The 144179-nt window shown below is 40.6% G+C and overlaps 3 long non-coding RNA genes across 3 annotated transcripts; 1 reads left to right on the top strand and 2 right to left on the bottom strand.

Moving 5' to 3' along the window:
- Window positions 1-60393: 60393 nt before the first annotated feature.
- Window positions 60394-60777, bottom strand: LOC109615470. The gene is made up of 3 exons (XR_002196461.1): window positions 60735-60777; window positions 60518-60562; window positions 60394-60429 (listed from the first exon to the last, which is right to left on the bottom strand). It is a non-coding gene; the product is annotated as an uncharacterized LOC109615470 (long non-coding RNA).
- Window positions 60778-65667: 4890 nt separating this feature from the next.
- Window positions 65668-68732, top strand: LOC109615469. The gene is made up of 3 exons (XR_002196460.2): window positions 65668-66159; window positions 66773-66942; window positions 67150-68732. It is a non-coding gene; the product is annotated as an uncharacterized LOC109615469 (long non-coding RNA).
- LOC109615468 lies at window positions 66859-91851 on the bottom strand. Its single transcript, XR_002196459.1, has 3 exons — window positions 91716-91851; window positions 91417-91499; window positions 66859-66903 (listed from the first exon to the last, which is right to left on the bottom strand). It is a non-coding gene; the product is annotated as an uncharacterized LOC109615468 (long non-coding RNA).
- Window positions 91852-144179: the final 52328 nt, after the last annotated feature.

Consider the following 144179-nt stretch of genomic DNA (forward strand, 5'->3'; position numbering starts at 1 on the left):
GCTCTGAAGTTTGGGGCAGAGACAACAAGGCTGCGTATTGCATCAGCATGAATGTCATTGCAAGGTCTGGGTTAGAAGGATATAATGATGTATTGAATACTAAGATAGTGCTAACACAGGACATAGCAAGCACATTTACAACATTCTATTGCTCCAGTGACCTTTTGAACAATTAAGTAAAATAATTTCTTATGACAACACTAGCAGGTTATGACAACGCTACAGTTCAGGATTGAGACAGGTGAATTGTAGGTACAGCATACTGCAGTATGAACGGGGTGCTTTGAATACTGAAAGATGATAGGAGACTGTATACAGTACCACAAGTATAACACAACTTCACTTATTACTGCTCTAACTGTGTTAGTATCCGGTTTATAATTGTCATAAGCACCTTAGGGGTTTGTAGTATATGGCCAATGTACCATGGCTAAGTGCTGTGTTCAGGCACTTCATGATACATCATTCTTAAGAACAGCTCTTGGACATGGTACGGCATATTGGCCATATACAACACCCACACACTAATTTATTAATTATAAAAATCTGTTTTAAATCCAGGTTGCTGATTGGTTAATAGGAGAGAGCTGTTTATGGCAATGCCTAGGTAATGCCCTTGTAACAGTTTAATTATTCAGTGTTCCTGAACCTATGTTGGTTGTGTTTGTGTCATCATTCCATTACCAACGTTTGTATCTAAAATGTAAAAACATAGCTCAATGTTCCTATTAATAATTTTACAATAAAAGTTACTAAACCAATTTTTTTTCCCTGTACAATACAATTATATACAAAAAACATAGCCATACTAGGAACTCTTTCAGCACTCTGACAGGGTTGATGTTGGACAAAATTCTGAGTTAATTAAGAAAAACAACTATTCTTCATCCTTATCCTAATCCCTTCTCCACCACAAGAGGACTTGTCACCTGAACTGTCATGACCATATGAAGGTGTCCTTATGGAATAGCTGACCATACTCATTCATGATTCATTTAGATTTTCAAAGTTGACAAAATCTCTAAACATATTCAGAAACCTCAGTTTAAAAAAAAAGTCCCTGAGGGCTATTGCAAGAAATAACACTTTTTTGTATAGTTAGGAATTTGGATTCTTTGCTCAGTACAAAAGCATTTCTAGGGATACAGCCAATATGAACATGTATAATATGGAATATATTTAAAAAGAAACTAAAATAAATACACATTTAATATAAATTAATTAATATATATATATATATATAAATAAATATTCATTTCGATTTTTAATTATGAAGTTTGTCTTGTTGGATAATTATTTATCCTGATTTTCAAGAATCCCTGAATTCATTCATAATAGGAATTTTACTCAAGGAAAGCAATTACACTTTCATGGATACTGCGAATAGTTTTCTTCTCCTTAGGACGTAAAACAGCTTAATAAAATCTAGAACATAATTCAGTGATACTACTTTAAAAACACATGGGATGTGGTGACATGCTCTAGTAATCCTTCTACTGTCATTTGACTCACTAGTTAGCATAAGACAGTGCTATGATCCTGCAAATGTAGGCATTATTGGAATTCAAAGCATTTTTTTTTCTTTAAATGAAGTGCATATATTTACTTTTCTTATGCCTGACTGTGTATTACAAGTGTAATTAGTCCAGGAAAGGCAGCAGTGTATTTTTTCCATCTAAAGTATTCATGAAGTTCAGTGATCTGACAAATGGAATTTTTTAAGCATGGTAGCATCTTGCATCTCACACCGTATTCATTCCCACAGATAATCCTTGTTAAATATCCTGCTGAGTTTAGGCAGCCCAGGTAGAGCGAGAGGCTCCCCCTATAGCTCTTGAAATGTAGCACAGACACACACACATAACACAGTCACAGGCACACACAACAAACATGCGCGCGCATGCTAGCACACACACACACACACACAAACAAGCAAACAAAACAATATTTTTTTGAGACTCGTTTCTGGGGACAAAGAAACATAACTACTAGTATGACGTCTGCAGTTCTCTAGTTTTAAAGATGCACCTGTAGCTACAGCTGTTTGCATAGTAGACACGCCCCACCACATCAGTATGTAGCCTTGGCCCTGCTTTGCTCTGCTCTACCAAGTCAGTTATTTCTACTGGCTCTGTCCTAAATGACAGCCTATTCCTGATTTACTGTTAATGGGCCCTGGTCAAAAGTACTGCACTGAACAGGAAGTAATGTACCATTTGGGACGAGACCCCAGTGTCAGAGAGAACCTACCTGGCTAATTCATCATCGGTACCAATGCTCCAACACTCTCCAGGATCAGAGACATAATGAGGGGGTCAAAGGGCTCTAGTTGGATCAAATACTGACAGAAAGAGTTCAGAGACCATCATCCCACCTCTCCCATTGGTTAATGCCCCCTATTAGACGAACTGACACAAACAAACATACACACACTCACCAGAAATTCCCTGTTGCTATTATGTTTCACATGGGGAGTCACTGCACGCCGCCCACCTCGATACTGGTGGTGTCTGATTGTTTGGTGCTCCACTCTTTGTTATCAATTTCCATTGGGAATGTCCCATGGGTGATATGACATTTGGCAAGGGTTTTGTGTATGTGTTTATGTGTATGTGTGTGTGTGTGTTTGTGTGTGTGTGTGTGTGGGGGGGGTCACCCCTACACACCAGACTGTCACCCCTACACCTCCTCCCTCTTTCTCTTCCTCTTTTTCCCTGGCCTGCCTGCATGCCTGACAGACAGACAGATGATATCTGCTGTGCATCTTCTGCTCAGGGCCTCTATCAATCTCCACAAAAACCCCAACGCTTCCACACAGCCTGCAAATTTACCGTCTGCCTCTCTGCCTTAAGATAAGGGGCCAATATCAGTGACTGAACATATTTTATTTATGAAATGCAGCCTGTGACATGCAGTCAAGCATTATGTTTGTTTTAATAGATGATGCTTATCTACTATTCGTTTAACACAACTTTGACATTGTTCTCTGTCTATTTTTTCCTTGTCTTATTTTCTTATTGTGTGATCTAAAGATCATTGTTTCCTTGTACAGTATTTCCTGTCTGTTTGTTTAAATGCTGTACTATGTTGATCATGTCCAGTTTGTAAATGGACTGGTCCTGAGTGTATCGGTTGACAGACGTATTGTGCTTGCCATGGAAAGGCTCCCAATGCCAGGGAAAGGTTTTGATTCCCCATGTGATCAGTACACAAAAAGTATGAAAATATATACTCTCATTACGGTAAGTCAGTCTGGATAAGAGCGTATGATAAATGACACATTTTTTAAATGACGGGCTCAGAGTATTTAAAAATACTCCTGCTGAAATGTCTCTTTCCCCCAGAATCTATTCTGTTCAAAACCTTTCAGGCGGATTATTTTGCTAGGGATTTCTCTCTTGTCAAAGAGATGACAATTTCCTCCTGTATGTTGTTGTTAGCATCAGATATTGGATGATTTCCTATTTAGTGCTTAGGTTATGGTTGTCAAGTTTGCACCAACCAGTTTTGTAGCGATTGAAATAAGATCTTACATATGCCATGTGGCTGGCTGACAAAATAGTTTCCTCTGTCTGTGAAAAAAACACATAATACAAACTCGGACCAAGACCATAATGATGTAGGATATAATGGCTGTATGAACATCTGAGTCATAAAAAATTTGATTGGAGATTAGGGCAGTTTTTTGTTTGTTTTTTGTTACTGTGCCATTGAGTAGTAGTACAAGCAAGTAGGAGTTATTATTTAATGTTGGTTCTACCAAATGTTGTTTGATTTTAAATAATCTATGGTGTGGCACTGATGAAAGCAATACAAGTAAATTATTTCACTGAAAACAGCACCATTATTTATATTGTTCATTTATTGTTTTCTGTATACATGCACTAGCATTGCATGTTTGCTTTAGTTAATACTGTGTCCCAGTCTGCCTTTTGGTTAAACCTTACTCTCTCCCATTATCCTTGGCCCCCTCTGCCTTGTTTTCAGCCATGTACTGATGTGTTCGTTCCCCACAAAACCCTGAGCAAAGCATAACCCCCACATTTGTACACACACACACACACACACACACACACACACACACACACAAACACATGCACAGACAAACGCAAGCAGAGGGGGAAATGTGCAGCACATTAGTCATTACCATAACAAGCTGGCGTGTTTCTGAAGATACACTTGTTTAGGGCAGACAGGGGGCAAGAGGGGGATAAGTTGGGGTGGCGACACACCCTCGCTTTATTTCAATAACAACAGCCAGACACAAGGCTCAGCTAGTCGGGTTTTGAATCAAACACTTGGGCTCTGATGAGGAGATAAGAGGAGGCAGATGGAAGACAGGAGAGCAAGAGGAAGGAAGACAACTCAAACGGACTCTTGACATGGCTTGCTTTAGCATCTTTAAACAGTCAGTCTCACTTGCATTCACAGGGCATCCAATAGCATTTATACCATGAAGCTGCATGTTTCCAGTATATTACAGAATATATTAGAGATGTATAAGTATACCATGGCAGTTAAATAACTGTGAATATTAAATGTAAAACAATTGGAAACTGTTTAACAAAAACATTGCACTAAACCCAGCATTAAATAAGTAACACAAACATTGATTCCACAGTAACCTTTTCCCAAGGCTGTTGCACAGAGCTCACATAAGACTGGGATATCAATGATTCAGTGTTGATCTTTGTGGGAGTGACCACAGAATTCCATGGGAGTGACCTTAATGAGTAATTTATTATACTTGTAGTGAGTGGAGGTGGGGTGTTACAGTGATGGTGTTGTGGGAGATGATTGGTTTGAAGATTAAACTGATTAAACCAAAGTCTATACAGCAGGAGTTTTTCCTGGTCTTTCCATTTGCTTATGAAGGCCATGTTTGACTCATTTGTCCATGCATTTGGGCACAAGTGCCTGCGAACAAGATTAATTCCACAGAGATGATCTCATATTGACAGGTTTACTCTGTTTACTGTGGGGTCTTAGAACCGTCTCTTGGGAGGACTGAGTCGAGGGTTTTACACATAAACACACAGACTACAATACACACACAGTTTACAAAGGTAATCCCTAGTGTCAAATATGTGTTTAAACTCCTGGATCGAATATGCTGTATGCAATACCATTCTATTAATATTAATAAATACAGTGGCTGGGGCTGCCCAGGTGCAGATGGCAGGAAGGAGAGGGATGGAACGAAAGAGTCTCTAAAGTGAGGGAGAGTTAGTGAAAGACTGGTAAATATGTGGTACACTTCCACTGATAATCCTACTGCACAAAGAATCCATAATCTCCGGACCAGTTGAATCAAATTCCTCCAGCTTTAGGCTAGGGTTTGGAGAGGGCCCACACTGCTGCTGCACAGCCATGGGAGGGTTCAATATAGCCTTGACACAGCCTCATTCCTTTAAACAAATAGCAAAAAAGCAGGCACATTTTTGTTTTCATTGAGTAAAGTGCGTGTTCATATTCAGAAGCTGGTTACTAAAAGATTTTGTATAGTACTGTAGCCTGCCCTATTTTAGAGTGCCTCTGAGTTTTGCTGAAGGACCATTTTGCAGAAACCTTTATTCATTAGAAAATGCTTGATGGTTGATCATATGACCTCATACCTATAACTGCCCCTAACTGTTGATCCTTTATGGTCTTCTCTACCTCACTGAGGCCAAGAAAATCTTGGGAACTGTGACCACCCCTGCTCCCTCTTCCTCCGAATATGAGCTACACAGCACCACCACCATCACTCTGGCTGACAGATTTGGAGTGGGATTTTAAGCAGTGTGAAGAGAGGAGTGTGAGGGAGCGAGAAACCCCGCCACAGCCCCATAGCCTCCAGGATGAATAGGAGATAGAAGCCGTTTCATTTTGAGATCGCCCTTTGCACTTGGCTGAACCTACAATAAAAGTTGATAATTGAGAAGCGAGAGAGGGGTAGGATCAATATGACTTTGGAAAAAAAATAAGAAGGCATGGGCTTATGTTTAATACAGTTTAACTGATATTTAATATTTTCTTCTTTCTCTCTCTTCTTCTTCCTTTGTCCACATTAAAATACTTCAAAAAGAATTCTAATGAAGTGGAAATTAAAAGGAGCGTAGATTGGGGTTGGAAAGAGAGGCCTCTAATCCCGCTATCTCTTAATAATTCAAAGTCTCTTTTATTTTCTGAATAAAAAGCAGAATTAATCTGGCACTGTGAAGCTGTCCTCTCTTCTCAGTGTTTAAATAAATCCCCCGTTCGTTCGTTCATACATTAGACACAACGCAAGGCCGGCTCTGGCTGGTAGCCAAGCTCTGTGTCAATTCCCTCCTGCCTCTTTCCTTTCTCTCCCAGCCCCCTTTTTATTCCCTTTCTTTTTCTTCCTGCCAGAGAGGGACCTAGAGAGAAGCCTTGCCACCAGAGAACTGCTATCTGCACAAGCTGCCCAGCACACAGGCAGGCCTATCACTGCAGAGCTAAGACCACTTAGCAAGGGCTGCGTTACGGTACTCTTATAAAACTTTACCCAGATATGAGGACACTGGGAAGCCAAATTATGTATCAGAAAGTCATTGTGTAACTAGAAAGGGGTCTGACAATTTATAGCAATTATATAGGGCTACAAAGGCAGAAGCATGGCCCGGCATTCCACTGGAAATAAACATTCTTTAATGGACTTAATCTGCGGGCACTGGGTTTTATCCAAGCATTACATACTCTGTACAATATCCATACTTCTACATACATTATCTCTGTATATAGTAAAGGCACTAATAAAGATGTAATATTTTATCAAACTAGCATGCAGTTTGTCAAATTGTTCATGGTAAGAATTTTCCCTTTCACCTGGTTTAAACAAGTACTATGTTTCCATTAATGAGCATACAAAGATTTTGTCCATCCTTCTATTCTAGAAAGACCCCAAGGTATAACATTCAGTGGGGAGAACAAGTATCTGATACACTGCCGATTTTGCAGGTTTTCCCACTTACAAAGCATGTAGAAGTCTGTCATTTTTTATCATATGTACTCTTCGACTGTGAGTGACGGAATAAAAAAAAAATCCTGAAAATCACATTGTAGGATTTTTAAGTAATTAATTTGCATTTTATTGCATGACATAAGTATTTGATACATCAGAAAAGCAGAACTTAATATTTGGTACAGAAACCTTTGTTCGCAATTACAGAGATCATACGTTTCCTTTAGTTTTTGACCAGGTTTGCACACACTGCAGCAGGGATTTTGGCCCACTCCTCCATACAGACCTTCTCCAGATCCTTCAGGTTTCGGGGCTGTCACTGGGCAATACGGACTTTCAGCTCCCTCCAAAGATTTTCTGTTGGGTTCAGGTCTGGAGACTGGCTAGGCCACTCCAGGACCTTGAGATGCTTCTTACGGAGCCACTCCTTAGTTGCCCTGGCTGTGTGTTTCGGGTCGTTGTCATGCTGGAAGACCCAGCTGCGACCCATCTTCATTGCTCTTACTGAGGGAAGGAGGTTGTTGGCCAAGATCTCGCGATACATGGCCCCATCCATCCTCCCCTCAATACGGTGCAGTCGTCCTGTCCCCTTTGCAGAAAAGTATCCCAAAAGAATGATGTTTCCACCTCCATGCTTCACGGTTGGGATGGTGTTCTTGGGGTTGTACTCATCCTTCCTCTTCCTCCAAACACAGCCAGCAGAGTTTAGACCAAAAAGCTCTATTTTTGTCTCATCAGACCACATGACCTTTTCCCATTCATCCTCTGGATCATCCAGATGGTCATTGGCAAACTTCAGACCTTGCGTGCACTGCAGGATTTTAATCCATGACGGGTAGTGTGTTACTAATGGTTTTCTTTGAGACTGTGGTCCCAGCTCTCTTCGGGTCATTGACCAGGTCCTGCCATGTAGTTCTGGGCTGATCCCTCACCTTCCTCAAGATCATTGATGCCCCACGAGGTGAGATCTTGCATGGAGCCCCAGACCAACGGAGATTGACCGTCATCTTGAACTTCTTCCATTTTCCAATAATTGCGCCAACAGTTGATGCCTTCTCACCAAGCTGCTTGCCTATTGTCCTGTAGCCCATCCCAGCCTTGTGCAGGTCTACAATTTTATCCCTGATATTCTTATACAGCTCTCTGGTCTTGGCCATTGTGGAGAGGTTGGAGTCTGTTTGATTGAGTGTGTGGACAGGTGTCTTTTATACAGGTAATGAGTGTTGAACAGGAGGGCTTCTTAAAGAAAAACTAACAGGTTGGTGAGAGCCGGAATTCTTACTGGTTGGTAGGTGATCAAATATTTATGTCATGCAATAAAATGCAAATTAATTATTTAAAAGTCATACAATGTGATTTTCTGGATTTTCGTTTTAGATTCCTTCTCTTACAGTTGAAGTGTACCTATGATACAGACCTCTACATGCTTTGTAAGTAGGAAAACATGCAAAATCAATGTGTAACAAAGTCTCACAGCCTTTCATAAAAACAATACATGTGCTGCTGCAAATGGACAGCTTGGGACAAAAGTTAATCACTCTTAGTGAAAGAGAGAGCAGAAGGAAAAGAGCAATGATCATCTTCTCTCTGTCCCTGTTATTGTACAGAGGTGCTGAAATGAGAAGCCAGGCCCAAGGATTAGACAGAGAGGGTCTGCATGGTACTCTTTTAGCTTGCCTTCTATAGAGTTAAATATCTGCCAAAACATTAAGTGTACATATTGTTGGGATTGTAAAAAAATCATACTTAAAACATGAAACGTAAGCGTGAAATTAGATCTGTGAACATACAAATACCCTGTTACGATGACAGACTAATATTTTTTGCAAGTACGAATGTAGTTTTACAATTTCAAAATACAACATCACGAACTGGAGTTTTGGCAGTTTCATTTCATCCCCTCAAAAAACTTAACTGAAACTTTCCGGGAGGAGTGCTAATATAACGAGCAAAGGCTGTGTGGAACAGGAAATCAGAGAAACCGGAAATAGGTATCCAGCAAGATTTCAATTAAAATGTCTCTTCTCTCTTAATGCATGCATAGTGAAAACAAATTTTCATGTGAGCAATCCAATTTCATGAGTGTAACTGTTCTATATTTGTGCATACATTTCTGTATCCTTGTCATTTTCACACACAAGTATTTTACTTCATGCCTAAAAGCATGATAACCTACTGGTCTAATGCTGTTATGCATTCTTAAAAACTGCTATGGACTTTTATTTTGTACATTAAATCAGGAATCGCAATGCTATTGTAGAGCATTGGGCTAGCAGTCCAATTCAATGTTGCTAGCTTTACAGTTTTGAAGAGCTATGTTCGGGTAATATCTTGGTAGATGCCAGATTACTGACAAAAGTTTGTTTGATTACTGACAAAGTGTTTGCACATTCACAGATCTAATTTCACGCTTACATTTCATGTTTTACAAAATACCTTTTTTACAACCTTTTTTACTAATTTATTTCCTAATGATCCTAACAATATGTACACATAACCTTTTGGCAGATATCTAACTCCATAGCGTTCTCTATCAGCTGTACAGCATCCATCTGGTTTTCTTCTAGAAGCCTCAGGCAGTAAGTGTACTCTGGCGTAGCTATCGGGGGTGCAGTGGGTGCGGCTGCACCAGGGCCTGCTGTGGATGGGGGCCCGTGCTTGACCTCTATAATAAAAACCTTTTAGTATTTTTATTTTATACTATGTTTGTCTAAGTAGGTTATTACAGTCAGATGTTGGCTGTGGAGTTCATCTACTCCAGGATCGGTTTTACATGTGTATATACCACACTGTAATCTTTCCGTCCCGGGGGGGGCGTTCACCATGCATGTCAGCTTGCACCCCGGCCTGGTGTCACAACCCTATGCCAGTGTCTACTCTATTTCTTTATTCCCTTGAACCTCTCTTCCATTTGAGCAATATGTAAAGTACATGATACACTCACCTAAAGGATTATTAGGAACACTTGTTCAATTTCTCATTAATGCAATTATCTAATCAACCAATCACATGGCAGTTGCTTCAATGCATTTAGGGGTGTGGTCCTGGTCAAGACAATCTCCTGAACTCCAAACTGAATGTCAGAATGGGAAAGAATGTTGATTTAAGCAATTTTGAGCGTGGCATGGTTGTTGGTGCCAGACGGGCCGGTCTGAGTATTTCACAATCTGCTCAGTTACTGGGATTTTCACGCGCAACCATTTCTAGGGTTTGCAAAGAATGGTGTGAAAAGGGAAAAACATCCAGTATGCGGCAGTCCTGTGGGGGCGAAAATGCCTTGTTGATGCTAGAGGTCAGAGGAGAATGGGCCGATTGGGCATCGTTTAAATGCCACGGCCTACCTGAGCATTGTTTCTGACCATGTCCATCCCTTTATGACCACCATGTACCCATCCTCTGATGGCTACTTCCAGCAGGATAATGCACCATGTCACAAAGCTTGAATCATTTCGAATTGGTTTCTTGAACATGACAATGAGTTCACTGTACTGAAATGGCCCCCACATTCACCAGATCTCAACCCAATAGAGCATCTTTGGGATGTGGTGGAACGGGAGCTTCGTGCCCTGGATGTGCATCCCACAAATCTCCATCAACTGCAAGATGCTATCCTATCAATAAGGGCCAACATTTCGAAAGAATGCTTTCAGCACCTTGTTGAATCAATGCCACGTAGAATTAAGGCAGTTCTGAAGGCGAAAGGGGGTCAAACACAGTATTAGTATGGTGTTCCTAATAATCCTTTAGGTGAGTGTATAGTCTTTACAGTGTCTCTGCACTGTACAAATGTTAATTCAGTACTGAGGCTATTAACACTAACAGACACCTTTTGTTTCACCGAGGAACCTAAGCTCTCATTCTGAACAATTGTTCCCTTATCCTATGTTTTCTGACATTTATGGAAACATCTCTCATTTTCTGGTTGTCTCTCTTTCTCTTCTGCATACTCTCGGGCTCAAAATGCTCACGCTGTCTGCCATGTTTTGTGGAAGATACTGTATCCTTGAGAAAGAGGCTTGAGCAAAATGAGAAACCAAATACTGTAATTTCCCGTTTATAAACCGTGGCTTATACATGGATAAAAAACATATTTTATCCTTTAACAAATGTATTTTGGCAGCACCTGTAGAATCATATGAATATGTTCTTAGACAATGAGAACAACAGAAACAACTGTGTTTAGATTCTCTCAGTAGGTCACAGTCTGATAATCTCAGGAATGTGAAATGTTTACATTGAATTAAATATGTGACTGCTGACAGCCTTAATAGGATTCTGAAGTACAGTTGTGCTCAAAAGTTTGCATACCCTTGGAGAATTGGTAATATACAGCTCCGGAAAAAATTAAGAATCCACTGAATCTTTTTCTTTCCTTTCCAAAAAAGTTGAAAAGGAAAGTTTTGAGTGAGAAACAGAAGCGTTCAATTTGCAGTGGTGTCTGAATTTTAACCTTTCTGTTCCTCACTTAAAATCTTCCTTTTCAACTTTTTTGGAAAGCAAAGAAAAAGGTGCAGTGGTCTCTTAATTTTGCTGTAATATGCTGCACACCATATGACAGATTTTTTATATTAATCCCCAATGTATGTATGAGTCATAATTAACCTTTTGCAAATTCCCCGGCTATCCTAGTTACTGTTGCTATGCCCGTGAACCTGCGCTACTTTGTAAGCAGTAACTACTTTAAACAGCCAACACTGTAAAAAAAACGATTTTCAATGGCTGTTCATTTTACTTACGACAATTATGTCAGTACAATGCAAATATATTGATTTTCTCTCTGAACATAAATGTTTAAGTGTTGCATTTACTCATAGAGATTGTTTTCCAACTAAATTTGATTACTTTGTGTAGAGCAGCTTAATTCAATTAATTCATCTACGTTCAGTCAACTTGATGCAATTGAATAGCATCCGGATATGACGAAAAAGGAAAGTTATCACGTGAGACGACCAAAGTACTACGGACATCTGAGAAGCGGGCCTTTTCACGGGGTCAAAAATGTGAAGCATCAAAAAAATATGTAATCCTCCATCAAATAACAAGACACAAAATGTATATAGTAAGGATGTATGGGTTCATATCGTTATTTCTTGATTTACAGTGTAAACCCTAATGTATGTTGTACGCAAATGTTTCTAATTGTACACTGTAAAACCTAATAAATTCAGAATACTCAAAACTTTTGTGGAAACTGATTACATCAAAAATATTTAAGTCAACTAACTTAATTTTGTTAAGTAAGTAATTACTTCAAAATAATTTTTTTTTTTGAACTTAATAGTTAAGATTTTAAGTTTTAAGATAGTTAAGTTCACTGTACATAAAACTATAGAAGAAATGTATTTCCCAATATGCATTGCCCTTTCAAGTGAACTCTAGTTACCACCCATGACTGTATTTGTTAATGAAAGAGACATGGTTATTGAACACATTTATTATCACTAAGTTCACTTTATTGACTGTTGTAAATTAGTCAATCCAAAATAAATCCTTATTTTGAATTGCAACCCACCTAGCTCACAGACAATTAATTTCAAATCTAATCAAAATACACTGTACTGTATTTTGACAAGTTGCCAGAACACCCTGGTTAAAGAAACTTTCAGAAAATCCCCAGGTTTCCAAAACCGAAATAACTGCTTGCGTTGATCTTTCTGGAAAACCTGCAAACTGAACCAGAATATTGCAAAGGAATGCACAATTCCTATTGACATCCAGCACATGTTTTGACAGGAATATTTTTTATATACTTTTTACAATCATTTCAGTAGTGGTTGCAAAATATATGTTTGACTAAATGATTGGATTACTTTAGACAAATGTATGTGTTTGAGGTTTTTGCAGCTAAGATGAATCAATCATTCAATGTCCATGCAGAAAAAGGATATCAAGATATCAACCTGAAGCAAAGCATGCTGGGAAGATTTCATTTTAAACTTATATATATAGAGTAAAAGTTGTTTCAACTGAAAATAATTAAATAAATATTAAGTTAAACAGAAAAGTTATCTTCAGAGAACATGATTCAAATATGTTCCCTATAAAAGAAGATACACCATAACTACTCAATAAAAGTAAGACAATAGATTACAAGCCATAATATTAATTAAATATAACTATGTTTGGCATTGAGTTAACATAAATTAAAGAACACTCTTCATAGTTATCCATTTCATGTGAGTATATTCCAAATGAGAACAAAATTTTTTTTTATTTTCATTTGGAATCTACTCATATGAAATGGATAACTGTAAAGAGTGTTCTTTAGTGATATTTAATTAACATTATTGTTTTTAATCTGTGACCTTAATTTTATTGAGTAGATATGGTGTATCTTTTTTACATTGAAGCACAGAGGGGGAAATTAGCATATAGGCACTCATTGTAAGTGATTATTTTTCGAGTAATACCTCCACGATATCCTCCAGATTGAGGCATTGCAATATGCAGTTGAGGGACTGCAATATGCAGTGGAAGGATATTTTTACAATATTCAGATAAACAAGGAAGGGGACACAATAACTGAAACAAGCATACAGATCTCAATCAAAGACTGAGAAACCCCATGAACTCAAATGCGACCAGCACAGCATTTTGGACCAGTCACTTTCTTGCACTGCCGATAAGTTCTGTTTATATAGCTATTATTGAACTCTTATTAGTCAACAACATCCTATCAACTTCAGCAGAAAGTCACCTGTTAAAGTTAAGCCTATGAGTGCCCCGACATAGCAAGCTAATATTAGAGTAATCTAGCTAATGTAGTACTGTAGTAGCAAGTAAGTCATTAATGGTCACGTTAGCATTATATCGTCAGCATTAGCTAACATTCTTGTCTAACGAAAAATTATGTATAAATGTTGACTAAAGCATTTGCACAACCCAAGTGAAGTCACAGTAAATTACTCCCAGGCCCTGCGGTGGGCGTGGGCCCGTGCTTGGCCTCTATAATAAATGTTCTTTTGTATTTTTATTTTATATTTTGTTTTTCTATGTGATTATCACAGTCAGAGGTCAGCTATGAGGTTAATCTATGCCATGACCGACTATACATACGTATTTACTGCATCATAATTTTTCGTCCTGGGGGCCTGTAAGGACATCTTGCAGCCTGGCCAAGCATCACCACGCTACACCAGTGGTACAGTTGCCATAGCAAAGGCACACAGTTTCACAATTTTGAGCCTTAACAACGAAAGCTTGACAGACCTTCTTCAGGTTTGTTTACACACAAAGTTAAAAAATGTATGGTGCTATTTATACACAGTGTGGTTAATACACAGCTGTGGAGTATTTATTTTCCTGAAAAGGCCTGAAGACTCATTCAGAAAGAAAAAAGTTGTATTTTTAGAACCTTGCAGTAAAATACCAGTAGAATACCCCTGTAGAGAAAGACCAGTTAACAATCCAGGCTTTTGTGGTTTAACCATTTGTGAAGGAGAGGATCAGAAACTCTCAAACTAAAATATCAACCCGTCATATTTATTTTATTGTTTTTTTATATGATTGAGATGAGACTGACATTCTAGTTTCTAGGGTCAAGTCTTTTAAAATCCTGTGTTTATTCTTCACGTGCCTATTGCTCTTAACAGAAATCACAACTTTATCAAATTATAACAAGTATCATGGAAAGTGTAGAAATAGAGGCCTACAGGAAAATTACCAATGTGGATTTTAAGTTCCCCAAAGGCAACATAAAGACATTTTCAGTAAATATGCATGCTATTTTTATACATACTGTATCACACAGGCTGTGTTTCTTCATCTGTTTGTAAAGGCTATCATTATGCCAGACGAGTAGGAGAAGATAGGTGGGGGTAAAAAACATTTGCATGTGTATCACTGTCTGACTCCAGGCACTATAGCCATGATACTTTATTCCAAACCATTCAGAGGACCATTATCACTATCCACACTCTGTCCTTCTATCCCACCTTCCCCCCACCAACACACACTCACACACTCTCGTATCCACACAAATGAACACTACGCCCTTACCACACACTATTCCCAACTGTATCCTGAACAGCATCTCCCACAAACCAGAGGTACCAGGTAGATGAGGGAGGTGTGTGGACATTTCTGGGGTTGGTGGGGGGGCGGTAAAATACACCTGCAGTGTAATTGTCCGGGTGAGCACTCAATAGCACCTTAAAGCAAGCAAGCAATCTACAAAGCTCTGCGGAGAAGGAGGGAATGGCCCTGTGGCTATAGGGACCCTAATAGGAAGTTCTTTCTCACAGAGATAAATGGGCAAAGTTCTTTTTATTTATCGGAAGCGGCTGACTGTTTGGGACTGAGGCTATCAAAGCACAGCAATGCTATTTATCCCTCCAAAAAGGATTCGTCCGACACAGGGCTAAGGGCAAGGGGGGGGGGGGGGGAATAAAAGGAGGGGAGGAGAGGCGGCAGAGAGGAAATTGGCAGAAACAGAAGGTCAATCTTTTTTATTCCCATGTCCTTCCCCTTCTCCTTCATTCTTTTTGAACTGTCCTCTCTTTCTCAGTTCACCTGTTGTGGAAAACACTCCTCACTAAGGTAGTAAAGGGTCCTAGGAAACATGGAAAAGGGTTATTGCGGAACTAGTATAGATATCTACATCATCTTGAGGACATCGTAATGGAACAGTAGCCAAGTCATGGAAAGGTGTTGCAACCCAAGAACACAATTAGCCAGATTAAGTTGTACACAATCAACAAAACGGTAGAGCCGGTTACAGCCTGCCCATTTGGGCATTAAGGGAATTTGTGATTGTAAATATTTGTACATTTTATAAATTAAACAAGATGCTTTTATCCAGAGTGACCTATGGTTATTTTATACATTTTAAGAAAGCTAGAAGGAATAGCCATGCAATAGTGGCTTACCTGTCTTCATTGTCTTTATTAAATATGTGACTGCTGACAGCCTGAATAGGATTCTGAAGTACAGTTGTGCTCAAAAGTTTGCATACCCTTGGAGAATTGGTAATATACAGCTCCGGAAAAAATTAAGAGTCCACTGAATCTTTTTCTTTTCTTTCCAAAAAAGTTGAAAAGGAAAGTTTTGAGTGAGGACCAGAAGCGTTCAATTTGCAGTGATCTCTTAATTTTAACCCTTCTTTTCCTCACTCAAAACCTTCCTTTTCGACATTTTTGGCTGTCTATGAGGCCCCGAATTCATGCAGGTGGTATAGCTGCCCATTTGTCTTGGCAAAATGCCACCAGGTCATGTAAAGTCTTTGGTTGTCTTGCATGAACTGCATGTTTGAGATCACCACTGAGTGGTTCGATGATATTATGGTCAGGAGACTGTGATGGTCACTCAAGGACCTTCACCTTTTTCTGCTGTAACCAGTGGAGGGTCAACATGGCCTTGTGCTTAGGGTCATTGTCGTGCTGGAAAGTCCAAGAGCGTCCCATGGGTAGCTTTCATGCAGAAGAATGCAAATTGTCTGCCAGTATTTTCTGATAACAGGCTACATTCATCTTGCCATCAATTTTCACAAGATTCCACATGCTTCACAGTGGGGAGGGTATTCTGTTTACTATAGGGCTTGTTGACCGCTCTCCAAACTTAGCACTTATGGTTGTGTCCATAAAGCTCTATTTTGGTCTTGCCACTCCAAATTACAGTGCCAGAAGCCGTGAGGCGTGTCAAGGTGTAGTCGGGCATATTGTAACCAGGCTTTTTTGTGGCATTGGTGCAGTAAAGGCTTCTTTCTGGTAACTCAACCATGCAGCTAATCTTTGTATCGTGGTATTGTGCTCCTTGAAACAACCACAACGTCTTTTTCCAGAACAGCCTGTATTTCTCCTGAGGTTACCTGTGGGTTTTTCTTTGTATCCCGAACAATTCTTCTGGCAGTTTTGGCTGAAATCTTTCTTGGTCTACCTGACCTTGGCTTGGTATCAAGTGATCCCCAAATTTTCCACTTATTAAGTTAATGCGTGATAAGTGATTGAACAGTACTGACTGGCATTTGCAAGGCTTTGCATATCTTTTTATATCCCTTTCCATCTTTATAAAGTTCCATTACTTTGTTAAGCAGGTCTTTTGACGGTTCTTTTCTGCTCCCCATGGCTCAATATCTAGCCTGCTCCGTGCATCCATGTGAGAACTAACCAACTTACTTGACTATTTATGCACAAACACTAATTGCAAGGTGTGGGAAATTCACCTTTAATTGCCATTTTAACCCAGTGTGTGTCACCTTGTGTGTCTGTAACAAGGCTAAACCTTCAAGGTATGTAAACTTTTGATCAGGACCATTTGGGTGATTTCTGTTATCATTATGATTTAAAAAGGAGCCAAACAATTATGTGATAATAAATGGCTTCCTATGATCACTATCCTTAAATTAAAAAAATTCCAAGATCAGTCATATTTTCAAAATCAATGCCAAAATGTCACTATTTCTGCCAGGCGTTGCTGAAGGTAATACTGAAGACAAAATACTAAACAGGAACTGAAGATGGCTGCAGTATTGGCCTGGCAGAGCATCATCAGAGAAGATATCTAGCATGTAATGATGTCTATGGGTTGAAGATGTCATGCAGTACTTGCATGCAAAATATTTGCCACAAAGTACTAAATATTACGTTATTTAAGATTATGTTCATTGTCAAATTACTTTTGGTCCCCTGAAATGGAGGGACAATGCATAAAAAGGACTGTAATTGCTACATGGTTTACGGTTTATGGATGTAACTACCTTCAAATTATAGCTGACAGTCTACAATTTATCCTTTGAGCCATTGTTTAATTTGAAATCTAATGAGAGTACAGACCCAAAACAACAAAACTTCTGTCACTGTTTTATGGACTGCATTGTAATGCACTACATAGGGAACATAGAGCCATTTTCGATTCACTGTCAGCATGGTGCACACCACTATGGTATCCACCCCCACCACACCTGGCTGCCTGCTGTATAAGCCATACAAGGTTTCACCACTCCCTTTACCTAAATCCTGATGCATTGGTATGGGAAGTTTAATGCAATGGAAAACGTTTTTAGGATAAGATACCCCAACACTCTAAGGTAAGTTAATTTGAATAGCAAATTTTATACACAGTGGCAACTCAAAGTGCTTTACATTATTAGGCCTTAAAATAAAATACAAATACATCAGGCATAATATAAATAAATATAGCATAAAGGAAAAAGCATGAAAAAATTGAAAATAAAGAATACAAAGATAACATTACATTTAAGAGGGCTAAAATATTATCAAAACATTAACAAATGGCAAGTAAACCAGAAAGGTTTTTAGCCTAGATTTAAAAGTGGTCAGCATTTGAGCAAGTCAAAGATTTTCTGTCAGTGTCTTCCCAGTTTCTTCCCACTATGCACATACATTTTTAAGATGATAATAGGTTGATTTTGTTATTAATTTTATGTGGCTATTGAAATTCAGATCAGAATCCAGATGTCCAAGATAATCAGGTAATCCCTGATTGTTAGTCTCATGTCAAAGACAGTTATTTCCGTTTTATCTTTATTTAGTTGAAGAAAGTTCTGGCACATCCAATCATTGATTTGTTCAAGGCACAGGCGGAGTGAATACTTTGTTATTGTAAAAGTAACCACTTGAGTTTCCAAAATTGCTAATTTCTTTGAAAACAATGAATTCTATGATTTTACATTTGAAGGCTAAGTTTGATATAGGTCTGTAGTTGCTGATTACACAAGCGTCTTTTTTAACAGTGGCTTAATGATTGCCATTTTCAAGGCCTTTGGAAAATTGCCTGATGACAGACAGGTGTTAACTATTTGCAGTAGATCTATCGCCAATAACTACAGTACACTGTAAATGGCTAAAGCAAAACTCATACAGCTACGGAAAAAAACACTGCACCTTTTTCTTTCCTTTCCAAATAAGTCGAAAAGGAAGGTTTTGAGTGGGGAACAGAAAGGTTAAGATTAAGAGACCACTGCAAATTGAACGCTTCTGTTCCTCACTCAAAACTTTCCTTTTCAACCTTTTTGGAAAGTAAAAGGTGCAGTGGTCTCTAAATTAGCTGTATACACTCACCTAAAGGATTATTAGGAACACCTGTTCAATTTCTCATTAATGCAATTATCTAATCAACCAATTACATGGCAGTTGCTTCAATGCATTTAGGGGTGTGGTCCTGGTCAAGACAATCTCCTGAACTCCAAATTGAATGTCAGAATGGGAAAGAAAGATGATTAAAAGCAATTTTGAGCGTGGCATGGTTTTTGGTGCCAGACGGGCCGGTCTGAGTATTTCACAATCTGCTCAGTTACTGGGATTTTCACGCACAACCATTTCTAGGGTTTACAAAGAATGGTGTGAAAAGGGAAAAACATCCAGTATGCGGCAGTCCTGTGGGGGCGAAAATGCCTTGTTAATGCTAGAGGTGAGAGGAGAATGGGCCGACTGATTCAAGCTGATAGAAGAGCAACTTTGACTGAAATAACCACTTGTTACAACCGAGGTATGCAGCAAAGCATTTGTGAAGCCACAACACGCACAACCTTGAGGCGGATGGGCTACAACAGCAGAAGACCCCACCGGGTACCACTCATCTCCACTACAAATAGGAAAAAGAGGCTACAATTTGCACGAGCTCACCAAAATTGGACAGTTGAAGACTGGAAGAATGTTGCCTGGTCTGATGAGTCTCGATTTCTGTTGAGACATTCAGATGGTAGAGTCAGAATTTGGCGTAAACAGAATGAGAACATGGATCCATCATGCCTTGTTACCACTCTGCAGGCTGGTGGTGGTGGTGTAATGGTGTGGGGGATGTTTTCTTGGCCCCTTAGTGCCAATTGGGCATCGTTTAAATGCCACGGCCTACCTGAGCATTGTTTCTGACCATGTCCATCCCTTTATGACCACCATGTACCCATCCTCTGATGGCTACTTCCAGCACGATAATGCACCATTTCACACAGCTTGAATCATTTCGAATTGGTTTGTTGAACATGACAATGAGTTCACTGTACTGAAATGGCCCCCACATTCACCAGATCTCAACCCAATAGAGCATCTTTGGGATGTGGTGGAACGGGAGCTTCGTGCCCTGGATGTGCATCCCACAAATCTCCATCAACTGCAAGATGCTATCCTATCAATAGGGGTCAACATTTCTAAAGAATGCTTTAAGTACCTTGTTGAATCAATGCCACGTATAATTAAGGCAGTTCTGATGGCGAAAGGGGGTCAAACACAGTATTAGTATGGTGTTCCTAATAATCCTTTAGGTGAGTGTATAATGACTATTGTGGCTGGAAACGGCTGATTTTCAATGGAATATCTACATAGGCATACAGAGGCCCATTATCAGGTCACGGAAGAGCAACAGGAGATATATTTGCCGGCAAAAAAACATATTGTTTTGTTTTATGTATACATTTAGACATTATAGAAGGATATATGCAAAATCTCCTATTTACAAATTAGGTGGGTATACAGCATATACCTGTGAATGGCCTTAACTGCACCACTAGTAAGTACAAAAGCCTTGCTGTGTCTCCAGTTCCCTTGCCAACCTGCAGCAGGGATTTTAAGGCACCAAAGACCTATGAAGAATCGGGAACAATAATGTTGGGGAGAGCAGCCGGGGATGGGGAGCAATTAAGTCATGTTAGGGAGAGACAAAGAGAGAAAGAGACAGAGGGAGGGAGACAGGGATTGACAGACTTAGAGAAAGGAGCGCAGCCAAATCCTGGTGAATTGCTGATCAAATAGGGCTTTGAAATCTCTGCTGTGACACTAGATAGGAAACTAGTGGCACTAGACTCTCTGTTATCTCATTATCTACAGTAAAGTAAAACACCTTAATGTGACCCAAGCTGAGAGAGAGGGAGAGACAGAGAGAGGCGAGAGATCATTTTAGTCCTTTGTACATTCCTCAATACCCCAACAGGCGTCCACAGTATTGGTGGTGAATGCATGGTTGAGCAGAAATTAAACCTGTGCTCATGCTCCCATAGCTGGCTTTGACTGGGTCCCAAATGGCTACCTATTCCCAATTGCCCAAACAACTTTTGACAGGACCAACAGAGCTCTGGTCAAAAGTAAAGCATTATATGTGGAATACTGTGCCATCTAGGATGATGCGTTCTCTCCATGGGTTACTGCTGGTCAGTTGATGGCTGATGATGATGACAATCTTTTATGCTCCTCATTTACATGTGCATGTATTCCATCCTGGGAGCAAGACTAACCCTCCTGCTCTTTACCCAGTCTGTTCTGTTCTGCTCAGCAGCAAATCACATGATGGGAGGAGAAGACGGCTATATATTCTCATATTCTCGCCTCTCATTGAACACAATCACAACGGCTTTAATGTCAGCTCAAAAAACACTCAGGCCTGAACAAAAAATATCCAGGGCTACAGCCCCAAAAGCCAGTGTCGGCTGATGTCACATCCTGGAAATGCCCTCTTGTCCTCTTCTTATTACACTCACCTGAGTTCCTTATCAATGTCTATACGTTTCTCCTTCTCTAGTGATTGCTGTCTGTCATTATTTGGTTCTGACACCATTGTAACATTGTTTTTGAGTTCATGTAGTTTCTGTTTTTGTTACCTTTTGGTTGTTTAGTCCCCCGTTCTCCTTGTGCCTGTGTCCTACCTCATCCCTGCAGCGTTACAGGTAATGCCCCTGTTATTTTTCACTTATATCATTTAAGTTAAATTTACTTGTGTCTTTCCATATCATTTCTCCATTGCAAGGCAGACAATCGAATATGTTGTACATTTTGGATTAGAGTTTAACACTGAGAGATGAATGGGTGTAAGTGAATGCATGTTGCTATTATGTTTCCATGTGGTCGGTGTTGGAGAGCTTTTCTGAGAATCCGATCATAGCAGCAGGCTTAATGAACAGTCCCACCTGTATCATTACTAACAACATAATTGTTGAATTGAGCGCCTATCCAGCGGTGTGTGAGTGACATGAAAATGTCAGGTTTTCAATAGCTATCCGCTCACAGATAATTACATTAAATAATTGGATTGTATCCGTATCCAGCAAATTGCTCATACTCATAACGATACTTGTTTTGGCCGAATACTCAGCACATCCCTAACTGAACCTCAAATCAGATGTGTCTGTTTATTGCATAATATCTAGAAACTGTCCTTTTCAATATAAGGAGTGACTGCTGAATGCTATAACATTTTATTATTTTAACAAAGTTACATACAGAAATTGGTGGCTTTTAGCACTGTTTGTGTCTTTAAGCGCTTTTAGCTATAATGCAGTTGATTGTTGACATGTGTTGACATCACATACAGTAGTGTGAAATAAACATTGAAACACTTTTGATTTCCATCATTATGGTTGCAATCCATTTGCTTCTGTAACGCATATATTGGAACATTTACTCTAACTTAGTTAAAAGTTGATTCCCCCTATGTATTATATTTGATAAAGTAAATGCCATGCTTCAAGAATTCAGAATAATAATAATTAATTAAGCTTGCTATTTTCCTCTACCTTTAAGTTTGAAAACATTGACATCCAAGATTTCATTTGCACCATTTTGTTAGGATAGCCTTTCTGTGTTCAATTACATGCACATTATCACCATAATATTAGCATTAGGCAATCACTGGTATGTTTTGTCTTTGTTCCTCAGGAATTAAAGTCTTGCTTGGCATCAGGAACTTGGAACTTCTGTTTTTGTAATGGGATCACCTCCCTATCCTCCCATTCCTCCCATCCTGTCATTGGCTCATACAAACAATAGGAAACATCCCAAAAACCTGAATGAACATGAACACTGACACGGTTCCACGGTCTGTTCTTTTGTAAAAACAAAATCCCTCCTCCTCTCTTCCGCTGGAATATGTCTTCCAATCCAAAGAGAGTCCGTCCAGCCAGGAATCTTCCAACAGCAAGACTGACTGTCGATTAAATGAGAAACAGAGACACAGCTGTCTTCCTATGCCAGAGAGAAAAGCCAAAGCAAATTGCTGGCTGAGATGGGAGAGTTCGGCCCAATTGGATGCTGTCCCTCGGAGAGTCCCTTGTAATTCCCTTGACATGTTGGCAAATGGCGTACACGTGCAATCCCTCAATCAGGTGTTGGAGGCCTGGTGGAGATGTAAGCGCGAGAGGAGGCCATTCTTATTTGCATATCCTGGAAGTAGGAAGGGAATTCCGGTTGGAGAGAGCCAGGCTTTGATGTGGGCATTCCCTACTGGATTTAAAAAGGACAGAAATAGATTGCAGTGGATCAGTGAAGTCATTTATCAGGGTGCGTCCCAAATAATACAATTTCCATACATTCCATACATACATACTACCATATACTAATGAATGGGTTACTATTTGTGATGAAGCCAGAGTATCATAATACTTTGTTACTGTGTTTCTCCCTCACCTCCTCAACCATGCTTGGTTTTAAAGACTCAGAGAGAGAGAGACACATCCCAGAATGTCCTCTTTGCCAGGTCACCTACTACATAATCTTTTCACAGGCCAGATTGGCTCCAATAAGGAGACATTGTCTTATGACCGAGTGGATCCAATTAGATATCATCAAAAGCCAGAACGTTATAAAAGTAATCTGTGTAAAAACTTAAGCATTGGACTGTAATTCCAATGTTGCATACACTCACCTCAAGGATTATTAGGAACAACATACTAATACTTTGTTTGACCCCCTTTCGCCTTCAGAACTGCCTTAATTCTACGTGGCATTGATTCAACAAGGTGCTGAAAGCATTCTTTAGAAATGTTGGCCCTTATTGATAGGATAGCATCTTGCAGTTGATGGAGATTTGTGGGATGCACATCCAGGGCACGAAGCTCCCGTTCCACCATATCCCAAATACTTTTTTTTTATCTGGTTTTGATCTGGTGAATGTGGGGGCAATTTCAGTACAGTGAACTCATTGTCATGTTAAAGAAACCAATTTGAAATGATTTGAGCTTTGTGACATGGTGCATTATCCTGCTGGAAGTAGCCATCAGAGGATGGGTACATGGTGGTCATAAAGGGATGGACATGGTCAGAAACAATGCTCAGGTAGGCCGTGGCATTTAAACGATGCCCAATTGGCACTAAGGGGCCTAAAGTGTGCCAAGAAAACATCCCCCACACCATTACACCACCACCATTACACCACCACCACCAGCCATGGTTGTGCATGAAAATCCCAGTAACTGAGCAGATTGTGAAATACTCAGACCGGCCCGTCTGGCACCAACAACCATGCCACGCTCAAAATTGCTTAAATCACCTTTCTTTCCCATTCTGACATTCAGTTTGGAGTTCAGGAGATTGTCTTGAACAGGACCACACCCCTAAATGCATTGAAGCAACTGCCATGTGATTGATTGATTAGATAATTGCATTAATGAGAAATTGAACAGGTGTTCCTAATAATCCTTTAGGTGAGTGTAGTTACAACATTAACAATGTCTACACTGTATTTCTGATCAATTTGATGTTATTTTAATGGACAATAGTTTTTTCTTTCAAACACAAGAAAATTTCTAAGTGACCCCAAAAGTTTGAACAGTAGCGTACATGTGTATGAGATGGCTAGAAGAAATGTCCTAACTGGGCAAATTCAAGACTTGCTTGGCATCAGTTCTGAAATGTCCAAAAGCTGACTGCATCTGATGAACAGTATTTAAAGGTAATTTCCTTAAGGGACAGCAGGAAATGTAAGACTTCTGTCTTGCTTAGGCAGTGAGATGGCACAGTATTAAATTGGATAGCCCAGAGCCCCAATCTTAACATGAATGAAGCTCTATGGCACAGGTGTCAAACCGGTTCCACAAAGGGCCAAGTGTCTGCAGGTTTTTGGTTTTTCCTATAAATTGGTTCCTAGTTCATACCTACACAACCAGGTGAGGGTAGAAACTAACCAATCAGTGACCTAATTAACCAATCAAGTACAAGGAGAGAGCAAAAACCTGCAGACACTCGGCCCTCCGTGGAACCGGTTTGACACCTCTGCTCTATGGGAACACTTGGACAGAGACAACAACAAAAAAAACCTCAAAGAGGTTGGGACACTGTGTCAAATGAAAATAGTACAAATATTGAAAATAGTACATATCAAATGTTGAAACTAAGAAGGTGATTGTTTTTGGAAAAATACATGCCCATTTTGGATTTGATGCCAGAACACGTTTCATAAAAGTTGGGACATGGGCATGTTTGCCACTGTGTTGCATCACCTTTTCTTTTATCAATGCTCTGTAAGGTTTTGGGAACTGAGGAGACCAATTGCTGTAGTTTTGAAAGTGAAATGTTTCCCATTCTTGCTTGATATAGGATTTCTGTTGCTCAACAATTCGCAATCTCCTTTGTTGTATTTTTTGTTTCATAATGCAACAAATGTTTTCAATGGGTGATGGGTCTAGACTGAAGGCAGGCCAGTTTAGCAGCCAGACTCTTTTAGTATGGAGCCTTGCTCTTATAATACATGCAGAATGTGGTTTGGCATTGTTTTGCTGAAGTAAGCAAGGCCTTCCCTGAAAAAAAAAATCTGTATAGCAGCATATGTTGCTCTAGAACCTTCACAGATGTGCAAGTCATTTTTTTTTTATACCTAATCATATTAATGATTGGTTGCCAATTAACGTAATTAGTTGTGAGATGTTCCTCCAGGTTTATTTTTTAGTATTACACAACTTTTCCATTCTTTTGTTGACACTGTTCCAACTTTTTTGGCATGGCATTAAACTTTTTGGGAAACGTGGTTCTAGAATACTTACGACAAATCCTACAAGACGCCACCAAAATTACACTAAAGTCTACCGAAAAACATTGCTTGAGTTTTGCAATTTAAGGATTGTTACTGTACTGTATATTCAAATAGTGTATGGTGTAAAGCCTAATTAATCAAGGTGTCTTATCTTTTCTAATTAACTGTATCCCCCCATGTCTGTATTCGCTAGTGACAGAGACATAGTGAATTATCATTCAAATTAAACTATATAACAATTTTGGTTCATAGGCTACATCAGGCTTGCAAGTCACAATAAGCTTGCATGCCAAGTGAGCTGTGATACCTACTGTACTCCAGACAGAGTTAGGAGTTTTATACATCCGCAACATACATGAATTCTGAATGAATGAAAAGTATAAAAAGGAGAGTACATAAACCATTTAAACTGGGACAACTATTTCAGCAACAGGTAACGAAACTGATGAGATTAGTTTATAAAACAAGGTCTACTTGTTATTATTATTATACCTTTATTTTTACAGGCAAGTCATTAAGAACACGTTCTTATTTACAATGGCGGCCTGACAAGTGGAGTAACCACTTAGAGGAAAAGGGGAAGTAGAGTTAAAATGACAACAAACATTATAGATACTTACAAGTTAGCAATTACATAAATACAATTGCAAATTCAACATAGTAGACATCAGACCACTTTAACCAGGTATGTGTATATAGAAATGAAGAATAGCTGTACATAGAAATATTTGCTCCAAAAAAAATCTTTATTTTTCCTTTCCCCTTCCCTTTTTCCTTCCTATCCTTTCCTTTTCCTATTTTTATTTATGACTATGAAGAGAAACAGCTGCATGTGTCCGTGTACAAGAGTGATATTACAGCTTTAAATGATGACGTTGAAATAAGCTTATCAATTTTGAGAATTTTTTGGAGCGAATTCCAGTCCCGAGCGGCAGCAGATTGAAATGATATTAGACCAATAGCTGTTTTGTTTTTTGGAATTATTAATTGAAGATAAAGTGAAGACCGGGTATCATAAGTGGCAGGCTTAGGCTGCAGCAGGTGACCTAAGTAAGGTGGTGAGTGACCAAGAAGGGTCTTGTAAATGAACGTGAACCAGTGAATTGTACGACGATTGTGAAGGGAGGACCAGTTGACAGATGTGTAGAGAGCGCAGTGGTGTGTGTTGTAAGGAGCATTTGTGGCAAACCTGATAGCAGAATGGTAAAGAGAGTCAAGTTTTGACAGGGTGGACTTGCAGGCAACCCTATAAATGGTATCTCCATAGTCTAACATGGGTAGGATGGTCATTTGAATAAGAGAAAGTTTGGCAGAAGTGGTGAATGAAGAGCGGTTTCTGTAAAGAAAACCAAGCTTGGCTTTAACCTTAGATTGCAGCTTAGATATGTGGGTAGAATAAGTAAGAGAGGTGTCCAACCAGATGCCCAAGTATTTATATGCAGTGACTTGTTCTAGAATAGCCCCATTACAGGTGGTGATGTTAAGTGCAGGAGGAGGCGTAGTACCCTTTCGGTAAAACCACATGATTTTTGTTTTGGAGGTATTGAGACTGAGATTGAGTTGTGCAAAGGATTGTTGAACTTGGTAAAAGCTTTCTTGCAGGTTAGCTTGAACAGCATCAGGGGAGGGACCAGTGGCATAAAGAACAGTATCATCAGCGTATAGGTGAATGAAAGAATTGCCAGCCTTCGGTGGAATGGTATTAATATAAATTAAAAAAAGAGTTGGAGCAAGGATAGAACCTTGGGGCACACCCCTGATGATCGGGAGAGAGTGGGATACAAGGTTTTCGAATCTTACACTTTGAACCCGGTGTGAGAGATAATTTGTGAACCAAACCAGTGAGTGATCAGTGTCAATGAGTATGTTGTGGTCCACAGAGTCAAAAGCTTTTGCAAGGTCAATGAATATAGCAGCGCAGTGTTGTTTAGTATCTAACGCAGAAGTAATATCATTGAGTACTTTAGTGGTAGCTGTAACACACCCATACCCTGCTCGGAAGCCAGACTGTGCCCCGGATATGATATCGTAAGCATTTAGATAATTGATAAGTTGTTTGTTGACAAGTTTCTCCACAATTTTAGACACACAAGGCAGGATTGAAATTGGCCTGTAATTGTTTAGATCAACCTGATTACCGCCCTTATATAGTGGAAGCACAACCGCTTCTTTCCAAGCCGGTGGAATCTCTGATGTATGGATGGAGAGATTAATGAGTGATGTTAATGGAGCCGCAATGACAGAGGCAGCAATTTTAATAAAAAAAGCAGCAAGATCATCCGACCCAACTGCTTTATTGGGATCCAGAGCGGTCAATTCTTTCAGGACTTCCTCCATCAAAACAGGCCGGATGGAAAAACTATGTGGAGGTGTATAAGGGCTGCAGGGATTAGAGGGTACAGGAGCTGTAAAGAAGCCTGTTTTAGCCTCCCTCACCGCTTGTGTGGCCTTGTTCCTGATTTGCCTAAATAAAAGGGCGTCTTCAGCCGATTGTGACTTGCGAGCTTTGCGCCAGGCTGTATTTTTTTGTTGAAGCAGAACAGCTAGGTCACGGTTAACCCATGGGCTGTTACGGTTTTTTATGCGTATCTTTTTGTATGGGGCATGTTTGTTGATCACTGCAGTAAGAAGGTCTTTAAACAACAACCATGCATCATTCACAGTAGCAATCAGGTTGACTCTATGCCAACTTACATGGGCCAAATCACACAAGAAAGCTTGAGCATCAAAATGTTTTAGAATACGCTTAGTAGTGATTACAACAGGCTGTTTGACAGAAAGTTGTTTTCTAACACAGGCAATGAAACAGTGGTCGCTGAGATCATTGCAAAAAACACCCGATTGGTACAAGAGAGGGGCGTTAGTGAACACAACATCTATCAATGTGGCCTTATCACAATTCTTTGTGTTGTATCTAGTAGGCAAGTTTACGATTTGTTGAAGGTTTAGGCAATTAAACTGTTGTACAACTTTCTCAGGGGGCTTAAGCATATCCCAGTTTAGATCGCCCAGTAGAATCAACTCAAACCTGATGAAAGGTACAAGAGCATTGCTTAAGGCCTCTAGAGTACAAGCTGGTGCAGATGGAGGGCGATAGCAACCAGCCACAGATAAAGAAAAGTTATTTGATAGTTTAATGTTAAGAACAAGAAGATCATACTGTTTGGGTATAGACTTTGCTAGGGCTATACTACATTGAAGATATTCTTTGGTGAAGATTGCCACCCCCCCACCCTTAGATGACCTATCCTGCCTAAACAGGTTGTAACCAGTTAAATACAGGTCAGGGTAGGGAATAGAGTTGCGCAACCATGTTTCAGTGATCACTAAGACATCCGGTCTAGAACTCTCAACCCATACTTTAAGCTGATCCAGTTTAGGTAATATGCTTCTTGTATTTACATGCAAAAAGCCAAGGTTTTTGCGCTTACAAAAATCTTCAAAACATATATTATTTAAGGCCACATGACCCATAGGAGAAGCAACACCAGAAATAACATCAGAAGAAGAAGAAGGGCCAGGGTGGACATGAACATTACCAGAGATCATAAACAGTAATATAATCAAGGCCCGACAGAACACAGCTGAGGCACTACAGTAATGGTGTTTTAGCAATACAGTTGTGTGCAGTTTGTTAGGTAGAGCAATAATTCTTATAAGCATTCTCATAATATAACATGACAGTAGAGCCGGGGCAACAGAAAATGTATCAGGCATTAGCCCAAAAGTCCGTAAAATCATTAAGGAGGCAGAGTCTCTATCATGTGAATAGACATGGTCTGCTTTACTATCTAACTGAGCAAGGACATGTTGTTTGACTACACATGACGTAAAGCGAGGCACTGATAAATATGAGAAAAGTAGTGAGAGAATCCAAAATAATTTGAGTGTATCCATGGTTCAACAGAAAACAGAAAGTCACAAAGTCCGTGAGAGGACCTTTTTCCAGAGTGGCTTTTGTCAAAGTGGGTCCAGATAGAACCACACAGCTAGCCAGCTAGGCATCCATAATTAGCACAGTGATTGAAGCAATGCTGCAGGTAAAAAAATTTAATAAAAACAAGCCGTATCTAAAACATCAGGTTATATCTTAAAAGCCAGCAGATAGAACCAAGAAGCACTTTCCTTCATTGTAGGGAGAACAAGCCCATCAAACTCCGCGACACAACTGTACTCGAGCTCCAGTAGATAAGTAAGCTCCAGGCTCCAAGCGGACAGCATCAACTATTCCTTCGCCTTGCGCCGCCTGCTGCAGGCCTGCGTCGTTGTTTTATACAATCCTGGATCCCTCCGGTGAATTTCACCCAAGACGACAGCTAGTCTTCCAGGATGTACCAGGAGTTGATGAATGTTGCTAATGTTGATGGTGATAGATCTGTTAGTCCAGGCCAAGTAGGCCAAAAAGCCCATCAAAATAGGACTACAGCACAAACTCAGCGGATAGTGGAAATATTGACCCCAATATTGTCACGCAATATAGATGAAATGCAACATGAGTCAATTATCCGCTGAATTTGAAAATATCCGAATGGATTCAGTAGATTTTTGTTAGATTCTAAGAGAACAGGTTCTAAGAGAACAGGTTCTCAGCTAAGCTTCTTGGCAGCCATCTTGTATCCAGTACAGACCTAAAAGAAGCAAATGAACAGAAATGTAGTAGTGCATTATAAAGATGGGTGTCGTTTCTATGGGACTGTTATCCTCTCCAAAGTGTAGAGCAGTAACTCAACATTAGGGTTCTTTTTTACCATTGAATTTGTCTTTCACTCTTACAGTACAATAGAAATTATACATTAAAATATCAACACTGGCCAATTTGCTCTGTACTTTTCTCAAATGATAGATGTGGAAAGGCCATTAAATTAATTATCACGCAAGTTGCCTTTTGTTATTTTCAAAATGATTGTGCTGGTGTGATATAGAATGTCTCCGCTGAGATTCTGCAGCCAATTTCTCTAGCATTTAAGGCCATGGAAATAGTGGTTTAGGCCTCGATATTCCATGCTGAAAAAAGTGCATGCTTTGTACAAATTGAAGGCTCTGTTGAATGACTCCTCTCAACACTTGAATGATCCACAGCCCAGAAAGACCTGCCTGGAAGATCTGTGCCTCTTTTCACTGTCATAGAATGATACTGAAAGGCAGGCCAGGCTTCACTACTGCCCTGGGACCAGCTCAAACTGTAATCCTATTCCACTGTTTATCAAAAAAAGGGGAGCAGGGACAGAAGTGTAAAGGTGAGGGAGGCATTGAGCTGACGGCTTGATTGTGATGCTCCTGTCTGATAGCTGAACTAACCTTATCCATCAATTTCACCTCAACCTCCCAGCCATGTCCCTATCCATCCCCATCCCCCTTCCACCGATCTACCTCTAGTCTTGTCTGTTCTGAGGCAGATAAATACACACACACAAATACTACACATGCACATAGCTGTCAGACTTACACACTCACAAAACACGTGCGCCACTGGCATAATTCCCAGGGGGGCATGTCCCCCCAAAAGTCTGTAGAAGGCAAGTTGTTCCCTCCCAATATACGTAAAATAACAAAGACTTAATTTTATTGACTTTGAAGCAATGTTATTGTCTACTTCCTGCTGTAATTTCAAAGCATGGCAAGCTCACATCCTAAATCCATTCCATCTGCATTCTTTGGAAAAAACATTCTCCATACATCCATTAAATTATTTACCATTTACCAATTATTTATCATATTTACCATCCAAATAAACTGAAATTTACCCTGATTTATTGAATATCTATGGAAGGAGGGCGAGGGAGGGCGAGGGATGATGGCGGAAAAGATAGTACTGATATAATGTGCTGTTGCATAGTTAAAGGGATAGTTCGGCCAAAATTATTATTTGGGTAAAAGTCCACTTACCCTGAGTTGTTCTTGAAGGCACATAGTAATTTTTTAAAACAATCCATTATTCAGCTCTGTCCCAGTCCGCAATTATTACCATCATCCAAATTCATGAATGGAAACAATGCATCCCACTATAGCAAAGCTGCATTGCAAGTGGAAAAGTACTTGAAAACAATGCAAACTGTAACTATTGGTGTTGTTTAGCTCAAAGGACATGACAATGTTGTATTCCTCAAAATAAAGTTTTAATTTCCACTATAGAAATCTTATTTCAAATAAACTGGTACTTTCTTAGTTTACCGGTCAGTTTTGTTCACAATTGTATCAATCTACGCATTCTTTCGGGAAGAGGAAGTGTGTAAGTCACAGTAAACCAAAGTCAGTATTCGCTAGCAAGAAAGCCAGTTACCTATTTCGTCATTGATATTCCCCCCGGAGAGTCAAACTTAATTTGCTTGAGAGAGAAAGGAAAATACATATATATTATGTCTGACTCTGAATACGACAAGCAATAATGCCTAAGAACGTTTTGCACTACTTGACAATTTTGATCACAATCAACATGTGGACGAGCGTATGCACACTCAAGGCCACATTCTAGACTTGGTTATCTCCAAAGGTCTTGATATTTCCTCTGTCTATTTTTAAAGACTTGGCTATGTCTGATAATTTCTTTGTCCATTTTGAATCACTGATCATTCCGGATGTTCAAGTAAACTCTGTTTCTGTTAAGAAAAGGTATATTAATGAGACTACCAATTCTCAGTTTATGGAGGCCATAGCTATCTCTCCAACAATAATAATAATAATACATTTTTCTTAGACTCAAAGTCACTTTACAATACAGGTAGATTATAAAATCAAAACAAAACAAAACAAACAAAACAAGACAAGATTCAGACACAGATGAGAAGGGAGGGGGGCGTGGGGCTACGGATAGGCAGAGGTGAAGAGATGTGTCTTGAGGTGGGACTGGAAGATGGTGAGGGACTCAGAGGTGCGGATCTCTTGGGGGAGGGAGTTCCAGAGCCTAGGTGCTGCCCTGGAGAAGGCTCTGTCCCCAATACTGTGGAGGTTGGATTTATGGATGGAGAGGAGACCAGCTGAGGAGGAACTGAGGGGACCGTGGTGGTTGGTACGGGGAGAGGAGGTCAGTGAGGTATGAGGGGGCCAGATGGTGGAGGGCTTTGTAGGTGAGAACCAGGATTTTGTAGGTGATCCGGTGGGAGATAGGAAGGCTGGAGTGATGTGGTGCCAGGATTTGGAGCGGGTAATGAGTCGGGCTGCTGCGTTTTGGACCAGTTGGAGTCGGTTGATGTTGGTAGAGCTGATGCCGAGGAGGAGTGAGTTGCAGTAGTCCAGTCGGGAGGAGATGAAGGCGTGAATGAGTCTTTCAGCAGCGGGGTGTGTGAGAGAGGGTCTGATTTTGGCGATGTTGCGGAGGTGAAAGAAGGATGTTTTAATGACTTGACGGATGTGAGGCTCAAGGGAGAGGGTAGAATCAAAGATAACACCAAGGTTGCGGGCCTGGGGAGATGGGGAGACAGTGGTGCCGTCGATGGTGAGAGTGGGGTTATTGGTTTTGCTGAGTGTGGATTTGGAGCCTATGAGGAGGAATTCTGTTTTATCGCTGTTGAGTTTGAGGAAGTTGTGTTGCATCCAGGTTTTAATAGCTGACAGACAGGAGTTGATGTGGGAGAGGGGAGGATTGTGGGGGGATTTGGTGCTGAGGTAGATTTGGGTGTCATCGGCATAGCAGTGGAAGTCCAGGTTAAAGTGGCGGAGTATCTGACCAAGAGGGAGGATGTAGATGATGAAGAGGAGGGGGCCGAGTACAGAGCCTTGGGGAACACCTTGAGTGACTGTGGCTGTGGCAGAGGTGTGGTTATGGAGAGAGATGAAGTGGGATCTGTTGGATAGATAGGAGTGGAGCCAGCTGAGTGCAGTACCTTCGATACCGAGGTCTTTGAGTCTGGTGAGCAGGATGTTATGGCTCACGGTATCGAAGGCTGCACTCAGGTCGAGGAGGATGAGGATGTTGAGGGAACCGGTGTCAGCAGAGGTGAGGAGGTCGTTTAGGACTTTGAGGAGAGCGGTTTCAGTGCTGTGGAGGGGGCGAAAGCCAGATTGGAGGGGATCTAATTGGTTATTAGCTTGAAGATGGGTTTGTAGTTGTGTCGCGACTATGCGTTCCAGGGTTTTGGACAGAAAGGGGAGGTTGGATATTGGGCGGTAGTTGTTGAGGGAGGAGGGATCCAGACCAGGTTTTTTAAGGATTGGGGTGACAGCGGCAGTTTTGAAGGCAGAGGGGACAGTTCCAAGGGACAGTGAGGAGTTGAAGAGGTTAGTGAGGTAGGGGCATAGGACGGGGAGGCAGGACTTCATGAGTGGAGTAGGGAGGGGGTCAAGGGAGGAGGTAGTGGGTTTGGCAGAGCTGATGAGTTTGGAGATTTCAGAAGGAGTGACCGGGTCAAACTGGGAGAGGAGGCAATGAGGAGGAGGGGTCGAGAGGTCAGGAGAGATGGAGAGTGGAGGGTCCATGGTGGGTGCTGGAGTAGATACTGAGAGGTGAGATACAGGGGATAGAGATTGGTAGATGATGTTGATTTTGTCAGCGAAAAAGTGGAGGAATGAGTTGCAGAGATCCGGAGTAGAGGTCGGTAGGGTGTTGGTCTGAGGCTTGATGAGGTTATTCATTGTGGAGAAAAGGGTTCTGGGGTTTTGGCAGGGGTCGGTGAAGATGGTGGAAAGGTAGGCAGATTTGGCAGCAGTGAGGCCGTCTTTGTAGGCAGTGAGATGGAGTTTATAGGCTTCATGATGGACTGTGAGGGATGATTTCTTTGTCAGGCGTTCAAGTTGGCGGCCAGTTTGTTTCATTTTCCAGAGTGCAGGTGTGTACCAGGGTGAAGATGTGTTAAAAGTGACAGTTTTAGTTTTGAGGGGGGCCAGAGTGTTGAGGAAGGTAGACAAGGTGGAGTTGAGGTGGTTTGTGAGATCATCAGGTGAGGTGAGGGTTGAGTCCAGGTGGAGAGTGGTGGAGAGCAGGTCAGAGAGATGGTGGGGATCGATTGATTTAAGGTTGCGGAAGGTGATTTCTCTGAGGAGGCGGGGGCGTGGGGTTGGAGAAGGGATGGTGAAACGTATCAGTTTGTGATCAGAGTGGGGAAAGAGGCATGGATGGAGGTCGAGCACTGGTTGGTTACTGGAGCAGACCAGGTCGAGGATGTGTCCTTTTTCATGGGTGGGGAATGTGACATGTTGGGTGAGAGAGAAGTTATCCAGTAAAATGGTGAATTCTGATGAGAGCTTGCAGGTGGGGGAGTCCATGTGGATGTTTAAGTCACCGAGTAGCAGCAGACGTGGAGAGAGAGATGAGGCTAGTGTGAGGAGTTCAGTAAAATCAGAGAGAAAGGAGGGATTTGGTTTAGGTGGCCGGTAAATGAGGATGACTGTCGTGGAGGAGAGGGCTTTGAAGGCTAGATATTCAAACGATGATACTGAGGGGAGGGTAAGTTCTGTGATCCGAAAGTTTTGATTGAAGATAACAGGGAGCCCACCTCCACGGCGGGAGGGGCGGGGTTTGCAGAAGTAATTGTAGCCAGGGGGGGATGCTTGGTTGAGGGAGAAGAAATCATTAGGTTGTTGCCAGGTTTCAGTGAGCAGAAGGAAGTCCAGAGTGTTGTCTAGGATCAGTTCATGGAGGGCAGGGGCTTTATTGTTGAGCGATCGGGTGTTGAGGAGGGCAAAGTTGGCATTGTGAGAGGGTGGTGGGAGGGGGGCAGGCTGGAGAGATCTGAGGTTGTCCTGGTTAGCAGTGCGTGTGGTCGGTGGGGTGTAGTCCAGTCCGGGTTTTCTGTGCAGCCAGACGGTGCGTTCAGCCCTATGTGATCCAGTGGGTGCAGTATTCTGATGACGTGAGACAGGTGCGACAGAGCGTGCAGGTGACCAGATGGATGGAATGGATTGTCCGTGGTGGAAGAAAACAAACTTCTGTGGATGTAACGGGGTCGACGTAGATGAAGGCGTGAATGAGTCTTTCAGCAGCGGGGGGTGTGAGAGAGGGTCTGATTTTGGCGATGTTGCGGAGGTGAAAGAAGGTTTTAAGGACTTGACGGATGTGAGGCTCAAGGGAGAGGGTAGAATCAAAGATAACGCCAAGGTTGCGGGCCTGGGGAGATGGGGAGACAATGGTGCCGTCGATGGTGAAAGTGGGGTTATTGGTTTTGTGGATTTGGAGCCTATGAGGAGAAATTCTGTTTTGTCGCTGTTGGGTTTGAGGAAGTTGTGTTGCATCCAGGTTTTAATAGCTGATAGACAGGATTTGATGTGGGAGAGGGGAAGATTGTGGGGGGATTTGGTGCTGAGGTAGATTTGGGTGTCATCGGCATAGCAGTGGAAGTCCAGGTTAAAGTGGCAGAGTATCTGACCAAGAGGGAGGATGTAGATGATGAAGAGGAGTGGGCCGAGTACGGAGCCTTGGGGAACACCTTGAGTGACTGTGGCAGAGGTGTGTTTATGGAGAGAGATGAAGTGGGATCTGTTGGATAAGTAGGAGTGGAGCCATTGGTTTACCCCTCTGCCAATAGGCAGGCACTGAAAATTTAAATATGCAAATCACACCTCTCATGGCCATCTGCCCCCATGGCTATAAAAGAGGTTGTCACACCCCAATCTGTCTCCCTTCTTTCTTCACGAGAAAGTTTTAGTTATATGCATTTCGGTGATTTTCGACTAGCTAAGGATGGCTTCACCAACTTCAGCTGCCGGAGCGGCTTCTTCTGCGGTGGCACCCTGGCCACTGACCTCTTTGTTAGCCTGCCGGTGTAGCGTGTTGGACCCGGCGGTGGACGTGCACACTCTGTGCTGTGCGTGTCTGGGACCGCTGCATGCTCGTGACAGTGCCACAGAGGAGCCTGTATGCACCACCTGTGCCGTCCTCCCTTTACCGGTGAGGATCGAGCGGCTTGCGTATTTTGCCAAAGAGGTCCCCCTCGCCGACTTCCTCTCTCCTCTCTGAGGAGGACTCCTTTTCACGCTGGAGGGACTATGTCTCCCGGCTGGCCTGGGAACGCCTAGGTGTCCCCCCGGAAGAGCTACAGGAAGTGTCTAGGGAGAGGGAAGTCTGGGCATCTCTGCTTAGACTGCTGCCCCCGCGACCCGGCGGAAGATAAGCGGAAGAAGATGGATGGATGAAACATGGCATAAACGTCCCCCTGGGGACAGCCTGGTAAGACATCGGTAGAGATTATCTCACAAAGGGACTGATGGGTTCATCCTCTGTCCTTTTGTAATCTGCTGGCAATACTCTGCCCTCATTCAGGGTGGTTGCGGTTGGTGGGTGTCCCTTTGGTTGATGCTTGGCAATGTGGGTGGATTGATTTCATGCCTCTTGGGCCCTGTCCGGGGCTCCCCCGGAAAGGGCCACAGTGTCACTGGACCAAACTGTCTCAGCCCCAAGGTCTTACTCTGCTATATTACTTTGCTATTACTGTGGGTCAGTTCTCCTTCTCCACTATAAATCCTTGTAGATCTAAGGAATGCGTTTAAAAAAATGTCCCTGTCTCCTGCCCTGTTTTAAACTTAGGGTTTAAACTCAGCTCACATGCATTTATTAATTATTACAATTGTACTCTTCATATGTTCACCCGGCAAAGCCAGAAGAGGACTGGTCACCCCTCTGAGCCTGGTTCCTCTCTAGGTTTCTTCCTAAATTTCGGCCTTCTTAGGGAGTTTTTCCTATCCAGTGAAATTCAACACTACTGTTGTTTGCTCCTTGGGGTTTAAGGCCGGGTGTTTTGTAAATGCACTTTGTGACAACTGCTGATGTAAAAAGGGCTTTATAAATACATTTGATTGATTGATTGATCCTAGCGCTGGAGTGCAAGGATTGAGATAGCGGGGTGTCTGGCAAGATGACTCATGTGCACTAGCAATGTATATGAATGGGAGGAAATACTGCCCAACTGTACAAAATAAGGGGACCTCTTATTGGCATGGGAGCTGACTTTTCTAAGCAAACAGCCGGGGGCCCTTTCAATAGGCCCTAAATGGGATCATTCAAACCTTTTCCTCCCCTGTACAAATGGGAAGTATATTGTCCCCATTCATAAACATTGCCTGTAGACAGTGTACTCTTGCTGTGTATTGCACTGCCTCTTGCAATGTATTACACTGGACCTGGACAGTAGACTTGCAGTGTAATACACTGCCACCGGCAATGTAATACATTGGATCTGGATGTAGACCAGGCACCGAAACACAACCTGTGTAGTAGTGATTTGTGCTTTTGACATTTTGCGGCCCATAGGTCACTCAGAGACACACCATATTTGATGTGCTCCATCGGGGGAAATTGGAGATTACTAATCCACAGTTATGCTAGCTATGTGCAGTGTTTCATTCAGCATATGTACACTTTCTTTTGTCCCATAGGTCATACATTGCCAAATCCTCAAATTACACATCAAACTTTAAAGGGTTTCCAAGTACAGTAAAGAGCAGCGCTTCAGATATGTTAATTGGGGGTTGGTCTACCTGATACAATCCATAGCCTCCTTCGTCACTTGTGACCCCCAAAATGTGTTACAAAGTCCTCCCATAGACAATATATTGCCTAGTCCTCAAATTTAAACTCAACCTTTAAAGTGTTTACGAGTGTCATAAAGAGTTGTGCTTCGGTTATTTTCATCGCAGGGTGGCGTAGTCCACCCTGTATGGTTTTTAGCATTCTTCGTCCCCAGGAAGACATGCGTGACCCCCAAAAAGTGTTTCTCCCAATGGAATACAGCTCCTCTATCACTCCACGCCTCCGAACCTCCTCTACCTCCTCGTACCTCATCTATCCCTCTATGCTTATTACATCTCTCAATGCCTCCTCCATCATTCCGCGCATCCTCTTTGACTCTGCACCTCCTATATAACTCCACACCTCCATCATTCCGTGCATCCTCTATGACTATGTCACAAAAGAAAGACCCGGTGTGGGGTGATGTTTTAGGAAACCTGCTCCAGCCTTTAAACAGATTTGGCCATTGGGGGCGCCATTTACATTTGAAACTGGAAGGTGTAGTCTTGTGTATGAGCAATCCAATTAGCCGGACAATTGGGCGGTAAAACATGTACATTTGCCCAGTAAACGTCAACATTTGCACTTGGGGGAGTATTTGGATGATCCCATTCGGCATACAGTGTATTACATTGCTAACAGAAACACATCCAGTGTATTAATGATTTGGGTGTAAATGTAAAAAAAATTGCTCTGGGCCGTCTGGACTGAAGTGTATGGGTGTTCCCATTGGGCATACAATTGGGCAGTAAAATGTACATTTGCCCAGTTAATGGCAAAATTTGGACTCGGGGGAGATTGGACCAAAGTGCATGGCTATTCCCACTGGGTGTACATTTGCAGAGTAAAATGTATATTTGCCCAGTCAATGAGGGAGTTTGGATTGAAGTGTATGTATTTTCCCATTGGGCGTGCAATTGGGCTGTAAAATGTGTACATTTGCCATGTAAAGGACAAAATTCTGACTCCGGGGGTTTTGGAAAAGAAGTGTATGGGTGTTCCCATTGGGCGTATAATTGGGCATTTAAACGTACACCGGCCATGTAAACATCACTCTGGGGGAGTTTGGACCGAAGTGTACGGGGAATTCCTATAGAATTTGGCAGTAAAAATTTACATTTGCAGGGTTAACCAGGACTAGGGTAAACCAGGACATGGTGCCTGACTGTAGAAAACGTCTTACTTGCATCCCACTTGAGAGTAGTGGAGCTTGGTAGACCCCTAGAGCATTTTGGTCAGATTCCAGTATTGCGGGAGGCCTGTACGGGAAGCCAGTAATACATTTGGTGACCAAACACAGAGTATAATCGTTGGTGCTAGCATGGCGTTCATGATTTCCAAAAGTTAGTAGAAAACAAAACATGACCACGACATTATTCAAAATTACAAATATAATGCAGTCCACCGACAAAAATGCTAGGCAAAGCAACCAATTTTCACATAGCTTGTTGAGGTTAAAGTTCACGCTCACCTCGATGACATCATTGCCAAAGAACAGAAGCAGCGTCACCCAATCGCATCACACATCCCCTGGTTTGAAAAAAACCCAGTCAGTTGGTTCTCCCAGACAGACTCTTTTGCTTTCCCACACATGGACATAGACACTCTTGAGATACATACCCTTTTGATAGACAGACATTTTCTTCATTCATACGTCACTTAGTTTAGCACATACATGAAACAGGACAAAGTGAGATGTATGTATTGCTGTGGTGTTTTGTTTGGTGTTGTTCAGTCAATTGTTTGCTGTTTAGTCTCTGTTTTACTTGTGATTTGTTTGTCCCTGTGTCCCTGGGAAAAGTTATTTTTAGCAAGTCGACCTTGGGCATACACAACCCGTAGGAAAACTTTGTCTAAAAACACAAGTTAGACCTGAGTGGACCACCCTTTGTATTGTTGTGTTGGTTAATTGTCAGCTAAGCGGTTCTTGAGGCAGTTTAGGGGTGTTTGGACTATATTATTTCATTTCTTGGGTCCAGCTCAGCCCCTTTTCCCCTATACCCCCTTTACTGTGTGTTTATAATAAACATTTTATGTTTGACGGTAGCTTTGGTTGTGTGTCGTTTGTTCTCATTGTTCATGTACACTAAACCACTTTGCATGAGTTTTATGTTACGGGTCTCTATACCATCCAGACTGCTAGAGCCACAGGGTTTGTAATATAACGTATGGTGGCTATCGGAAATAGTTCACTAGTGCCAGTTTGAATTCATCCAGTTCTGCTGGTTGTTTTGTTAGAATACAGTTTAAAAAAATCAATGCTTGCATGACAGATTACCGAATGTAGTGTTTCGAAGTCACAATAAATTAAATTACAGTATATTTTTGCTGTTAAACCACAGGAAAACGTGTCAAAATATGTCAAAATACATTAAAAACAACTACCTTTCAGGTAAATCTCTGTAAATTTAGGGCATTTATTGGTTAAGTTATGAAACATTCTGTCACGGCTGAAGGAAGACAGGACATGAGGAACATGGTGCATAGAGATGCTGACACATTCCAGTCTATCTACAGTAATGTCCTATTAAATTATTGTTGTTTTCATGTACAATAACTAAGAAGTAGTGTATAAAAACGCAATAAGTACATACAGTTAGGTCCTGAAATTATTGGACACGGACACATGTTTTGTTAATTTGGCTATTCACCAAAATATATTCAAATTACAGTTAAATAAAGAATATGGGCTTAATGTGCAGTTTAATTTAATTTGAAGCCATTCTCATCCAAATTGGATGAAGGGTTTAGGAATTACAGCTTTATAAAATGTAGCCCCCTCTTTCAAGGGACCAAAAGTAATTGGACAAATAACTCATAAGATGTTTCATGGACAGGTATGGGCTATTCCTTTGTTATTTCTTCATCAATTAAGCAGGTATATGTTTTGGAGTTGATTCCAGGTGTGGCATTAACATTTGGAAGCTGTTGCTGTGAACCCATAACATGTGGTCAAGAGAGCTCTCAATGGAAGTGAAACAGGCCATCCTTAGGCTGCAAAAAACATCCATCAGAGAGATAGCAGGAATATTAGTGACCAAATCAACAGTTTGGTACATTCTGAGAAAAAAATTACGCACCGGTGTGCTCTGCAACACAAAAAGGCCTGGACAACAGTTGTGGATGATCGTAAGACTGTGGTAAAGCATGGTAAAGCAAGCCCCCTTCACAACATCCAGCCAAGTGAAGAACACTCTCCAGGCATATTATTATCCAAGACTACCATAAAGAGAAAAATACCATAAAGAGCAAATACAGAGGGTTCACCACAAGGTGAAAACCAAAAAAACATCTAAAACTGCCAGCCCAGTTCTGGAACAACATTCTTTGGACAGATTAAACTAAGATCAACCTGTACCAGAGTGATGGAAAGAAAAAAGTATGGAGAAGGCTTGGACGGGCTCATGATCCGAAGCATACCACATCATCAATAAAACCAACACAGTATCACAGGTTTTACTACACACAATTCTTATTAGATTTATTTTTCATGGATAGGACATGATTTTCTTCCTATGGCAAACCTTGTACCATAGGCTCCACTTTTCGTGTACACATGACACGATTTTTCTGCAGCAGTCGGAGCAAAATATTTGTCGATTCTTCTGTACCCTCACACGTAGCCTATACTGAGACCATTGTTATGCAGCCTGAAATGTATTCCCATCCATTCCCAGATCAAATATAAAAGAAAATATCTTGCAGTTTCTGTTCAAACTGGCTACCGTAAATGTGGGATCAATATTAAATGCATTCTAAATGTATTGTATTAAATGCATTATAAATACAATCACGTAATACACATGAAAAACCGAAGTTGTTGTTGAAAGAAATTATGAAGTATGTTGTGTAATATACATAAGAACTAGATCCTGTCATGGAGTATATTAAATGAATCATTAAGAAAACTGCGTCCTGTTCACGAAATAAACAGCCTTTTACGTTGACAAGAAAATCATGTACAGTACACAAAAAAAATGCCTTTTACGTGTGCATGTCACGATTTTGTCACGAAATCATGTGATACTGTGTTGGTAAAACATGGTGGAGGCAGTGTGATGACAGGGCATGCATGGCTTCCAGTGGCACCGGGTCACTGGTGTTTATTGATGTTGTGACAGAAGACAGAAGCAGCCAGATTAATTCTGAAGTGTATAGAGATACAGTATATTGTCTGCCCAGATTCAGATGGCACTTCACTTTACAGATGGACAATGACCCAAAACATACTGCAAAAGCAATCCAGGAGTTTAGGGTTAGGCAAAAAAGTGGAATATTCTGCAATGGCTGAGTCAATCACCTGATTTCAACCCGATCGAGCATGCATTTCACTTGCTGTAGACAAAAGTTAAGGCAGATAGACTCATGAACAAACAAAAAACTGAAGACAGCTGGTGTAAAGGCCTGGCAAAGCATCACAAAGGAGGAAACCCAGCATTGCCTGCAAAGGAATCTCGATAAAGTATTAAAAATGAACATTTTATTTATGATTGTGTTAATTAGTCCAATTACATTTGAGCTCCTGAAAATAAAGTGACTGTGTATGAAAATGGTTGCAATTCCTAAATGTTTCATATGATATCTTTGTGCAACACCTTGAAATTCAAGCTGAAAGTCTGCACTTCAATTGCATATCGGTTGTTTACTTTCAAATCCTTTGTGGTGGCATACAGAGCCAAAATTATGAAAATTGTGTCAGTGTCCAAATATTTCCAGACCTAAATGTAAAGCAAAAGACAAATGACAAATTAATCAACCAATTCAAAGAATTCATAGATTTTAAAATGTTCATTGGACATTGGATAAACAAGAATAGTACAGAACAATTGCTACATTTAAGGCCAATCAATGTAAATGTATGTAGCTATTAAGTAGTTACTTTATGAAACTGCCTCATCTACATGTACCTACAGTGACTTCCTGTAAGATTGCGGTTGCTTCAAGTAAAAAAATGAAACATTGTATAACACAAAATATGTACTTTTAATCAAAAAGAAATTTCTGCACATTTACAGTATAAGTTAGTAATTTTATAGAATTGTAATTTTAAAGAAAAATTACTTGGACAATGGAAAACTAAAAATGTTTATGTCAAAATACTTGAACAATAGCTACATTTGAACATAATCTCTGTTAATTTATGGTATTACAGAAGGGTTATGGAATTTCCAATTATATCTAAAGTGATTCCCTACTTAAATACAGGTTTTACTAAGTTCAAAACAAGGAAAAAATGTATAAACTTAATATGTAATACGTAATTTCTATGACACAGAAGGTCTGTAAAATGTACAGTATGGCATACATTTTAGTGAATTGTGAACAAATATTTATTGTTAAAAATGTCCACAGAGGAAAAACAAACTTTTTGCAGGTTTGTCAAAATGTTTGCTCTACAAAAAATGTTTTACATTACATTAAGGGTTCTTGAGTTTTTTTTTAATTCCTCATTTGTACCAAGTTTCATAAATTTTTGACATTTTTGGACAAAGGGTGGAAATGCCGTCACCTTGAAAATTACAAAATTTAGTAATTAGTTTAAATTTTCCAGATTAGAGAAAAAGTTACCAAGGAGATATTGAGTTATTGGGAAGCTTCATGGAGAATAAGAATACTACCAATAACAATAGGTATTGTATATAGGAACCCTAATGATACATCTACAAGACTTTCACTGTTTTAATTAAAGTGGGATTGGAGACTTACAAATAAAGTAAAATCAAAACAAAGCACAAAAGGTCAATGAATCTGTACCAGACATGACAGTGAAGCGTAGCAGATAAAGAACAATCCTTCTTCAGATTGCCATTAATTAGCTGGATCCATCCTTGGTGCATCTGGAGGGAAAAAATAGATAAAAGGACACTTCTCTCACTGAGAAGTCCAGAAAAACAAGGACATTATTTTTTACCATTCCTTGAAACAAGCTTAAACAAATTTTGTGACATTTAGAAGATTAGAATTACAAGTTTAGTTTAAGTTTAGAAAGCTTAAAATAATGTTTTGGGCCAACTGGTAGACTAAAATCAAACCAATCATCTAATAGTTGTATTAACTCCAGCTGCATTTACCCTGTTATGACATCTGATAGTCATGAGGGTCTTTCCCTCCATTTTCTCCTTATGATTAAATAAATGATTGATGATAATGATATGTATTTGAAAAGGGTTTATTGCCCTTTCAGTGTGCCACCTCAAAGGAAGGAAAACAAAAGTAAGTTACTCCGTTTTTCTTTAGCCAGAGGAAAAATGTCTTATAAATATACTTTGAAATCATTAAACTTACTTAAGATCATATTTAATAATACATATATTAATCACACTCTTAGGTTTAGAAATAGTGGTTAGAAATGACTAGGGGTGTGTTCCTGGTCAAGACAATCTCCTGAGCTCAAAACTGAATGTCAGAATGGGAAAGAAAGGTGATTTAAGCAATTTTGAGCGTGGCATGGTTGTTGGTGCCAGACGGGCCGGTCTGAGTATTTCACAATCTGCTAAGTTACTGGGATTTTCACGCGCAACCATTTCTAGGGTTTACAAAGAATGGTGTGAAAAGGGAAAAACATCCAGTATGCGGCAGTCCTGTGGGCAAAAATGCCTTGTTGATGCTAGAGGTCAGAGGAGAATGGGCCGACTGATTCAAGCTGATAGAAGAGCAACTTTGACTGAAATAACCACTCGTTACAACCGAGGTATGCAGCAAAGCATTTGAGAAGCCACAACACGCACAACCTTGAGGCGGATGGGCTACAACAGCAGAAGACCCCACCGGGTACCACTCATCTCCACTACAAATAGGAAAAAGAGGCTACAATTTGCACGAGCTCACCAAAATTGGACAGTTGAAGACTGGAAGAATGTTGCCTGGTCTGATGAGTCTCGATTTCTGTTGAGACATTCATATGGTAGATTCAGAATTTGGTGTAAACAGAATGAGAACATGGATCCATCATGCCTTGTTACCACTGTGCAGGCTGGTGGTGGTGGTGTAATGGTGTGGGGGATGTTTTCTTGGCACACTTTAGGCCCCTTAGTGACAATTGGGCATCGTTTAAATGCCACGGCCTACCTGAGCATTGTTTCTGACCATGTCCATCCCTTTATGACCACCATGTACCCATCCTCTGATGGCTACTTCCAGCACGATAATGCACCATGTCACACAGCTCGAATCATTTCGAATTGGTTTCTTGAACATGACAATGAGTTCACTGTACTGAAATGGCCCCCACAGTCACCAGATCTCAACCCAATAGAGCATCTTTGGGATGTGGTGGAACGGGAGCTTCGTGCCCTGGATGTGCATCCCACAAATCTCCATCAACTGCAAGATGCTATCCTATCAATATTGGTCAACATTTCTAAAGAATGCTTTCAGCACCTTGTTGAATCAATGCCACATAGAATTAAGGCAGTTCTGAAGGCGAAAGGGGGTCAAACACAGTATTAGTATGGTGTTCCTAATAATCCTTTAGGTGAGTGTATCTTGTCTTACAGTTGCGCTCATAAGTTTGCATACCCTGGCAGAAATTCTGAAATTTTGAAAATATGACTGATCATGTAAATTACTTTTATTTAAGGATAGTGATGTATTACAACTTAGTTGTTTGGCTCCTTTTTAAATCATAATGATAACAGAAATCACCCAAATGGCCCGGATAAAAAGTTTACATACCTTGAATGTTTAGCCTTGTTCCAGACACACAAGGTGACACACACAGGTGAAAATGGCAATTAAAGGTGTATTTCCCACACCTGTGGATTTTAAAATTGCAATTAGTTTCTGTGTATAAATAGTCAATGAGTTTGTTAGCTCTGATGTGGATGCACTGAGCAGGCTAGATACTGAGCCAAGGGGAGCAGAAAGTACTGTCAAAAGACTTGCGTAACAAGGTAATGGAATGACAATGACCCTAAGCACAAGGCATAGATGACGACCAAAGACTTTGCATGACCTGGAGGCATTTTGCCAAGAAGAATGGGCAGCTGCAAGAATTTGGGGCCTCATATACAACTATTTATAAAGACTATATAAAGACTGCACGCTCTCATTGATGCTAAAGGGAGCAATACACAGTATTAGGAAATAAAGGTATGCAGACAGGAGTCAGTTAATTTCTTTCTTTGTTGCCATGTTTTGTTTTATGATTGCCCTTCTGTTGAATGTGAATTCCATACGAAATAAAATACGTGTTTTGCCTGCTCACACATGTTTTCTTTACAAATGGTACATACAGTATATTACCAATTCCAAGGGTATGCAAAATGTTGAGCACAACTGTATATACTGCAGTTAATACTCAATAGTGACCAGTCTATCTGTTGGGTGCCTGTTCTCCCCCATAAACCTTGTTCCAGTGCTTGATCTAAAAAATGTAAGCATGCCAAAGATAAAGGTTTTTACAATCCTACCGGCCAGCATGATGGAAAAGTAATAGAACATAAGGATTCATGTTCTTAGTGTTTGGGGAACTACATGCAATTATGTATTTGAAAGGAGAAGCTTAAGTTTTAGTTAACACTAACACTAGTGGCAAAATAATTGTCACTAGTGTGCACTGTATCCATTCACTGTCTTTATGTCAGGATGACATGATTGCTCACCGCCTTTGAAGCTCTTGTGGCAGGAGACTTCATTCCCAAAATGTCTGGATCATTAGGGGAAAACATACAACACACAGACACAAACACAATTTAATTTAAGCTGCAAGTAGAATTTAATGAGTTTCAGCATTGAAACTACTACCAGCCAGATTACTTTTTTTCCAACTTATTCATAGTTGCAAGCAGAACGACATCTATGGTTTTTCCTTCACTATAGTGCCCCCATGTGGCCAACTTGAAACATCATTCATATATAAAGTAAAATCACAACCCAGATCATGTGTACCAAATGCAATCTCACTAAGTGTAAAAGAGCAACAGATAGTGTTATGGCTATTATGCCGCCACTGTTTAGTCAAACTGAATTTGCTTGCATGTAACATTGCAATTGTTTTCAGAACATTTACTTCAATTGGTTTTGTAATAAAATGTTCTGCTTCAAAATGGATACTTCAAAATGCTGACACTATCAGAGCACTACACCACCTTAAGTACCAAACAATGAAACTAGGTAGTTGTTTGAATTTTTCAGATAGTAATAAATGTAGCCTAATTGTATGGTTAATATATGGAATGGAAGTTGATCAGTCTTCCCCAGCGCAGAGCATATTAATGAATTCCCCTTTTGTTGTAAGATCATGATGGGCTTAGAAGAGATTATAATGGTCATTTTCAAATGTGTGTTTACTTTAGTATGTGTATTAACATCCATGATTGAGCAAACAATCTTAAAATTGTTTAATTTTGATGATCAAGAGACTATTACAGGTTACAACAATTTATTTGGAAAATACCCTCCCTAATCTTACTGTAAAAATGTCAACTTAGGTAGAGCATGGGCATATAGCCTGTGTTCCCATGAATTGTTGTAAAGTTACAACTCAGATATTGTTTTAATTGAACTGCCATGGCTACAATTTAAAGGTGCAAAATACACAGCTGTCAATCAAATAACTACAGTTATTACACATTCTTTGTAGCTTCCCATTGAGCAATCGATGGTGTTTTGCTGCTGGCGGGCTGCTGGAGGCTATAATGTCCTACAGCCAGCGGGCCACCAACTTTTGCCGCTTTTCTCCTGATCTCCATTTGGATCAGCTAATTTGCATCTTAGGCGGCTGTCCACCAGCGGTCTGAATGGTTTACACTGGCGGCTAGCCGCCAAAAAGAGGGCATTCGCTGTGAACTGCTGTATTGCCTTGTTTTGCCATTTTCTTCCAGGCAGAGGTGTTATTGTACCTCTGCCTGGAAGAACTGATTATTTGTATTGAATTTATTTTAATATTGTTGAATCTTAGTGTACAGGATTTTGGTCAACATTGGTAGTTTATAAATAAAATAGACTTTGACTTAAGCACTATTGCTTGGGTAAAGGACCTTTGTGTAGACATGTACAGTAAACACAAAGAAACAGCTGTCTCTCACCATTGCTAACCATAATTTTGTTCACAAACTAATGGCCCTTTTCCACTGCATACCAGCTCAACTACTTGCATAGCCTGGACTTCATACTCGCTTCATGGGAGACATTTCTTAACTGTGTTTAAGCACTGCCGTGTCCGTAGATGGAGCTGTAGCAGTTGTGAATTGCATGTAAGACGAGACAGTCGCCATTTTGCAAGCTAGGAATCCCACGTTGTAGTAATGTGAAAACTGGATCATTTTAGTGACTTGGTTCTTTAAGTCTCGTTCAGGAAAACAAACAACTCTTTTTCAAAGGGTGTATGGTATAAGTTATAAACTCTGAATTGGACAGTACAACATGTGGATTATGACATTGTTTTACTACAATCTGATGAACTCCTGAAAGATTTTTTTCGACATTGTACTGAAAGTTATTGAACGCCAAGTCACATACAGTGGGGAGAACAAGTATTTGATACACTGCCGATTTTGCTGGTTTTCCTACTTACAAAGCATGTAGAGGTCCGTAATTTTTATCATAGGTACATTTCAACTGTGAGAAGTGTACCTTTTTTTTTTCAAAAATCCAGAAAATGGCTTCTCATTTCAGCACCTCTGTACAATAACAGAGGGACAGAGAGAAGATGATCATTGCCCTCTTCCTTCTGCTCTCTCTTTCACTAAGAGTGATTAACTTTTGTTCCAAGCTGTCCATTTGCAGCAGCACATGTATTGTTTTTATGAAAGGCTGTGAGACTTTGTTACACATTTGCTACTTACAGTGGGGAGAGCAAGTATTTGATACAATGCTGATGTTGCAGGTTTTCCTACTTACAAAGCATGTAGAGGTCTGTATCATAGGTATGACTGCACCGTATTGAGGGGAGGATGGATGGGGCCATGTATCGCGAGATCTTGGCCAACAACCTCCTTCCCTCAGTAAGGGCATTGAAGATGGGTCGTGGTTGGGTCTTCCAGCATGACAGTGACCTGAAACACACAGACAGGGCAACTAAGGAGTGGCTCTGTAAGAAGCATCTCAAGGTCCTGGAGTGGCCTAGCCAGTCTCCAGACCTGAACCCAACAGAAAATCTTTGGAGGGAGCTGAAAGTCTGTATTGCCCAGCGACAGCCCCGAAACCTGAAGGATCTGGAGAAGGTCTGTATGGGGGAGTGGGCCAAAATCCCTGCTGCAATGTGTGCAAACCTGTTCAAGAATTACAGGAAACGTATGATCTCTGTAATTGCAAACAAAGGTTTCTGTACCAAATATTAAGTTCTGCTTTTCTGATACTTATGTCATGCAATAAAATGCAAATAAATTACTTAAAAATCATACCATGTGATTTTCTGGATTTATGTTTTAGATTCCGTCACTCACCACCCCAAAGATGCACCTGTACACCACAACACCATGTGGATTGCAGCACTGGATGTATCTGAATTACATGTTGATCTGATAATTGCTGCAAAGTTTACTTGGTTTAACCATATTTACCTGTTCACCCACTTTTATGTATATTTTTAGGATAGAGCAAGCACAGTACTCCACGGCACCAGAGAGGTTCACCACGGCACCATGTGGAGGACTGCTACATAGGTATGTGTGGGTTCATTCATTTAACCCAGATGCTTAACTTATGTTATTACAAATGGAAAGCAGAGACGCAATCAACATGCCAGCCTCGATGAAACCAATGCAGAGTTTAACCCGAATCCATCCACAACACCGGGATATGTTGGCACGGCAGTGGAAGTTGGTCGACGGGCAGATCGGTGGATACATTTTCAACCCAGAGAAACAAGAGGTAATTTTATGAATTACCCGAAGGCCAAGAGTTTTAGGCTGGTGTGACTGATCAAATGCTTTTTAATGGCAGTTTATGGAACACCTTTCGAAAAGTGTATTATTTGGGCCAAAATCAGGTCACACATAATATGGTAGATGTATTGCTTAAAGGAATGAAGCAGTATGACTCTGTTAGATTGGAGCTATTTCCGGAAACTGTTTGACTGATGTAAGTCACTGAAGACCCACCTTAAGCTAACATAGTCCTCAACACAGCATAAAAAGAGACAAACTCCCTGTGACTATCAAGCAGTCGGCAGAATTTATGAAACATGTCTCAAGAATACAACCAACCAGAGTTTGAAGAACCCAAGGCTGAGGACTGGCTGTGTGATGCCTTGGATGACAACGCTGAACCCTTCTACAGTACCCTGGAACCCGACCACTCGATTCCACCGGTATACACAACAAGAAACTCTCAAAGAAATTTTCTAATCTGCAGAAATCTGAATGTTTGTGTAACTTTTCTGAAATTCTTGGATGATGGGTAATTCCAAATACTCAAAACTATGTTAAACATGTATTACTTCTCATTATTGACCAAATGCTCTGCGGTGTCTGAACAGGTTATAAAAAGTATTTACTACGACCAGGCAAACCCTGTTGCTTATATGGGTAGAGAGGGATTAAAAAGAGCATAATGGGGAGATCCTCAAAAATGGCGAGGCAAATGACTCGCGACTCACCCAGGATGCACACATACTACACAGGCCTGTAGCTATAGATTTTCAAATAAACAGAATTGCTCATGATATTAATTTCAGCTGGATTTGGTTGACATGAGTGCTTAAAGTCTGGAAAACGTTAACACAATTATGTTAACATGCATAGATGTATTAAGCAAATACGCATGGATTAATGTGCTTAGAAATGCGCTATCGAGGTAAAGCTAGCATTTGAAGAGATATTAAAAGAAGGAAGAACACCACAAAAAGTCCAAACGGATAAGGAGTTTTTTTTGTTAACATAAAACATTTTGCTACAGGACATGATGTCAAAGCGAGTATCGTTGAGAGGTTTAATAAAGCAATTAAATCACAAAGGTGGAGGTATCTCACAGATGCCAACACTCATCAATATGTTGAGGTTATTCAAGATTTTGTTCATGGTTACAACCATAGCTACCATTGGTCTATTAAGATGAAGCCTGCTGACGTTTGTGAAGAAAATATTGGACTAGTTCTCAAGAACCTGTATGGTACAACAATGATGAGAAATGGTAGTCAAAGTTACAAGTTCTGTGTTGGGGATACTGTGAGACTCTCAAAGTTGAGAGGGGCATTTACAATTTTTTACAATAAATGAATGCATTCCGTGGGTACCTCCTGTATATAGAATAAAAGATTACGATGGTTATGTTATAGTTGGGACCTTTTATGAACAGGAATTACTGAAAATAATCGTGGCTAAGGATAAAACTTTTAAAGTGGAAGCAGTTCTGGATGAGAATATACAGAAATGGAAAAAAAATTGTCTTGTGAAATGGCTTAGCTGGCCAGAGAAATTCAACAGCTGGATTACATCGGAACAAGTCCTTGACCTAGAAACTGGATAAAACTCTAGGATTTGCAGGATAACGTCATTTACATTGAATGCGATCAGCATGGGTGACAGAGATTTCTACATAACACTGCCCAGTAACTCATCGAGACCTGTCTATCCAAACAATTCAAGTTGTACCACAAAATTTGCCAAAGTTATAGATTCGAAAGGTGATTGGGAGGTATTTTTGATAGAATTCCAATACAAATGCATTTGAACTAAATAACTCAAAACATGATAAAACTTGAAAATATGAACTCAACACCGATTATTATAATGGCATAGGAAAACTAGTGGCAGAGATCAACATTTATATATAACCACATGGTGTATGGGCAGGGTATAATGAATATAAAAACATAATGTTTCTAAAAAGTGAGCCCAATTTTAGTGAAATTTAGTGCAAAACTGGAAGAGATATTAGACCTAAAACCAGGCGATCTGTGGTACGCCCCATGGTACGGGCCATTCCCCACAGATATTCTGGTAGGGTTTGACACCCTATACATCTACACAGATATAATTGATTATCAACGAGTTGGTGACAGTCATGTCCCGAAGGCAATCTTCTGGTGTCGTAGCTTTAAAGTCAATAAGTAAATAACCAATAGGTGGATGTGTTGTTTAAAACCCCCCATAAAGAACCGAGAAAGAGCGGGGTATATCTGTCTTCCTAAAATGCTAATCTAATTTGTCATGGGGGGGGTTTTAAACAAGATGAGGTAGTTTATGTTCAAGTAAATAGTTCTAATAGATTTGCCTTTAACAAAAGAAATTTGGAAAAGGTAAATTGCACTCAGGTTACGCAGGTGTGAATATCTGAAAACTCTCTCCAAACTCTCTGATACACTTTTCTTTAAATTATCAATAATTAAAAGGTTGTTTTTCTGAATCGGTAGCAGATTGTCATCACACAGCGATTTTGGTAGACATTCTATAAAGTAATCTCCCTCACATCAACATTTCGTCATACATCGGTTGCCAACATGAATAAACCCAGACGATTTTATGAATTTATTTGAAGAAAACAACATCAGCATTATCCAACAACATCTTCACAAAATGTTTTACCCGAGTTACTGGCTAATGACACAGCTGAATGGGTGTTAAAGTTGTGGGTCAAAACCATTATCCATCTTTGAATGTGATTTAGTACCCGTAAGGCCTTGTGCTGTAATCGGGGAGCAGTACACATTTGTTGTACACAACTTTGAAACGCTTAGACAAAATGTGTTTTTTCAATGTGAATTTTCTTTTATCTCTCGCAATTGTGTCTGAATTAGCAAGTACGTGATCATCATCACCACCCTCGCCTTGTACAAAGTTATTAACCAGTCATGTTAGCTCCTCCATATTAACAATGGTTGTGTTGTAGCTGTTGAGTGTAATGCCTTTTGCTTTGAGAAAGGTCAGACCTTTAACGGTTTTGGCCCACCACAAACAAATTGGGCAATGCTGTCACAATCTGCTAACTCTTCAGCCAAGTCACCCAAGAATGGCCCCAGTGGGGGCACCCAATCCCCATGGCATGTGACAAAGATTACCAAATCAGTGTCTGTGTAGAGTACATGTCTATTGAATACAACTCAAGTCTGGCATAAGCTGTTGTGAACGCGGCAATAAAAATATTGCTGTTACATGGTTTGATTGGTGTCTGTTTTGTGTAATGCCATTATAACCTCGCAACTGTGTCTGAGATGAAAGATAAATAATCAACTTCTATTTCACTGGAAAAAAGGTAGAGGCTAAACTCCTCCAGATCTGTAATTAACATTGTGTTCATAAGGTTAGACAGCTCACCCATCTTACCCCATCTATTCACTGCCAATTTAGCCAAAGATCACATAGAACTGTTTACAACAATGTTTTCCTTGTCAAGCTGCAAACCCTCCTTTTCATGATATTCACCGATATACTGTTCTATAACATCATCTTCAACCACTGATGGTCAGAACCCGCTAGCTTCCTGCTTGTGCTTCAGGAATGTTGTCATGCAATCTGCAAAAAAATTACCTGATGTCCTGGTGAAATCCCAGACTTTTCAATGTACTTTACAAAGATAAAGAATATATATAAAAATACAATAACATAAAAACAAATACTCAAGTGGAAACATCATAATAATAAGAAATACAATAAGAAAACATCCAAATATAAAAAATGGGATAAAAACATAGGAAGCTAAAAGGCTAAACAGTGTGGCTAAGTTTAAGTGCTCAGTCATGTGAAAAGAGAAGTGTTTTTAACCTGGATTTAAAAATGTATATTTTTGGGACACGTCTAAGATATTCTGGTAGTTTATTCCAGTTGTGTACAGCATAAGTGCTAAACGCAGCTTGTCCATGTTTAGTTTGGGCTCTGGGCTCTACTAGCTGACCTGTGTTCATGGATCTAAGAGCCCCGCTCGGTTTATATTCTTCAAACATATCAGAAATGAATTTGGGTCCTAAACCATTCTGAGATTTATAAACTGAAAGCAGCACTTTGAAATCTATTCTGTAACTAACTGGAAGCCAATGCAAAGATTTAAGAACCGGAGTGATGTGCTCTGTTCTCTTGGTCCTGGTTAACATTCTAGCAGCAGCATTCTGAATGAGCAGCAGCTGTTTTACAGTATTTTTCGGGAGTCCAGTTAAGAGGCCATTACAGTAGTCAACCCCACTAGAGATAAAAGCATGGATGAGCTTCTTTTGGTCTTTTTAGGACACCAAGCCTTTGATTCTGGCTATATTTTTTAGATGATAGAATGCTGTTTTGGTGACCGCTTTGAAATTACTATAAAATTTGAGGTCTGAGTCAGAACACCAAGATTATGCACTTGATCCCTGGTTTTAAGGGCCCAAGAATCCAGCTCTTTACTAATACTTGTTCTCTTATTTTTGTTGCTAAACACAATAATCTCAGTTTTAGTTTAATTGTAGACAATTTTGGTTCATTAAGGTATTTATGTGCTCTATTCAGTGACACAGAGAGTCTATTGGGCTGTTGTCATACAGTTCGAGAGCCATATATATTTGAGTATCATCAGCATAGCTGTGGTAGTTAATGTTGTTGTTCTGTAGAATGTGGCCCAGAGGTAGCATATAGAGATTGAACAGAAGCAGTCTGAGAAGTGATCTCTGTGGAACTCCGCATGTCATAGCCACCTTATCAGATTCATGATTACCAATGGTGACAAATAAACTCTGGCCATCTAGATAAGATCTGAACCAATCAAGGACTGTCCCTGAGAGTCCTACCCAATTTTCCAACCTATCCAGAAGTGTTCTATGATCTACAGTGTCAAATGCTGCACTGAGATCTAATAGAACCAGAACTGTTATTTTATCAGAACCAGTATTCAGCCTTATATCATTTAATCAGTACTGCGGTGAGATCAGAAACCTGACTGAAATTTGTCTTAGAGACCGCTTGAGATAAAAAAAATTGCTGAGTTGATTGAAGACAACCTTCTCAATGATCTTGGATATAAAAGGGAGATTTGATACAGGTATATAGTTGTTCATTATAGATACATCCAGTGTTCTCCTTTTTAATAGGCGCTTAATGAAAGCTGTTTTTAGAGACATTGGGAAAATGCCTGATTGCTGAGAGCTATTAACTATTTGCTGTAGGTCCACTATTATAGATTTAAAATTTGTTTTAAAAAAGTCTGATGGCAGTGTGTCGAGACACTTTAAGATGTTGAACTGTTTCTTCTAGGGATTTTTGATAAATTGTATTTAAATGCGACATAATAACCAAGTTATGTTTTGGTGGTCGTGATCACGGTACAGTGTCCTTGTTAGACTTTGTAGTTCTGATGGTCCATCTAATACTTATAATTTTTTCACTAAAGAAACACAAATTCATTACATTTCACAGTGGACATGAGTTCGGATGCTATCTGCTTTATTGGATTTGTAAGCTTGTCAACCATGACAAATAGAGTGCGAGTATTGTTGATATTCTTGTTGATCATTCCCGATAAATGTTGCTGTCTGGCCCTGCTTAACTCATTGTTGAAGTTACCAAGGCTTTATTTATAGATGTCATAGTGAATTTGAAGTTTAGTTTTCCTCCTCTTAAAAGGGGTTCCTGGACTAGTAAGTAGACGTGTTACAGTTAAAAGATTAGACATGTTGATTAGACTGTGATTGAGGTGGAGAGCGTGAGGGGGGTGGGAGTTGCGGTGCCCCTGTTTGGGACAAGGATATCTTCTGGAAGCATTGGGTGATTTTAGTTAGAGGGTCAGGAGAGGGGAAGTGGATACTCTGCCTATGAGTACTGGCCTTCTTGCTTATCTTGTTTGGCAATGGCATTCCAAGAGCGTGACGTATCTTGGAACCAAGCAGCCGGCATCCCATGATGTTCGGATGAACACTATCAGGACTAAAGCAGTTCCAAAAAACATTGAAATTGTCAATAAACCTTATCCTGTGGTTAAGGCATGCCGATGTCAGCCACATATTCAGCCCAAGGAGTCTGCTAAAAGATTCAATTCCTTTCCCCAAGGTTGGAATGGGGTCTGAGATGAAAACATGTTGTTGAAACATTTAAATTTTCTCCAGTAGCATAGAAAAATCATCTTTCAGGATCTCAGAGCCAGTTTTCCTTTGTAGAATGTCAAAAGACCCAGTGTGGATAATAATCTGCATGTTGTGCATGATGGTAGAGAGAATAACTGGCAGCATTTCTGTTAGCTCTTTGACCGATGTGTCAGCCATGGTTAGGATTTCCGTCTTTGTCATTTTGATATGCTTGGTAATGTCGTCCCCAATCAAGGTAGTATCTGGCTTATCAGATGTGAAGTTAGCAAAGTTTCTTCTTTCCCTCATCCTATCAGTGGTTTTAGGGCTATTTCTTGGATTTTGGTTAGCCCTAATACTAGTGTTGTAGTTAGCTTCCCTAGGTTCATTTACACATATTTTGTTCCGAGTCAGTGGTTCGTACTTGTTTTGAAGTGTGAGTTCAGGTGGTGGATTGAGGGATGGTGCACTCTTATTTGATTTCTTGCTGGATTAGCCCGGTGCTGTGCAAGTAAGATGTGACTTTATGTCTGAAAGCCTCTGCGGTTAATCCAGTGGCATTAGCACATGTCCAGGAGAGAGAGTCAGCCAAGTCCGTGACAGAGTGGTCTAGATTTGAAGTAATTCCTTGTATACCAATCTGTGTCTGTCCGTTAGTATTTAGTAGATCAACCCATAGAGTAGCTGCAACAGAGTCATTTAATTGTTCACTCTCACATATTTTAAGCTGTATTATCATCTCATTCAGCCGTTCGCTCTTAAATTGCTCTGATCTATTCACCAGTTTTAACTGCGTTCTATCAAGTCTAGGGACATCTTTAGAGTTCTCTAGCCTTGGGGAAGCCTGTTTTGCTATGTTAGCATTAGCATTTGTTGATTCACCTACTGGACAGGACCCACAGTCCGACTGGAGGAGCGCTCTGGTGACTAAGTCTTCTAAGCGGTTGATCCGTTCCTCCCACAGCTGTCTTAGCTCCTCCATCACTCAAAAATACAAAAGAACTATGCTGAGGTCCTCTTTTAAAAATTACAGAAAATTTAAAAAATATGATTAAAACAAATATAGAACAAAAATGAAACAAAGGTAAAAGATTTTAAAAAGTAAGAATAGAAAGAATGGCTGGCAAAAGGCAGGAAGCAGGAGAGTTGCGTTATGCGACTAACAGGCATGAAAGCAGAAAGAGTTAAAAAAAATTGTTTACTTAATCCGCCAACAGCCCACGCCACTTAGCAAAGGTACCCAAATGGTGCCCAGGCGCTAATCACCCCTCACTGAATGCATGATGTCAATGGATGAATGTGCAATACACCCAGATGGGTGAAAACCTAATTAGGCTATTTTTGAAACATAATACAAATGATATAGGCTACTTATCACATGGGTTACCATTTTTCAATAGGAGATTCAGCTTATTGTGTAGGCTAATTCATCAAATGTAAATTGAAAATGTAAATCTACATTATTTTAGGAGGGAAAGAGAAAGTAAATCGCACACACATCCTGTCGTCTCTCTTTGAATTTGCTCTGCTTATTTTACTGAACATTAATATTCTACAAATATATTAGGCTAAATAATTATCCACAAAATGAAATTTTTCTAATAACACCTCTTGGTTTTTCAATTACAGCGTTGAAATCAACCAGATAGCCCCACTATAACCTGCGGGAGAGACGCAAAGATGCGCCCTTCACAGTCTATTAACAGTCTATTAATTTAGGACCTCGTCTTTTTCTAATAGCTCCTTTCTGTTTTTCGATAACTTATTCTTGTTACTTTTAGAAAGATATTATATGCCAGTAAAATATTCAATATAAACACATCCTTGTTTTTTCATATTCATTAACCATTTAAAACAAATTCTGTAAATCATAATTTTTTTGACTATTCTATGTAGTTTGATTACGTCCCTGTAGATTAACTTATGCTCTGGCTGGATGGTGATGCTGCAGAGAGGAATGTCGATGCTAATAGGGACAATTCGTATACTAATGACGCCAAATGGCTTTAGGCTCTGGTGGTTATAGGGGGTAAAAAAGGCCTGCTGTTCCTAGTGTTAAAGCCTCAAGTTGTGTCAGCCATTTTTGGCGCATCAACCCGTACTGAATCTTTGTAATTGGATTGGTGCTTGTTGAACAATGACTGACTGTGCCAGAAACACCCTTGACATTCAAAGACTGCGCACATACCATCACGTTCAGCGTATCCATCAACATAGTAGGCACCGATTTTCACTTCACCCCTGTTCAGGGCGTGCTGTATTGGTATGTTCTCATCAGTGGCATATATTCAAGCCATTGGATTGAGCTGTTTGAGAATGTCTTCTGACAACGATTGCAGTTGTCTTAGGGGACCAATGCAATGGTGTCCTTGGTGAGGAATCTGTTTCAAAAGACTTTCATGCAAGCCGAAGCAATCGTAATTGACCGGAAGGGGTCAACACCACCACACTCCAGGAACTCAAGCCTGTACCGCATATAACCCTCTCTCAAGATGACCACATCATTCACGCAGTGAGCCTTTATTTCATCCTGCATGACAAAGGTGGCTGTGGAAACAGTTTCGTACCATTGCAAAACTCATCTTTTTCTTTAGCCATCATGGTCACAATAATACACCATAGTATTGTGGTTCCAGATGGGGGCCAACATACTTCTCATTCTCCTTGATGTTAAACTTGTGAGATAAGTAGCCTTTTTTCGAGGCCTTAAAACCAATAGAACGTGGCAAGGCCACTAGCTTCATTGGTAGATAGCAATGACTATCAAAGTATCTCTGATTGAATGTGCTGTCAGAAAAAGGACTGACAATTTTCTCAAATTGGCAATTGTCTCAAAATCATAAAATATGTAGCGCTCACTGTGATTCTTGGGTTTAGAGGGTTTAATGAAACACTGATGATTCATTTCGACAGTCAGATCCACATTACAATTGGGACACATGTTAGCTGTGCACTTGTGCGCTTTATAGTTGGTAATACTAATGTTGCAATGACAGCTGCAATCGACACAGTATTTCTTCTGGTCACACCTGCTGACACCACGACCCACACCTTTGTGGAGCTTCAAGCCTTTATGCTGTCTGTAACAAAAGTCAGAATAACATATCCGCTTACAGTCCGGGCACTGCTTTGGGTTATGGGGTTGGGTATGACAAAATTCATGAAGACAGACACTACAGCTATGTTCACAGCCATGATCAACACGGGTGTTAAAACCTGTATAACACCACTCAAAAACATATGACACACCCAGAAAACCCTTCAGATTCATGATATCATAGAAATGGTTAACATGTAAGTACTTAAAGACGGTTCTAGGGTGGGTGTCCTCGCTGTTTTGAAACTTGTAAAAGTGACCATCCCGTTTTCAAAGACAACAATTTTACACCTTGTCATTTCTTCAAACCAAACAATATCTGTGAATGTCTCACAACCATATAACGCTAAACCAGCTCCCGTTTGTAGCTCACAAACACTAACCAGGGCCTCAGCATGTGTACTGTGGGTTAAGCTCTAGTGATTCATTGATCATAACCGTGGCATTACTCTGCATAAAACATGTAAATTACCAAACGTTTGTTCATAATATTCATTTTCTCTCATGGTCACATGTACGAGATGTATCAGAGATTCACCAATCAACTCAATCTGCAGACGATCACCAGGCCCGTGTACAAAGTCTGAAGCTCTAACAAAGTATCCAAGCCTTTCATAATGAGTGTATAGAATGTGCCAAAATCCCCAACTTCACCAGTATTTTGGAAACTGTCGACTGTCGTAATCCAACTTTGTCAAACACATTACGTTGTGTAACTCTAACATCGCAGTCATTGCAATGAGCTAGATCATGTGAAAAATGGGGCCTTTGCACCATTGCATCTGTGGATTAATGTCTGTATCTCTGTGTAATATTGGCTGGTTCATTTGTATTTTGGGGTGTCGTCTGTTTATGTGTAGATGTTGATTGTCATCCGTGTCTGGTCTGATGTTATAACTATCTTTCACCATTTCTCTAGCTTAACATGTAAATAATGACCCACTTACAGGATAAAATATTATTCTAACTCAAATATACATTTAAATACATCACAGTTTTGATGAGTTGACTGTATATATGTATTACCTTCAGTTTTCAAGCATTATGTAATGGGGTAACGGTGTTCAAAAAAGCCTTGACACTGTGCAGCCACAGGGTGGGGGGTCCATAACTGAAGCCATCATGGTGATGTAGTCTTCATCATCAGTGGGTCCTCACCCTGTTGGCCGATAAATAGAGTACAAAGATTCAGCTGTATGCATATTGCCATAATGTTAATACAATTTAAGTAGAAGGCTGAAAATGTCTGTAAATAATTAGACTTACACAAAATGTATCTTTTCAGGATGTGTAAGATCACAACCGTGCAGTCCAACTGACACTGATGCTGGTTACTTGGTCTGAAATAAACACAAAGAGGGTTAACAGAAGACTAAGCGTATACAGGTATTTAAAGCTGATTATTAATAATGTTAAAAGTCTACTTACTAAGGTTAGAAGCTCCAAACAAAGCGGTGTATAATTCCATTCAAACTAAATCAGAGATATAAAACAGACTCTATGAATGACATATAAAAGCGCTTATATTGCAGCAAAATTTTATTGTTTTATACATTTAAAAAAAGTTCAAATGTGTCGTTTGTTAGCGTTTATAACCGCAACACAATTCAAATCAAATCTTTCAAATAAAATAACGTGGACTTACTATGTAAACGGCCTTCCCCGCGCTGGAACAACAGCTGTCTTCCGTGGTAGCCGCATAGTTAATAAGACAACCCGGAAACTGTCAAAAGGTTACGCATCTTTGTCATTGGTTTACATCATCGTTCTTCACGTTAGAACTACACCAGTTACATTGCTTAAAATTGACATATGGATACAGTTTAACTATTTGTATACGTTTGACATGCACAGATGCTTGTTAAGAATTTACGTGTATCAGAATCTCTGAAGAAGGACGAGGCTTCGGTCCGAATGAGAATTTAACACAAAGATTTATTAATAGGAAATAAGTCAAAATACATGAAATACGCTGAAAATACTTGTTGTAACCCTCAAGCTTCCACAAATATTCGCCCCGAATCAAAATTAACCATTGGTTTTGTTTCTCCCGCCACAGGGGCGGTTACTTTTCATTCGCATGTGGAAAAACCCATCCTTATTGGCTCTTCGTTGGCATAGTGACATGTTGGACGAATCTCTTTGTTTTCACTGTCCAATGAAAGAACGGCATGCTCTAAACTCTTCCCCTTTGTGGTTATTTTCAGTCGCAGATCATAAAAATACATGGTTATTAAATCAGCATTATTTAAACTTAATTTATCTCAACATGCTCTTGGTCCGGTAGAAAACGCCATTTTCATTAGTTATCGCGGCTCAGCCGTGACACCACGTCATTTAATTGTATCTATTACTGACATATAAACGCTGGCTATTGTCACCATATCGCCATTAATTTATTCAACATTTAACAAACATAAGACCATAAACAGCAATAAAAAATCGGATTTCACAAGTTCCTTCAAGTCATTACGAGAACGGAGCATATCTTACACGTAAGTCCCTGCACCCGCCAAAACATGCAGACACGCAAAAAAGGTATTCTTAAACTCGCAAATACTACAGTTAGTAACCATCATTGCCTGTTAAACATTTCTACCAATGTGAAGAAAACTATCTAACGTTAATCCCTGTTGTACAATTTCATAGTACGCATTTACTTAAAGTTTTGTTTACCTGTAATTACATTTCTTGTTCATGCACATTTATACTCTACCTTCTGGGTAAGTTTGTAACGTTTTGCCATATAATGCAACTTAAATGTTAATGCTGACTATTTCACAAATCATCATTGCTCATATACACGTATCAAAGTCATAATTTTCATTTTTTATTTTAAACCACGATACAATCAACCTAGTCATAAAGTGTGGTCAACCCAGATGTTGTATTTCTTTCAAAATAATAGTATTGTTCATGTGATGCTTGTTTACTGTAGTGTTTTGGTGGATTAAAAACCTTGTGTGAAACACTGGATGTATTTCAACTTGCATATACTTCCACATACTTCAGTTTGTACTTGTGGTTATTTAGGGACTGTTACTATAGGCAGATCTGATCTCAAGGCCCATCTTTTGTTAAAATAAAAAATGGGCCAAACATTTTCAGATTTTAAGTCCTGACCCCTTATTTACAGTGAGGAATACAATTATTTGATCCCCTGCTGATTTTGTACATTTGTCAACTGACAAAGAAATGATCAATCTGTAATTTTAATGGTAAGTTTATTTTAACAGTGAGAGACAGAATAACAACAACAAAATCCAGAAAAACGCATGTCAAAAAAATTATACATTGATTTGCATTTTAATGAGTGAAATAAGTATTTGATCCCCTCTCAATCAGAAAGATTTCTGGCTCCCAGGTGTCTTGTATACAGGTTATGAGCTGAGGTTAGGAGCACACTCTTCAAGGGAGTGCTCCTAATCTCAGGTTGTTACCTGTAAAAAAGACACCTGTCCACAGAAGCAATCAATCAGATTCCAAACTCTCCACCATGGCCAAGACCAAAGAGCTGTCCAAGGATGTCAGGGACAAGGCTGGAATGGGCTACAAGACCATTGCCAAGCAGCTTGGTGAGAAGGTGACAACAGTTGGTGCGATTATTCGCAAATGGAAGAAACACAAAAGAACTGTCAATCTCCCTCGGTCTGGGGCTCCATGCAAGTTCTTACCTTGTGGAGTTGCAATGATCATGAGAACGGTGAGGAATCAGCCCAGAACTACACGGGACGACCTTGTCAATGATCTCAAGGCAGCTGGGACCATAGTCACCAAGAAAACTATTGGTAACACACTACGCCGTGAAGGACTGAAATCCTGTAGCGCCCGCAATGTCCCCCTGCTCAAGAAAGCACATGTACAGGACCAGGGATGGAAATTAGCACCCGCCACCAGCCAAATGCGGGTGATTTTGTGTTGTGGCGGGTAAACTCGCTTCACCTACCGGCCACCGTGGCGGGTAAATAAAAATAGCATACTGTTTCACCCGGACACTTTTACGGAAGAGGATTAGTGCCAAGCAATAATAAAAAAAATAAAACCATCTCGACATTAAAGTCATTATAATGCGAGATTAAACTCGTTAAATTTAGAGAAAAAAGTCGAAATACAATCTTGAGAATAAACTCATTAAATATCAAGAGTAAAGTTTAATAATCCGTCTTATGGGAAACCACGAAACCTCGATAAATCGCGCGTAGGTGAAGCCAGCGATAACCTTGCATTTGTCCACTAGTTGTCAATTCATGTTGGACAAAAGCGAGTATATCGCGCAAATTGGACACATTTTTTTTTTCTAAAAAGACCTAGCCGCTTGCAAATTCTCTTTTAAATTTGTATGCTAATTATAATTCTGTCATAATTAGCTAATAGTTGATAGTATTTCTTTGTTACTGAAAGAAAGTCTATAATATAGCTTGACTAATTGATCCAACTCTGCCATCAGTAGGCTATGCAATGCACACTGATCGAATGCGTTATTCTACATTTAATTTCGACTTTTATTCTCGATATTTCATGAGTTTATTCTCAAGATTGTATTTCGACTTTTTTCTCGAAATATTACGAGTTTTTTCTCGAAACACAACGATGTGACTTTATTGTTGAGATGGTTTAATTTTTTGTATTATTGCTTGGCACTAATCCTCTTACGTACACTTTAGAGGCGGCGCACATAAAAAAAATGTGGCTTTACATCGCAGGCGTTAAGAGGTCCGCTGAGAAAACATCTCAGGAGGTGACAGGGTACAACGGCGGACTCAAATGCACGACTCAGAGGGGTGTCACAAGTAACAGTCTTTATTGTTCCAAGAACAAAATGCAGGCAGAGTTACAAAAACGGACGGCAAAAAATCGTAGTCGAGAACCGAGGTCTAGTAACACGGGACAACAAACGCTGGAGGAAAACGCTGGAGAGAGTGACATAAGTACAACTACAATCTGGCACTGGGAAGTGGGACTGGTAAGTATTTATGAATGGGGAAGCTGAAAACAAACAGGTGAAACACATTAGGGGCGGGGACAGTAATCAAACAGGCGGGAAAGCAAAAGATGGGAGGAAGACGAGTGACCTGGGATAAGAGCGACTAATGATGTCAAAATAAAACAGGAAGTGCAGATGAACAAAACAACACACAATAAAAGCAGGAACATGACAGGAGGAGCCAGTGGACAAAGAGGCGAAAGTCAAAAAACTTTTTTTTAAAGAACGATGGAGAAAAGCAGACAATGGGGAGTCCCGCGATTGGTTAGTTTACGACGAGACAAATCTGATAATGTACTGCTCTGTATGTCGTCAACACGCTTCACGTTGTTGGTTAAAAACAAGAAAGTGGCTGGTAAAAACATTGAGTGGCTGGTAGATTTTGAAATCCACCAGCCACAGTGGCCGGTGGACAAAAAATGTAATTTCCATCCCTGTACAGGACCGTCTGAAGTTTGCCAATGAACATCTGAATGATTCAGAGGAGAACTGGGTGAAAGTTTTGTGGTCAGATGAGACCAAAATCGAGGTTTTTGGCATCAACTCAACTCGCTGTGTTTGTAGGACGAGGAATGCTGCCTATGACCCCAAGAACACCAACCCCACCGTCAAACGTGGAGGTGGAAACATTATGCTTTGGGGGTGTTTTTCTGCTAAGGGGACAGGACAACTTCACCGCATCAAAGGGACGATGGACAGGGCCATGTACCGTCAAATCTTGGGTGAGAACCTCATACCCTCAGCCAGGGCATTGAAAATAGGTCATGGATGGATATTCCAGCATGACAGTGACCCAAAACACACAGCCAAGGCAACAAAGGAGTGGCTCAAGAAGAAGCACATTAAGGTCCTGGAGTGGCCTAGCCAGTCTCCAGACCTTAATCCCATAGAAAATCTGTGGAGGGAGCTGAAGGTTCGAGTTGCCAAACGTCAGCCTCGAAACCTTAATGACTTGGAGAAGATCTGCAAAGAGGAGTGGGACAAAATCCCTCCTGAGATGTGTGCAAACCTGGTGGCCAACTACAAGAAATGTCTGACCTCTGTGATTCCCAACAAGGGTTTTGCAGTACGAAGTCATGTTTTGCAGAGGGGTCAAATACTTATTTCACTCATTAAAATGCAAATCAATTTCTAATATTTTTGACATGTGTTTTTCTGGATTTTGTTGTTGTTATTCTGTCTCTGTTCAAATAAACTTACCATTAAAATAATAGACTGATACTTATTTTGTCCATGGGCAAACGTACAAAATCAGCAGGAGATCAAATACTTTTTTTCCTCACTGTACATCTTACACAAAAGTTTCCCACACATAATTTTGTGCTTGTGGAAAAACACCATGCTACATGCACATTGTAAAACATGGAAGGTTAACACCCACTAGTTGTAGGACATCTGTTGTAACACTTATCAGAACATAAAATGCCGGGGTTATAGCATTACAAACCGTACTTTCTCAAAACCATCAGTGCACTTCCACAAATCCATCAATCCAGACATTCTGAAACCAATCACCTATTTTACCAAATCATATTTAAAGCTATAATCCTCTAAATTAAGTTCAGTTAAAGAATGATCTCACCGGTTGATGTTCTCTAGGCCGTCTCCTCTGACCGTCAGCACCCCTCCCTCAGGCGGTTAGCGTTCCTGTGTGTTCCCATTGGGTCGTACACAATGATACCTGCATGGTAGCTGGAAGTGTCTCTATTCTTGCGGGAGCACCACATCTAAAACAGCCGTTGTCTCGATTTCCACAGGTATCTTCCCAAACCCCAAGTCCAGTCGAACCACAGAGGTGGCAGCCATTATCATAAACGTAGTGGTTAGAATAGCCTCTTCCTTAACCCAGGTCTGTAGTCCCTTTGTCCCAGCCGACTGGGCCACCAGAAACACAGACTGGTGAAGAGATGTATCTGGTGTATTCATCTCCCCCAATTTGTTCCTTTTTATGACCTGCGTAGACTCTCCCAACACGTACAAAGTGGACCAAAACCGCCTCCAGACAGCCTTCAGACGTCCGGGCGACTGAGTAAAACGGGTCAAGGGTTATCTCGGTCACCAGCAGGGTTGGCTACGTCGATAATAGGTAAATGTTCTCTATCGATGCAGTGAGTGGGGTGGGACAATGCAAAACTCCAAGATCTCGCAGCAATCTGCCTGGCAGAACACAGCGGAACGGTGGGGGTCGGCAGAGGGTTGATCCACGTCCAACCTGAGTGGAAATAACTACAACACAGATCAGTAAACCCCACACAAATATCCCTAATGCCTTCCTCTGCCACCACATACTGCATACAGTACGCCTTCCAATCAATTTGCTATTTTACCTTATGCAACTCCCGTACGTTACCTTATCCATATTCCTCCATTCTGCCCGGTAGGCCATGCATCCGTCACTGAATGAAAGAACCATTAACTGGAAAACCTAACAACTCCCAGAGCCACAATTGTTTGCATGTCCACACACCATATGTATCTTGCATAATTTTTGTCAAAGATTTACTACCACACCTACCCATTCCCCTGATTTACCTAGTAAATCTATCAAATCTCAATTAACGTGCCTAGCATGCATTAATAAACCCGTCGGTCCTTTCACAATATTTTCGAAGCCTTATCTGCAGAATTCAATTTTGCGGTAGAACCGCCACCCAGTTACCAAGAAAATTAGTCCTCACCTCCAGAATTTTGTCCTTCAGGAACCTGTACTGACCAGTTTCGCAACCCACACCGGACATGCGCTCGCCAACTCAATCCGTTTAAGGCTAGCCCTCTCCGGGTGAGGCTTGAGCTCCAGGGACCCAGTCCTGGCCGTGCACGTTTGTCTCAGCTGGCAGTGGACGAGAAACGATAAGAACTGTTAATGGAAGTAAGTACAGAGACAAAATTCTCTTGGCACAATAAGCAGTTTTTATATACTTGCAAGGAGATAAGAGTCACAAAGTTACAGAATAAACTGTGAGGAATCTCTGAAGAACAATTCTTAGTACTTATACTGTAAAAAGAGGTGTGGTAATATACTGCACATATGTCCTATGTGAACAATACATGTTCCCTTTATTCCATCAACTCCTAGGTTTTACCCAAAAGGGCAAATTGCCCCTACTTCCTCCAAAGGGATAAGGGAACATTGTAAAAGACAGTCGGCCACATTCCTGAAGAAAAGGGACAGATACCCTTATTGGTTTAGTCAGATTAACAGATGGTCAGAGGATCCAATGATCCACTGATATCATTCAGACATGTGTGTCACAAACAAAGACCAGAGTTACATACCAGGGAATAGAAAAGTAGACATTTCTAAAATGTACATTGCTTTATGAAATTCCATGCCAGTTCCTTCCCTTGGGACTGATCATCAGGGGCCTCCCGTGGGGAGCTGGGTACTGTAAGGGTTTCCTGTTTATTCCTTGTTTTGTGTTTCCCTGTTGTTATTCCTAGTACAGTCCTAGTATCATATATTTATGCTTGGTACTCAATTAGTCATGTCTGTTGATATCTCCATTAGTGTGACTTGTTTTCCTCCACACCTGTTTGTATTTAGTGTTTCTATTTAGTTCTGTTCAGCATCCAGTTTCTTTGGGAGGTACTGTTTGTATTTACAACTCTACTGAACCTTTTTCTTGTGTTTACCATTTAATTAGACCATTGCTTTCCAATTAGTGTTTTGACCTCATATCTGCCTTAGTCCTTTTGGACCTTTGCTCCCGCCTATTCTGACCTTCCCATGTACTGACCTTTTGCTTGCTCTGTGTTTCTGGCATTTGGATTTAGGATAGCTTTTTTATAAAACATAGTGCTCTGCAATTGGATCCACTTCTTTTTTGAGTGTATTCATGACACTCTTAAACAAATAAGCAAATCCATCCATACACTACATAGAACTGTACTGATAGATGAATACAGTATGTGTTGAAGGAAATGTTTACACCTGGTTCTAACATGTCTTTAATCCTGATTATATCTGTACACAGCTAAAAAAAAAAACTATCTCTATCTTATCACAATTTGTCTATACCTGTCATTTGGATGCAATATGATTGTGATCCGGATCTGGACAAAGGACATGTTAGAATCAGATATTAACAATGCATTTTGATAAGAAAACCTCTTTACACGTATTTCAAGTAAACATCCACAAAATAGTTCCATATTTGTCTGCATAAACTTTCCTTCAGGTAACATGAAGCTTATTACCAGATATAAAGTGTCCATGTTCCATTGCCCACTGGAAAAAAAATCGAACAAATCTTATCTTTTTTTCACTGGCCTTGTTTTCAATGGACTGGACCAAAGCTGAACCAATTCTAGACACCTATACTTGATTCACATTTGGTCTGGACCAGATTTTGTTCAAAAATATTTGTCTATAATTGGTTCAGTGTCAGGTCCTGGCTGGTGGCCTCTCAGCATCTCCATACGCCTTGGGGCCAGAGTACTGTATTCTGTTCTCCCCAAATAGAGACTGCTTTTTCGCATCTCTAATTGGGGACCCTATTTAAGTTGTTCTGTTTGACTTTCAGTTGGTTGGTCATTGTTTTGAGTTAGCTGTCTGTGTTGCTGCCCTTCATTTCCGGTTTGTACCTGTCTTGTTGTTTTCTATTTTTACAATTAAAAGGATGATTCCCCATAGCTCTACGCCTTGTGTCCTGCCTCTGAACCGTGACATCCAGATTAAACTGTGGATGTTGAAACTAGTAAAAGGTTGGTAAAACGTTTATATTAAACATCATCTAGGTTGTTGAGATCAAACTAAGTAAGCATTTCACTGTATTAAGTAATGTGATGATTCATTTTGATTTGATTGATGTTTTGGTTTTGTTTATTTGAAAGTTTATAGCTGGTAGGAGCTATGAGGCTTTGAATCTCAATTGAGGATTGTATGTTACCTTAACAATCCACAATCTAGGTATTGTTTTGAGGTTAACTAGCAAGTAAACTTCAATTAATTCAGCACAGTACCATTACTGAGTCAGCATATATCAAAGACTAGCATTATGACCAGCCTGATCGAAACCGATCTGACTAATGACAATTAACTTGAGTGACATTTTACAATTGATATATCCTAAGTATACTGTAATAAAAAAGTATCCACTGACCCCATTACATTATGCATTCACAAGATTCCATACATTGATGGACTGTGGACTGATATTTTAAACATTCAAATTCAAGCAATTTGCAGGTTTTATCTTAACATCCAGCCTGTGTGAAATAATAAATTAATCAAACTGAGCATAGGTAGCTTTCTGACTTTCAAAGACATTCTAACAACAATCTTTAAGTCATTTATTTAGCTACAGTATACACTCATTCAGTTGTTCTAAGGACACACACAAATGCAAGCATGCATGTGTGTATGCAAGTATACACACCAGTAGTGTCAGGCTGCTCCAGTGTCAGAGATAAATTATACCTGACTCAGTGGCTTGGGGCGACGGAGGCTCACAGAGCAGGACTGCGATAAAGATACTTCTGACAAAGGCCCCATGAACCAAACAAACACTAGTCCTACTATATCCTTGGGAAACAATTGTCTGTGTCCCAAATGGCACCTTATTCCTTTTTTAATGTACTGTATCTGACCAGAGTTAAGTGGGATCTTGGCAAAAGTAGTGCACTATATAAGGGTTCCATTTGGGATAAACAAGAGGTCCTGCCACAGTGACTCTAGGTGCTCCAGGCTCACATGTCACTCACAGCACCACCCTAAACATTGCCCAAGCCCATTTCATTGTTAGACAGAATAATACTGCCAGAGTTGAATATGGTTAAAGACCTAAGCCAGCGCACTCCAAATCTGACACATGCAGAGCCATTGCTTCAAAAGACAACCCTTAAGCTTTTCACCGGACCATCAGTCTTCCAGCATTTAATTTGGATAGAGTAAAGAAAGAATGGTGCTGTCTCAATGCGGTAGAAATGTATTCCAAATGCACCCTGTTTTGTATATAGTGCACTACTTTTTACCAGAGTCAGTAAGAAGGCTCTGGCAAAAATAGTGTATTATGAAGGGCATAGGGTGCCATTTAGGACTAGCTGATGAAGCACATGCGTTCACATAAAAGCTCCTAAACTATCTGCGCTCCTCCTAACCCTCAGAATGCACATGCATTTTGTTAGTCATTTCATTATTGACGTTGAACCTTCTCCCCACTGTGAGTTTAAGAACATACAGAAGCACCTTTCATTTAATGTCTTCCTTTTGTGGTGAGCAGTTGTATCCCCGAAACTTGGCTGTGTTCTGTGAATCAAAAATAGTGCGGACAAACAGCTATATCATTCCTCCTATAGGACACTTGGATCATAATAGAATAACCTGGTAGCAGCCTCACCAGGGGGCTTGGGTCAAAAGATAGCCAGCCAAGGCCACACCAGTCATATCAGAGAAAATATGAAGACATTTTCAAAGCACTAAGCAAATATTTTCATAGGATAGCTGTGTTTGGAAGCATGTTCTTAACCACATTTTTTTTCAAGTGTCGGCTGAAAGAGAACGAAAGAATGACAAGACCTTGGTGAAACTTCTCCAAGGGCCTCTCTTCTAAAAAAAAATATCTACAGAGGGAGGGAGGGAGGGATAGAAAATAGAGAGCAAGAAGGAAGAAAAGAAGAAGGAAACCAGGCCTTTGAGGACTTTAAAGAGAAAGCGGCTGTGGAGTGAACGGGAGAGAATGTTTACCCGGGGAATTAGTTCAGGATCATTGTGTACGCACAGGGCATTAGTTCCCTGGCTCCATTTCAGGGCCCAAGTGGCTCAAGCGGAGCTCCCCCCAGGGCAAGCCTAATTACCACAGGACTAGAGCCATTAAAATGCTTAACTAACCTCGTTTTGGAGAAACGCACAGATTAGCGCCTGCCTCCAGCAAAGTGTTGGGGATAACCCTGCTGCCTAATACCCTCTTTGATTTTTTGTGGAGTGGAGAGGAGAATAGGAGTGGATTGCTAATGGTGATGGTGGAATTAATGGGTATATGGAAAGTTTGAACCTCAATACACATTATAGTTGTTCAATCATTTGAATCACATGCAAATAGTGCAGAGTGGACAGATGAATGTACTCAGGTGTAGCTGGTTACAAAAGCAATCCAAGCTGTGATAGTAGTTACCGCCAATATTAATGGTACCCTTGATTTAAAAGGCTGTAAAAAATAAACAAATTAGGTAATGAGCTATGTTATCATTTTCCAATATACAGAATACAATTAATCGGAATCAACCACCATTAAACAATTGTGTATAAACATTGTTCATTAAGGGAAGGAACAAGGTGAAACAAGAGGGCATGCTTATGTATGTACAAATATAATCACGTCTTTTAAGGTGTTGCAGGGATAAAACCAGCTGATGGCCCCACCTCCCAGGACTTAGGGCCCATCATTCGTCTGCCAACATTGATTTACAGTATGGCAGTATATTTTCTTTCCTACATATCCATTCTTATGTTTATGCCAAAATGTCTACTGGAGTGCATGGCCCAAAAGAAAAGTGTAAATATGTGTATGTTGCTAAATAGCATTGGCACTTGGATTGGAGTGGTGAAATTACATGAAATTAGAGGTCATTGGCCATTTACAACAGTAGCCAGTTTGGTGTGAGTAGAAAAGAACCTCATAACTACTATAAAATATAAAGGTGGATGTTTGATATTATTGGGCTATTTGGCTTCCATTGGATGTGGGGCACTTGTCATTATAATATTATTGACAATCATGGTGAGTATGATGATTATAGCCTAATAAAGAGCTGACCAAAAATCCTTAGTGCCGTATTGATTCCATGGGATGTGCAATAAAGCGTTGCGGAAATTACATTTATGATCTTACATGTGCTTTGTTTAAATCCAAACTGACTTTGAATCAGCCATGACTCACACTGATGTTTATGGGTTGTCACAAATAATATGCATTTTAAGACAAGAAAGATGTCTGAAAACATTTTGCATAATTTGAAATCAATATGAGGGTATTTTGTATACAATATAATACATATGTAAATAATATAATTGATAGTGATGCATAGTATTATGCAGACGTCTATCATGTTTTGGCAATGCAGTAAATGAATTGGTTGTGCTACCCACTTTGTTTTCAAGCCATTGACAGGACATGGATTTAGTGTGAAAGCAGAATGCCTGTCTTTGTCGCAGATATGAAACGTTTATTTCAATGACTGTCTGACAATCATGCTGCAACACTGCCTTATTTTTGTTCTTTAACAAGCAGGCATTATTTTTTTAGCAGTTTCACATTCCCTTGTTCATGTATTTCAAAGCACAATTTATACAGTGTATACATGTAGCAGCTGTAAGAGCGTACAAAGTCTGAGTATGTATGTCCTTTGAATGCACTCCTGTTGTGGCTACTTTACAATTGGTCACTGTTATACATTTGTTAACATGGGAAAAGAAAATGTTACTCTTTCTCCCTGGTTATTTACTTTATAATCAACCTTTTTAATAAATAACAAAATGTTGAAAATCCAGTTCCACATAACGCCTTTCCTATTTCAAACATGTTAGTACTGTAAATACAATTTGATCCAAGAAAAGGAAAAGTCATGGTCAAATAGAAGCATTAATAATGATTTAACATATTCCAAGACAAAGTAATCCTTTTAGTGTTACTTTTTTAATTTGGCAAAGGACGTGAAAGAAAGAATCCTGTAATAAATAAATGAAAGCAAAAATAAACAATGATTTGAAAGTAGAGTCAGGGGAGATGTAGTGCGGAGACGCGATAATGGGGATGCTAGCTAATAGCATCTTTGTTTTCAGTGAGAACAGTGCCTTGGTCTCCAGAGCCAAGAGAGGATTTTTGGCAAAGCTGTACATCTGCTGGTCTGCCCATACTCTGGAAAAGGCACTCCGAGACCTCCTCTTCTCCTCCTCCTATCGGAATATCAGGTATAACCTCATACATCCTGGTACAGTAGGGAGGTGAAGGATGAGGTAGAGGAGGAGGCCAGTCATAGCCTACAGTGCACCATGTCTTCCTCCCTGTGGACACACTTGTTCATGTTCCTAATACCTAGGGCAGCAGCCTGATCCTGAGACAATGAGGCCAACTAGCTTCCTTTTCTGCTGAGATTTGTTCCACTTCTTAAGGCCTTAAATGGAATCCTACATCCTGGACGATATTCCCTGCTCTGCTACAAACACAAACAATATAGTGTTCTATAAGACACTGTTAAAAGTAACTGTGATTTCTTTGAATGTCTATAGCAGATTTATTGTTGTTTACTTAGAAATACATTTTTACCTTTTGACACAAATAAATGAAAAGTTCATTATGAAATAGTGCTTGGGTTGCATGTTGAGACTTTAGAATAAAACAATCGCCTTTCAACAGCCAGCCAGTCAGATATGTTGTGACGTGGCAGACACAAGAGTCAGGGAGTAATAATCAAGTAATATTTATCCCTTTGCCCTTGGACATGGCCGGCTCTCATCCAATTCATCCACACATCTCTAATACATCACATAACGCCAGCTAACATGGCAAATAACCCCTTTCATAACACCCACACTAATCGTTTATCTTTGAGCACAGGAAAAAACATCCATTATTTCAGAGATTTAATTGTGACAGATATAAATAAATGGTGAACTACAGAAAAAGTAAGATTGTTTTTCATGGTAACTGATAGACAATTTACATTTGAAAAATGTACACTAAAAATAAATAATGAGATTAAAATGAAAATATGTACAATTATATATGATGGTGCTGGTCTTGGCACTCAATAACATTTGATAATATGATTTGCAATGACATATGCAGATGTTCTTAAGTGATTGCCTGGTCTACTACTGAAACCCTATTCTGGACTTGAAACTGACATGAACTCAGTCTTGCCTTTATTATCCTCTTCAATTCAAACATATTACCAAGATATTATAAAGCACCTTACTTTTCAAATTAATATCTATTACACACACAAATTAAAACTATCATACATGTGGAATAGGTCTCCTACACACAATAAGCAATATTAGCAGGTGTTTCTAAAGACAGATTCCACTCCAGCACATCACAAGATCTGGTGAACCGTGCTTTTGGTGTAAAGGAACCTAGAAATCTGTCTTTGGGTTGGTTAGTTGTGTAGAACTGAGATGGGCTAAACTGGTAAGTTGATTGTGTATTATGTTATCAGTTTGTTATTACATGTAATTACACAACATGTCTTCCTGTCTATCAAAAACGCCTTTTGGATAAGACATTTAGATGCTAAACAGATTTCTAACAGGATATCTCTAGGTTTCTTCCTAAAATTCGGCCTTCTTAGGGAGGTTTTCATAGCCACTGAAATTCAACACTACTGTTGTTTGCTCCTTGGGGTTTAAGGCTGGGTGTTTCTGTAAAAGTGCTGTTGTAAAAAGGGCTTTAAAAATACATTTGATTGATTGATTGATTGATATTTTCATGCAGTTATATAAGTTGAATTTACAGACATGAATTATAAAAGAATATGATATAAAATTGTTGTTGTGTACATCTGCAGTCTGCATACACACTGAAAGAAATGGTCTATGGAGAAATATGTGTATCAGTATTTGATCAGCATTTCAACAATACGGACAGATAAACATAATTGAACAAATAGCACACTAAAATTACACCTTTGTTTATTTATTTAACAATGTTAGATTGACTTGTATTATTTTTCATAATATTACTTGTAGTCTCATTAAAAAGATTGTAACTATCAATCTCATATTAATTGGGAGGAATTATTGAAAGAGTGCACTCTTGCTTATAGGACAGCTTCAACTGTGTGAGAATTGATGATTTTCTTGCATGTAAAGCTTGCTTCTCTCTCAGCAATTGTATACCATTTAGATTTGGGCTCTGACATCTTTTTGAGCCCTTACACTTTTCAGTTCAAGTTCAGTATTTTGAAAGATCACATTCTCCTAAAGGATTCTCTAATACAATGTGGAGTTCATGGTTGATTCCACAGATCAATCAATCAAAGTTATTTATAAAGCCCTTTTTACATCAGCAGTTGTCATAAAGTGCTTTTACAAAACACCTGGCCTTAAACCCCAAGCAGCAAACAACAGTAGTGTTGAATTTCAGTGGCTAGGAAAAACTCCCTTAGAGGGCCGACATTTAGGAAGAAACCTAGAGAGGAACCAGGCTCAGAGGGGTGACCTGTCCTCTTCTGGCTGTGCTCGGTGAACATATTAAGAGTACAAATTGTAATAAATAATAAATGAATGTGGGCTGAGTCCAGAGTCGATTAAAACCTAGTCCAGGTTGGAAGAATGACCAGATGGACAAGGACAGGGACAACACTACAGGAACGGGGGGTCAGCAGAGTGGCAACTGGGGGAACAGGGGGACAGCAGAGTGGCAGCTGAAATCGTCAGGTATTGTCTTGATCTGGAACACAACCAGGAGGAATTTGGAGAGGGACAGTGTGGGCCAATACCTCATGTCCTCCTAAATTTAAAACAGGGCAGGAGACAGGGAACATTTTGAAAATGCATTTCTTAGATCAACAAGGATTTTTAGTGGAGAAGGAGCACTGATCCTACTCCCCCAGCATCATAATATAGCAGCATAAGACCTTGGAGCTGAGACAGAGGGGTCCAGTGACAGAAATTGCAAGCATCCCCAAATAATAACGCCCCCTTCCCCATATGTTACAAGGGTTCCCCTGTTAATGTGGCCAACTCAACCTTTGACTCACCTGTCCAGTGCACATTTTTCTAAGAGGCTTGTTCTTCTACCAGGTGTTTTCTGGTTGAAGAACAAGAGTTTATTTTGTAAGATATGGTGTTTCTTTGTTCCTGACCTCCCATGTTGGCCAGTCTGGCAGTTGACCCTTACACTTTGACATTGACTGTGACAATAGATGCTTGTAGATCACTTAATGTTACCCTGAGGTTCTTAGAAACTTAATTGAGCAAAATTCAGTTAGCTCCTGGGCTGAATTTGGTGGTATGGCCTGTCCTAGATAGATTGCCAGTGGTCTAGAGTTTTCTACATTTGTAGATTATCTGTCGGACAGTGGAATGATTGACTTCAAATTGCTTGGAAATTGGTTCTGTAACCCCTCCTAGAGTCATGGACACCAACAATCTTTCTTCTGAGTGCCTCAGTGAGCTCTTTTGATCTTGGCATGACGTGTTACCACACATCTGTATTTTTAAGACCAAACCAAGTTTCTGATCTTTATGCTAGGAAGGACACTTAAAGTTAATCTCTATTTTCTAATAATTTGCACCTATCTGGTGCACCTTATAATTCTAGCTATTATGGGTCTACAAAATGTTTCCTCTGTTGTTTTTAACTGTATAAATGATTGGAAATTGAAATTTGAATGTTATTTATAAAAATAGGTGACCTTTAAGATAAATCAAGTATTCTATGTAAAAAAAAGGGTACTCATATGTTCATATTTTAGCATTCTGATGAAAGGTAACATTGTAACATAAATCTATTGTGATATCAGCATTTAAATTGACATTTCCTTCTCTGACATTCTGTAAACGTTGCTGAGGGTTTCTGAGGGTGACTGTGAAGTGCTGTCTATCTGTCAATCTCTTCCGACTGTTTAGTATTCTGGTTGTGAAAATGTTTGCCCCACCCCCCCAAACTGAAAGATATGAGAACTTTTTTTTCTTCTTCTCAACAGATGATTTTAAGTGCCTGCCATTATCTCCATAGGTCTGTATCGTATTATAATCTGCAATCGCAGGTCAGAAAGTATACGCCACTCTTGTCTCGCCCAATGCTGCAGAATTACTTTCCTCCACACAATGCCAGACTGAATGGGGCCAAGGCTTTGTCATTTAAACTGCATAAAGAGGCCAGAAATTGATTTTTATTGTAGATCTTCATATCTAATAAAGCTCTGAGGATCTTCTTTCTTCCTTTTCTGAATGGACACTGAATTGCTTTCAATCTACTTGTGTGTTTCATGCATAAAAGTGGTGGCCAGGATGATAGGGAGGGAATTAGAGTAGGGGGTGGCCATGCCTTGTGACAGCATCCCCTTCTCTCTTTCTCTTCTTTCTCATCCCCTTCTGTCTTTCTCTCTTGCCTTGGAAGCCAGACCTGGGGAGGATGGAGAGAGGATGGAAGAAGGAGGATGTGAAGGAGCTGGGGGTAATTGAAAAGTGAAATATTTTTTCCTTCCTCTTTAAAGAAGAATGTGTTCTTTTCAAAGAGAAAACATAACCAGGACTCAATTCTAGCCGAAAGAAAAGCCAGGGCAAAAGTGGTGTCAGCTCAAGAGGTTAAAATAGGTCCATCTGTATATATAGTACAAGCCTAAAAAAAAAGTACAAAATATCTTCACCTCATTTCAACTAGTGTCTACAAAAGAATATCTGGCTGGAACATTTAAATTGATGATATTGATCTATTACTATAGAGTCTTCTCTATTAACTAACATACTGTATCTCATGAAAAACATCAACATTGAACGTAGTTTTGCATTTCTTCTCATTTTCTCCTAATCAAACATATGTAAACAAATTATGTTTTCATGCAACTGAATATGATTAATTATCTCACAGTAATCCTATCTGAACTTGTAAAGACTTTTCAGAGGAGATTATAATTTCCAAACTGACAAGCATGATAGTTGAGAGCATTCTGTAAGTCTTAGATTAAAGGTCACAGCTAACGAGTGAGAAAAAACTCACAACACATACTTTTAAGTTGAGGCAGATGCAATCAAAAGCTGAGCAGCTTGGAACGAAGACAACTAACTGCCTCAAAACAGGCAGAATGATTATGGAAATGGATATCTGAGCACAGCAACCAAACATATGGCAGCGTCTTATGCCGTAATAACACTAGGGGCTGGGTTTAATCAAACTTCACCAATTAAAACACAAATGAGATGCAAACATCTGAAAGTCTGGGGACAAATTGAGAAGGATTGTTATTATCTTGAATAATTCTGTGAGTTTCCGTTTTTCTGCTGAGCTGCCTTCCCTTTTGGAGATAAAGCCACACAAACATACAATCTTCACTGAAAAACAAACACCACACGAGGCCGTGTTATGAAGACATAAAGAAAAGGAAGTAGTGCTTTCCACTCACAAATATTTCATGAAATTTAGCAGATCAAAAAACAAGTAACAAATTAGTAAGCTGGTAAATATTCCTATGCCCAGCATATACTTTTGAATCTTAATTCCAATTAAAAATTTCGGTTAAAACCTACTGACCTTTTGCAGTTCAATTCAGTATTGACCATGCAACCTGAAGTGGTCAGAGAAGACAAGGATAAAATAGGGTAGATGCTGCTACAGACCGAGAGCAACCTAACCCAGAAATGTATGTTCTCTATGCCCTAACCCAGGGGTTCCCAATCTTTTTTGGCCCAAGATCCCCTTTTGATATCAAAAAATTCTCTAACCATGAGAAGAAAAATTATATAATCAACAGCCAACATTAACTTATCATTTGGGCCTATGAAAGTCAATTGTAAAACATTTGCACAGTATTTATGATTGTATTTTTATTTCAATGTTACATACTTGCAAATTTGTATGAATATATTTCTGATTGTCTCTAACCAGCACCAATGAAATAGATGTGCTTGATGCATGTCGCGTCATAGGTTTCTCAAAGTCAGGGGGCGTGTTCGATAGTGTGCACCTCATCTCTGCTCTCACATCCAACCTAGATTGATATTTGCTTTTAATGCAGAAAAGAGGACTGAATCCAGCTTTACAAAGATATGAGCTGGCGAAGGGAACCATGAGTTTTATGATCAGTGGGAAACAGCAGGGTACTCCTATTAAAAACTCCTCCGTAGTGATCCATGAATGTGTTGTTTGTAGTGTTCGGTGACATAACAGCTCCATCAGCGGTTCAGTTTCACTTGCAGTCATGTCAACTGAACCAGGATCACAGTCAAATGGATTTTGCACCCAATCCAACTTTTTCATGTCCAAATCTAGGAAGTAGGTCCTAAAGTGCTCTTCCAAGCTTTGGGGGTTAGCGGTCATCACTCGTGTCGGACAATCACTGCTGCTTTTGTCTGTTAGAAACCTGCAAAGCCAAGGGAAGGGGGCATATTTCGCTTTCGAAAGACACTGTCCAATAAGAAATCTTTCCCCTGGATCCACTGATTCGGTCACTCATTTGTATTATGTTTTTTCTTTCCTTGCAAGCTTACATTCAATTCGTTCAGTTTCCCAAATTTGTTACATAGGCAAGGAGACACATTTTCTTCTCGTCAACACAGTCTTTTTTATATCCATTGCGAATGACAATAGTTCCTCTCTCAATTAAAAATATATTTCTATCACCCTCCCCCTCAATAACCGCCAAGCCTCAGTGTGAGACCCTGTGCGGTCTCATGTTTGGGTATCGTGAGATAGAACAATATAGCCAACAAAAGACAATGCATGGTCATCCGGGCCCTCGCAGCGAACATTCATTTGGAGAGTATAAACTGGGGAGTTTCTGAGTTGTTCAATCAGAGTTTCCTCTTGACTGCTAGCAATAGCATCAATTATTTGTTTCACAATATTACCTGACAAAGGTATTGCTGTGAGTTTCTTTGCCTCTTGCTCCCCACACATTGTCTTTACCATATCAATTGCGGCTGGTCAGGGGTATGCAGTATTTATGATACATGTATTTAAAATACGTATTTAAAATACAAAATAGGATTTTGTAATTTGTATTTGATAGGGTTGATGAAAATGGCTTCATATTTTGTATCAAAATACTTTAGTGTTTTATATTTTGTAGTTTAAAAATACTGTAAAATACTTTGTGAGAAGACTACACAGTCACATCATAAAAATGCTGTCTCTGATTGGCACCTACTTAGTAATTTGCCCATCCTCAGCTCCAGGAGAGCATTTATTTTCCTTTGCGGGACTGATCAACTGGCCCCATCGACATCTAAATGCCACACTTTTTAAAAAGTTTTAAAAAGTTGTGATTAAAGACATCAGTAGCTAAAGAGACCCCCGCAATGTAGGCCACAAGGCACACACTCATTTAATACACTCACTTTCTCACACACACCCACACACTCACTCAATCACATGCTTGCTCTCCCACTCAAACTCACACATAAGTTTGACTGTTTTTGTAGAACTTTTGAACTGTTCTGGAATACCTGGTCTGTAGTACTGTAGTATTGTAGTTTTTTCTATTGGAGTTTAAGTAATTGTTCTTACTACACTATTAATGTGTATGTGTCCTCTTTACCAATTTTCTGAGGCTCTCAATAGATTCAGTGGTTGGAGTTGGGTTAATACTCCCGGACAAGTTCTGTTGCTACTTTCTGATTACGTTTCTGGCTACATTTCAAATCAAAACATATTCATTAATATAAGATCATTAATATAATTGTTGACAAAGTGCTAAACTGTTTGTTTCAACCTCCAAATAGGTGTCCAATGACATCATTTGTTACATTATTTATGATTAACAACCAACCAAGCGATTAATTGCACTGAACAAAATTATAAACGCAACACTTTTATATATATATATATATATATATTTTTTTTTTTAAATAAATGCCCCCATTTATCATGAGCTGAATGCAAAGATGTAAGGCTTTCTCTAAGTACACAAAAGGCCTATTTCTCTCAAATATTGTTCACAAATCTAAATCTGTGTTAGTGAGCACTTCTCCTTTGCTGAGATAATCCATCCACCTCACAGGTGTGGCATATCTAGATGCTGATTAGACAGCATGATTAGTGCACAGGTGTGCCTTAGGCTGGCCACAATAAAAGGACACTCTAAAATATGCAGTTCCATCACACAGCTCAATGCAACAGATGTCGCAAGTTTTGAGGGAGCGTGCAATTGGCATGCTGAATGCAGGAATGTCCACCAGAGCTGTTGCCCATGAATTGAATGTTAATTTCTCTACCATAAGCCGTCTCCAAAGGCATTTCAGAGAATTTGGCAGTACATCCAACAGGCCTCACAACCGCAGACGTGTGTCACGGACAACGAACACGCGTGCATTTTATTGATGGCATTTTGAATGCACAGAGATACTGTGATGAGATCTTGAGGCCCATTGTTGTGACATTCATCCACGACCATCACCTCATGATGCACGGCCCCATGTTGCAAGGATCTGTACACAATTCCTGAAAGATGAAAACATCCCAATTCTTGCATGGCCAGCATACTCACAAGACATGTCAAGGAGCATGTTTGGAATGCTCTGGATTGGCGTATACAACAGCGTGTTCCAGGTCCTGCCAATATCCAGCAACTTTGCACACCCATTGAAGAGGAGTGGACCAAGAGTGGCCACAATCAACAACCTGATCAACTCTATACGAAGGAGATGTGTTGCACTGCATGAGGCAAATTGTGGTCACGCCAGATACTGACTGGTTTTTGAACCCCCCCGGACCCCCACCAATACAGTGAAACTGAACATTTTAGAGTGGCCTTTTATTGTGGCCAGCCTAAGGCACACCTGTGCAATAATCATGCTGTCTAATCAACATCTTGATATGCCACACCTGAGAGTTGGATTGATTATCTCAGCAAAGAAGTGCTCACTAACACAGATTTTGACAGATTTGTGAACAATATTTGAGAGTAATAGGCCTTTTGTGTACATTGAGAAAGTCTTAGATCTTTGAGTTAAGCTCATGATACATGGGGGCAAAAACAAAAGTGTAGCGTTTATAATTTTGTTCAATGTACATAGAAACAACTTGCTATGAATAAAGGTGCCATCAGTTGTCTTCTTATGAATGACTTGTTTTTCATTGACTGTTGCTGATGCAAAGTAGGCCCTTGATTACCAAACACCAAGTAAGTAAATTAGGATACAATTAAGAGTCATTAGCAAACTGTTAGTTAAACATTAAACTGTTCGTTACTTTAATGTCAGATATATCGCATGACTTGGGCAGAGAAAAGCTGTTGCTATCAAACATTGTCTACTTAATCAACTGAGTCAATGTACTGGTAAAGGGATAGATCTAATAGGCCAATAGATGGAAGGTTTGCGATTTCAGGCTCCCTTGTAAAAGTATTTTTAGTATTTTAGTATAATAGTTTATTTTGATACATTGTGTGGCTGTTGTATTTTGTAGTTTATTTTGACACACTTAAAATTAAGGTATTTTGTATCTTATTTTATAATACATTTTGATGTATCTTTGCCCATCTCTGTGGCTGGTAATATCAAGGTCTCTGCAATAGTATGTGGTTTCATTGCCTGTGCAATGATATCTAACATCAAATAATGGACAACTTCAGAGACAGTCATGGCCTTTTTTAATTGTATCTGTCGCTTACAGTATTTATGTCATCTTGTTTTCTATCGAAAAAACCCGCATGTTCCTTGTTTGTGGTGTCACAGTGCCATTAAGCTTGTTGGGCATCATGCTCTCACATGAGTGGAAATTTCCACACAATAGGCATTTTGGCCTTTTTTTGTTGTTTTTAATGATGCTGGTAAAGCTGGTAAGGAGGTTTTGTCGTATATTAAAGAATGTTTTTGGATTTTGTGCTGGTCATGAGCAATGCTATTATTTTGAAGGAACAAGCAATGCCTAGGCCGACCAGACATTATGACTAGATTGATTCTATCATGGTTTGGGTTTAAAATATAGTTAAAATCGGAAAAGGGTGGCTTGCCCACTTCAGGTTGGTGGAGAGTGCCTGCCTCAAGTGGAGGAGTTTAAGTATCTAGGGGTCACGAGTGTGGGAAGGATGGAACGGGAGATTGACAGACAGATCGGTGCAGCTTCTGCAGTAATGTGGTCGATGTATCGGTCTGTCGTGGTGAAGAAAGAGCTGAGCCGCATAGCGAAGCTCTCGATTTACTGGTCAATCTACATTCCTACTCTCTGTGCTTTGTGTCATGACCGAAAGATCCCGGGTACAGGCGGCCGAAATGAGCTTTCTCCGCAGGGTGGCTGGGCGATCCCTTAGAGATAGGGTGAGAAGCTTGGTCACCCGGGAGGAGCTCAGAGTAGAGCCGCTGCTCCTCCACATCGAGAGGGGTCAGCTGAGGTGGCTTGGGCATCTGTTTCGGATGCCTCCGGAACGCCTTCCTGGGAAGGTGTTCCGGTCCCGTCCCACCAGGAGGAGACCCCGGGGAAGACCTAGGACACGCTGGAGGGACTATGTCTCCCGGCTGGCCTGGGAACGCCTCGGTGTCCCCCCGGAAGAGCTGGAGGAAGTGTCTGGGGAGAGGGAAGTCTGGGCATCTCTGCTTAGACTGCTGCACCCGCGACCCGGCCCCGGATGAAGCGGAAGAAGATGAATGAATGAATGAATGTAAAAAAAGCTCAGTTGTCTTTCTCTGAGGAGACCTCTCATTATGCTTGATAACTTTTGTCAAGTTATGGTGTCAGTTTGTGCTATGCCCTGAGTTAGTTAATTAATACGATTTGTTATACCTTTAGATAATGTGTGGTATTCCAATTTTGTCATGGCTTATGAGCCAGGTTTTGACAAACGATCTTAGAATTAACAGTGACTTGAGGATAGCTGGAGATCCTCAAGGAAGCACTGGAGTTCTTGAAGCATCCTTCATTATTCAGTGGTTCATATTTGCTTTGTCGAGTTTGTTACAGAACCTTTAATGGGTTGTGACTTTTCAAAATGTAAACCGTCCCATCACGTAAAGATTCTTCGATGATTGTAGAATTCCATCAGTCTGACATATTTTAGATCTACAATATCTCCAATAATAACTTTTTACCAAAGTAGGAGGTAAAACTTTACAATACACTGTGAAGTGTCATTGGTGATTACTTTAGTTGCTGTAGTCTTTACTTATGTAATGCATTGAAGGATGTTCTGTACTGAAAATAATTATTTGGTTTTAGAAAAGAGAAGCCGTACTGTGTCACTGGGTTATAGCTGTGTATTTAAACATGCACGTTTTATCATCTATGCATTTTTTCTACAACAATGAATTAAATATCATATTTTCCAACACTAATTTCCCCAACAATTGCTTCTTGTACTCAAAGGAAACAGTACCCTGCGGTACAGTCTGTCAGAATATGTTAACTATTTGAGAAGATTTTCAAGATTTTAATGACAGTTGTCTGGATGGTTTCTTATCTGTACTGGTGTCAGTATTGCTCAGGCTAAAATATACATAGCATCTACAGCAATCATAACACCCCAAATAAACAGCACTGTAATTTTATCAGCCTGAAAAACATGTGTGCAAACCAGATATTTCAATAAAAAAAATATTGATTGCTACAATATTGCAATTCCTTTTTGGACAGAGAGGTTAAGTAAATGGAGTAAAATACATTACATTTTCATCAATTCGTATTTAATTTTAGTTACCTATTTCCTCCAGTGTTGTTGTTCCCACTGTGAATGTGCAATCTGATTGTCTACAAACATATTTATAATGATGCTTTTTAAAAGGTAGGGTTTCAGAAAATGGGCATGGACTCTGCTGTCTTAGCTTCAAAGGGAAGCTGACTCCCCTATTGGGATTGCCAGGATGGAGAATAGCATTGAGTGGGTTGAGCAGAAGCTGCCCTCACAAAGGAGTAGGACAGCCAAGAGATCAGAGGTGGTAAAACAAAGAGCTTGGTCTTGTAGTGGATGCAACCCTCCCCACAGCATGATGCTGCCACCACAGTACTTCCCTGTAGGGATGGTGTGGATTGGGCAGGGTAACATTTGCACCCCACATAAAGTTTTTCATAAGAAGCTCCATCTTGGTCTCATCTGCCCACAAAATGTTTTCTCACCTTGCAGCTGTGCCATTCTCATTCTTTTAAAAATAACAGCTTTTTTCTTGCCACCTTCCATTACAGGCCAGTTTTATGCAGAACCTTATGATTGTTGCACCCAGCCACTGACCTATGAATTATGTAGCTTCGTTAAGTGGTTGCTGGCATGTCTATGATGACCTCAATAGCTTATTTTGTGTTTGAGTGCTTGAGTTTTGAGGCACATCTTTTTATCAGTTGTGTGATGCAGGCTCCACTTCCCAATTTTTTATCCATCTGTGCTCACTGGGAAATAAAACCTGTTTTATTATTATTATTTTGGACACTTTTGTTATCCATACATTTTTATTACGTAATTCTGTAGGATGTCCTTTGGTCTTCATTTGCCTTGTGCATTTTTTATCCAGAAAATGTAATAGCCATTTGAATAGTTCACAGGTGGAGGCCAATCAGTAAGGTCATTGTTTCCTCGTTAGGACAACAAGGAAAGCATGAATGGGTGAATACCTTTGCAAGCCAAATTTCTTCAGCAGTTTTTCTTCAGTAGCTTCCAAATTAAGCTCTGATGCATCCTGTATTCTTTGATCATCCTTGAGATGTCCCTAGAACGTGATTGGAGCACCTGTGGCCAATTCAATTGATTTGACATGATTTGGAAAGGCACATGCCTGTCTATTCATGGTTCCATACTTTACACTGCAAGTCCATGGAACTCTGTAGACTTTAAAGAGAAACTTAAAAGAATTCTGTTGAGTTCAAAGATTATCAAATGCACCGAATAACACTGCACTCAACATCTACGTAGGAAGAGTTAAGAAATATATAAAATGCAAAAATACAGCAAAAATATAGCAATAATATACATAAACATTTAAACTAGTAGCAATTTTATAAAGAGTAGGATGGGGAATATGAAAAATATGGGTAGCAGTATTGAATCTTATGGAGACAACATGATTGTAACATGCCAATGAATGGTACATACAAAATAATCATTCTAATGCACATTGAATGGACATGGAAAGACATGAGAGCATTTGGAATGCTCATGAGTGATCAGAAGGATTCTGGTTGATCAGTCTTGCTGGTTGAGGAGCCTTATGGCCTGAGGAAAAAGCTGTTTGTGAATCTGGAAGTGTGTGCCCCGATGCTCCAGCAGCGTCTATCAGACAGGAGCAGTGTGAACAGACCATAGCCTGGGTGGCTGTAGTCTTTGATGATGTTCCGTGCTATCCTAAGGCATTGTGTATGGTAGATGCTTCGCACGGATGGGAGATGACGGCCGATGACGCAACATAGTTGTTTGGCTCCATTTTAAATCACAAATGGCCATGAACAAAAGTTTACATAGCCTTGAATGTTTGGCCTTGTTACAGACACACAAGGTGGCATACCGGTGAAAATGGCAATTAAAGGTGAATTTCCCACACCTGTGGCTTTTAAAATTGCAATTAGTGTCTGTGTATGAATAATCAATGAGTTTGTTAGCTCTCACGTGAATGCACTGAGCAGGCTAGATACTGAGCCATGGGGAGCAGAAAAGAACAGTCAAAAGACCTGCGTAACAAGTTAATGGAACTTTATAAAGATGGAAAATAATTAAAAAAGATAACTAAAGCCTTGCAAATGCCAGTCAATACTGTTTAATCACTTATTCAGCAGTGGGGATCTCTTGATACCAAGCCAAGGTCAGGTAGACCAAGAAAGATTTCATCCAAAACTGCCAGAAGAATTGTTTGGGATACAAAGAAAAACCCACAGGTAACCTCAGGAGAAATACAGGCTACTCTGGAAAAAAAAGGTTTGGTTGTTTCAAGGAGCACAATACGACGATACTTGCATGGCTGCATGGTCGAGTTGCCTGGAAGAAGCCTTTACTGCACCAATGCCACAAAAAAGCCCAGTTACAATATGCCCGACAACACCTTGACACATCTCCCAGCTTCTAGCATACTGTAATTTGGAGTGATGAGACCAAAATGGAGCTTTGTGGTCACAACCATAAGAGATATGTTTGGAGAGGGGCCAACAAGGCCTATCGTGAACAGAATTCCATCCCCACTGTGAAGCATCGTGGTGGCTCACTGATGTTTTGGGGATGTGTGAGCTCTGAATGACGAATGGGCAGCCATACCACCTGCCAGCATTTGGGGCCTCATAGACTACTATCACAAAAGACTGCACGCTGTCAATGATGCTAAATGGGGCAATACACAGTATTAAGAACTAAGGGTATGCAGACATTTCTTTGTTGCTATGTTTTGTTTTATGATTGTGTTATTCTGTTATGACTTACAGTTGAATGTGACTCCCATAAGAAATAACAGACCTGTTTTTTCTGCTCACTCATGTTGTTTTCTTTACAAATGGTACATACAGCTCTGGATAAAATTAAGAGAACACTGCACCTTTTTCTTTCCTTTCCAAAAAAGTTGAAAAGGAAAGTTTTGAGTGAGGAACAGAAGCGTTCAATTTGCAGTGATCTCTTAATTTTAACCCTCCTGTTCCTCACTCAAAACCTTCCTTTTTTTAAAGCTCTCCTCATGTCAGCCGTCGTTAGGGACAGAGTTCAGTCATCCTGGTCCTTGGCAAGCCTTCCAGAAAGAATGGTGTTGGTACATTTTTGAAATTAGTTCAATTTCTGCAGAGGGTTTCCCACCTTGCCCCTTCGCCCAATGTGGAGTTAAATGTCAAACCCCACGTTGTTCACCAAACCCTCAAATGTATCCCTTTTTGAGCTGCACCAGTCAGTGAAGCAGGTAAGTCCACTTTGTTTGTTTCATTGTGTTTTTCTCATTTTGGTTTTTCTCAAGTTGCTCTTGCATTGGTAACTCATCATTAAAAGCAGTAGGAGATCTTACAATGATAGGACAATAAACGACAAGGACAGAGGGAGGCTATATACAGATATTGATTGCTGATAGGATCCAGGTGTGTGTAGTTGGTAAATTAGTCCGGGTGATGGATGATGGGCGTGGATGGTGGTAACCAGTAGACTGGTGACGCTAAACACCTAATAAGATGGGGAGGAGCCAGAGGAGGCACGGTTGTGACAGTACCCCCCAACCATCCACCACAGGGGCCTCCTAGAACACATTGGAGGAGTATTGAAGAGTTCTGAGCATAGACCTACCAAATAGCTAGGCTAAGCACTCTTGACAGTAGCTATGCAGGATCCGTCCCTACTCCTGGTTGAGACGCTCCACTTGCCCATTAGTCTGGGGGCGGTACCCAGAGGTCAAGCTAACTGCAACCCCCAGACGTTCCATGAAAAGACTCCAAACACGCAATGTAAATTTTCGGGTGCAGTCTGACACAATGACTTCCAGGATCCCATAAAGCCAGAAGACGTCGGTAAAAAGGGATTCTGCGGTCTGTAGGGCCGTAGGGAGACCGGACGTGGGGAGCAACCAGCAAGCCTTAGAAAACTGGTCCACTATCACTAATATAGGAGTGTTGCCCACTGACGAGGCAAGATCGGTAATGATTTCCACCAACAGATTTGTCCAGGGGGATGTAGCTTGTAGCCGTAGGGGAGGTGTCTCGGCTGTCTTACACTGAGCAGAAATGGCAAAAGAGTCCACGTAACCACGGACATCCTGCGCCAAGATGTGCCACCAGTATTTTTCAGAGATGCCGGGTTGCCCAGTGATTGGAGTAGATGGACATGTTGAACATGTTGTTCCCACGTGGTGGAGTACACCAGAATATCAATGATGTATAACACTACACATTGCCCAAGCATGTCTCTAAATGTCTCATTAATGAAATCCTGGAACACTGCAGGAGCATTAGTTTGTCCAAACAGCATGATCAAATACTCATAGTGACAAGAAAAGGTGCTGAAATCTGTTTTCCACTCGTCCCCTTTGTGCACCCACACCAGATTATACGCATGTAAATCCAGTTTAGTAAAAATCGTGCCCCTTGCAATTGTTCGACAGAGTTGGAGATTATACAGTAGGGAGAACATACATTTGATACACTGCCGATTTTGCAGGTTTTCCTACTTACAAAGCACATTCGTACATGTATGGGACCAAGTATACATCAGTTCAAGAAGTTCCACAACAATGTCTGTAATTTTATCATAGGTACACTTCAACTGTGAGAGACGGAATCTAAAACAAAAATCCAGAAAATCACATTGTATGATTTTTAAATAATTAATTTGCATTTTTTTGCATGACATAAGTATTTGATCACCTATCAACCAGTAAGAATTCCGTCTCTCACAGACCTGTTAGTTTTTCTTTAAGAAGCCCTCCTGTTCTCCAATCAATACCTGTATTAACTGCACCTGTTTGAACTCTTTACCTGTATAAAAGACACCTGTCCACACACTCAATCAAACAGACTCCAACCTCTCCACAATGGCCAAGACCAGAGAGCTGTGTAAGGACCTCAGGGATAAAACCTGCACAAGGCTGGGATGGGCTACAGGACAATAGGCAAGCAGCTTGGTGAGAAGGCAACAACTGTTGGCGCAATTATTCGAAAATGGAAGAAGTTCAAGATGACGGTCAATCTCCCTTGGTCTGGGGCTCCATGCAAGATCTCACCTTGTGGAGCATCAATGATCATGAGGAAGGTGAGGGATCAGCCCAGAACTACATGACAGGACCCCCACTGTATACAACAATCAGCCATAACATTATGACCACTGATAATCTCGTTATCATGGCAGCTGTCAGTGGGTGGGATATATTAGGCAGCAAGTGAACATTCTGTACTCAAAGTTGATGTGTTAGAAGCAGAAAAAATGGGCAAGCGTAAAGATCTGAGCAACTTTGACAGGGGCCAAATTGTGATGGCTAGACGACTGTGTCAGAGTGTCTCCAAAACTGCCGCCCTTCTGAGGTGTTCCCGGTCTGCAGTGGTCAGTACCTTTCAAAAGTGGTCCAAGGAAGGAAAAGCGGAGAACCGGCGAAAGGGTCATGGGCGGCCAAGGCTCATTGATGCTCATGGTGAGCGAAGGCTGGCCTGTATGCTTATTATTTATTGATACGGAAATGCTCTGGGTGACGTTGATGGATCTCCCTGGAGGATGCACGGTCGTGACAATACCACATCTCCTCATGCCTTTATTAAATATAATATTTATCACCCAATCGGCATTAAAGATTCTAACCACCATTTCTTTAAAACAGCTTGATTCCAACAGGATACATTTCAACCCCTACATGCAGTTAGGTCCAGAAATAATTGAGACAAGACACAAACAAATTTTGTTATTTTGTCTGTTTACTAAAATATATTCAAGTTACATTTAAATAATGGGTTGCTTGAAGTCCAGTCTCTCAGCTTTAATTTGAGGGTATTCACATCCAAAGGAGGAAGGGTTTAGGAATTACAGCGCTTTAATATGTAGCCCCCTCTTTTTCAAGGGACCAAAAGTAATTGGATAATTGACTCAAACGCTGTTTCATGGACAAGTGTGGACTATGCCTTTGTTATTTATTCATCAATTAATCAGGTAAAAGGTCTAGAGTTGATTCCAGGTATGGCATTCATATTTGGAAGCTGTTGCTGTGAACCCACAACATGCGGTCAAAGGAGCTCTCAAAGCAAGTGAAACAGGCCATCCTTAGTCTGCAAAAAAAAAAATCCATCAGAGAGAAAGCAGGAAAATTAGGAGTGGCCAAATCAACAATTTGGTACATTCTGTGAAAAAAAGAATGCACTGGTGAGCTCTGCAACACAAAAAGACCTGGACCTCCACAGAAGACAACAGTCGTAGGATTCTTTCCATGGTAAAGAAAAACCCATTCACAACATCCAGCCAAGTGAAGAACATTGTCCAGGAGGTAGGCATATCATTATCCAAGTCTACCCTCAAGAGATTTCACAAGAGCAAATACAGAGGGTTCACCACCAGGAGCAAAACATTCATAAGCCTCAAGAATAGAAAGGCCAGATTTTGCCAAAAAACATCTAAAAAAGCCAGCCCTGTTCTAGAACAGCATGATTTGCACAGATGAAACTAAGATCAGCATGTACCAGAATGATGGGAAGAAAAAAGTATGGAGAAGGCTTGGAACGGCTCATGATCCGAAGCATACTACATCATCATAAAACAATGTGGAGGCAGTGTGATGGCATTTGCGTTTGATGTCCATGCGTTCCAGACTTCAATCAGTCAATGCCTGCAAAGAATTCTCTACATAGTATTAAAAACAAACATTTTATTTATGAATGTGTACATTTGTCCAAATACATTTGAGCTCCAAAATAAGGGGACTGTGTATGAAAGTTGTTGCAATTCCCTTGAATTAAAGCTGAAAATCTGTTTTTCATTTCATATCCATTGTGGTGGCATACAGAGACAAAAATATGAAAATTGTGTCAGTGTACGAATCTACCTGTATCTTCTCCCTACCAGGAATTTTGGGCACCATGATAATATATCACATCGGGCCCCACCCAGGGCCGCCGGGGATCGGCGCAATGCATACTGTGGAATTCACTATTTGATGCAAGACTGATAGCCTCTATAAGAAACTGTCCAGCATCCAATGCAGACTATGGGCTGTTTTTGTTTCATATGATGACCAGTATGTGGAAAAATAATTAGATCATAGATAAGGATTCAATTCCCCCGGACCCCCTGCCATTATGCCAACTGACATGTAATTCAACACAATGCTACTCACCTCCTTCAGTTGGGAGTAGGGCTGGTTCAGGGGTGAGTGGACGAGCAGATAGGGCTGCTGAGTCTGAAGCTGCATCTGTTGGGCTGGCACCCGGCAGGGGTAGAGACAATTTATGTAGTATCAATACTTTGCTAAAAGTTTGACTGCATTGATTATACAGGTATGTGGGCTAAAAGAACATCAAAATATAAATACTCAGAATCTTCTGTGAAGATAATAAGTAACTAATGTTAGGGGAGGAAAAGTAGCCTATTTCATATGGACTAAGCTAACAGGTTAATTTCACCGGCTACACCCACCTTTCTTTTTGGAAACTTGGGTAACATGCTGTTGCCTTTTCGTTTATCTCTCTTGCCTTTATTTTCTTTCTTTTAGTTTTAGAAAATCAGATATTTATTTAGCAAGCTGAGACATCATTTACGGTGCACCAGCACCACTCACTCGCAATTCACTGCTAGCAAGTACCGTTTGCGACTGGTTTGGGGACTGGACCGAACCATTTAATGGGGGGGTGTGGGGGGGCGCATTGCACAATACACAATACAGAGGCTCTCTGGATGTTTACTTTTTGTCAAAAACAAGATAAGAAAATAGCATAGGAGAATAGGTTAATAATGTATTGTTAAATTTATACTTACTATTTACCTAATGTTTTACCTAATAAAATTTTAACCTAATGTTCAAATAATTATTTAGGGCCCTTGTCAGTCACACCCCTTAGAATCGTCCTAACTTTTCCCCCCAATAAGGCGCCCCTGCCTAGATATAACCCAAAGAGGGTTGGGCCGTATTCTAAAGGTTGCAGTTATAATTACCAGGTAAAATAATGGTAAAGACTATGAAATAAAAATACAGAATGGGTTTTCAGGGGATACAGACAAGATTTTTTGGGGGTGCAGGCAGGCAATGGGTTGCAGGCAAGGGGAGCTTAAAACGGGAATTCTTTATGCATCTCTGTGTTTTGCTTTCATGTTGTCCAGCCAGTAACTAAGTTGAGGTTGCCTGGGGCGCAGGCTAATTCTTACCCTCAGATCACGAGCATGAAATGAGAAAGCAGAGAGCGCAAAAGCCCTGGGGTTAATGATAGCTTCATAGCAACATATCCAACAGTCTGGGTTCCATATAAATCTGTCCAAATGGTTTAATTTCAGATGAACCCTGGAATCTCCTGCATAGGAGAGAGGGCTGGGCTCTGTACTGACCTTTTTTTCACAAAGAGCATATTTTGCACCTAAATTGAACATTTTAGCTGCACAAAATTACATTTAAAAGGACAATGAATAATATTTGAGGGACTGAAGTTAGAATGCTTAATTTTTCTAGGTATACCCTAAAAAATACATTTCAAAACTGCTTTAAAAGTAACTGCAGTAAACTCTGATATTTTTGAAGTAGTCATTGTAGTCATTGCAATCATTGTGTAGCTGCAGTTATATTGCTACATTACTGTGGTAAAATGTTACACACTGACTAAAAAAATCTTCCTAAGTATGTCCTAAAGTTTAAATTATAAATGTTAAATGATCCATCTTTAAGAAATTGCCCATTTTAATTTTACCAGTATATCAATTTATGAGCAAAGAAGGACAAATACATTATGAAATCCACTCCTGGGCTGAGCACTGGTCTCTTAATTTTTTTCCAGAGCTGTATGAACATGCATATAAGAATATTATTATAATAAAGAACTGTACTATAAATGCATTATAAAACATAAAATGGCTAAACAGATAGTGAAAAATGTATTATTAGATGGAATAAAAACATTAAAGGAACATGTGAAATGCTGATCCACTGTTTAATGAACTGATAGAAAAGATCCCAGAATTTTTCCATATGTATAAAAAGTGCACATTTTGTGTAGACTTTTGTTTACATCCCTTTAGTGAGCATTTTTTGTTTGCCAGGATATTCCACATTACAGCTATGGCATATCAAAAAGCTGATTAAACAGCATGATACTGTACTTACATAGGTGTACCTTATACTGAGGACAACTGTAAAATGTGCAGTTTTGTCACACAAGCCAATTCCACAGATGCCTCAAATTTTGAGGGAGCATGCAATTGGCATGTTGACTACAGGTGGGCCCTCCAGAGCTGTTGCCATAGATCTGAATGTTTATTGTTTTTGATAATTAGTACATCCAAGCGGCCCATGACTACAAGCCTCAAGTAACCCAAACCGCCCAAGACCTCCGCATCAGACTTCTTTACCTGCAGGATTGTCTGAGACCAGCCACTCAATGACAGCTGATGAAACTGTGTTTGCACAAATATATCTTCATTCTCACCAGGCTCTTGACCTGACTGTAATTTGATGTCTTAACTAACTTCAGTAGGCAAATGCTTACCATTTGATGGACACTATGTAAAGGAGATGCACATTACGAGACAAATGGTGGTTAAACCAGATCCTGATTCGTTTTCTGATTCACACCCTACCTTTTTTCAAGGTATCTGTAACCAACAAATGCATAACACGATTTCCAGTAATATAAAATCCATAGATTAGGCCGATATTACTTCATTTCAATTGACTGCTTTGTCTGGGGGAAAGTGTACTCGTTCCGATCTGAACCTTATGAGCCCTATTTAGAAAAAAATGCACTGTATATGGAAAAGGGTACAATTTGGGATGTTGACTAGATGGGCCTACATTTCCTAGGTGAAGATGAAAAGGCAAAACGTTCTTCATTTTGGTTATTTTTGGTTATCATTACACAGTTCTGTAACTGACACCTGATATTTTAGTTAAGTTTTCATTTTGATGTAAGTGAGGATTTTTTGTTTCAAGGTTTTGTTCTTCAAATGTCCTAATTTCAGCCACATGAATAGACAGTCGCAGACCTTTCCCTTAGTCTGACATCATGGATAGATGCATATTCTTTCAGACAGAGATCAGTAAAATTCCAAAATAAATATATATAAAGAATACAACAGTGAAGGACTTTTAAAATATTTTTTCCTCAGTTGAACAAGCTAGTAGATAAACACCCCCTTTCCAAACCGTTCTCCCCAAAAACCCCTCTTTAAAGTTACTTCAAATTCTCAGCAAGGCTTTGAGAAATCTGTTTGTTTGAGGGCAGCATTAGATGGGACCAGCATTTTATTGTGACATAAAACCACATTTCTTCCATGGCAGATTAAAAATAAAATCGGTTAATAAGAAAAGCTGTCAGCAGCAGAAAATGGCTGTCATAATCCGTTTATCCTCCAAGCAATAAAGATATTGGTCTTTGGGAGTCTATCTTTCCTCTTATGTTATTTCGCCCAAAACATTATCTTCTATGCATTCAGATGGATTAAGAAGTCATATGGTAGATAGAAAGAAAATGACAGATACAAAAAAATATATAATATACTTTCATTCCATCACACACGTTCACAGGAGGGCACAGACATGAACTTGCAAAAAAAGGAAGAAGAAAAAAGGAGAAGAAAAGCAAAGAAAGAGAGAGAATGATAGTGAAAGGAAGCGTTGGCATGAGGTAGAAGACTAGCAGTCGTTCTTAAGCAGTGTGATGAGGAGATTACAGCCGTCTGAGGTCAAAGGAGCAGAAAAGAGGTAGCCCCTAGGCAGCCTTATAGCCCTGCCTCAGACAGGTGCGGCTCTCTCTCCCTTCTGTTGGCCTGCCAGGATCCCTCAGCCTGCCAACCTGGCATGGTGATAAGAGCTGTAGTCAAATATAAATTAATTGTGCAGTGGCAGACAGACCTGAGAGTGAGAGAACAGTATTCAAGGAGAAGAGAGGTGGGCTCCAACACACTTCTGTGTCCCAAATGGCAACATAATCCTAACATAGTACACTGCCTTTGACCACAACCAGCTGTGGTCACTGATTAAAAGTAGTGCACTATGTAAGAAACAGGATGCACTTTGGAACACCAACTAACATTACTAACGCTAATGTCTGGGCTTTAACATCGACGGTAGGATTAGGACTACCACTCAGGTAGCTGGTAAGCCCGGCTCTCTCTTTCTACATAAACACTCACACTGCTGTGTGTGGTTTATCCTGTAGCACAAGCTTCAAATTGTCTCTTTTGTGTAATTTAGGCTTTACAGGCATTCCATTGTACTGCATTTATCCAGCTGGCCAATAAAACATAACAGTATTTATTTTAAATAAAAATACTATTTATTGTATACTAACCACAAAAAACAACATACAGTGCCCTCCAGAATTATTTGACCCCTTGGACAGTATTATGTTTTTGTTTATCAGAGTTATTACAATGGCATTTTCTAAATTGCTATATATTAGGAACTCTTATGTGGTCACCTTTGACTTAATGGGCCATAAATATGACATGACAAACATGATAAACTCCCTTAGTCATTTATCGACATGGGGAAGGTCAGAGAACACATCTATTAAATTAAACAAACGTTTGTTGAACTCAACAAACGACAAGCTTGAAAATACACATATCCACCAACAGGAGTGGGGAGGATTTTTGAAAGGTAAAACAAAAACTATCCACACATCACAATTCTAATTTTAAAGGTTCACTTAAATCTTTGGGTAATCAAGTCTTCTGAAGAAAGTCTTTACTCTCATCAAGACATGAGATTTGACTATAGAACCTGATCCCAAACAAAGTTCCAATGATCTTTAGCAAACTCCAGGCTCTGACGTTTATTTCTCTTTTCTTCTAGGATTTAGGACATGGGCAGCTGTAGGGATGTTTGGGTGAGGAAGGTTTATGAGTGGGTGAAGTTTGGGATTCTGTCAGGAAGGGTGGGAAAGAATGAATAGTAGGGATGGAATGGAAGTCAGAAGAAAGGGGTGGGTAGTGTGAGTGAGGAAAAGGGGGAGAAAAGGGGGGTTTGTGTCAATGACTGGCAGGCAAACTGTGCCACAACGCACTGTGCCTCAGAACCCTGAGTCTGCCCTGTTTAATCATGTTGGTTTTGCTGGTAATGAAATTAGATTATGCCTCTAAACGCAGACGAACATTAGCAGTGGGGGAGAAGAAAGCGTATTTGTGTTTGTGTGTGTGCATGTGTATGTGTGGGTCAAAGGGGTGGTGAAATATTAATATCTTCTGAGATGATGCATGAAAGCCTGGTGCGTAATTTTCCTCCACTTGCCTTGTCCACTGCCAAATTGTAAGCACTTCATCATTAGCATGAAACTTGTGCATTTCCATTAATCTTTCTGTAAGGGGGCACACATTTGATTAATGCAGATACTGATTCATTAGTTTATCAACTGTGGTTTTAACTGATCACCATGGATCCATCATGTCCTGAACGGGGCCCTGCAGTCAGGCAAGTACACATTTAGCTGTCCTCGGAGGCTATGTCCAAAACAGCACCCTATTTCCTCAACAGTGTATTACTATTTTCCATAGCCCATAGTGTAATCTGAAAGAGATATGGTGCAATTTGGGACACGAACAGAAAAGGATTTCTCCAGGAGGTATTTTGGTAGGTCCTGATGGGTAGGCGTTAGTAATAACTCAGGCTGCCATCGGCCCAGCCCACTGGACTCAATGAGCTGCAATTGTGTGCTTGTGTCAGTACACACCCAAATATTAAAATGCCATCGTGTTCATTTATGAAAAGCATTTCAAATAAAGATGCTGAAATAGCACAAGTTAATGTCAAGCAGCAGCATAGCTCATTATTTATTTAAGATGTGTCTAACTGCAAATAAAGGCAAAATAATGTCCATCCTGAACACTACAAACTATAATAGCATTAACATAAATTTGTCATTGTTCTCATAATGCCTGTTGAAAAGGTAGGGATTACAATTAGGATATTTGGGTAAAACACATAACAATGGTTTTGGATGGCTTCTTTGTAAAGATATTAGCCTAACATACATGTTTTTTGTGTGTATGTGGGGGGAGAGCTTAGAAAGGTTGACAGAGAGCCTTTACTCCAGTGCAGTTAGTGCATCATTCCGAAAGTGTTAGATATTGAATTAGGTTTTGGTAAAAGGATGCCTCTCTGGAGACGTAAGGACATGAATAAAATAAGAATAAAGGAGAAGAAGAAAAAGAAGATTTGTAAAAGTGAATACACTTGCAAGTCTTCTTCAAATTGGTATGATACTGTTGCTGCTGTACTCATGCTACTGGATTTGTGGATGCACAGAATTACATGAACTACATTAATATATATTGGAGAGCAATAGTCATTCAAAAGCATGTACCAAAGGTTTCTATTTACTGAAAAAAAAACTTTTATTTTGAATACGGGAGTGATTTCAAACTGAATTTAAAAAGAAACATATGAACCTTCCAAAGGTAATAACTGGGATCGAAATCTTAAATTAATTGGTAGATGGCCATGCAAATTAGCAGAGATTCAAATAATTGTCAATTAATATATCCTTGCAAGCCAGAATCCATCTTCCTAAAGGGACATTGTGAGATTGCAACTAGCCTGACTTAACCCCACACAAACCTCATCCAAAATGAAAATGTAAAGTATTGTAAATCAAACATGATCATTTTGCTTAATAGTAAGACCTTGAGGCTTAGTTCTTTTAAAAGCCATAGAGGAAATGAAAGCATTTATTTTGGCTTTAGAGAGCGGGTTCATCATTATCCTCATCCTATCGGTCTCCTCTGACCCTATTCTGCCTGAGCTTAGAATTAATTACTTTAATTGACTTGAGGGACCAAATCTGCTGAAGGCCGCCTGATTTGGCTCCAAAGAAGCTTCAAGTAAAGAATTGAGCATGGTGGGGCCCTTCATTGTTGAATTATCAAATTTTACAACTTCTGCAATATTCCGTGGAAAGTCTGGTGGACCAAGGCATAAAACTACTCCTTGATTAGCTATCACAATGTTTTTTTAGAATCTCCCATTGCAAAGAAAATGTCTTAATTGGCCTAATCTAACAACTATTCATCTCACAAACACCTTCCCATATTCCCATTCATACACTGATGAAAAATACTTTATTTTGTAGGCCGCTCCCATAGAATTATATTCATTCCCAATAAGGCAAACTTTGTTACACTATTATCCCTGTCATATACTGTAAGCGCTGTGAGCAATAGCCTAGAATGCAACTTCTGAAGAAGCCATGCTGTTAAGGTTAGGCGGTGGAACAGTTGAGGAAGTGTGTGGAATTCAAGGCCAGGTGATACCAAGAGTCCACTGACACTCACTATCTCAGTTTCATTTGAAAGTACCAATCAGTACTATTTAACTGACACCCTCACCCACAACAACCTGAGTCCTTAAATTTCTGACATGTTCCCCCATGGGAATCAAACCCACAACCTCTGACATTGCAAGGTATGCTTTCGAGCTCTGTTCCATTTGTGAAGGGAACAGTTCCAACCTTTGTGAGTCAAGTATGTCTTTATTACTGTATAGAGTATGTGGCTTTTTATGTGATATTGTTCCACATAAAAACATATGCTGCTACTAAAAACCTATTTTATGAGAAAATTATGTTATTTTCCAATTGTTGTGCAGTCGTTACATTGTCAGACCACAGTGCAGTATTAACTGACGGCTGCCGATAACAGGGGCTGAGTCCAGCACAAATCCCACCCACGTTCACACAGCTTGGCCAAGAGAGCAGCGCTGTCCTATCAGCCTACACCGAAGCAGACATGGACTTACAGCATCAGAAACGTAATGAGCACTTGGCGCCACTTAACACCAAGTGTTACCAGATATGCCTTTTAATATCTCTTCCTGCTAGACCTCCTCACCATAATACTGTCATTTCATTTTTGTAATCCCATCTATTAGTCTGAGGTTTAAGGAGGACAGTTGCAAGGTTAACACAGAAGCAAAGTCATGTAACACAGTAGCTTTTTATTATCTCCACTAGTACTGCATTAAGCTTTACCATTGCTAGTCTTTTCAGCTAACTTCGATGTCTAAACGTATACAGCAATGATGGCATTCATCGAATAGCCAATCGCCGTAGAACTAGCCAAATATAAATGTAAAAATGTGATATTTCCATATATTTTCTTCCATCAGTTACTTTCAGTGAATATTCTAAATTGTTCTAATAAAATGTGAAAACTATATGATGGTACTGAGTACACATCTTAATTGATAACCAGGTTCTTTCAACAGGCCTACAGAACCTCAACTCTGCTACCCACATTATTTGATTGATACTTTAGTGTGATTCATGCGTGCACAGTTAAATCTATGTAACCATTTAACAGTGTATTCATCACACCCATATGTGTTAAACCATTATTTTGCTACTAAAAACAATCAAGATAGACATAAACATCTCAAACTGCTTCAAAAAACTGTTTCAGCTTCACTTTTATGTTTTTTGGGGAATGAAATCCCCCTCTTTTGGCCCTGACACACACTACAAGCAGTTCTCCCGCTCTGTCTCTCTCGTCTCCAGCACGCCTCTAATGCGTCCTAATCCCAGCTGAAGACAGACGCAGGCTGTGTGTGTAAGAAATATCTCTGCTTTTTCTGACTCAGTTCATTATTTTTCTTTCTTGTCACTTAGTGTGATAGGTTGGACAGAGGCGTGCAGATGAGCACTGGAGACACAGTCACAAGGCCTTAATCTAGTCTTTAATGCGTGACTTCAAAAATGTCATTTATCTTGTGACTGCAGCAGGCATCCACAAAACTTTATCTCTAATAATATATTGATGGATTAAAGGGGTCAGGCAGGAGACCAGCCAAGAAAAATTGCTTATTGACATCAAAATACAGTGCCCCAAAACCTGATAAACATAGGGACAGGAGAGTGGAAGTCTGAGGGATAGAGAGAAAGAGAGAGAGAGAGACAGAGAAAGGGAGGGGTGAATTGGGGCATTGTGAATGTTTGTCCCCAGTAATTTTCTTACTTCACAAGAGCCCATGGTGCTCTGAGCCCCCAGCTTGATAAAAACCCAGGCTCCTCTGCTTTGCGATCTAGGCACTGCGCAGTTTGCCAAAAGGAAAAAGCTGGTGACTGCTAGGTGGCTTCCTTCTACGTTTATCTTGACATTCACCACCTATCCACCCACAACCACACATAACGCTGCACCTTATTAATCACACTTAAGTACTATGTGAGACTGGAGCACTCGTGCAGGTTCTGCTGAAAGCAGAGAGGACTGAAGGTGAGGTATTATCAGGGAGTACTGCAGTACAAATTTTTTTTTTCCATTTGCTTGTCTCAGACCGCCAAGAATAAAGTATATAGAGTGAAAATGTAAGAGTAATAAAACTGTAAGAGTAATAAAATAAGTGTTTTTAGTCAGTGTGATTTCAGGATGGATATGTAAAGACTATATGAAAGCCAAATATATAAGTAATACATTTCTATATGTAAGTTGTTGAAACAGTATTCAAAAAAGGTATGGGCCAGTATTCAAAGGAATGTGCCATTTAATACAGTTGTGCTCATAAGTTTACATACCCTGGCAGAAATTGTGGAATTTTGGCATTGATTTTGAAAATATGACTCATCATGCAAACAATACTGTATTTTATTTAAGGATTGTGATCATATGAAGCCATTTATTATCACATAATTGTTTGGCTCATTTTTAAGTCATAATGAAATCACTCAAATGGCCCTGATCAAAAGTTTGCTTACCCTTGAATATTTGACCTTGTTACTGTCACACAAGGTGACACACACAGGTGAAAAGAGCAAAATCCTATTTCCCACACCTGTGGCTTTTTAAATTGCAATTTGTGTCTGTGTATAGTCAATGAGTTTGTTAGCTCTCACGTGGATGCACAGAGCAGGCTAGATACTGAGCCATGGGGAGCAGAAAAGAGCTGTCAACCTGCGTAACCAGGTCTGTTGACAGTAAGGTAATGGAACTTTATAAAGATGGAAAATGATATAAAAAGCTTTCCAAATGCCGGTCAGTACTCTTAAATCACTTTGAAATGGAAAATTCAGAGATCTCTTGATACCAAGCCAAGTTCAGGTAGACCAAAAAAGATCTCAGCCAAAATTGCCAGAAGAATTGTGTGGGATACAAAGAAAAACCCACAGGTAACCTCAGGAGAAATGCAGGCTACTCTGCAAAAAGACGGTGTGTTCGTTTCAAGGAGCACAATACGATGATACTTGAACAAAAATGAGCTGCATGGTCCATTTGTGAAACAGAAACCTTTACTCCGCCAATTCCACAAAAAAGCCTGTTTACAATATGCCCCGACAACACCTTGACACGCCTCACAGCTTCTGGCAAACTGAAATTTGGAGTGACGAGACCAAAATAGAGATTTATGGTCACATCCATTAGCGCTATGTTTGGAGAGGGGTCTACAAGTCCTATAGTGATCAGAATACCATCCCCACTGTGAAGCATGGTGGTGGCTCACTGATGTTTTGGGGGTGTGTGAGGCACAGGGAATCTTGTGAAAATTGATGGCAAGATGAATGCAGCATGTTATCAGAAAATACTGGCAATTTCCATTCTTCTGCATGAAAGCTGTGCATGGGACGTTCTTGGACTTTCCAGCACGACAATGACCCTAAGCACAAGGCCAAGTTACAGTGGTTACAGCAGAAAAAGGTGAAGGTTCTGGAGTGGCCGTCACAGTGTCCTGACCTTAATATCATTCTGGGGAGATCTCAAACGTGTGGTTCATTTAACATGACCAAAGACTTTGCATGACCTAGAGGCATTTTGCCAAAACGAATGGACAGCTATACAAAATGTACCCAACTGAACATGCAACTGTAAACTACTCTAAACTAAATTTAGAGTAAGTTGATCTGGTCAGGCATATTAAAAAATCTCATAGGTAGGGACACCTGGCATTTTGAATCTACATTCTTATACTGTATATTACCAGGTGGAGTTTTAAGGACATTTTCCTGAATGCTTTTTGAGACACTTTCAGTGAAAACTCTAATTACAGAGATTCCTTCGCTCATGATAGAATTTGATAAATCTGTGCTTATGGTATCTGGGAATTGCAAGGGTGTTTTTTTTTTCCTTCAGCCTTCATCTTTCCCTACTCTTTGCGTGAAAAATGTGTTAGGAGTCTGTGGCAAGCAGTCCCAATCCCAAATACTGTCAATTCTAAACCTCCACACACTCTGCCAGTCCAAGAAAATTAATACACTTTACTATTACAAGATAAAGCTAGAGGACATATTACACCAGGCATATCTGGAAGCCTGTAATACTACAGAGTCAGCATTCAATAAAAGACATTTGCAACCAGGCGTTTCTCGCTACAACACTTGCGAAAGATTTAAAAGCTGCTAAATTAGTTGCGGCTGGCGAGCGAAAGGTGCCTGGTAAGCAGGGCGATGCTTACTTAAAATGACAGAGTTGTTTATGAGGGGGGAGCTTCCCTTGCTCAGAGGTGGAGCACTGCTGGGACAGTTTATGATCCAGACACAGGGTTATTTAACTTCAAACACTGTGCATAATGTAGCCTGACAATCAGTGTACATAACTCACAATCTTCTTTAAGTGATCTTCCACTTCATAACGTAGCCTGCTGAATATTGATTTCCCTACTGATCATAACATGTTTCTTATATTCCTGTGGCTGTTTGGCTTTTTTGGATCCTTATAAAATGTATTTTTTCAAACGTTTCAAGGAGCAAACATTTCTAATTTGTACTCACAGCTGAGAGGAATACAGAGCATGTTGGAGGTGTGGAACTGTTTCTTTCCAAATGTTTGACGACACCCTGAGCGTGAGCAAGAACAGAAATGTATTTCGCAATAACCTTTTCTCATATCATTGCATTTTTTACGACCCCTACAGCTACACATGGAGCTATTAAAATAAAATCCAGCTAGGCTATGTACCTGTGTATGTACATATAACACATCACCCATTATTGTAGCATCTGTCTGGGCCAGGGCTCAAAGTTGGGTTAGAAAAAAAGCTTGTGATTATTTTTCCTCAGCATAAATAAGATAACCAGAGGTTTTGTCATTTCTATACCTGTAGTGATTGTGTCTATTCTGATTGGCCTGCAGATAACCAGTGCTGTACTATACAATAGAGGAAGGCAACGAATCAATAAATACTAGAGTCTGAAGCTTAAAATTATTGCTTAGAAATGTATTCAGCAATGAAACTGCATTGTATTAATTATTACATCAATACATGCAATTAATAATATATAAGACATTTGTTACTGAAATAGAAATTACAGAACTATTGCCCATGTTATAAGTGTGGCATATCAAATGAATAAATATCCAGAAAATCCATTAGAATTGTGTTTTTTGACAGACAGCCATAAACAGTGATATACGTGTGGCTGGATCAGTGTCATCTGAAGGACAATATGGTCCTGTCCCAAATGGCACCCTATGTCCTACAAAAGGAACAGTGGGGCGCCACTTCGGACGCAGTCGATGTCTCATCAGAGACCAAGCTCTCTGAAGAAAAAAAACACCTTAGAGGGTGATAAACCAGGTTAACAGCCAAACTAAAACACCTGTCATTAAACTGTTGAGGCTAGGCCCTGCTGTAACAATAACAAAAACAGATAATGGTTTAGCATGAGACAATCACAAACAAACTGAGTGCATGTCCCAAATGGCACTCTATTCTCTTTACTTAGTAGGGCACTAAATAGGAAAAATTATGCCATTTGGGAAGTACAGCAGAACACCAACATATTCACCATCACTGACATTAAAAAGCGAGAAAACTGAAGCAGTTGTTTTTACATTTTGATGGAACACTTTATCACAAAGTGAGAAATGTATTATATATAATTACATAGAATATAAAAAATATAAACAAAACATAGAATGATGCTTGGGAGACATTAAAAAGCTGTCCTCTTTCTTTGGTTACTAAACAGTGTCCTCTTTCTTTGGTTACATACCCCAGCACAGCCCATCTAGCGGGGTTGTCACCCTGTAATCTACCTCACGGCATTGCTAGCTATATTGATGCCATATCCATATTCAGTGGCCTAACCCCTAGCTACCAGCTCCTGGCCCCCCTGTCTGGCACCTCAGAAAATCACGTCTTTGTCGCAAATGGCCTATATTCCCTACATAGTACAATATTTTTGCACAGGTTCCTTAGCATAGTTTTCAAAGTATAGTGCATTACTGAAGGAATAGTGTGTTTGGGGGGGAGCTAGGGGTTGTAGGAGGCCCACCAGGCACTAGGCTAGGCAGCTCCTAGGCCTGGGAATGCCCCAGAGTCCACGTTTATCCCAATGCTACAAAAATCCAGTCAGCCTCATTATTTATAGCATGTCACTGCTATTTTACATGTTAAAACCCCTTCCAACGGCATCTAATTTATTAGTTGAATATCAAATGTACCAGACGGGAATGGGGTCACCTGCATTCACGTGGTATAGAGGGGAAATAAATATATGTAGTCAGTCAAGTCAAGGTGAAAATCTGTGTCAGCAAGATGCATTTAGGCATATGTTGACAAAATCTAAGAACACAAGAGTAGATACATTTATCTGAGTAGCAATGGAGTATAAAGTGCAGTATAATGAAGTACAATATAATTTCTCTTTTATTCAGATTTGTTGTTTATATTACTGTATATATTGTATTTACTATAACTGCTTTTATCTTTACGTCCATGAAAGAAAAGAAAAAACTGGTTCCCCGACAGTTGAAAAAAAAGGCAATGTCTTGCAGGATGTTGAATTGGCTTTGATGAGATTTAGCTTCAATTATTTCTTAACAGTAACAATAAGGACAACAACAACAGAAGTGTTAATCCGCCAGTGAGAGGACTCTACTCTGCTTCCTGGTGACAGTGATTAGGGCCTAATCTAGGTTTCTGCGGTGTTCAGTAGGGAAATGCACTTCTCAACACACACCACCCTATATCTTTCTGCTTAGTGTTTGCTCTCCTGTTTTACACTGAGTATCTATAGCTATGAAGTTTCATCCACATATGGCATTGGATCAGACAGTAATGTGTTAGTACATGCAATTACTAATGTATTTCTAATTTGGGGGGTTGTTGAATCAAGTTCTAACAATTTTTATTGGTATGATCATCTTATTGGAATCATAGGCTAGAAGAATAAGGTTATTTACATTTGGTTAGTCCAGTCACTGATGAAAAAATAAATATGTAACAAAAAAGCTTTGAAAATTGATAAATTAATTCACATAGCTTCCACTGTGGGTATAACTATAAGCAGCGTAAATGTCAGACAATTCTTTTAGATAAATAACTGGCTGTCTGATAAGACACTTCAAAATGGCACAGCACTGTGTGAAATTTTCACCAAGACCACAATGGAAATGATCTGTTTATTGTTTATTGTCTTAAATTGACTTGGGGAATGACTGCCAAAATCCTCTATAATCTTGAAAAACACATGTTCTTCAAAAAACCAGAAGAGCAAAGCAGCACGACATGTTGTGCAATTGTAACATTCTGTCACTGTTTACCACCACTACAGTACCACCATGCAATCTCCCTAAAACACCTCAGAACAAGAGGGGATGGAGAGAGAGAAGAGTACAAGCACAAACAGGAGAGGATGCTGTGAGATAGGATGAGAATAAGAGGATGACACAAGCGGAGTAGGAGAACAAATAGAAGATAGAGAAGGAGAAGTGGATGGAGTGAGTGTGTGGAAAGGGAGAAAATAATGCAGTGAAAGGGGGAATAACAAAAGTATGGAGAGATGAGAAGTAGAAAGGGATGGAGTGAAAGTGGGGGAGAAGGAGAAAGGCCATATGTCAGGGCGCTACAGGAATAGGATTGCTAAGCGGTGTGAACATAAAAAAATATGTTTTGTGCCTCAAACATCTTGCTTACAGCAGCAGGGTCTGATCCAAGCATTATGTGCAAATACATCAGTAGGGATGAACCTCTCTCTCACCAGGTGTGTGCCCTACACACAGACACACATACACACACACATCTCCCAGTAAATGCAACCATTCCTCTCCTATCCCCAGCCGTCCTCCTTCTTCCTCTACAGAAGTAAATTATCAAAACTGTGTTTGAAAGTGAATGAAGGGTGACTCTCTCGCTCTTTCTCTCTCTCTCTCTCTCTCTCCCCCCTTCCTGCTTTGACATCTCAGTTTTTTTACTTGCCACCGTTTCTGGGCTAGGTGATAACTGCCGGTAATAGGATTAACATTGATTTATTTTTGCAAGAACAGAGATGTGCCAGTTCCTACTATTTATTGAACTGCCAGCTTTGAACTATAAAAACTGACTGCAGGAAAATACCTAATGCAGCATTTTAAAGGAAAGAAAAGCCTCTGTGCAATTCTTTTTCTTTTTTGTCATTCTTTCCTTCTCTCTTCCTTGCATTTTGCCATTGCTGGATAAAGAGAGAATCAGGTGGCTATGTTCTAAGCCCTGGTAATTACTTTATTTATTGACTGTTTCCTTCACTTAACCAGTTTAATATATTCATCTAATTAAATCTGGACTTTGTCATTGTGTTTAGTCTATTTTTACCTTAAAATGTGAGATCCTTGAACACCTTTGACCATTATGAATATCTCATTTACTTTATATAGATTTTGGATGCACAGATTTGCACCATCCACCATCTCATCGGGAGCATACCCAGACTTTGTAAAGGATGCATACAGGCACGTATGGGCTATACACACTATTGAGTCACATTACGAGTTGCCATGATCATTTGGTGATTTTGGCGGCATTGACTATTGTTAGGTCATTTATTTCTCAACGAATTACACAATATACAATAAAGATTTAGAACTTTAATATATTTTGTTCATTGAGACCCAATGTGTGATTTCAGTGTCAGATGATTCAGATTTTGATTTCAAAATCTCCCATAGGTGTTAAATTGTGTTGAGATCTGGCCATAGCATATGATTCACATCGTTGTCATACTTATCAAACTATCAGTGATCCCTCGTGCCCTGTGGATGTATTGTTATCCTGGAATTCACCCAATAACAAACTCCTTTCAAAGTCACTTAGATCCTTTCCTCTTGATTCAAAATCAAGGTAAACTGGGCCTGCTCAGAATTATTATACATGACACAGAGCATGATCATTTCTTAAATGTATGCAGTATGACTCTGCATTTGTTATGTTCCTCCACTCATTCATCCTTATTTGTCACCTGTCTGTATATGAACAGAGTTAGGGTTAGCCTCTTTGACCATGCCATGCTATGCTAGGCCTGGCAAAATAAAGTTTAAAATGTGTTTAAAAGAGGTGGAACCCAGTTAAAATTAGTTACAACTCAATACTCTTCTACCGCCTTGTTTGGGCAGACCTTCAAAAGATGCTTTTTAAATATGGTCACAATTGTTGAAATTGTTTTTTTTTTGTGTGCATTAAATCAGTGTTCTGCGAAAATTCTCAGATTTTTTTCTCAAGAGAGGACATCATAAACCTCAGGGAAACAACTCCTGTGATTTTATGCCCAGATTTTACTTGACTTACTGGATAGTCTAGACAGAGCTACAGTATCTCACAAAAGTGAGTACACCCCTCACATTTTTGCAAATATTTGACTATATCTTTTCAGGTGACAACCCTGAAGAAATGACATTTTGCAACAATGTAAAGTAGTGAGTGTACAGCTTGTATAACAGTATACATTTGCTGTCCCCTCAAAATAACACAACACAGCCATTAATGTCTAAACCACTGGCAACAAAAGTGATTACACCCCTAAGAGAAAATGTCCAAATTGGGCCCAAAGTGTCAATATTTTGTGTGGCCACCATTATTTTCCAGCACTGTCTTAACCCTCTTGGGGATGGAGTTCACTAGAGCTTCACAGGTTGCCACTGGTGTCTTCTTCCAATCCTCCATGCCGACATTACAGAGCTGGTGGATGTTAGATACCTTGCACTCCTTCACCTTCCGTTTGAGGATGCCCCCCAGATGCTCAATAGGGTTTAGGTCTGGAGACATGCTTGAGCAGTCAATCACCTTTACCCTCAGCTTCTTTTGCAAGGCAGTGATCGTCTTGGAGGTGTGTTTGGGGTCATTATCATGTTGGAATACTGCCCTGCGGCCCAGTCTCCGAAGCGAGGGGATCATGCTCTGCGTCAGTATCAGTACATTTTGGCATTCATGGTTCCCTCAATGAACTGTAGCTCCCTAGTGCCGGCAGCACTCACGCAGCCCCAGACCACGACACTCCCACCACCATGCTTGACTATAGGCAAGACACACTTTGTACTCCTCACCTGGTTGCCACCACACACGCTTGACACCATCTAAACCAAATAGGTTTATCTTGGTCTCATCAGAGCACAGGACATGGTTCCAATAATCCATGTCCTTAGTCTGCTAGTCTTCAGCAAACTGTTTGCGGGCTTTCTTGTGCAACATCTTTAGAAGAGGCTTCCTTCTGGGACGACAACCATGCAGACCAATTTGATGCAGTGTGCGGCATATGGTCTGAGCACTGACACCCCCACCCCTTCAACCTCTGCAGCAATGCTGGCAGCACTCATACGTCTACTTCCCAAAGACAACCTCTGGATATGAGGCTGAGCAAGGGCACACAACTTCTTTTGTCGACCATGGCGAGGCCTGTTCTGAATGGAACCTGTCCCGTTAAACCGCTGTATGGTTTTGTCCACCATGCTATAGCTCAGTTTCAGGGTCTTAGCAATCTTCTCATTGCCTAGGCCATCTTTATGTAGAGCAACAATTCTTTTTTTCAGATCCTCAGAGAGTTCTTTGCCATGAGGTGCCATGTAAATCTTCCAGTGACCAGTATGAGGGAGTGTGAGAGCGAAAACACCAAATTTAATACACCTGCTCCCCATTCACACCTGAGACCTCATTCAGGTCATTGGCAAGTCGCTGGTTGTTAGTAGGAGGGGTGGATTTAGATTTGTAGTTGATAATCTGTTGGAGGCTTCTCCAAACAGACGCAGAGTAATTGGCTGAGAACTGTTGTATTAATTTCTCCCCATTCAGGTACTTGGCTTTCTTCACTGCCTTACCAAAGCTGTATTTAGCTTCTATGAATCTATCCCTGTCCCGTGCCCTACCAACGCTGTTTACAGTAGAGGTGGGCAGCTGTTGACCTCAACTGGGGATGTCGTCGGGCGGTGGAAGGAGTACTTCGAGGATCTCCTCAATCCTGCAGTCACGTCTTCCATTGAGGAAGCAGAGGATGATGGCTCAGAGGTGGACTCGTCCATCACCCGGGCTGAAGTCACTGAGGTGGTCAAGAAACTCCTCGGTGGCAAGGCACCGGGGTGGATGAGATCCGCCCTGAGTACCTCAAGTCTCTGGATGTTGTGGGGCTGTCTTGGTTGACACGCCTGTGCAACATCGCGTGGCGGTCGGGGACAGTGCCTTTGGGATGGCAGACCGGGGTGGTGGTCCCTCTTTTTAAGAAGGGGGACCGGAGGGTGTGTTCCAACTATAGGGGGATCACACTTCTCAGCCTCCCCGGGAAAGTCTATACCAGGGTTCTGGAGAGGAGAATATGGCCGATAGTAGAACCTCGGATTCAGGAGGAACAGTGTGGTTTTCGTCCGGGCCGTGGAACACTGGACCAGCTCTATACCCTCTACAGGGTGTTGGAGGGTTCATGGGAGTTTGCCCAACCAGTCCACATGTGTTTTGTGGATTTGGAGAAGGCATTCGACTGTGTCCCTCGCGGCATCCTGTGGAGGGTGCTTCGGGAATATGGGGTCCTGGGTCCTTTGCTAAGGGCTGTCAGGTCCCTATACGACCGAAGCAGGAGCTTGGTCCGCATTGCCGGCTGTAAGTCAGATTTGTTCCCAGTGCATGTTGGACTCCGGCAGGGCTGCCCTTTGTCACCGGTTCTGTTCACAATTTTTATGGACAGAATTTCTAGGCGCAGCCAGGGGCCGGAGGGTGTCAGGTTGGGGGACCACACGATTTCGTCTTTGCTCTTTGCAGATGATGTTGTCGTGTTGGCCCCTTCAAACCAGGACCTTCAGCATGCGCTGGGACGGTTTGCAGCCGAGTGTGAAGTGGTGTGGATGAGAATCAGTACCTCCAAATCCGAGGCCATGGTCCTCAGTCGGAAAACGGTGGCTTGCCCACTTCAGGTTGGTGGAGAGTGCTTGCCTCAAGTGGAGGAGTTTAAGTATCTAGGGATCTTGTTCACGAGTGAGGGAAGGATGGAACGGGAGATTGACAGACGGATCGGTGCAGCTTCTGCAGTAATGCGGTGGATGTATCGGTCTGTTGTGGTGAAGAAAGAGCTGAGCCTCAAGGCGAAGCTCTCGATTTACCCGTCAATCTATGTTCCTACTCTCACCTATGGTCATGAGCTTTGGGACAAGATCCCGGATACAGGCGGCCGAAATGAGCTTTCTCCGCAGGGTGGCTGGGCGATCCCTTAGAGATAGGGTGAGAAGCTCGGTCACACGGGAGGAGCTTGGAGTAGAGCCGCTGCTCCTCCACATCGAGAGCCATCTTAGATTAGCTGTGAACCAGGGTTTGTCATTGTTGTAACTCAATCTGGTCTGTGTAAATACACAGCTGTCCTCACAAAAGCTAATGTATGATGTCACAGCATCAATGTGCACACCCAGACTATTAGTGGCAGACCTAAAAATTTGCACGAAAGGGCGCCAGGATTCAACAATGCTATTACCCCCTGGCATTTAATGTTCTGATAAGTTCTACAGCAGATGTCCTACAAACGGTAGTTGTTAACCTTTCATGTTTTATGGGATGATTGACATGGTCTGTGTATTTAAACCATGCAGACCCCGGTGATGGTCATTCAGTATTGCCTGAGTAAACGTATACATTATTTCACATTACAAACCATGGCGGATTGTGCAGCGATCAGCGTTTTGGGTGAAACACAATTGAAATCTAACATCTTAACCGCAGCTCAGCGAGTCGGCAAGAGATTACAAATAGACAGCAGATATGCAATCAACATGCCAGCCCCGAAGAAACCGATGCAGAGTTCATCCCAAATCCATCAACTACACCAGGATATGTTGGCTCGGGATTGGAAGTTAAACAACGGTCAGATCGGTGGATACATTTTCAACGCAGAGATACCGGAGATTGTATTTTATGAATTACCCGAAGGCCAAGAGTTTAAAGCCGGTGTGACTGATTAAATGGTTTTTAATGCCAGTTTATTGAACACCTTTCAGAAAGTGTTTTATTTGGGGCCAAAACAGGGGACACATAATACGGTAGATGTATTGTTTAAAGTTGTCGAAGGAATGAAACAGTAAGACTCTGTAAGATTGGAACTATTTCCGGAAAATGTCAGCAGGTTAGATTTTGACTGCGACTGCGGACTGTTCAACTGACATAAGACCCTGAATCCCCGCCTTAAGCTAACATAGTCCTCAACACAGCATAAAAACAGACATACCACCTGTGACTATCAACCAGTCGTAAGAATTCCCAAAACATGTCTCAGGAATACAACCAACCGGAGTTTCCACTAGTTCCACTAGACTGAGGCCTGGCTGTGTGACGCCATGGCTGAAAACACTGTAGATTGCACCGGTACCACGGACCCCAACTGCTCGATTCCACAGGCATACACAACAAGAAACTACAATTGGCTTGACCGGTTTGGTGATCAGCTAGGACCTCTTAATCTGTCATACCTGACAAGAGTTATGACAAAATGGACAAATGCCTTGTACCACAAGTTTTAAAGATCATTAAAGCAACATTGGGTATTATTCTGGAAAACATTGTTGCAGCTATTCTCCAAAAAGCATGCATCGGATGTGAAGTGGACCACCCGAGCTAGAGAAGACATTCTTGTCTTGACCCTCCTGATAATCTTTTTGAGGCCCATTATGTCATTGTGGAGACAGTTTTGACATGCGACTGAAATGTGTGTTGGCCAAGGATTTGAATGCATCGGGGTTTCTTGCACCGCTGACCGATGTTCACGTGGCCGCTGAGAACTTTATGCATGAGAACAAGTTGGAGCTGAACATCACACAGAGACTGAGTGAGAACAGGGATGGAAACATTTAATAAGGAATCTGTATGTGACGCAGTAGCATCTTGGTGTGATGAAATCAAAGAGTCTAATGTCTAAAGATGGGTAACTTCAGTTTACATTAATATAAACAAACCTGTGTGGGTTTAATGATTAAACAGTTGATGCACAAAGCTATCAAGAGTGGTATTGATGTTTGTAGACCTTTTAGTAACCAAGACCATGTCAGTATAAAATATTTTAATAATCTAAACAAGCATATGGAAACGGTCAGGAACATATCTGATGATTAGCCGCAATTGTTGTCAAATCAATGACCCTAAACAACTTCATGGATAAACATTTTCAAATGCTAACAAACACTTTTGTTGTTAAACATGTTAAACATGTATTAATTCTCATTATTGCCTGAATGCTCTACAATGTCTGAACAGGTTATGAAAAGTATTTACTACGACCCAGCAAACCCTGGTGCTTATGTGGGTAGGGAGGGTTTGAAAAGAGCGTACTTTGAGAGAACCGGGGAGATCCTCAAAAATGGTGAGACAAATGACTGGCTACTCGCCCAGGATACATACACGCTACACAGGCCTGTGGCTATACATTTTCAAAGAAATAGAGTTATTGTTCATGATATAAGTACACAATTTCAGCTGGATTTGGTTGACATGAGTGCTTATAGTGTGGAAAACAATAACATAAAATGTGTGTGCTGAGAAATAAAGGCGCCTTTGAGGAAAAGCGAATATTTGAGGACATATTAAAAGAAGTAAGAACATCACAAAAAGTCCAAATGGACAAGGGGAAATAATTTTAATGAAGAAGTACAACATAAAACATTTTGCTACAGGAAATGATGTCAAAGTGAGTATCGTTGAGAGATTTAATAAAACAATTAAATCACAAATGTGGATTTCCCACTGCCAACACTCATCACTATGTTGAGGTTATTCAAGATTTAGTTCATGGATGCAACCACAGCTATCGTTGGTCTATTAAGATGAAGCCTGCTGACGTTTGTGAAGAAAATGTTAGACTAGTTTTCAAGAACCTGTATGGTACAACAATGAGAAATGGTAATCAAGTTTCAGGTTGGGGATACTGTGAGACTCTCAAAGTTGAGAGGAGCGTTTACAAAAGGCTATGAAAAAGGGTACACAGATGAATATTTTACAATAACAATGCATTCCGCGGTTACCTAATGTATATAGAATAAAAGATTACGATGGTGATGTGATAGTTGGGACCTTTACTGGCTTTGGATAAAACTTCAAGTGGAAGCAGTTCTGGATGAGAGAGTACAGAAAGGGAAGAAAATGAGTCTTGTGAAATGGCTTGGTTGGCCGGCGAAATTCAATGGTTGGATAGCATTGGAGCAAGTCCTTGACCTACAAAGGGATATTAAAACTAGGATTTGCTGGACCGAGTCAGTAACGCTCCCCAGTAACCTGTCGAGATATGTCTATCCAAACAATTTGAGTTTGGGTTATACCATTAAATTTGCCATAGTTATAGATTTGAAAGGTGATTGGGAAGTGTCTTTGATATAATTCCAATACCCACATATGTGAAAGAGTTTTAAATGGGATGAAAACGCATTTGAACTACATGACTTGAAAAACTACAAACATTTGAAATATGAAATAACACCTGTTATTATAATGGCATAGGAAAACTAGTGGCAGAGCTCAACATTAATATAAAACCACATGTGTATGGGCGGGGTGTGATGAATTTAAAATAGGATGTTTCTAAATGGCAAGCCCCATTTTAGTTTGAAATTCTGTGCAAAACTGGAACAGATATTAGGCTTAAAACCAGGCGATCCGGGGGTACGCCCCATGGTACGGACCATTCCCCACAAATATTCTGGCAGGGTTTAACACTCTATACATCTACACAGATATAATTGATTATCAATGAGTTGGTGACAGTCATGTCCCGCTGTTGAGAACTAAATATTTTGGGGGGTTGGAAGAACGAAGTTTCACAGTGATGTACAACAAGCCACACTACGTACCTCTTAGTAAGAGTCAGTTTGATGAGATCTGTATTGAAGTAAAATCGGATCAGAATCAGATGGTTTAATTTGTAGTGAGAAAGGTGAGAAATCTTTTAGACTATAAGATGCAGCCTCAGAAACTCTACGATGACCATCAAAGGTATGTTGAATACTACACAACACAGGCCAATAACAGTTTACCAGGTTATCATGGTAGCGCTGCACAGTTTGGAGATGTTCTAGCGGACCTTTTCCCGAGGGCTTTTCCGGGTGGCAGTACCTTTGTTGAAGTGTGGGTTCTCAATAGCAAAACCATATTAGAAAAATGCAGCGAGGAATTTAGTTGGTGATGTTGTCAACAGTGTTATGTCATGACAAACAAAACAGCAGGACGGATCTGGATTGATGGTTATGACTCGAGGTGTTAGAAAGAGACCACCTGGTTGGAGGAGCCTACCAAAGAGTAAAAAACACAAGAATGAGACAAAAACAAGAGCCACGGTTAAAAGAAGACATACAGCTCAGACACACCAAGGGAACACAGCAAGGTTGATTAAGAACATATTTTAGGAAGATGGCACTCCTACACCGTATGTCTGGTGAATGTATGAAAACAGTGTTGGATTTATTCACAGTTACTTTCAAAAAAATGCATACATTGAAATACCGACCCTATCAGCAATATCAGACACCGCCCCTCTGGAGTTCTTTATTGCAAGAAATGGCAAAGACTATGTTGATCTAAACAATACTTTGTTGTACCTACGTGTAAAAGTCACTAAACCGGACAGAACTAATATTGATGCCGGAGCACGTGTTGCGGTTATCAACTACCCGATAGCCAGCCTATTTTCACAAGTGGATGTCTCCTTGGGTGATCGTTTAATTACATGGTGTAGCAACACATACCCCTTCAGAGCCATTATAGAGAGCTTTCTGAATTATGGATGTGATACAATAAATACAGTTTTCAACTGGTTTGTTTTACAAGGACACCGCAGGTCACATGGATGTTACGGACCCTGCAGGTGAGAACAATGGACGAAAAGGGCTTTCTATTCAGCGGACAGTGCAACATTTGAAATGATCGGCCCTGTTCATAGTGATATCTTCTTTGAAGATAAACTTATGTTAAACTGTGTTGACATAAAGGTTAGGATGATACGCGGTAAAGACGAGTTCTGTCTTATGGGGGCATGGGATGTGCATTATCGTTTAATCGGCCTGTAATTTTCATCATAGGTACATTTCAACTATGAGAGACAAAATGAGAAAGAAAAATCCTGAAAATCACATTGTAGGATTGTTTATGAATGTATTGGTAAATTATGGTGGAAAATAAGTATTTGGTCACCTACAAACAAGCAAGATTTCTGGCCCCCACAGACCTGTAACTTCGTCTTTAAGAGGCTCCTCTGTCCTCCACTCGTTACCTGTATTAATGGCACCTGTTTGAACTTGTTATCAGTATAAAAGACACCTGTCCACAACCTCAGACAGTCATACCTTTTTGCCCCACTGTATATAATGTTGGCCTTTTGTCTCTTTACATTTCGGAGCCAAATTATCTATTAAGGGCACCTTAGATTAAGTAATAGAATGAGGTTGGTGAGGTCAAGCTTAATTCAGTTACTTTTCATGTACAATATCTATCAAAACGTACACGACCAGCCAATCCCCTGAAAATAACCCTCTGGTTTTGTAGCTTTAAAGTCAACAAGTACATAACCAAAAGGTGGATATTTTGCGTCTTTATAACTCTCCATGAAGAACCGAAAAAAAACAGGGTATATCTGTCTGCCTAAAACGCTAATTTGTTGATTGTCACAGGGTTTTTTAAAGATGAGGTAGTTTGTGTTCAAGTTAATAGTTCTACTAGATTTGCCTTTAACAATCATGTTTTGGACAAGGTAATTTGCAGTTAGGTTACAGTGGTGTGAATATTGGGTGAAAACTCACTCCATCTCCAAACTCTCTGATGCACTTTTCATTAAATTGTCAATAATTAAAAGGTTATTTTTCCGAATCAGTAGCAGATTGTCATCACACAGCGATGTTGGTAGACCTTCTATAAAAGTATTCTCCCTCACCTTCAACAATTCGTCATACAGCGGTTGCCAACATTAATAAACCCAGATGATATTCTGAATTTCTTTAGGGAAAACAATGTCAGCATTATCCAACAACATTTTCACAAAGTATGTTTTACCTGTGTTACTGGGGCCACTAATGACACAGCTGAATGGGTGTTGACAAAGATCACTGAATCAGTGTCTGTGTAGAGTACACGTCTATCCAACTTCTCCAAGAGTGAATACCACTTGAGTCTAGCATAAGAGGTTGTTAACATGGCAATAAACATTTTGCCGTTAAGTGGTTTGATTTGTGTCTGTTTGGTGTAACACCACTGTACCATCACAACTCTGTCTGAGAAGAAAAAGAGAAATAACCAACTTCTATTTCACTTGAATAAAGGTAGTGGCTAAAATCCTCTGGATCTGTAATTAACACTGTGTTCAAAAGGTTTGACCTGTAATGGTAATTCTGTCGATCGACACTCTTAAATAAGGAAGTACAGAGACGAAATTCTCTAAGCACAAGTTAACCATTTTAATATTATTTGCAAATAAGAGAAATGCGTCAAACGCTTACCAACATAATCGTCCGAGGAGTCTCTGACTCCATACATGCACAATCCGTATTTATTACAGTGAAAAGGGGTGTGGTAAGTTGTTGCCCATCTGTCTTGTGTCACAAAGGCTTTACCCAAAGGGCGGGCTGTCCCCCCCACCTTATCCTTCCTGCCATAGGTAACTTCTTCAATTCTAAGAGTTCTTACAGCATCTGGACAGACAATAGATGCCCCCTAGGAAAATACCAGATCCCCCACATTGCTTTTCTAATTTGAATAAGGGGCTCTCAGTCCTTTAATCAGTGAGAATACATTGGTTAGAGCAATTTCCACAACAATCCATCCTCTTGATACCATGTCAAACCTTGGTATCAAACCTTAAACAGTTCACTCATTAGGATGTAGACTGCAACAAAACAGTACTATTTTACAACATGACCCAGTCAATATCCTTACCCTAAATGATTAGAGAACGGAACAAATCTGAAATGTCTGGATCCTCATTTACATGCTTCTAGACCACTACCTTGGTATTAACTCCTAGATCACACATTTTCATTGTGTCGTAAACTTCAAATGAATTACGTTGGTATGACTGCCAAAAAGAGCATCCCGAGGGTAAAGGCGCTCTGGAGCATCAAAGTCTTCAAGAAAGCTTTGATATCTGAGGATGTGTTTTTAAGCTGATTCCACTCACACTCCCATATGTATTGAACATGTACGTCGTGTTGTTCTTTTAATGCCTCAAGCTATGTCAGCCATTGTTGGTGCATCAACCCGTACTGAATCTTCATCACCGGATTGGTGCTTGCAGAACAATGACACTTTGGGTGACCGTGCCAGAAACAGCCTAGAACATCATAGATTGTGCACACCCCAACACGTTCAGCATATCCATTAACATAGTAGGCACCGATTTTCACTTCACCCCTGTTCAGGGTGTGCTGTATTGATATATTCTCATCAGAGGCCACATATTCAAATTAATGAATGGGACAACACCACCACATTCTAGGAACTTGAGTCTGTAGCGCATACAACCCTCTCTCAAGATGACCAAATCATTCACGTAGTAAGCCTTTATTTCATCCTGCATGACAAAGGGGTCTGCGGAAACAGTTGCGTACCATGGCAAAAACACATCTTTTTCTTTAGCCATCATGGTATTCACACCATAGTAATGTGGATCCGGATGGGGGCCAACATAGTTCTCATTCTCCTTATGTTATACTTGTAAGGAAAATAGCCTTTTTTGAATCCTTAAAACCCATTACACTTGGCAAGGCCACCAGCTTCTTTGGTAGGAAGCAATGACTATCACTGTATCTCTGATTGAATGTGCTGTCTGTAAAAATCATGAGCGTGCTACCATTAGCTATAAGTGTCATGCCAATACCATTGTTAGCAAGATACTGCATCAAGATGTAACCATCGAAACCTTTAGACGTGTGTGCTATAAATGTGTAGTCATTATATTTCGGTTGCCTAAAACTTTGGAAAAAAACTATGACACAAACATCTCAGGCTGAACACCACATCTCTTTATGAAAGCTTATTGCGCATACAAAATTTGCAATGTGTACTTCGTTCACAGGATTGGCAATTGTCTCAAAATCATAAAATATGATTCATTGGGGTCCTCGGGATTAGAGGGTTTTATTAAACACTGATGATTCATTTCTACTGCCAGATCCACGTTACAATTGGGACACCTGTTAGCCGTGCACTTGTGCGCTTTATAGTTGGTAATACTAACATTGTAATAACGGCCACAATCGACACAGTATTTCTTCTGGTCACACCTGCTGACACTATGACCCACACCTTTGTGGTGCTTCAAGCCTTTATGCATTTATGGGTTGGGTATGACAATCTTCATGAAAAAAGACACTACAACTATGTTTACAGCCATGATCACCACAGGTGTTAAAACCTGTATAACACCACTCACAAACATATGACACACCCAGAAAACCCTTCAGATTCATGATGCACATAAAGATGGTTCTAGGGTGAGTGTCCTCTGTGTTTTGAAACTTGGTAAAGTGATGTTGAAGTCAACACTTCCCCGAGTTGGTTTGTTGGAAAGGAGAATAAAACACCAGGAGTCAGGTCAATTACCGTACCGCATATTCCGTTTATTACAAAAGATTTTGGAGACAAGTGTCGCCGCACAATGTCTAAGGATCAACAGTCAAAACATCATTTTATACTTCAACTACGCCCAAAAGATAGAGGCGTTAAGTTAGCAAATCCAGTGTGCCATTGGTCCAATCCCAGTTCTATTCCTTATAAGGATAACTGCAAGTATCCCCTTGCCCCCCTTGTGGTTTCTGTGTTGTCTGTCTGACTATGTGTGTGTGTCTCTAACCTGTGTCCTGTTTCTCAAAAGACAGACATACTAAATCTTTCTCTCCCCGGCAACCGCTTGAACAGGGTTTCCTATTCTCCTACTTGCACCTTCAGTTTCAACACAGTTACAAACACTTAATATTTTGTTTCATTTCCTACAACAGTTCACTAACTTATACAATCAATACATCTACAGTGACCATCCCGTGTTCGATGAAAGACAATTTTACACCCTGTCATTTCTTCAAACCGAACACTATATATGAATGCCACACAATCATCTAACACTAAACCTGCTCCCGTATGTAACTCACGACCACTAACCAGGGCCTAACCAGCATATTTGTACTTCGGGTTCAACATACCCATCAAACAAACAGAAAGATATGTAAAACCATTATTCACAGCCACATATAAATGCCTTCTTTTTTTATTGATAATCTGCTCTACCACCAGTTTTGAGCTTTACATCGCGGGGCACCATCCTCACTGTAATTCATACTCTGCATAACAGTTTCAAGTAAATTACCAAACGTGTATTCATTATATTAATCTGCTCTCATGGTCACATGTACAGGGGATATCAGAGATTCACCAATCAACTCAATCTGCAGACCTGTGGGCCTGTGTACAAAGTCTGAAGCTTTAACAATCAAAGTATCCAAGCCTACCATAATGATTGCATAGAATGTGCCAAAATCCCCAACTTCACCAGTATTTAGTAAATTTATCAACTGTCGTATTTCAACGTTGTCAAACGCATTACGTTGTATAACTCTAACATCGCCATCATTGCAATGAGTTTGCTTCAGAGAGCTCAGAGGAGAGTCAACTAGATCATGTGAAAAACGGGGCCTACTGAGCTTGGTCAACAAACCTTGCATCTGAGGATTATTGTGTGTATCGCTGTGTAACAAAGTAATGGCCGGTTCATTTTAATTTTGGGCTGTGGTCTGTTGATTATGTGTAGATTTTGTTTGTTGTTCCGTGTCTGGTCTGTAATTGGCAATATCTTTCACCATTTCTCTAGCTTAACCTGTAAATAACGATCCACTTACAGGTTAAAATATTATTCTAACTCAACCATACATTTACATACATCACAGTTTTGATGAATTGACGATAAATTATTTATTACCTTCAGCTTTCAAGCATGAAAGAAAACAATGAAGCAAAAATCCCCATACGCTGTTCAGCCACAAGGTGGGTTGTCCATAACAGAAGCCAATATGGTGATGTACTCTGTATCATCACCGGGGGTCGTCAATCTGTTGGTTGGTAAGTAGAGTACAAAGGTTCAGCCGTATGCAAATTGACGTAATGTTAATATATTTTTAGTACAACACTAAAAATGTCTGTAAATAATTAGACGTACACAAAAAGTATCTGTTCAGGTTGTGTAAGATCACAACTGCACAATCCAACTGACACTGATGCTGTTCACTTAGTCTGAAATAAATACAAAGAGGGTTAACAAGCGCATACAGGTATCTAAAGCTGAATAACAATAATGTTAAAAGTCTACTTACCCAAACACAGCTGGGTTTAATTCCGCTCAACCTAAACCAGAGATATAAAACAGACAATATAAAACAGGCATACTCCTCGCTGGAAAAAACAGCTGTCTTCTGTGGAAGCTGCGGATATATTGTCTTTAAATCGCAGCCAGGCGCCTCCAGCAGGTCAAACCTCTTAACTTTGTCATTGGTTACACGTCATCATTCTTCACGTTAGAACTGCACCAGCTACAATTATTAAAATTGTGGATAAATATTAACTAGTTAGTTCAGATAGTTGTTGACGTTTCTCATCCGCTTATATACAAACACTGGCTATTGTCACCATATGGCCATTAATCTCTTCAACATTTAACAAACACAAGTCCATAATACAGCAAACAAAAATTTGATTTCACGAGTTGCTTCAAGTCATTACGAGAATGCATCACAACTTACACAGCTGTCCCAGCATCCGCCCACACTAACACAGACAGGTATTCTCAAACTTGCAAAATACTACAGTTTGTAACCATCATTGCCTGTTAAACATTTCTACCAATGAGAAGAAAACAATCTTGCGTTGATCTCCACTGTAAAATGTCATAAGACGCAGCTATAAAAGTTTTGTTTACCTGAAATAACACATCTTGACCAGAAAAATAGGCTGAAACCCTACAAATTTGTAAGTCCTGATCCCTTCTTTATATCTTACACAAAAAAGCATGTTCCCCACACGTAATTCTGTGCTTGTGGAAAAACACCACGCCACACCGGCAGGCATGTTCTACCGGTGGCCTTGAAAAACTAAAAACCTTAGTCATCTGCGATTCCATTACACGCAGTATTAGACTAAAGAATCAGCCGGCGATCGTACATTGTTTACCGGGGGGCAGAGCCACCGACGTAGCCGCAAATCTGGGGTTGGTGCTAGCGAAGTCTAAAACTGGTAAGTATAGAGAGTACAGAGATATTGTTATTCACGTTGGCACCAACGATGTTAGGATGAAACAGTCAGAGGTTACGAAGCAGAACATAGCATCAGCGTGTAAACTAGCTAGAAAGATGTGTCGGCATCGAGCAATTGTCTCTGGCCCCCTCCCATCTAGGGGTGGTGACGAGCTCTACAGCAGACTTGCGCAACTCAATCGCTGGCTGAAAACGGAGTTCTGCCCGTCGCAGCAGGTAGAGTTTGTTGATAACTGGCCTTCTTTTTGGGACTCTCCCAGAAATAGGGCCAGGCCTGATCTGCTGAGGAGCGACGGACTCCATCCTAGCTGGAGTGGTGCTCTTCTTTTATCTAGGAACATTGACAGGAGTCTCACTCCTATAGTTTTAACATGAGATAGGGTGCAGGTCAGGCTGCAGGCTGTTAGCCAGCCTGCTAGCACAGTGGAGTCTGTCAATAGCATAGCCAGAGTAGTTAGTACAGCTTTACCTATTGCCACTGTGACTCGTTCCAGGCTGAGAAAAGCTAAACAAGGTAGTGCTAACAAAAACAACCTTATTAAGATAAAGCCTTCCTCCACCTCGGTCAAAAATAAAAATGATTGTATCACTTCGCATCTCAAAATGGGACTCCTAAATATTAGATCCCTTGCTCCAAAGGCAGTTGCAGTAAATGAATTAATCTCTGATCATAAACTAGATGCTATTGGGTTATGTGAAACATGGCTAAAGCCTAATGAATTCACTGCCTCAAATGAAGCCTCTCCTCCTGGTTATACTAGTGATCATATCCCTCGTGCGTCCCGGAAAGGAGGGGGTGTTGCTAATATTTATGACAGTAAATATAAACTTACTCTCAAACATATCACAGTTTCATTCTTTTGAAGTTTTACTCATGAAAGTTACCCAGGCCGATAAATCATTTTACATAGCTACTATTTATAGGCCCCCCGGGCCATACACATTGTTCCTCAATGAGTTTCCAGAATTCTTGTCTAGTCAATCAATCAATCAATCAAATCAATCAAATTTATTTATAAAGCCCTTTTTACCACAGCAGTTGTCACAAAGTGCTTTACAGAGACACCCGGCCTTAAACCCCAAGGTAGTCATGGCAGATAGTATTCTAATTTTTGGCGATTTCAATATTCATATGGAAAACTCCAATGATCCTCTTCAAAAAGCCTTTGAAGCCATAATTGACTCAATGTGTTTCATCCAACATGTCTCAGGTCCAACACATTGCCACAATCATACCTTAGATTTAGTCCTGTCACGAGAAATAGATATTGTAGATCTAATAATTTACCCCCAAAATCCTGGATTATTGGATCACTGTCTTATTACATTTACCGTTAAAACAAGAAATCCACTTGCCCCCCAAACAATGAGTTTCAAAAGCCGTACTATAAATTCTCGGACTACAAATAAATTCCTTGATATTCTTACAAGTTCGCTCATTAACGACAGAGTAAATAAATCTGTAAACGATCAAATCGAGGATCTAAACTCAATACTGCGAAATACATTAGACACAGTTGCACCACTAAAAACTAAAGAAATACGCAACAAGAAACTTGCTCCTTGGTACACAGACAATACTAGAGCACTTAAGCAAGCCTCCAGAAAATTGGAGCAAAAGTTGCGCTCCACCAAGTTGGAAGTATTTAGACTAGCCTGGATAGACAGTACACTACAATACCGAAAATCACTCACGTCTGCTCGATCAGCTTATTTCTCCAACCTGATTGAGGCGAACAAAAACAATCCAAAATTTCTCTTTGATACAGTTGCAAAGTTAACAAAAAAGCAAAGCTTAGCAAGTGAAGTGGGTCTTCACTTTAGTTGTAATGAATACATGAACTGCTTTGATGAAAAGATCGTCACCATTAGAAAACAAATAACTGACTACTTAAATAGTTTTGGTCCTCAAAATCTGGTGTCAATGGGGACACTTGAATTTTTTGATACCGTATCGCTCGACACATTTACAAAATTTGTAATGAGTTCTAAACCCACAAACTCTCAGCTAGACCCGATTGCTACAAAATTTTCTTAAGGAGTTATTTCCTGTGCTAGGTCAGCCAATGCTGAACATAATAAATTGCTCCCTTTCCTCTGGATGCGTACCAAACTCACAAAAAAAAAAATTTACATTAAAAAAAAGAATTGCGGAAATTAAGCCTCTTCTAAAAAAATCTAATCTAGATCCCAACATATTAAACAATTATAGGCCAATATCGAACCTCCCGTTCCTCTCAAAAATCCTAGAAAAATGTGTTTCCCAACAACTGAATGCCTTCCTAAAGACAAAAAACATTTATGAAATACTCCGGTCCGGTTTTAGATCCCATCATAGTACTGAGACTGCACTCGTGAAGGTAACAAATGACCTTCTAAAGGCCTCAGACAAAGGTTCCGCATCCGTCCTGTAGCTTCTTGATCTTAGTGCTGCTTTTGACACTATTGATCACTCCCTTCTCTTAGAGAGACTGGAAACCCATATTGGGCTACGTGGACATGTTGTAGCCTGGTTTAAATCTTATTTATCTGAAAGATATCAGTTCGTTAGTTTGGATGGCATATCCTCTGACAAGTCAAAGGTATGCTTTGGAGTTCCTCAAGGCTCGGTTCTGGGCCCATTATTGTTCTCACTATATATGCTCCCTCTGGGCGATGTAATCCAAAATCACAATATTAACTTTCACTGTTATGCTGATGACACACAGTTATATATTTCAATGAAGCATGGAGAAGCCCCTAAATTAGCTATTTTGGAAGCATGCATTTCAGATATTAGGAAGTGGATGACAGAGAATTTCTTGCTCTTAAACTCAAATAAAACAGAAATGCTCCTTTTAGACCCAAAAAACAAAGAGCGTTGTTAGCAGATCTCACTGTGAACCTCGACGGCTGCATGGTCGTATCCCAAAAAACTGTAAAAAACCTTGGCGTTACACTTGACCCTGACCTCTCCTTTGAAGAACATATAAAATATGTCTCAAAAGTTGCTTATTTTCATCTTCGAAACATTGCAAAAATTAGAAACTTTCTATCAAAAACTGATGCAGAAAAATTAATCCATGCTTTCGTTACTTCTAGATTAGATTACTGCAATGCTCTTCTCTCTGGTTATCCAGACAAATTAATAAATAAACTTCAATTAGTGCTGCACACGGCTGCTAGAATCCTAACTAGAACATAAAAATTTGAACACATTACTCCTGTCCTGGCGTCCTTACATTGGCTGCCTGTTAGGGTTAGGGCTGATTTTAAGGTTTTACTCTTAACCTATAAATCAATACATGGACTTGCTCCTACTTACCTTGCTAAAATGATCCAGCCATACATGCCTACACGTAACCTTAGATTTCCTGCCTGTTGGGCCCTGTCCGGGGCCTCCCCCGGGTAGGGCCACAGTGTCACCGGACCCCCCCGTCTCAGTTCCAAGGTTTTATGCTGCTATATTATTGTGCTGGGGGATATGAGGGATGTACTACTAACTTTTCTCAGTCTCCTCCAGTTTTTAATTTTAGGAGGAGATGAGGTCCTGGTCCACACCTGCGGATTACCTGGTTTGGGGGGCCCGTTGCTGTCCCTGTCCTTGTCCACCTGGTCATACTTCTGACCTAGTCTAAAATCAAATAGACACTGGATTTAGCCCAGAGAAATGTATTTATTATTCCAATTGGACTCTTAATAGCTCTCCCGGCACAGCCAGAAGAGGACTGGTCACCCTTCTGAGCCTGGGTCCTCTCTAGGTATCTTCCTAAAATTCGACCTTCTTAGGGAGTTTTTCCTAGCCACTGAAATTCAACACTACTGATGTTTGCTACTTGGGGTTAAGGCCGGGTGTCTCTGTAAAGCACTTTGTGACAACTGCTGTTGTAAAAAGGGCTTTATAAATACATTTGATTGATTGATTGACATGCAACATTGTAAAACATGGAAGTTTAACACCCACTGGTTGTAGGACATCTGTCCTACAACCAGTATCACTTGTCAGAACATAAAATGCGGTGGGGGTTATAGCATTGCTGAACCATGGCGCCCTTTTGTAAAACACCAAACATCTTGCTGCTGATATAGCACTTATTTACTGACTACGAATTTAACATAACCCATTGTCAAATATCAAACATATCGCACCTGTTATAACACTGCTTATCAGTCATTGTAAAACATCAAACATGGACACAGCAATGTAATCATAAATTAGAACGTCACCAGACATGCATACTTCATTCCTGAAGTCCCGCCCTAACAAACATCATACAGGAAGTCCATAGGTCACACCGGAAGTCCCACCCTGCAAACTGGATGTCCCGCCCACCTGTCAAATCAATCTAGAAGCCCCGCCCACCTTAAATCATAAATCAACAAAGTGACACATTATGCCCTACATTTACTACCACTACAGACCCGTCGCCCTGACCTCTGTAGTTATCAAGTCATTCGAGCACCTTGTGCTGTCCCAAATAAAGCCCATCACCGACCCACAACAGTTTGCCTACAGAACCAACTGGTCTGTGGACGACGTGGTCAACATGGCTCTTCACTTCATCCTCCAGCATCTGGAACCCCTTTGAATGAACCCCAGAATCCTGTTTGCGGACTTCAGTTCTGCATTTTAAACCATCATTCCCGCTTTGCTCCAGGACAAGCTCTTGGGTATTTGGAGTGCCAGAGTCCACATGCAGGTGGATTACAGCCTGTCTGTCTAACAGGAGGCAACACGTGAGGCTGGCAATGCACTGACCTCACCATCAGCACTGACTCCCCTCAAGGCTGTGTTCTGTCCTCCCTACTCTTCTCCCTGTACACCAACAGCTGCACCTTGAGTCACCACTCTGTCAAGATCCTGACGTTTGTGGATGGCATCAAACTTATTTCTGATGGAGATGAGACTGCCTACAGTTGGGAGATTGACCATCTGGTGTCCTGGTGCAGTCAGAACAACCTGGACCTCAATGCCCTAAAGACAGTGGAGATTATAGTGGACTTCAGGAGAAGCCCCACTGCCCTTCCCTCCATCGCCCTGGGTGGCTCCCCAGTCAATGCTGTGCAATTCATCCGCTCTGTAGAGAGGGTGATTGGCTGCAATCTGCCATCTCTACATCACCTACAGATATTACTCATCTAATTCCAGCGCCAATGAGGCGATCCACGACTAGGCATGCCTCATTATATTGCAGTACATTGTGGCACATTGCAATTTAAAAAAAATAATAAAACAACATAAAATAAAAAATAGAAAAGGCTACCAGAGGGCATCTGTGAGAATGTCGACCACTGCCTAAAACTGCTGTTTTTGAAATGTTGTATTGTTTATTGCTTTTAATTCAAGCATGTCTGTATTATATGGCCAGAATAAAACATTCAAATGGGCAGAATATATAGTCTACTATAATCCTATTCATGGATTGCTATATTGCTGGGTTTGATTCCATAAACTCCAACTGTCACACAACCTCTGACATTACTGAATCGTAATTAAGATGTATACCATTTGGTAAAACTGACATTTCTGAGGATGTATATTTAAATATAGGTCTACACATATGGATCGCTTCCTTTTTGTTAATCATACTTATTTAAACAATGATTTGACTATGAAATATAGCTGTTGATTATGATAATGAAGTTGACATTTACATAGGCTAAATTGCAAACTTCTAAACAAACATTAGGCTACTTTTTGCTTTGTTGGTGCTCTTCTACACAAATATTTTCTGAAGACTGCATCGGTTACTTTCAATAAAGAACATATTAATAAAGTAATAAGAAAATCCTTTCCCCCAGAAATGTATTTGACAAGTACGTTACAATATAACTCAGCAGCACCAAATGAAAATATTATTGAAGTACAGTATATATCAAAGCATATTTACATGAAGGATATTCCGGTTGTTAAACGGGCAATACCCTACGTTCAATCATAGTTTCATTAATGTACTTAGAGGGTTTTTGCTTAAATTAATAATAAAAAATCTCATTTGAAAACAACATGCAGTTAGTTTATTTACTATGGTCTAAAGTTAATGAATTACTGTTAATAACTCTACATTAACCCAAGGAGAGAGACGGATGCGCCTGATATAAGACTAATGATTGTACTGTCCCACTGTGGAGGTCGGTACCATTAGGCAAAGTAGGCAGCTGCCGATGGCCCCAGAAGGCTTAGGGTTCTGTGAAAATTCCAACTGATATACAATTAAAAATATATATATACTGATCGTGTTGCTCAAAATGTTTAAATTAAATCATGTATATATTTCAGATTAAATCATGCATAATACATTATTTGTTTCAGACGTTAGGAATAGGTAGCTTACTCAGTCAGCCAGTGCATCCTACAAAACACAAGAAATATAAAAAATATATGAAACATTCATATATAGAAAAAAAAAGGAAGGAAATAGCGTGAGTGTCCATAACAGTAGTAGCTTAGCGGCTGCGGGTATTATTTGTGTCAATGTCATCATGTCATCATCTTCCGCTTATCCGGGACCGGGTCGCGGGGGCAGCAGTCTAAGCAGGGATGCCCAGACTTCCCTCTCCCCAGACACTTCCTCTAGCTCTTCCGGGGGGACACCGAGGCGTTCCCAGGCCAGCCGGGAGACATAGTCCCTCCAGCGAGTCCTAGGTCTTCCCCGGGGTCTCCTCCCGGTGGGACGGGACCGGAACACCTTCCCAGGAAGGCGTTCCGGAGGCATCCGAAAAAGATGCCCAAGCCACCTCAGCTGACCCCTCTCGATGTGGAGGAGCAGTGGCTCTACTCTGAGCTCCTCCCGGGTGACCGAGCTTCTCACCCTATCTCTAAGGGATCGCCCGGCCACCCTGCGGAGAAAGCTCATTTCGGCCGCCTGTATCCGGGATCTTGTCCTTTCGGTAATGACCCAAAGCTCATGACCATAGGTGAGAGTAGGAACGTAGATTGACTGGTAAATCGAGAGCTTCGCCTTGCGGCTCAGCTCTTTCTTCACCACGACAGACCGATACATCGACTGCATTACTGCAGAAGCTGCACCGATCCGTCTGTCAATCTCCCGTTCCATCCTTCCCTCACTCGTGAACAAGACCCCTAGATACTTAAACTCCTCCACTTGAGGCAGGCACTCTCCACCAACCTGAAGCGGGCAAGCCACCCTTTTCCGACTGAGGACCATGGCCTCTGATTTGGAGGTACTGATTCTCATCCCCACCGCTTCACACTCGGCTGCAAACCGTCCCAGCGCATGCTGAAGGTCCTGGTTAGAAGGGGCCAACACGACAACATCATCTGCAAAAAGCAGAGACGAAATTGTGTGGTCCCCAAACCTGACACCCTCCGGCCCCTGGCTGCGCCTAGAAATTCTGTCCATAAAAATTACGAACAGAACCGGTGACAAAGGGCAGCCCTGCCGGAGTCCAACATGCACTGGGAACAAGTCTGACTTACTGCCGGCAATGCGGACCAAGCTCCTGCTTCGGTTGTACAGGGACCTGACAGCCCTTAGCAAAGGACCCAGGACCCCATATTCCCCAAGCACCCTCCACAAGATGCCGCGAGGTACACAGTCGAATGCCTTTTCCAAATCCACAAAACACATGTGGATTGGTTGGGCAAACTCCCATGAACCCTCCAACACCCCGTAGAGGGTATAGAGCTGGTCCAGTGTTCCACGGCCCGGACGAAAACCACACTGTTCCTCCTGAATCCGAGGTTCTACTATCGGCCGTATTCTCCTCTCCAGTACCCTGGCATAGACTTTCCCGGGGAGGCTGAGAAGTGTGATCCCCCTATAGTTGGAACACACCCTCCGGTCCCCCTTCTTAAAAAGAGGGACCACCACACCGGTCTGCCATCCCAGAGGCACTGTCCCCGACCGCCACGCGATGTTGCACAGGCGTGTCAACCAAGACAGCCCCACAACATCCAGAGACTTGAGGTACTCAGGGCGGATCTCATCCACCCCGGTGCCTTGCCACCGAGGAGTTTCTTGACCACCTCAGTGACTTCAGCCCGGGTGATGGACGAGTCCACCTCTGAGCTCTCATCCTCTGCTTCCTCAATGGAAGAAGTGACAGCGGGATTGAGGAGATCCTCGAAGTATTCCTTCCACCGCCCGACGACATCCTCAGTTGAGGTCAACAGCTGCCCACCTCTACTGTAAACAGCGTTGGTAGGGCACTGTTTCCCTCTCCTGAGGCGCCGGATGGTTTGCCAGAATCTCTTCGAGGCCAGCCGATAGTCCTTCTCCATGGCCTCACCGAACTCCTCCCAGGCCCGAGTTTTTGCCTCCACAACCACCCGGGCTGCAGCCCGCTTGGCCTGTCGGTACCCGTCAGCTGCGTCAGGAGTCCCACAAGCCAACCAGGCCTGATAGGACTCCTTCTTCAGCTTGACGGCATCCCTTACTTCCGGTGTCCACCACCGGGTTCGGGGATTGCCGCCTCGACAGGCACCGGAGACCTTACGGCCACAGCTCCGAGCGGCCGCTTCGACAATGGCGGTGGAGAACATGGTCCACTCGGACTCAATATCTCCAACCTCCCTCGGGATCCAGTCGAAGCTCTGCCGGAGGTGGGAGTTAAAGATCTCTCTGACAGGAGACTCGGCCAGACGTTCCCAGCAGACCCTTACAGTTCGCTTGGGCCTGCCGAGTCTGTCCAGCTTTCTCCCCCGCCATCGGATCCAACTCACCACCAGGTGGTGATCAGTTGACAGCTCCGCCCCTCTCTTCACCCGAGTGTCCAAGACATACGGCCGCAGGTCAGATGAGACGACAACAAAGTCGATCATCGACCTGCGGCCTAGGGTGTCCTGGTGCCACGTGCACTGATGGACACCCTTATGCTTGAACATGGTGTTCGTTATGGACAAACTGTGACTAGCACAGAAGTCCAATAACTGAACACCACTCGGGTTCAGATCAGGGGGGCCGTTCCTCCCAATCACGCCCCTCCAGGTGTCACTGTCGTTGCCCACGTGGGCGTTGAAGTCCCCCAGTAGAACAATAGAGTCCCCAGTCGGAGCACTTTCCAGCACCCCTCCCAGAGACTCCAAGAAGGTCGGGTACTCTGCACTGCCGTTCGGCCCGTAGGCACAAACAACAGTGAGAGACCTATCCCCGACCCGTAGGCGCAGGGAAACGACCCTCTCGTTCACCGGGGTAAACTCCAACACATGGCGGCAGAGCTGGGGAGCTATAAGCAAACCCACACCAGCCCGCCGCCTCTCACCATGGGCAACTCCAGAGTGGTGAAGAGTCCATCCTCTCTCAAGGAGTGTGGTTCCAGAGCCCAAGCCGTGCGTAGAGGTGATCCCGACTACCTCTAATCGGAACCTCTCAACCTCACGCACTAGCTCAGGCTCCTTCCCCGCCAGCGAGGTGACATTCCACGTCCCTAGAGCTAGTTTCTGTGTCCAGAGATCGGGTTGTCTAGGCCCCTGCGTTCGACTGCCGCCCGATCCTCTTCGCACCGGCCCCTTATGGTCCCTCCTGTGGGTGGTGAGCCCACGGGAGGGCGGCCCCACGTCACCCGTTCGGGCTGAGCCCGGCCGGGCCCCATGGGGGAAGGCCCGGCCACCAGGCGCTCGCATACGAGCCCCAACCCCGGGCCTGGCTCCAGGGTGGGGCCCCGGCTGCGCCATACCGGGCGACGTCACGGTACTCATTATGTTGTTCTTCATTAAGGGGGGTTTGAACCGCTCTTAGTCTGACCCGTCGCCTAAGACCTGTTTGCCTTGGGAGACCCTACCAGGGGCATATAGCCCCAGACAACATAGCTCCTAGGGTCACTCGGGTACTCAAACCCCTCCACCACGTTAAGGTGGCAGTTCTTGGAGAGGATTATTTGTGTCATAAACATTAATAGCTTAGCGGCTACGTTCATTTTACTGAGTATGACTGTTTTTCAGTCACATAAGAACGCGCTATCCCTGACCTGGACTGTCACGAATGGCCACCAGACAGAGGTTTAGAAGACATTGATTCAATTCCATCATGTCGTTCTTCTAACATCACGTGTTGATTATAATGACGCAAATGTTGATTTTGATGGTGATAGAGACAGTGCTACTGTTTAGTGATGTTGACATCTTGGCTCCTTAAGGACGCTCGGACAGTGTAGTGACCCTGAACATAATGTCGGTTCCAGGTATATGTGGCCCTCCCAGCTGACAGATAAGGAAAGGTGCAAGACAGTGAGAAAAGGAAAGTATATGAATGCACTTGATCATGATTAAGAAACTGAAAAAAATTGCTAAATGCTTTGTGCTTCACTGTAGTCGTAGCTTATAAGGCAGTGACGTAATTATATAATTATTTTTAAACTGACTAACTTACTCTACTGAAAAGAGCAGCAATGCAAGTGTATTTGGAGATGGCAGTTCCATTCAATAAGAACGTATGTGCAAAATGTTGCTGGTATGGCATTGATAAGGACAATAAGGTAAAAAAAAGATGTTGGGGCCTCAACCAGTCTCTGTCTAGGGCCCCCAAATCTCTAAAACTGCCACATGCTATTAACACTAGAACTACCAGGCCTTTCAGAAGAATTATATGAAGAACAATTGGGTTGTTTTTATTGAAGGTCTTATGAAACATCAGAGTACGAAAATAAATATTATTTTACAGAACACAGGCCTTAGCATTTTCATTTGTTTATATGGCTCAAAATATACGTACAATGAAAATCCACCACAGTTAAAATATTCATAGATAAATTCAGTTTCTTTTTGGATCTAGGTCTATGTATTACTAGACCAAATACAGGTAAAAGCGAACATTGCCTACTAAACAAGAGTTAAGAAACAAAAAAGTATTCAACAAAATGTTATTTCAAAGAACACAGGCTACTGTATTTTCATTTGTTTATAAGGCTCAAAAATACAGTTGTGCTCAAAACAAATCAAGATTTCAGTAAAGAAAACACTCAACCTGGAGTCAAGCCTACTGAGTCTTATTGTTGATGTTCGCTATCTGTCTAACAATACAGTGACGTATCAGCCAGGACAGAATACATTTGCTGCATGGGACTTGGCCCAAATGAGATGTTTGAAGGTAAGTTTAAGTCTCAAGCTAATTAAATGTTAAATTAAATTTTTACCCACACATTTTTGGATGACAATTCATCTAAATTAATAATCATTTGTGGTTACTTTCTAATTTAGGTATTATGGCTCGAGAGTATTTTGAAGAAGAAATCATCACGGTATGTATTGGACCCTACATCAGAGATTATTTTCTGGGACAACATTGTTTTTTTCAATGTACAGGAATATACTGCACCAATATTATGTTATGTCTACACCTCATTATATGTATTCTTTTACATTGACTGTACACTAACGGTAGCCTAACAAACATATACAGCTCTGGAAAAAATTAAGAGATTATCAGTTTCTCTGGTTTTACTATTCATAGGTATGTGTTTTAAAAAAAAATAAGATGCATTGTTTTCAGACCTCAAGTAATTCAAAGAAAACACATTCATATTAATTTTTCAACTTAGGAAGAGTTCAATATTTGGTGAAATAACCCAGATTTTTTATCACAGGTTTCATGTATCTTGGCGTGCTCTCCACCAGTCTGTCACATTGCTGTTGGGTGACTATGCCACTCCTGGCACAAGTAGCTCAGCTTTGTTTGATGGCTTGTGACCATCAGTCTTCCTCTTGATCAAATTCCAGAGGTTTTCAATGGGGTTCAGGTCTGGAGATTGGGCTGGCCATGACAAGGTCGTGATCTGGTGGTCCTCCATCCACAGCTTGATTGACCTGGCTCTGTGGCATGGAGCATTGTATTGCTGGAGCAGAAGGAAGGAGGTGTTCTTCCAGGATAACCTTGTACTTGGCTTGATTCATGCGTCCTTCACAAAGACAAATCTGCCCGATTCCAGCCTTGCTGAAGCATCCCCAGATCATCACCGATCCTCCACCAAATTTTATCAGTGTGTGCGAGACACTGTGGTTTGTAGGCCTCTCCAGGTTTCCGTCTAACCATTAGACGACCAAGTGTTGGGCAAAGCTGAACATTTTACTTGTCAGAGAAGATGACCTTACTCCATTCCTCTACGGTTCAACCCTTATGGTCTTTTGCACGACTTCAGCCCTGCCCTAGGAGCCTGTTTCGAACCGTCCTCGACGTGCATTTCACCCCAGCTGCTGTTTGCCATTCTTTTTGTAGGTCACTTGATGTTATCCTACGGTTGTTCAGTGACATTCTAATGAGTTGACGGTCATCTCGGTCAGTGGACAGTAGTTTTCACCTTCTGCCAGTCTGTAGTTTTGTTGTCTCCATTGTCTGTTGCTTGACCTTGTTCTTAGGAACTGCCTTCTTTGAAATTTTCTGGATGGAAGCAACCTGATACTCACTGTATCCCTCTACCAGTAAAGCCAACATTTTACCCTTCTTTTTCCTCACTCTTTTGTCTTTTGTCAATGCTTTTCTTTTCAACTCTTATCATTCTGAATAGTTATTTTTTTATTCAAATTACCTTTGAGGTACTACTTCCTCTTTTTTTGCCATCCAGCTGGTTCTATTGCAAGAGGATAGTGATGATCTCAGCAGTGGTTTTTGTACTTTTCCTCGTTAAATTAGATTTGGTTCAGATAATCACCTAATCAGTACCTCATTAAATAAAATGAGGTGTGCCTGTGTTGGAACTTAAAAGACCCTGGAATGGAATGGCTGCCATACATGTAGAGATGCTGAGATGCTTAATTTAACCTAGAGCTGAATATTAATATATTTTCTTCTTCAAATTCAGACAATGACCAAAACACACTGCGGCATGGAATTGCATCACAAATGATGTCATACACTGTGTTAGAAATCAACCATTTTGTATATATTAAATAATGATCACGTACCTTGTCGTCAGGGGAGAGAGTAATTAAATTATGTTTTGCAGCATTTGATAGTCTGGTTCTTGATGTTACATACATCATCTCACTCAATCTAAACTTCCGGTCATACCTCTACTTTATAGACATCGCAACCTGGAATACACATCACAGTACTTTAAGCTCATTGCCTAATAACTGTAATGCTTTGAATTAATGTGACTTCTTTCGTACAGATAAACAGATGTTCTGTTGTCAACTAAATATACACTCCCCCCTACCACTCCCCCCTACCACACATGTAAGAAAAAATATTACATTTTTGATAAACATTATAAGTACAATTCAATTCCTAGTGAAAAGAGAAGGCCCATACACTTATATTGCAAGACAAAACAACTAATAGTAAGTCACCAATGAGGGCTTATTGTTCCTCAAATGTAAACAAGACACAACTGACACACCCCACTCTGACACAACTCAATATATGACAGTCATCAATCCCTCCCCCACCTCAGATTATAAAGGTCAAGAAACATACTGACATCAACAGGCTACTATCAGTGTTAACGGTGTTCAGCAGAAAAACTGACGAAATTAAAACATTTCCCTCAAGTCCATTGAACAATCAAAACCCAACTTGTCCCTATCATGATCCATGCAACAATATCATATAAAAGACTTGTGGATATCCTGTTGTACCTGTGAAAAATTCTACCTCTAAATAGGGACAAATTCTTAATAGGGAAGGATTCTCTATCCAAACATATCATGATAGCCGTCATAATGTTGTTCATTAGGCATCGTCACAAAATACATCCAGTGAGGTGACGTTCCACGTCCCTAGAACTAGTTTCCGTGTCCAGGGATCGGGTTGTCGAGGCCCCTGCCTTCGACTGCGGCCCGATCCTCTACGCACCGACCCCTTATGGTCCCTCCTGCAAGTGATGAGCCCACGGGAAGGCGGATCGGTGCAGCTTCTGCAGTAATGCGGTCGATGTATCGGTCTGTCGTGGTGAAGAAAGAGCTGAGCCGCAAGGCGAAGCTCTCGATTTACCGGTCAATCTACGTTCCTACTCTCACCTATGGTCATGAGCTTTGGGTCATGACCGAAAGGACAAGATCCCGGATACAGGCGGCCGAAATGAGCTTTCTCCGCAGGGTGGCTGGGCGATCCCTTAGAGATAGGGTGAGAAGCTTGGTCACCCGGGAGGAGCTCAGAGTAGAGCCGCTGCTCCTCCACATCGAGAGGGGTCAGCTGAGGTGGCTTGGGCATCTGTTTCGGATGCCTCCGGAACGCCTTCCTGGGAAGGTGTTCCGGTCCCGTCCCACCGGGAGGAGACCCCGGGGAAGAACTAGGACACGCTGGAGGGACTATGTCTCCCGGCTGGCCTGGGAACGCCTCAGTGTCCCCCCGGAAGAGCTAGAGGAAGTGTCAAGGGAGAGGGAAATCTGGGCATCTCTGCTTAGACTGCTGCCCCTGCGACCTGGCCCCGGATAAGCGGAAGAAAATGATGATGATGATGACAAAATACGTCAAAGTCCAATATTGGGATTGTCATCTATAAGAGTTTTCCACCTGTCTTGCAAGAAACAAACCTTCATACATGAAATCACAACACCAGTTACTTTAGTCTTAGATTGTAAGGTATGAAGTTAGGTATGAAGATTGTAAGGTATTTCCAATCGTGTCCTGTAGTTAATCGTGTCCTGTAGTTAATCGTGTCCTGTAGTTCGTGTCTTCAGTCTTCTGTTTTGTATCAGCGATGTAACGTTATTGCAGTCAGTGTTATATGGACCCGGCAAATTGCCTGGTTATCCTAACAGGTCAGTGTAGGTGTATAGTGGAGTAGTGAGTTTCCAACATTTCACTAATTCAAGGTTAACACCATAGAAGTGTCTTCCACTGTGTTGGGACCATGTGACCTTTCCAGTCAACTGGCTCGTGGTACTCTGACCTGTAGTATGTGTAGTACTTCAGGACTCAGGTGGATTCTCCTCTCATCTTGCTGTCAAAGATTTGTCTAGAAATGCGGTGTGAAGCCAAGTGATCTGATTCTGGCATCGTTCTGCCATGTGAGTGGTCAGGAAGATTTGGAACAAATTTGACCAGTGTTGTTGTAGAAATCCTTCTTGAACATGTTGCTGGTAATCACATTCTCAGTTGTCTGTATCCAGTTGGTAATGTGATGTATCATCTGAAATATTGTTGTGATGTCCTGATCTATTGAAAGTACAACAGAAAAACAATGATTAGTGTGGTTCAGCTGTCCAAACTACCATCCACTGGGTCAACTCCCAACAATGAAAACAACTGATCAGTCCTGAAAACCTGTGTATCTCAAAAGTTAATTAGAGTGAAGCTTAACGCAAGTTTCCATAATAATGTATGTCAAATTTCCTTTTCCATCCAGAACTGGCTTGGTTGATGTTTGATTCCTTGTGTTATATTTATGCCCGATAGCAACTATAGCAGTGGAATGAGATTGTCAGACTTGACTTTGCTAAGCCAAATCAGAAAAGGTTAAATCTATTCTATTTAACCATTAAAATGTTAGACTTTACATCAAAGAAAACAATTCCAAATAAACCAATTAAAAACATCCTAGGAATGGAAGATGTAAAACATAATGATGCCAATGCTTCGTTATAACTATGCAAACAGGAAAAACGATTTGCTTTGAGCCCTAAGCTCAAATCTTTCCAATCATAATCCATTATTTTATCATACATTCCCCCATTTTCACTTCATTAAGTCAATGGAAAGTGACACCATGAGTGAAAGCAGAACAATGACAAATACGGCCACAGGAGGCGTCCATCCTGAACCCGCACATCCCATCATTTCGGGATGGACATGAAAAATAGAGAATTGGTAATACGAATGGATCCAGAATCCATTCGATGAGGAGTTGCATACTGTATATACATCAAAAAACAAAGTGGAAATTTTAAAAACACGAACAAAACTAAAAACATCAATGAGCAACACGGTGGCTTGTGCGAAGGAATTATAAACCATATAACCTATTGACACATTTGTCTTACACAGCAAAACAGTTCTTAAATTTGATTTTACATCAGTACCTTCCCACAGGTCTGCACAATTGGCTATCATGCATTTATAATATCCTGTAGGTACTTTGCACATGCCTGACAAAATAACCAGTTTGCCCATTAGGGGATAAGCTGTTCAACTATATTGTTGGAGAGAAAACTCCAGCCCATATTCCTGTGGTATACCTACTGCAACCACCAGGGCAATTGTATAAGCATATCTTATAAATTTAGGGAAATTCTCCAACTTTGATTCATTTGTATTCCAAATAGTGATGGTCAGCCAAACCCTAAATCACAACTTTTATCCATATTTTGTGGTTCTATTGACATTAAGATTGTTTTATCATCAACAATGGGGGATACATTTAGGTCTCTTTCCTCACCGCAATTGGTTTCAAAACCATACAGCACAACGTTCAATCAATCAATCAATCAAAATTTATTTATAAATATAAGCGCTTTTTACAACAGCAGTTGTCACAAAGTGCTTTACAGAGACACCCGGCCTTAAACCCCAAGTAGCAAACAACAGTAGTGTTGAATTTCAGTGGCTAAGGAAAACTCCCTAAGAAGGTCGAATTTTAGGAAGAAACCTAGAGAGGACCCAGGCTCAGAGGGGTGACCAGTCCTCTTCTGGCTGTGCCGGGTGAGATATTAAGAGTCCAATTGGAATAATAAATACATTTCTCTTGGCTAAATCCAGAGTATATTTGATTTTAGACTAGGTCAGAAGTATGACCAGGTGGACAAGGACAGGAACAGCAACGGTCCCCCCAAACCAGGTAATCCGCAGGTGTGGACCAGGACCTCATCTCCTTCTAAAATTTAAAATTGGAGGAAACTGAGAAGAGTTAGTAGTACATCCCTCATGTCCCCCAGCACAATAATATAGCAGCGTAACACCTTGGAAACTGAGACGGGGGGGTCCGGTGACACTGTGGCCCTACCTGGGGGAGGCCCCGGACAGGGCCCAACAGGCATGAAATCAATCCAACCACATTGCCAGGCATCAACCAAAGGGACCAACCGCAACCCCCCTGAATGAGGGCCGAGTATTGCTAGCAGCGTACAGCCCAACTGCACAAGTGCGCAATAGAGAGTCAACAACAAGCCAGTGACTCTTCCCCCGAAGGGCATTGGAGGGAGGGCATCCCAGTGGCGACGAGAGCCCACCTGGCAAGACAGCAAGGGTGGACAGTATCAAGCCTACTGGTCACCTTCACGCCCCCGGGCCAGGCTACACCTAATTATAAACCGTGCTGTAGAGATGAGTTTTTAGTAGACACTTGAAAGTTTGCACTGAGTTTGCATTTCTAACCTTAATTGGCAGATCATTCCACAGGAGTGGAGCTCTATGAGAAAAGGCCCTGCCGCCAATTGTTTGTTTAGAAATTCTAGGTACAATTAAAAGGCCTGCGTCTTGCGATCTAAGGTTACGTGTAGGTATGTATGGCTGGATCATTTCAGCAAGGTAAGTAGGAGCAAGTCCATGTATTGATTTATAGGTTAAGAGTAAAACCTTAAAACCTAACCCTAAAACCTAACCCTAACAGGCAGCCAATGTAAGGATGCCAGGACAGGAGTAATGTGTTCAAATTTTTTTGTTCTAGTTAGGATTCTAGCAGCTGTGTGCAGCACTAATTGAAGTTTATTCATTAATTTGTCTGGATAACCAGAGAGAAGAGCATTGCAGTAATCTAATCTAGAAGTAACGAAAGTATGGATACATTTTTCTGCATCAGTTTTTGATAGGAAGTTTCAAATTTTTGCGATGTTTCGAAGATGAAAATAAGCAACTCTTGAGACATATTTTATATGTTCTTCAAAGGAGAGGTCAGGGTCAAGGGTAACGCCAAGGTTTTTACAGTTTTTTGGGATACGACCATGCAGCCGTCGAGGTTCACAGTGAGATCTGCTAACAACGCTCTTTGTTTTTTGGGTCCTAAAAGGAGCATTTCTGTTTTATTTGAGTTTAAGAGCAAGAAATTCTCTGTCATCCACTTCCTAATATCTGAAACGCATGCTTCCAAAATAGCTAATTTAGGGGCTTCTCCATGCTTCATTGAAATATATAACTGTGTGTCATCAGCATAACAGTGAAAGTTAATATTGTGATTTCGGATTACATCGCCCAGAGGGAGCATGTATAGTGAGAAAAGTAATGGGCCCAGAACCGAGCCTTGAGGAACTCCAAAGCATACCTTTGACTTGTCAGAGGATATGCCATCCACACTAACGAACTGATATCTTTCAGATAAATAAGATTTAAACCAGGCTAGAACATGTCCACGTAGCCCAATATTGGTTTCCAGTCTCTCTAAGAGAAGGGAGTGATCAATAGTGTCAAAAGCAGCACTAAGATCAAGAAGCAACAGGACGGATGCGGAACCTTTGTCTGAGGCCATTAGAAGGTCATTTGTTACAAATTACAAGTTATAAATGTTTTTTGTCTTTAGGAAGGCATTCAGTTGTTGGGAAACACATTTTTCTAAGATTTTTGAGAGGAACGGGAGGTTCGATATTGGCCTATAATTGTTTAATATGTCGGGATCTAGATTAGATTTTTTTAGAAGAGGATTAATTTCCGCCATTTTTAGTGAGTTTGGTACACATCCGGAGGAAAGGGAGCAATTTATTATGTTCAGCATTGGCTGACCTAGCACAGGAAATAACTCCTTAAGTAATTTTGTAGGAATCGGGTCTAGCTGAGAGTTTGTGGGTTTAGAACTCATTACAAATTTTGTAAATGTGTCGAGCGATACGGTATCAAAAAACTCAAGTGTCCCCATTGACACCTGATCAGGGAGGCTCCGGAAATTTTCCGGACAACCGAGATTTTTAGGACCATAACTATTTAGGGATTCAGTTATTTGTTTTCTAATGGTGACAATCTTTTCATCAAAGTAGTTCATTTATTCATTACAACTAAAGTGAAGACCCACTTCACTTGCTAAGCTTTGCTTTTTTGTTAACTTTGCAACTGTATCAAAGAGAAATTTTGGATTGTTTTTGTTCGCCTCAATCAGGTTGGAGAAATAAGCTGATCGAGCAGACGTGAGTGATTTTCGGTATTGTATTGTACTGTCTATCCAGGCTAGTCTAAATACTTCCAACTTGGTGGAGCGCCACTTTCGCTCCAATTTTCTGGAGGCTTGCTTAAGTGCTCTAGTATTGTTGGTGTACCAAGGAGCAAGTTTCTTGTTGCGTATTTCTTTAGTATTTAGTGGTGCAACTATGTCTAATGTATTTCGCAGTATTGAGTTTAGATCCTCGATTTGATCGTTTACAGATTTATTTACTCTGTCATTTATGAGCGAACTAGTAAGAATATCAAGGAATTTATTTGTAATCCGAGAATTTATAGTACGGCTTTTGAAACTCATTGTTTGGGGGGCAAGTGAATTTCTTGTTTTAACGGTAAATGTAATAAGACAGTGATCCGATAATCCAGGATTTTGGGGGTAAATTATTAGATCTACAATATCTATTTCTCGTGACAGGACTAAATCTAAGGTATGATTGTGGCAATGTGTTGGACCTGAGACATGTTGGATGAAACCCATTGAGTCGATTATGGCTTGAAAGGCTTTTTGAAGAGGATCATAGGGGTTTTCCATATGGATATTGAAATCGCCAAAAATTAGAATACTATCTGCCATGACTACAAGGTTAGACAAGAATTCTGGAAACTCATTGAGGAATAATGTGTATGGCCCGGGGGGCCTATAAATAGTAGCTATGTAAAATGATTTATCGGCCTGGTTAACTTTCATGAGTAAAACTTTGAAAGAATGAAACTCTGTGATATGTTTGAGAGTAAGTTTATATTTACTGTCATAAATATTAGCGACACCCCCTCCTTTTCGGGATGCACGAGGGATATGATCACTAGTATAGCCAGGAGGAGAGGCCTCATTTAAGGCAGTGAATTCATTAGGCTTTAGCCACGTTTCACATAAACCAATAGCATCTAGTTTATGATCAGAGATTAATTCATTTACCGCAACTGCCTTTGGAGCAAAAGATCTAATATTTAGGAGTCCCATTTTGAGATGCGAAGTGATACAATTATTTTTATTTTTGACCGAGGTGGAGGAAGGCTTTATCTTAATAAGGTTGTTTTTGTTAGCACTACCTTGTTTAACTTTTCTCAGCCTGGAACGAGTCACAGTGGCAATAGGTAAAGCTGTACTAACTACTCTGGCTATGCTATTGACAGACTCCACTATGCTAGCAGGCTGGCTAACAGCCTGCAGCCTGACCTGCACCCTATCTCATGTTAAAGCTATAGGAGTGAGACTCCTGTCAATGTTCCTAGACAAAAGAAGAGCACCACTCCAGCTAGGATGGAGTCTGTCGCTCCTCAGCAGATCAGGCCTGGCCCTATTTCTGGGAGAGTCCCAAAAAGAAGGCCAGTTATCTACAAACTCTACCTCCTGCGATGGGCAGAACTCCGTTTTCAGCCAGCGATTGAGTTGCGCAAGTCTGCTGTAGAGCTCGTCACCACCCCTAGCTGGGAGGGGGCCAGAGACAATTACTCGATGCCGACACATCTTTCTAGCTAATTTACACGCTGATGCTATGTTCTGCTTCGTAACCTCTGACTGTTTCATCCTAACATCGTTGGTGCCAACGTGGATAACAATATCTCTGTACTCTCTATACTTGCCAGTTTTAGACTTCGCTAGCACCAACCCCAGATTTGCGGCTACGTCGGTGGCTCTGCCCCCCGGTAAACAATGTACGATCGCCGGCTGATTCTTTAGTCTAATACTGCGTGTGATGGAATCGCCAATGACTAAAGTTTTCAGTTTTTCAAGTCCACCGGTAGAACATGCCTGCCGACCATTCCCCTCCGAAGACGACTCGGGCCTTGACTCCGACTCCAGTGGGGAAAACCTGTTCAAAGTCTCAGTTGGTTTTAGCAACAATTCAGGTTTAACTGGTCGACGGCATTTCTTCCCAGTGACCAAGAGAAAGTTATTGCCCGGCTGCAGGAGCTGTGCCGGGGGGCTAACAAAACTATCGTTTCTACCTGGTGGCACTGACGCAGATTTTTCTATTTCTACACTAGCATAATCCTTGCCTGGCATTTGCGTCAGAAGCCGAGCCTCTAACTCTGCTATCTTTAACTTAAGACGAACATTCTCCTCCGTGTTGTTGCTACAACAATTACAGTGAAAAGGCATTGTAATGATACTTAGCCTCGGGTGTTCAGGGGTGAGTAGTTCTGTTAATTATGTCCGGTGTAGAAAAGTTGGGTAAGAGGTCAACAGATAAATATTGCGTTGGTAAAACTCTAAAATAGAATTTTGACCAATTAGTTTATATCGAGTAAATTCGAAAAAGTTTGGCAGGTAGCCAGGTAGGTAACAGCAGGCAGGGTACAGCACGTCAACAATCCCACAATGCAGTTCGTCTCAGGAAAAACGTTAAAGCTACTGAGGGTTAAAAATATTTAGCTTTCACTTGTTTGTTTATCCCAAAACTGAATATGCTTGTGTTTGGGACAATACCACAGATGAGACCATTCTGAAGACAGAGATTTAACCCTTTTTAATAGGCTACCCTGATGTTATGGGAAACAATGGTTGGGGTCGCCCTAGGGGGTCTGCCCCCCTTCCTGGAGCCCTTAGCTTTACCCACTTATGGTCAGCCATAAATAAAGGCCAAATGCATTGTTTAATGTATATGAAATGTAAGTTTCCACACATTAAAATGTCTGACATGATCCTCAGATGGGCTGTAGCAAGATGTTATTCTTTCAACTTAAAACTCATAAGATGTTGATAGCAAACAGATAAAAACAATAAAATCAAGGTACAGTAAGTAATTCAGTTTAGACCTTAAACATTTATTATCTTAAACACAAGTATTATCTCAGTTATCATTGGTAAACACAAACAAAGATAAACTATATCATTTAACCAAACTCAATTTAGCATTTAAAATAGGTCATCTAATTTTATTGTGGGCAATCAACTTGCTTTGGCTGTACCCTCTTTTATAGGCTATGACTATATTTGGATTCAAATTCAGTCATGGGACACAGTGTGTTTTCTTAACGTTAAAGACTATCACCATGAGGATTCTTCATTCTACTACTTTATACAAGGAGAGATAAATCACAATATTTTAACCTTTTGTAAGAAAACCATGAGACTATTCTTACCAGATTAGAAAATCATTGTACAAATTTCTAAATCATCACTCGGTTTAGATTTACTCATGTAGTAGCTAATAGCTCAGCACGCGGAAGCAAATTGCCTGGTAAAGGCCTACCCTCATTGTTGTGAACCCCCCCCCTTATTGGAGGCCTCACGGAATAAAACATTAACAATGCAATAAATGCATTTGATTCTAAATTACATAATGAACAAAGCACAACAATACATGTTATTTCTTGAATACCTATTAAAATATGTTGCTTGAGTGCTTTTCAATATTTTAATATTTTTTTTATAGCCAGGTTTATTTAATTTAATATTAATCAGGAAAGTGATCAGGTTTCCTTGATAAGTTCCAGCCTCATTTAATGTTTAGGTACGATACATTTTGGAAATAAAATATTTAAAACTCTTAATCAATGATTATGAAATCTCACGTCAGTCTTGTATCGT

The sequence above is a fragment of the Esox lucius genome, chromosome 8 (genome assembly GCF_011004845.1).
Source record: "Esox lucius isolate fEsoLuc1 chromosome 8, fEsoLuc1.pri, whole genome shotgun sequence".
Classification (NCBI taxonomy): domain Eukaryota; kingdom Metazoa; phylum Chordata; class Actinopteri; order Esociformes; family Esocidae; genus Esox; species Esox lucius.